General features: G+C 46.6%; 2 protein-coding genes across 7 annotated transcripts; both read left to right on the top strand.

The window, feature by feature from the left end:
• The first annotated feature begins 18281 nt into the window (after positions 1–18281).
• Positions 18282–84017, top strand: SYT17 (synaptotagmin 17). Of its 6 annotated transcripts, none has more exons than XM_016196268.2 (8): positions 18282–18347; positions 22500–22517; positions 23176–23324; positions 29293–29441; positions 30847–31466; positions 53893–54013; positions 55603–55758; positions 82652–84017. In XM_016196268.2, the coding sequence occupies exons 4-8, from the start codon at positions 29294–29296 to the stop codon at positions 82846–82848; spliced, it is 1242 nt and encodes a 413-aa protein (XP_016051754.1). In that variant the 5' UTR covers positions 18282–18347; positions 22500–22517; positions 23176–23324; position 29293; the 3' UTR covers positions 82849–84017. The 6 variants fall into 6 exon arrangements, with proteins under 6 accessions (XP_016051754.1, XP_016051749.1, XP_016051753.1 ...); XM_016196263.2 differs by lacking the exon at positions 18282–18347 and adding an exon at positions 18511–18853; XM_016196267.2 differs by lacking the exons at positions 18282–18347; positions 82652–84017 and adding exons at positions 18511–18853; positions 68481–69295.
• A 6392-nt stretch (positions 84018–90409) lies between these two features.
• Positions 90410–105636, top strand: CLEC19A (C-type lectin domain containing 19A). The gene is given in 5 exon segments (XM_087815206.1): positions 90410–90497; positions 98693–98857; positions 101527–101621; positions 104192–104321; positions 105554–105636. Coding segments are annotated over 5 exon segments (561 nt in total).
• The last annotated feature ends 38543 nt before the right edge of the window (positions 105637–144179 follow it).

Genomic DNA, 144179 nt, shown 5'->3' on the forward strand with positions numbered 1-144179 from the left:
TAAAACCCTGGTTCATTTCACAAGACTGAGAAATTCACTGGTACAGGAGGATTACCAAAATCCATACTTTATTCAGACTTCTACTACTTTTCCACTGATGTCCTTTTTCTGTCCCAGGATCCAATCCAGCATACAGATTGCATTTAATAACTGATTTTTTTAGGTACCATATTTTTGGAAGTGAGGTTGGGTGTGTTTATTTGCCTTTTCTTATAAAAGGACAACTTTTTGAGATTTTTAAAATGACTATTTTAAGTTTTCATAGGCTAGCAAAATATTAGTAGGAAAGCCATAGCCAAAGAACTCAGCCTTGGGGCACTGATTACTTCCTAACAAGTTTTGGTTTTGTTACAATCTAGATGTGCTGATGGGAGTGAACTGCATGTGTGAATATCTTTTTGCATCTGAGCTGCAATTAGTAGCAGTATTTATTGAGCAATTACTATATGCCAGATATTGAGATGTTATTATTATCAGATCACGAGCCCCGAGAGGGCAGAGACCATGCTTTACTCATTTTGGTAACCCCAGCACAGTGTCTGGCATACGCTCTGTGCTTTTATTTACCAAATAAATGACGTATATGATTGCTCTCCCCAAGTCCATTACAACCAGTTTAACTGGTTTAAACGGTTAGATTTTTCATAAGTTAGATGAGGCTAAGTTCTACTGTGGTAGTAAATTCATGAATCCGCATGACTTAAGAAAACAAATGTTTATTTCTCATTCCTGCTACCTGTCTAATTTAGGGTAGGGGGGGGCAGGGGTGGAGCTCTGCTCCACTCAGAGACTCAGGCTGACAAATATTCCTACACCCCAACCTCTGCATTCTTGGTCCCCAAAACAGAGTAAGAGAGAACTGATGGTTGAACCCTAGGGTTTTTTTAATTCTCACCTGAGGACATACTTAGAGAGAGGAAGGGAGAAAGAGAGAGAGAGAGAGAAACATAGATGTGAGAGAGAAACCTTGATCTGCTGCCCTCCGTATGTTCCCTGACTGAGGATGGAACCCGAAACCCAGGCATGTGCCTGCCCAGGCCGCACCCTACTTCTTGAAGACATTGGTCACTTCTGCCACAGTTTTTTGGTTAGAATTAGTTACATGGCCTCAACTAGGTGCAAGGGGGCTGTGAAATGTAATCTTCTTTGACCCCCAAAAAAGGGGGCTTGGAGAATACATGGCACCGTGCGCCACGCGTTTAATTACTTCCCTTGAAGGGGAGCACTCCTGTGGTGTGGGGCTAACCTTCTCCAAGCCTGAGGGAAATCGTCCACTCCTATGCACGTGCCTCAACCTCCCGCAGAGGTTGGCACCAAAACGGTGCACTTTGGGGACTTGGGGACTGAATAAAGCAAACGAATGGTCACCTCACTTTTAGCCTGGCCTTGGGAAGCACACACTCTGAGTCATATTTAATTCCCTCACTCCCAGGCTGAGCCTTTTCAAAGATCCTAATTAAATTCTTAGAAGAAATAATACCCATCAGACAAACCAATGACAGGAGGTTGCCAGTGGAGCTAACCTCCAGGCCGGGAAAATGTAATAAGAGGGTCTGTTCCTCGGGGGACCAGACAGTCCGAGGTGAAAAGGTCATGCCTATTCACAGCAGGCACGAAGCCCGTAAAGAGTGTCCTTCAAGGACCAGCGCCCCGTTCGCTGTTAGTCTGACAAAGAAGAGAGAACACGTATACGGAACTGTAAGGACACTCTGTTTCTGATTAATTAGGCTTCCGAGATAAATTAAGTTCAGATCAGTTAAGCTCCAAATTGTTGACAAGGGTGTTTTACAACCAAAAAGGCTGCATGGTGGGGAATGTGGGGAAATCCAGAACCATCTCTGTGCTGCACTTTGGCAAAGCGACAGCAAGTCACCTTGGTGTTCTTGCCTGTTTATTATCCTCTTGTGTGGATATACGTGGTTTGTCACAGCACCGTAGGGTCTCGCGGGGACCTCAGAATCATTTGAGAACAACCAGCTCAATTTGCAGATGAGGACATTGGAGAGCAGACGGATTAAACTCGGCAAGGTTTAGTGTCTGTCGCTGAGCAGGCCGCGCACTGCAGAACTTCGAAGGTGCTGTTAGCATAAGCTCCATGGAGTGCGCCTCCTGGGATAGTCCTGTTTGCTTCCACTGTGAACACAAAATGATCTCTTGTTGATTTGAATGAAAAATGTGTATAAATTTCAAGTGTCGTTCAGCTGCGATGATTTAAAGAAGGTTAGCATAGCTCTGTAAAGTGTGATTCTGGGATGCTTGGAGTCCCATATTTTTATTTCCTTTTTAAAAGTCAGGATTTCATTGCAGCTAAGAGCTCAGACTCTGGAATCAGGCAGAAATGTGATCTGACTCTTAATTAGCTGTGACCTTAGGCAAATCATTTTAGCTCTCTAACATCAGGCTCTTCATTGGTAATGTGAACATAATATTATCACCAGGGGAGACGACGTTACCTACAAATGACCATCCCCCCCACCCAACTTCTTTGCCTACTCTGGATTTGTTCTAGGTAAGCGTGGGCTTGCCTTAGACTATGGATCATGGTTGGTCACAAGTCAATCTTGCAATCCCATTCCCTACTTTCCCAGACTCCTTTGCAGCTAGAGGTAGCCATATGATCTGTCCTGGCCAATGGGAATATTGCTTTCATTTCCAAAAGATTCAATTACACTTGAGTCCATTTCATTCTTTAAAGGGTTAGAGCTGAAGGTGGTGTCCAGCTGGGAAGAGACTCCATCTGTGCCAGTGGTCCTACTGTATGACCTGGGGCTAGCCACTTGCCTGTGGGGATCTTGGTTTTCTCACAGAAAGTGAGATGATCTCCGAGAGGTTATTTATTTATTCATTTATATAGGCAGAAGGTACCCTTCAGACCTCACCACCCACTGCCCATCACCCTTTTTGCTTCTCTCCAAGGGGAAGGTGCTAGTTGGCTCCCTCAGACTCTGGGACACTCGTGGGGCCATGTGTCCTAGTGAGAGGGGTCACTAAGTGGCATGACTGCAGCTCTGCTCTGCCTCCTCCATCACTTTACGAGGCTGTGCAGGGCCCTGACCTAACACCTGCCTGAGATCCTGCACATTCTAGTGCGTGCTGGCCACTAGGTTAGGTTATATATTAAAGTTGGTAAGACTAAGATTTATATTCATGGGTGGGGGTGAGGGATTAGGAAGACTGTTTTAGCCTAGAGCTTAAAGTAAGTGCTCTAATCTAACTTTTTAAGGGTGTTTTGCACTGGTGATTATTAGCTCCAGGCTCAACTTTTAATAAAGAAGTGTCTAATCCAGCCCAGCCGGGCGTGGCTCAGCGGTTGAGCATCGACCTAGGATCCAGGAGATCGAGGTTCGGTTCCCGGTCAGGGCACATGCCCAGGTTGCGGGCTCAGTCCCCAGTCGGGGGCGTGCAGGAGGGAGCCGATCGATGACTCTCATCCTTGGTGTTTCTATCTCTCTCTCCCTCTTGCTTCCTCTCTCTGAAATCAACAAAGACATATATTTTTTTAAAAAGTGTCCAATCCAGTGACTATTCTTTTCATGTGGCTCCCTAAGGAACTTTGGGAGTGGGGTGAGTGGGAGGGAAGGTAGAAGGAGATTGACGGGGGGGGGGGATTCAGGCACCCCCGGATCTCCATCTCAGTAGCATCAGAAAGATGCGCAAAATCCCAACCCATGCTAATTCCTATTAAACTTTCAACAAATGTTTCAGGATCACCCATTTTGTGCTGTGTCAGGTAGCTCTGATGTTCTAAGATGTTAAAATTCTACCACATTGGTTGGGATTGACGCTGAACCCCACATTCCCATCTTCCCAGTGGTTTGTGGTTTCCAGTGGTGGCTCCAAGGGACAGCACGGGGGGGAGGGGGCTTTAGCTGTCCCCACTGCCCAATTTCTGTCACCCCACCGCACTCATCAATACGGGCCAGTGGCCTTCTCCTAAACTGATGTGATGTTAAACACTCTCATCCCCAGTAGCCTTTCCTGCTAGAGTCCCAACCCCAAGCTCCTCCTTGTATAAAAATTCTGGGGCTACCTCTGCTGAGCAGTCCCCACAGGCTTACACTTCCCAAACAGCAGAATGGGTTCCACTGGGAAATAGTTCCTGAAAAGCAAACATCAGAATGTCACAGCTGAGTCCTGGCCCTGGCTTCCAACAGCTTTTGGGGGGGTGGCTCTGCCACTGGTGCAGTTTGTCTTAGGCACCAGGAACCCCAGGGCATTGTCACGCCTTGAAAATTAAAGTAACAGGTATTGTTGAGGACATGGGCAGATGTTTGTAAGTTGGCCATACACAGTGTAGTCTTGTTCTTTTCTCTAGGCAGGAATTAAAACAAATTTTTAAAGAATTAATAAAGGAAGTAGGCTAGTTTACAGAAACTCCAATGGGTGGGGTACGAAAAACTCAGTTCAAGTAACCATTCCTGACAGTGTGCTGTGCCAGGCTCTGTTAGTGGGTGTTCAGGAAACAGAGGTGAAAATGTGCAGTCACTGCCCTTGAGGGACAGGTAGCCTAGGGGTGAAATAGGCACATAAACAAGTCACACATAGACAGGCCAGCCTTGGCCAGTATCTCTCATAATTTAGTATTCATATGGACCACTTGGGAGCTCCTTAAAATGCAGATTCTGAGCAGATTTGGGGTAGAGCCTGGGACTCTGCATTTCTCACAAGCTCCCAGGTGATGCTGACGCTGCCGGTCCAAGAACCACACCTTGATTAGTAAGTGGTCAGGCATTGAAAGCATGGGCTCTAGAGTCTCACAACCCTGGGTTCAAATCCCAGCTCCTCCGCTTCCTAGCTGAGTGAGCTTGGGGAAGCCCCTTTATCTCTCTGAGCCTTGGTTTCCTTGTCTATCGGATGAGGAAGTAATTCTTACCTCATGTCAACATCAAATGGTATAATTCAGGTTAAGCACTCAGCCCAGCGCCTGGCACATAGTAACTTCTCAATAAGTGGTAGCTGGTATTGGGATAGCCTATTAAGAACTATCTCAGAATTCTGAAGTTAGTGCTATGAGCATTCAAGGAGGGCTTCACAGAAGTGGTGATATTTGAGCTGAGCTAGACGGAATGGTAAGAAGTGTAGGGCAGGGGAACAGAATCAGCAGATGCCTTATACCTGGCAGTGTTCTGGATATAATCATTCTTGGGTCAAGACTCAGTGTGACATGGAATTGCTCCTTCTGTCTTGCTCACTCCTGGTGTCATCATTGCTCTGGGAGGAACATGTGTAGGGATCTGCATGGAGCTGTTCTGTCCAATATGGTCACTATCAGCTGCATTTGGCTAGTCAACATATGCAATGTGCCTAGAGCCACATGTTGAAATGACAGTATTTTGGATATACTGGGTTAAAGAAAATATAAAATAAAATATGTAATAAGATATATTATTAAAATTCATTAAACTATTTCTTTTTACCTTTTAAAATGTGGCTAGAAGAAAATTTAAAATTAAATATATGGCTCACATTATATTCCTATTGGCCAGCACTGGTTTGGAGCCTCCATGTATCCCTGACTGGTTCCCTTGCAGGAGGCTAGGGCAGGATCCGTGGGAAGGTCTGACTGGGGGCCTATGTCAGGGTATGCTCCCATTGGCTGGAGCCGCCAGGAAAGCAGGCAGAGAATAGAACTGAGGCCTGGGTGTGAGGCAGTAAGGGGATCGGTCACTGTCCTACCACAAGTTCATACTTGTGTTGTGTATCAGTTAGCTAGCTACCACTGCATAACAAACTAACCTAGCACTTAGGTAATAAAACAACCACATTTAATTATTGCTTACATGTCCATGGGTCCTAGACTTGGCTGGGCTGATTTTGACTGAGTCTCTTCATGGGCTTTGCACTTAACTGGTCTGTGATGGGGCTTAGCAATCAGTACTTTTTAAAAGCTCCCCTGGTGATCCTAATGCAGCCAGGATGGAGAACCATTGATTCAGACCCGAAAGCAGTGGTTCTCAAACTTGAATGTGCATCAGAGTCTCCTGGAGGGTTTCTTAAAACATAGATTTTGGGCCCCACCCCCGAAGTTTCTGATTCAGAAGGTTTGGGTTAGGTCCTTAGATTTTTCATGTTTTATAAGTTCCTAGGTGATGTGGATGCTGCTGGTCTGAGGACCACTCGTTGGGAACTACTGAGCAGGAAAAAAACACTTATGAGGTAATGATGAAAGAGGATTCCTACCAGACATGGTGGGGAAGTAGAATGTCCACCTGGGAGAGAGAAAGGAAGTGAAACAAGAGATAAGATTTAAAAGTCCTCATTCCTAACTTCCTGGAGGAAGTCGTGCTATGAGCATTCTGAGAAAGTGGCTGAATCCATAGTGTGAGAACAGGTCTGAAATCAAGCCGACCAGCCTCACTCGATAATTACATGGTTACTGTCTCAGAGGCAGCATTTTCTTTGGGGAGGGAGAGGATCTAAGGGGCAGGGACAGTTTCTGGATCATGCCAGATCCAGGGAAAGACCTAGAGTTATGGACTGAACTTACATCCATATAAGGGATGCAAGCTTGGCTGTCAGATGCCATCCATTCTGAGACTGCAGTGGGGCACCTGATCAGGGATGTCTGTGGCTCTGGTGGTCAGGGAGGCAAAACGTAGTTCCCCAGACAGTGAAGTCTGTCCAGCCACAAAGAGGAGCCACAGTTAATCCCAGGTGTCACAGTCAGGCGACACTTTCCCTTCCCAACGCCAGACCTCATTGTTTTAATTCAGCTCTACCCTTACTTTCTCTCCCCTTCTCCAGCTTTCCATGCATCGTATGTATCCCCTCTACAAGACAGGATGAAGTGGGGTCAGGGAAGGCCTTGAATGCCAGGCCAAGGGGTTGGTATGTATCCTACAGGAATGGGAGCCATGCAATGCCTGGTACTCCCCAGACCCCACACCCTGGACAGTGCCTGGCTCATGGAAATTTGTGCTCAATACAGTTGGTGGAATAAATAGTCCAAGCAGTGTTTTAGGAGGAGCCAGGGAAGTTTCCTTATTTCAGCACAGCCTCTTCTCCAGGCTTCGAAAGCCATCTCCAGCCCATCCTTCCTCTGCAGGGTGGTTCGCACTTACTCATTTCCAGTGACCACTCATTTGGCTTAGTCAGGAAGAATAGTGTCTCGAGCTCCATAGATCTTTTAATTTATTTATTTTTATTTTTTTTAATCTTATTGGTGAAAGTATTACAGATGTCCCCTTTTACCCCCATTGATCCCCTCCACCCCGCATCCATCCTACCCCAGGCCTTCCCCATACCAATGTCTGTGTCCATGGGTTGTGCTTATAAACATACAAGTTTCATGATTAGTCTCTCCCCACCCACACCCCTCTCCCTGCTTTCCCTCTGAGGTCCCTCAGTCTGTTCCATGTTTCTGTGTCTCTGGATCCACTTTGTTCATCAGTTTATTTTATTACATTCCACATATGAGTGAGCTCATGTGGTACTTGTCTTTCTCTGACTGGCTTATTTCACTTAGCATAATCCTCTCCAGTTCCCTCTGTAGATCTTAATTCTGAACCCACTAATGTCTAAAACAATGGGTAGTCAAGTTGGGTTTGACTTTGGTCCTCACTGAAGGCACTTTGGTTGGCATCTCTTTGATTTTTTTCCATAATAATCTTCAAGTTGATCAATTTTAATAGAATGTGAGCACTGCCAAAGGCATCAAAGATAAAAATGCCTTCGTTTACCCTGCATCCAGTATCCAAGACTCTGTGGGGTTAGAAATGAGATGCTCAAACCTTGTTGAAAAGAGCAGGAACTCTGCTCACTGTTACACCTCGGTTCAGATCCCAGCTCTGCTGCTTATGAGCTGTCTGACCTTGGACAATATCTCTTAACCTCAGTTTTTTCTTGAAAGGTGGGTACTGTCTCTGTGCCTGGCTTACAGAGTTGCTGTGAGGATGGAATGAAAACATGTATTAAAGTGTTTAGGGCAGTGTTGGGCACATAATAAGTGCTCAGTAAATGGAAATGATTATTATTAAACACCATCAAGTGGTGGCAGCCATGGTGATTGATCTCCATTCAGAAAGCCACTCATCACCTTCAACCCACGACCCACGGAAACTACTCGACCAAAGATGGAGGTAAACATTACAAGATGTACTTTAAGGATAAAACTCTTAGATTGTGAATCTCTTTCTCCTCACAGAGTCTCTAGTCTCAGAGATATTTGGGTTTCGGCTTGCAGGGGAAGGTGGTTTTGCTGTTATTTTGTGTGTGTATGTGTGTGTTTTTAAGTTTCTAATACTGGATAAGAGTGGGGCTGGGGGTGAAGGAAGAGGGGTACAGGAGTGACTCAAAGAAGGAGAGGGGGTACTGGAGTCCTCCAGGTGGGACAAGGGAGAAGAAACTTGTCATGAAGACAAGGCAGATTTAGTAGCAGTGACACAGAGCCCCTTCTCAGAAAGATTCCACACTTGGTTTGATGTTCTGCTGTCAATGTCATCTTGAAATTATTAATATATGTTTTAAAAATATAGCTTTATTAATTTCAGAGAGAGGAAGGGAGAGGGAGAGAGAGCGATAGAAACATCAATGATGAGAGTCGTCGATCGGCTGCCTCCTGCACGCCCCCTGCTGGCAATTGAGTCCTCCGTCCGGCCATTCGCCCTGGCGGGGAATCCAACCTTGATCTCCGGGGTCATAGGTCGATGCCCAACTGCTGAGCCACACCCGGCCAGGCTATTCATATTTTTAATCAAGGGCCCTGAATTTTCATTTTGCGCGGAGCTCCGAAAATGATGCGCACCAGCCTTGCGTAAGTATAAGGGTGAGGAGTGGAAGGGACCCAGGGTACTTGAGCTGCCTGCCCTGTGGACTTCCCAGGGGCCATCAGCTTTGCACCATGTGCTCCCCCGGAACCAACACTCACAAATCCCCTTGAGTGGAAAGAGGACTTGGATGTGTGCGGGGTGGCTTTAAGAATGGAAAATCTGCCCGGCCGGGCGTGGCTCAGCGGTTGAGCGTCGACCTAGGATCCAGGAGATCAGGGTTCGATTCCCTGTCAGGGCACATGCCCGGGTTGCGGGCTGCAGCTGATCAATGACTCTCATCATTGATGTTTCTAGCTCTCTCTCTCCCTCTCCTTTCTTCTCTCTGAAATCAATAAAGATATATTTTAAAAAAAGAAAAAAAAGAATGGAAAATCTTGCTGCCCCTGATCAAGGTGGATCTGAATACAACCAGGCAGGCGTTTCCCTATAAGCAGCTGTGAGACTGGCACCTATGGTGGGTTTATGCCGTCTGAAGCCTGCTCTGGCTGCCCTCCCCGTAGGACATTTTGCCCAATTATGATTCTTCTGCACATGGGAATAATATAATGGCTATCTACTGTTTCTGCCTTCTCAGCATCCTTATTTCATTTGTGGGAACTGTCCTTTTTTCCACGTGTTTCCAATGGGGCTGCTAATCGTGGTGTGCTGTCCTCTGCCCGTGGGCACGTGGCCTAGGCTGGGCAACCGCAGGGCGGCATCCCCTCACATCTGCGACTGAGCCAGGGTGGCCGCTGAGAGGCCCCCAAAGTTGAAACTGTCTCCATCCTCCGATTGCATTGAGATGGAAATTGCAGGTGATGGAAAGACAGGCAAATCAGAGTATTTCACTCCCCCTTAATTCCCCAGTGATCACAATGCAACTGCTGCTGCTGCATGAATGTGGGAATGGAATCATCAGTTGCTCTGATGGGCACAGATCCCTGGAGCTGGAGCAGCTCCCTCAGTGAGGGGCTCGGACAACACAGGGCCTGCACACAGGACCAGAAAACCACTCCGAAAGCCCAGAACATCACCCCCTTGACGGCCTTAGGGAAGACATGAGGCCTATTTGTTTGTTTGTTTGTTTGTGTATTTAGTTAGTTAGTTATAACCTTCATTTATATTATTTGGGACACCAATGGGCACTTTTCTTTCATCTTCCATAGAAACCGATATCTGAAGAGCAAGGAAGCGTAATTCTCAGAGAGTTTAAGAGGAGATCCTTTAGACAGAACCAAAGTAAACTTTTAGCAGGGGCTTTTCATTTTCTTTTCTTTTAAAAAATAGCTCTGTTGACATATAACTTGCATACCTTAAAATTCACTTATTTTAAGTGTGCCATTCAATGATTTCTAGTAATTTGCCATCACCACAATACAGACATAGAGCATTTTCATCTCCCTCCCTCAAGTCTCTTGTGCCTGTCTGCATACATTCCCCATCCCCACCCAAGCCCCTGGCAACCACTTACCTACTTTTTATCTCTATAGATTTGCCTTTTCTGAGTATGTCTTATAAATGGAGTAATATAATACGCAGTCAGTTTTGTCCGGCTTCCTTCATTTAGTAAAACGTTTTTGAGGACCTTTTGCTATGTTGTAGCTGTATGAGTAGTTTATAGTTCGTTTCTTTTTATTGCTATAAATTACCCCATTGTATGTCTATACCACATTTTGTTTATCTACTCATCCATCGTGAACATTTGGGTTGTTTCCACTTTGGGGCAATTATGAATAATGCAGCTCTGAACGTTCGCATGCAAGTCCTCACACAGAGCAATGGCCCTCTGGACGATGCTGGAATCTTCCTCACCCCACAGGGACAGTCGCTTTCTTGGAAGAACCTCTGTGAACCTTGCTTGAGAATAATGGAGAGGGTGATAAAACTCATCTGCTACTCTTGAGAAGCCAAAATTGTTGTGGAGGGTGTCAGAAGGTCTCAGTCCCTAAGTAAGGGATTTTCCCATTTTTCCCTTAGCAAGGCAGGACAGGACCCAAATGGGGCCAATTAGTCCTTCCCTCGATTGATACATACTGATGCCTGGAAAAACCTCTTTTCTTATTGGGGTTGTTATACTGAAAAAATGTTAAATTGACACTCACTAGTGTCACTTGTTCAGGATGTGGAGGGATACTGTTGCCAGAATTTATTCAATAATATTACCAAGTGCCTTCTAGGTACTAGGCACTGTTCTAGGTATTAAAAATAATAGCTGTGCAAGAAATGGGCCAAAAAACCCCCAAACATCCTAGAGCTTATTTTTAGTTGGGGAGACAGACCATGAAAAATATAAGATATGTCACATGGTGATATGTATTATGAAGAAAAATTGAGCAGGGGAGGAAAGTAGGGAGTTCCTGGGAGATTGTAGAGGTTACTATTTTAAAGAGGGGAAAGTTGGGGAAGATCGGATTGAGAAGGTGATGCTTCAGCAAAACCTTAAGGAAGCTGTATTATCTGAATGCTATCTAACAAATTACCACAGACTTAGCTGCTTAAAACAATACACATTTATTATCTCACAGCTTACGTGGGTCAGGAGTCTAGGTGTCGCTTAGCTGGATCCTCTGCCTCTGGGTCTCTCAAGTCTTTAATCAAGGTGTCCGCTTGGGTTGGGGTCTTACCCAAAGGCTCAAAGGGGGAAAGATCTACTTCCAAGCTACACGGTTATGAGAATCTCAGTTTCTGGAGCGCTGTTGGACTGAGGGTCTCAATTCCCAGCTAGGCACCCTCATTTCCTTGTTCCATGGATCTCTCCAATATGACAGCTGTGTCATCAAAGCCAACAAGGGAAAGAGTCTGCCACCAACACAGACAGTATTGCCTTGTGTAACCTAGTCACAAAAGTAACATCCCAACGCCTGTGAAGGTCCTGTCCATACTCAGTGGGAGGAGATCTTTCAAGGGTGTCAACACCAGGAGGCAGGATTATTATGGGCCATCTTAGAAGTCACCTTCCTAGAGGGGAAGAAGTGAGCCATGGGGGATCACAGGGGGAGGAGTGTAAGAGGCAGAAGGAACAAGTGCAGAGGCCCTGGGGGGGGGGGACTCGTCTGGGTGTTCAAGGAGTAGGGAGGAGGCCAGTGTGGCTGGAGTGGACTGAGTAAGGGATAAGGGAGCGGAGATGAAGACAGAGGGGTAGATAATGGGGGCTCGGTTATGTGGGACCTTTTTGACTTTTACTTTAAATGAGATGGGAGCCACTGGAGGATTTGCTTTGAGCAGAGGAATGACATGAGTTGACATTATTCTAGATCCTTGATATTCCAACTCTGATCTGTGGAGCAGTAGCATCGCCATCACTTAAAGCTTGTTAGAAAGGCAGCATCTCGGCCCCCCCCCCCCCCCGACCTTCTGAATCAGAATCTGCATTTACTGAGATTCCCCAGGTAAGTGTAATGCACAGTAAAGTTGGAACCTTATTGGCATCAGAATCACCTGGAAGGTTTGTTGAAACACAGCTTGCTGGTCCCCTACTCCCACCCCAGATTCAGTAGGTGCCTTTCTAGCAAGGTCCCAGATGAACCTGATGCTGTGGGTCCAGGGACCATGCTTTGAGAACCACTGGTCTCCAGTGTGCCCGGTGCCAGGGCTCAGGGCTGAGTAAGACAAAACCCCTGTCCTGAAGTTACATCAGGCCTTTTTCCCAGCCTTTGGGGAAAGACAACATATCAAAGCCAAAGCTCTTTCCTTGTCATAATCCTAGGAAGGTAGATTTGATATGCTGCCCTGGAAACCACATTGGTGCCCTCATGCTCCAGCGGACCGTGGTGCTCTGTTCTATTTCTGCAGTTAAATCCCATCTCTGTTTCTCCTAGCCATGCAGAGAGAGGGAACAGGTGGTCACCAGCTCCCTGCTGATAACTCTTCATATGTTTGCAGCCCATTATTAAATCGCCCTCAGATTTTCCTTTTTGAAGACGAAATAATTAGCTACCCTTTTCTGAATCATGGGGTGGAGAGGGTTTGGCTGACAGTAGCTACCAGCCTCTGACACGATCATATGTGGTGGAAATTCCTGAACCAGTGTGGGAACTGGAGGTAAGATGGGGTGGGGGCTTCAAAGCTTCCACTGTCAGACTCCTTCATCTAAGCAAGATCCTCAGAAGCGATGCCGGCAGACAGCATGCAAAATAAGGAGGTGTCCAGTGGGATGCGGGAATCAGCTGGAGGTCAGCCTTCACCGGTGAGTCAGACATCTTCAGGGTCTGTGGGCACCATCAGGCTTACCCCCACCTCAGTGCAGTCTCCCACCCTGCCCCATTCTAATCAGTAGAACGACACTCATGGGGCAGCCTGGCTGGTGGTGATCAGCCTCTTAGGTAGAAAATGTCTGAACATCACGAAGATGATGTCCTGGCGTGCCAAGGTCAAGGTCAAACTTTGGACTACCTGTATCAGCATCTGCTGGGAGACTTATTAGGAAGCAGATCCCCAGACCCCACTCCTAAACCTACTGCATCAGAATCTCTGGGTGAGGAGTCTGAGAATAGGGAATTTAACAAGACAGCCCCCATCCCCATCTCCCCTACCCCTGCTCATATGCACAATCAAGTTTGAGAACCACTCTCCTAGTGTGTGATATGGCTCTTTCTCCTCTCAATCTTGGCCATCAACATAAAGGGAAAGTTGTTCAGGGTAAATAAAGTGCCTAGTACAGCTACTAGTAATAACATTGACTTGTCTGTGTGATGTGTTTATATTTTGAAAATAAAAAATAGTAATAGCAATAATTTCTTGAGGACCTCCTTGTTGGCAGGCACTGTGCTAAGGGATGAATATAGATTGGAACCCTCACCTCCATGAAACAGTGGCTATTAATATGCCACTCACTGAGGAGGGAGCTGAGTCACACAGAGACAAGTCTGGAGTCATACAGTTGGTTAGTGGCAGGCCACATGCTTAGACCCAGGCCTGGCTGACCCCGGAGGCCAGGATTTTCACCTCCATTACCCCTTCCTCCTCCCTGACACACATTTCCCTTCAGACTATGAAACAGGCTATGAGGCACTGTGGCCACAGATTAAATATTTGCTGGGATGAGAGAGGGAGAAACCACTAATTTTGAACTATGCACTAGTGCTTCACATGCATTTTACTAATTTTCCTTATTTTACACCAACCCTGGGAAAGAATACTGTGCCCATTCTGCAGGTGAGGAAACTGAGGCTCCCAGGGATTAAGTGGATTGCCTGAGGCCACACAGCTATTACGTAGGTGAGGCTAGACTAAAAGCTGGATCTCTTGCTGTCGAATCACAGGGCCCCTGGTGAGGATGGAGATGAAAGGGGTCAGTGTTTAAACCAGCTGTTTCATTAGCCCAGACTTCTTACTTCCCAGGTGTTCAGAAACACTGCCCAGGTTTACCAGCACAGCTAAAACAGGACCTAAATGGCACGTTTGGGAAGCTGTGTACTTAAAACAGACCTAGGAGACAAAAGTCGTCAGCCTGTATGTCAGAAATAGAAAGTCACCTAATCAAATGTGTGCTGCCCATATGGATTCCAGTGACTGCTTTTGCCAGTCTGGAGCTTTTAATTATAATGGGTATCCTGAGGTCTGTGGTTTGTGTTACCATCTTAAGAGTCCTGCAGAGAAAACTGTTATCATGTGCCTGCGTCTGCCATCCAGAGCTGGGGCTTAGAGGGGAGAAGGTGAGAGACAGGTTCCTTACAGCCGCTGTAGGCTGAGATGAGCCCAGGAATGCCTCCTGGATGTGACTGAAGCCACATCTTCTAATCATCAACTCTGTCATTCTGTGCCAGGAGGGGCTGAACCCCAGAACCCTCTAATCTGCCCATATCATTGTGGCTGTGTTGCTTTTGTGTCCCAGAGTCTCTTTCTCAGAGAACCGACCCCTCTCCCTCTCTCCGTGGTCCTTGTAGATCATGGCTCACTGTGCCCTCACATCCCTGGTTACCTGGTCCAGGCAGACTCCAGCAGAGTCCGAGTCCTCAGCGCTTGGGCCAGAGGTAGGCACATGACCCAAGTAGGACCAATTAGAGTTTTTCCTTAAGATTTCATAGAAAGTCTCTCTTCCTTTTAGAGCATCAGCTGTTAAAATATAACACAAGTGGCCATTTTTCTGCCATGTGAAGCAAACTTACTCTAGATGGGAAAAAATCCAACATTCAGAGAGAAGCTATAAAAAGGTGAGATGTGGGGAGAGAAAGCATGGGTCCTCATGACCTCAACAGCATCCCTAAATCCAGCCATGCCTTTAGGACTCCCAGTTAATGAGCCTGGAAGTTCTTTGCTCAAGCTGGATTGAATTGGGTTTCTTTCAGGAAACCTAGATAATATATACCTGAGATTCAAAGTATCCAAACACAAAACCCCAACTCCTCTCCCAGCAAACTGCTTTCCTCTAGCTTCCCCTGCTTTCCACGACCTCATCACTGCTCATTCAGTTAGGGCATCATTCGCTGCCATGACCTTAGTTCAGAGGCGCATCACTTCTTACCTGGATTGTGGCAATGGCCTTGTGCCTCCAGGCTTGTCTACTCCATGCCCACAAACAGACCCTCTGCCCCAGCCAAAATCTTTCTTTCTGAGCCCCATCCTTCCTGCTCTTGTATGGGGTCATCTACCAGGCTGCCTGACATCGGGCCCCTCCTACCTGTTAAACTTCGCCTGGCACCACCCTCTCCTGGCTCCAGCAGGGGAACTACTTGCATTTCCCACACTCACTTCTAAGCAAACACTCAGGCTACTTTCAGGAGTTCTCAATCCTTTCTGTGCCAAGGACCCCTTGCCAATCTGTTGAAGCCTATAGACCCTATCTCAAAATAATGTTTTGTTTTATTTTAATTTTGGAGTAGAATACATAAGATTATAATGAAATTATAATTATATTGATATCTAGTTATCAAAATATTCAAACTAATTTATATGGTAATGTGTGTACTCCTTCATTAATGCATTAAATAGAAAGAGCTTGTGATGGACCTAACAACTATTATAATTTTCAAGCAGTGAAGAGTGTAAAAGAAATTTCAAGTTATTTGCAATAACTGTAATGTGATATGAATATATATGATTTCTGCTGGTGACAAAGTCCCAGGTAAGTACTAATGTTGCTGCCTGCATTCATAATGAAAGGCAATACCGAACTTCAGATAGAGGTTAGTGACAATGGAGATGTAACTTTTTTCTTTTCTAAGTTCATGGACTCTCCAGAATCCTATCCATGGACACCGCCACCCCTCCCCAGTCAAGCACCACTGGACTCTAGAGTGATCTCCCCATCTTTTGTTCTTTGGGACTCAGCTTAATGTCATCCCCTCTAGAAAGCCTTCTCTGACCCTAAATACAGTAGGCTTGGTGCCCTCTTCTGTACCCCCACAGCCCCCTGGGCTCCCTTTATTATACCACAGGCCCCGCACAATTCCGCACATTCATCAGTCTCCTGGGTTGGGGCTTCTCCTCTGAGACCTGTGAAGGTGCCAGCTGCCTCGTCCAAACAGGCACAGCCTTGGTCTAAGTGCAGGTTACACCTCAAAGCCAGACTGCAGACCCTGAAATCTGGTCTTAGAGTCACAACAGACACTCCTGATAAGTGGCTTAGGACTAACTTGTCATTTATTCGTTCATCTGGGGCAGATGGTGCGGCCACAAAGAGCTGGGCCTTTAGACCTAAACAGATCTGCACTTTCATCCTGTTCCAGTCACTTTCTCTGTTTACCTTGGGCTGCTCACTTCCTCTCAGAGCTTTGGCTTCCTCACCTGTAAAACGGATGAGACTATAATAGTGCCCACCTTGTAGGGCTCTGGTGAGGATTTAACAAGAATGCCTGAGTAGTGCTCAGCCCTCAGTCCTAATAATGACTCGAGTCATTACCATCCATTTACTCTTTCAACAAGCATTTATTAAGCACCTATTGCATGCCAGGTGCTTACATTCTCAAAAGCATCTGATACTCCCAGAGGTAGGTTCTATGATCCCCATGTTAAATAGCCTCCTCCACTGGAGGAGGGGTGCTTGGCATTCTCAGACAGTTTTAAGTCTTCAGGGACTAAGGTCCCAAACTAACCCTAAAGATTTCATCTCCCCTCTGCCCCCCAAGATACTGAACTGTGAGGCTGCCAGGTGCAGTGACTAAGGGGAAGGTTCTGGCTCAGGCTGCCTTTGAACCCCAACTGCTCGATGCTGCATAGCCCCTGGGCAAGTGACTTCACCTCTTTATGCCTTTTTTTTTCACCTAAGGAGTGGGATAGTAAGAGTGCTCACCTCAAGGTTATCAGAGAATTAAAAGATAGAATTTGTGCAAAAGGTTTAAAACAGTCTTTCAGACACGCAATCTCAAAAACGTTAGCTATATTCTTCATGGGAACACCTGAAAAATTCCTCCACCTCTGGCAAGTCCCCTCAAGGAGCACCCATCCCACAGGCACCCTTCCTCTGTGAAGCCCACTGCCCACAATCAATCACCCCTTTCCATCAGTTCTGAAGAAACACTGTGGATAAATACCAGAAACTGAATGCCAGTGCCACCAGCAGCCAGGTGCCATGCCTCGGCTTTCCCTCTCTGCACCTCAGTTTCCTCAGTTGTAAGTTGGGGGTAATTGCAGCACCTCCCGCATAAAGTTGAGAGAAGTCAAGTCAACAGCAACAACAAAAACATTGAATGAGTGGCTGCTCTGTCAGGGACTGTGCTAGGTAAGAGTGAGCAAAACGGACGACATGAAACAACGCTGTGACCTGTTGAGCACAGTGCCCGCTGAGCTATAAGCGCTTAACATGTGTTACACGCCATGCGCTCCAAATGAGAGAGTATATCACACTCCAAATGTATATGTATGCTAGGTTTTTATGCAAAATATATAAACATGTGTAGCACATCTTTCAATATTTCCATATACATTTCCTCATTTATTCCCACAAAACAGTCCTGGAGGATAGGCAGGGCAGAGATTTTATGCCAGTTTTTACCCATGAAAATACAGAGGCCCTGGGAGGTTAAAAGGTTGGTATGATAAACTGGAAAAAAGGTTGATATGGGGACTGGCAACTGGAGATGGCTGGGCATTTAAAAAGAGAACCGGCGGAGGGCAATGTTCCGCCTCAAATCCCTCGGTGGAGAGCCAGCCCCAGCTCTGTGGCCTGGGGGTGGGAGGATCGGCCTGGAGGAGGCTTCCAGGCCCAGGGCGCGCGGATCCCGCCGGGAAGCTGCGGGATGGACACACCCCGGGGCGCACGTTAGGTGGCGCGGCGCTTCGACGGGCAGAAGCGCTCAAGACTCCGGGCACGACGCTGGGTGGCGCTGCCGCGCCGCCCCGCGCCGAACCTGTTGCGCCAAGGGCACAACTCGGGCCAGTTTAGGGTAAAGGGGCGCTCCGCTCTCCCCGCGAGCCCCTGCGTCCCGGCCACATCTCCCCTGGGGCGTCCCACGCCCCACCTTAACCCGAGGCTCCCATTCATGTGGCCTCTGCGTCCCTCACTGCAACCGTGCTAGGCGCGTCCGGCGGGGCGGGAATAAAGTTTTTCCAAGCTGGTCTCCGAGAGGGCTGAATTGGGGAGGACCCTCCCGGCGGCAGGCTCCATGGCGGGCTGGACTGTGCCCCCTCGGTTTCGCGGCCATCCCAGGGGCTGTGCTCTCGGTAGGTGCCAGCCGCGGCGCCGACCGATGGGCTGACCCGCGCGCCGCCCTCTCCCACCCGCTTCCCAGCCCCGTCCCCTCCCCCGCCTCTCGCGCGCACGGGCCCCGGCGTCTCCGGCCCCGCCTGCGCCAGGGTCGCTGCAGTCCCCGGCTGCCCCCGGCTCCCTCCTCGGGCGCCCCGGCCTCCATCCAGCCCGGGAAGCGCCTCGGGGGGAGCGCGGGACAGCGGGGGAGGCCGAGGCGGGGATCCTGGGCACCTCGTCCCCCAACCTGGAGGGGGCCAGACTCCGAGAGCCGACACGCAGGGAAAGGCAAGGACGGGGCGGCCGGCGGAGGGGCGGGCGCCGCTCATCAGCCACGCCGGTCACGTCTGGGGCCACCGGCCGCCTTTTCTTCCTTTCCCCCTTTGCTTTCTCCCCCCTCTGCCGCTGGCGGGGGCAAAGTGGCCGTAGCGGCGCCATGCCCGGGCCGGAGTGAGTCTCGCCGGCGAAAATGGCGTACATCCAGGTAGGGCTGAGGCTGGGGGGCCAGGTCCGCGGTTGGGGGAGGGGAGGAGCGTACCCCCTTAGGCCGTGAGTGCGTGCCAGGGAGGGCATGCGGCTGCGCTCCCACAAACTTGCCTAGGGAAAAGAGGGTGCCCGAGCGCAGCAACCTGTGCGCCCCAGGAGGAGAGGCTGGAGACCCCCCCCACACCCCCCCCGAATAAAGGGCCCCCTGCAGACTCTGCACGCGCGGCTTCGCCTTTTGGGGAGGGAATGGGGGTGAGGCAGACTTTTCTCCCCCCTTCCCCCTCCCCCCTCCCCTTCCCTTTGCACCCCACCCCTCGGGAGGGGCCCGGGCGAACGCGGCCCGGGGCGCCCCAGCCACCCGGCCCGCCAGCTGCGGTTGCCTTGGTGACAGCTCGAGCTAATTGGCAGGCGGAGCGAGCCTGAGGCAGCTGTTCCGGCCAAGTGGGACAAGGACGTTGCCTCTCCCGGGCACTGGGTGCTGAGGGGTGGGGGCCACGCCAGAGGTGTGCTGGTGGTGGTGTTGGTGCTGCTGATGGTGCTGGTGGTGGGGGGGGGGGCGTCGATTGTTTAGGCCATTGTCTTGGGGTTGGAAGTTGTGCACCCCCATCATTTTGGGGAAACTCCCCCAAGAATCCTCGGACTGAAATAATTTCCACGCATGATTTTTTTGGGGGGTGGGGTTGGGCTGCTTGCCTAAGAGACCTTTCTCCTTCATACAAGGCTGGAAGCGGTGACAGGTCAGTGCCAAGGTCATGCAGTCAGACCCTTTGAGCTGCTTGCTTCTGGGACTGACTCCTCTGAGCCGCCCAGAGAAGCCTACAGGCTTCCACATCCAGGGTGCATCTGGTCTCACTACTCATCTCCTGGGCCACGGTTTGGGGGGCTGCTGGTCCCCTAGTTTCCTTCTGACTCACACATCCCCTCATCTTGTCCTCAGACTTTTCAGTGGGCCAGGAACTCTGCTCTGTCACCTGGCTATCCTCCTCATCACTCTCCTGGCTTAGATTAGCTCCATTGGCTTCCCTTTCATGGAATCCCTAGGTCATCCTTTCAAGTTCATTGAAGGTCACATTTACCCTCACTGTGTGCTGGGTATTGTTAGGGGGACTATTCAGTAGTCACTCTGCTATCTGTGGGCACTGGGGGCACAGCTGTGAAAACAGCATGGCCCCTGCCTCTCAGAATGCAAATCTGTTGAGACACTAAGAACATTTGAACAGGCTTCTACAGTTCTTAATGACCACCTTCAGCACAGAGAAATTAAGTGACTTGTCCAAAGCCACACAGCTGCTTAAGGGGTCTTGGTGAGATCTAAAAGGGGGATGGTGGGGATCAGTGGAGTATTTGTTAAGCATCCAGTATGAGGATGACCTGGTGATGTTGGCTTAACTTCTAAAACAAGTTGTTAAACTTCTTCTGTAAAGGGCTAGATAGTAAATACTTTTTTCTTTGAGGGCTGCAATGTCTGTGTCTCAACTATTCTACTCTGACTATGGTGCTGAACAGCTATAGACAATAGTAAATGAATGGGCGTGGCTGTGTTCCAATAAAACTTTATTTGTGGGCACTGAATTTGAATTTCATATACTTTGCATGAGTCAAGAAGTATTAATCTTCTTTTGACTTTTTTTAAAACATTCAAAAGTTTACAAACCTTTCTCAGCAGAAGTGCCGAACAAGAACAGGCTGCAGGCTGGATTTCTCAGCCCTGATGTAAAATGTCTCAGTTGGCTTTCATCCGGTTTCTTTCTGGCTTGAGTCAGTTTTCCCACATTGGGTGAAACACATGAACCCAGTGGACGCAGTGTGAGGAAAGGCTCGCAAAGCGTGCCTGGTATCATCTTCCCTTTCCTCTTTCTTGGCTTCTCCTTGCTCCCTGGCATTTTTCTTGCACCTTGGTCTTGAGAAGGCTGGATGGTTGTTCCTTAGCAGGGACCTTGAAGTGGCCTTATCTCTGCTCATCATGGTTTCATAAATGGTTCTCTGATCACCACATACTGAGGAAACGTTTCCCTAAATGAAGATAATGGGCATGGATTGTGAAAAAGCATCACTTTATTCTTGCACTTTATTGGAAGCATTTTAGAGCACTTGCTCTTGTAAGCCCCACGAGGAGGTAGCCTTTTGCTACTTTGCTCACCAGCATAGTCCCTGGTACCTGGTAGGTTCCAGCTAGTCTTGACAAACCACCGTGTTCTCATACGCCACAGAAAAGGGGGGGATATTTTGCATCTGGGAACACAAGCATTTTCACAGTGTCCTAGCTTAGTCTTTACACTAAAGAAAAGAGGTAACTGAGCCTCAGAGTGGCCCCTTGACTTGCCTGGCACATGATTGGTTAGTGGAGAGGCCAGGACTAGACTTCTCTACTCAGCTCTTTGCATGGCCCCAGCAGCAGGTCTTGTTCTGGTTTGATTTTGCTTTTGGAAGAGTTTATGATTCATACCCAAGACTTTGTTTTCCAGGCTGCAGCCATATCCTTATCACTGCAAGGATTCTGAACTTTTCACGAGCTATGAACCACCTGTACTGTTATTTACTTAATATTTTTTCTATAAATGGACTGGCACTCATTTTACTTTAAAAACTCGTATGAAGGGGAAACTTTATGTCAGTACCATAATAGAAAACCAGGGTCACTGGCTATATACAGAAGGCAATTGGAAGAAAGAAACACAATGAAAATAATGCCATATGCTTAGATTCTAGCTGGAAAGAGCTCTCTGCAAGGCTCTGAGCTGAGGGTCTTCTCTCTGTTTAAAAAAGAAAGAGCAGGGGAAATTTGCATGTATCAGAAAGATGTTAACATAGAACGGTACCAAGTTGAGTATTTCTCCTCATTGGAAGAGATTTGAAAAAGAATAATTTTCTTCTCTTGGTTCAAATTTCTGAGTTCGAGTTTTGCCTTAGCTCACCTCTGGGACATGTCCCAGGCTAGGATGTGGGACTCCTTCTAACCTACCTAGTTTACTTAACCCATTTGGAAAGCCATCAAGACTTTTCCCTGGAAGAGGGGAAGGAGCCTGTCTCTTGGGAACCTGTGAGAAGAAGATGGGGGTGGGGGTGGGGGGGCAAAGAAAGGAGGCAGCCCATCCCCCCTCCAAGGACCAGATTATGGCTTCCTTTTAGGCTCCCTCTGTTTGTGGGTGGTCATATGAAGCTCCCCACCATCGCCATTGGAGCAGAATTGGGAGGTAGGGCCTCTAGGAGGGTGGGGGAGCCAAGTCACATCCACTCGGTGCCTGCCTGCATGTTAGCTAATCGTGTCTTTTTGGGTTGGCTTCATGGCTATTTCTGTATAGGAAGGTTTGCTCTTCTGAAGTGTGGCTGCATTGGATAGCATGACTATCTATCCACCCGCTCTGATTCATAACAGCATACGGTGCAAATCAAACCGAAATGCTAAAGTTTCCCATTTATTCGGTGTTGGTTAGCCAGGAGGCTACCAGCCGCCCTGAAGATAGCAACACCTTGTTAGGAAGTCAGCTCCCTTCCCAGGATGGTAAGTGGAAAGATCCAGGGCTTTTTTTTCTTTTTTCTTTTTTGAGTTGCTAGAATATTGCTAAACTGGTCTTGTCTCTCTCTTTTTTGTCACCCCCACCTGCTCCACCCCGTGGCTTCGTCTTGGATCTCTAAAAGGGCAGTTGGAACCTTTAAATGAGGTGGGTTAATTCAATGATTCGTTTGGTCTGGCTTCTGATCAAGAAATGCTTGCTTTTGGTTTTGGAGTCTTATGCGAGGCTGTGGGGACTATTGAATATTAAATAGTAGCCGGATGTTGATAAGGGCACAGTTTCGATGCCTTTCTGTGGCAGGGAGATCCCAGGGAAAAGACAGTAGATGACAAGATAGGTTTCCCTCCCCACCCCCTGCTTATTCCGTTTGATTATCTCTGTTCACTTTCATGTCACTGAGATGGTCTTTTTTTTAAAAAACTATTTTGCTTTGCTTTCAAGAAGACAGACTAATATTCATTGTGTTTCGGGAACATTTTGTATAGCCCTCACCATGTTGGGTATGCCGCCCACATGTCAAGAAAGACATTCCCATAAACTACAAAGGAAACTACCTGCAAATGTTTTGCTCGCTATTAATGGCTCAGGCGAGTTGGTGTTTGCCATCTTCGAGCCTGCAGTTGGTAAATAGAAACGGGAAACATTTTGTTCCAAGTGTCGACAGCGGAGACAGACCTCCTGAATGTCGTTATTTCTCACCAGGGATGGGCTGCTTGTAATTCGGGTGTTTTTCCTCTCCCTCCTCTCCACCCTTCCCGTGTCCCCTCTTTCCCCCTCCCCCATCCTTCTCCCCCAATGGCCTCAGGGTTTTCTTTCTAGAATCTCCGATCTGCTGCTGTGCAGATGGACTTGCCGGCACTGCTGTCAGAAGTGCTATGAGTCCAGCTGTTGCCAGTCGAGTGAGGATGAAGTTGAAATTCTGGGGCCTTTTCCTGCCCAGACTCCTCCCTGGCTGTAAGTAACACTGCTCTGAACTTCCTTGAACGCAATCCCAGGACCTTTTTTCCCCCTCAGTTTCAGAGAGGGGATCTGGGCTGCGGGAAGGAGGATTTGGGGTATGAAAGCCATTGACCTCTTTGCTGCTGATGGGGACATGCTCTGTGCCTCTCATTTTGTCTGGCAAGCTCGGGAGACCAGCTGGTGGTGGGACTTTTGTTCATCTAGTTTCACTTCCTCTGAGATGTGAACTGTGTAATGCCAAACATGTGGGTACTTTTAATCAGGTTGAGTATCAGTCCAAGCGGAAAAAGAGATTTGTGAGCATCTGTAGTCTTCAAGGGATGTCCAGATTCTAAAGGTGTCCATCCAAGTCACTATGACAGATTGGACTAGCACCTGACCCAGTGCTTGGCACATAACAGATGCTGAGTAAATGCTTGTTGCCTGACTGGATGGACTGAACAAACAAGTGCATCTTAGCTGATCGGACCAAGAGCTTCAGAAATAGGGAAGCCGAAAAGCACCTCCAGGCTCCATCCTGTCCTCCAACGCTGTTTATGTTCTCTCTGGCATCTTTCATTTTATTTCCAATTTGTTCTCCTCCCGCGCCTGCATACAACATCTCCATCTGCCAGTCGCTCAGATATTTTGGGAACGCAGTTTTGAAGCTTTTCAGCCACATGTCTGGTCCACCTCTCTGTGGCTGGGAGAGGAACATGGCCAGAGAGCCTGGGTTGAGTCTAGAGGGTCTGGAAGCATCGAGCGCAACTTCTCATGATGCACAGGGGAGGCCCAGAGAGGAGAGAGACAGTGCATGGGCCTGCAGCCGGAGCCTTACTGGGGACCCAGGACTGTCTCAGCCAAATCCTTGGGCTGAGATTCCAGAAGCCTCTGGTGCCCTATCTTTACCTCCATATCCCAGGGTCATGCTTCAGTCCTTTCTCTTGTTTTCTCTTCTTAGAGACAAATATCTAATATATCCATAACAAAATGGTTCTGTGTCAGGCTCTGTGAGTTGATATCATATTTCTTTTGCTTTTTTCTAGTTCTGTGACCTTGAGCAAGTTGCTTGATCTTTCGGTGCCTTGATTTTCCCATCTGTAAAATGGGGATGATAGAAATAATAGTCTTTATCTCATAGGGTGGTTGTGGCGATTGCATGAATTAATATATGGAAAAGAGCTTAAGAATGCTAGACACCGGGTTGGCAATCCTAGATGAGGGTCTTTTTACCCTGTTTTTGTCTTGGTTTCCTGATCCATAAAATGGGGACAGTGATAGGACTTATCTTATAGGGCTGTTATTAAGAGTAATGAGATATGCACGTACCATGCTTATTACAGTAGTAAGTATTCATTTCTGTCATTATTAAGTATTGATAGGGATTCTTTAAATTTATGTAAAGGCAATGTTAAGGCACTCTTCCATTATTCATAGGTTGTAGCCTGAGTCCTGCAGGTGTGTGTAGAGTTAAAATGTTTGGTGAAATCAACTCATTAATCAAGAGCTCAGCCCCATTTTCCAGTGTCCTAAGGGACAGAGTTTGGCTTATCCCATTTGGTGTCTTTTATTTAAGGAATGTCAGCTCTGTGAGGGCAGAGTTTTTATCTGTCTTACTCCAAAAAACAGTTGTTGGCCAACTGAGTAATCAGAAACTGAATCCCGAAAATGCCAGTCATCCAATTGAAAAGTTCATCTCAGTTTCTTTGGTAGTTATTTCTTGAGTACGCCCTGCAGGCACGGTGGGGTACACAGGCTTGAGAGGCCTGTTACTGTGCTCAGGGGATTTAAAATCTAGTATAGGAGCCCTAGCCGGGTGGCTCAGTTGGTTGGAGCATCATCCCGTACACCAAAAAGATTGCGGGTTCGATTTCTGGTCAGGGCACATACCTAGGTTTTGGGTTCGATCCCCGGTTGGGGTGTGTACGGGAGGCAACTGATCAATATCTCTCTCTCTCCCCCTCTCTCCCTCTCCCTCTCTTGCTTCCTCTTGGGCGAAGATTAAAAACAAAACAAAACAAAATCTAGTATAGGAGATAAGGCGAGTACATAAGTCCAGTCACCCCCTAGAGTTGTGCATTCACACCCTGCACACCCATATGACAGCCCTGCATTGAATTTTTATTGGAAAAATCCAGGGATAATGGCTTCAGGCATAGCTGGATCCAGAGGCTTAAATGATGTCATTGGTGTGCATGTGCGTGTTTTCTCTTTTTCTTTGTTTCTTTTGTTTTGGCCTCTCCTTAAGCTTGCTTTCATCTTTGCCTCATTATTAACTGCAGCAAAAACACCAGGAAAGGCTCTCATTGCCCTGGCTTGGTGTAAGTGTGCCAGTCACCTGATCCAGTCACTTTTCCTTGGAGGAAATGGTGCTAGGATTATGCCTAGGTTGCCTGACCATCCTGGAACCAGGGAAAGGGTCATTCCCACCTGAAACACATGTACTAAGCTAGTACAACAGGGGTTGGCACACTTTTCTTGTAAAGGGCCAGATAGTAAATATTTCAGTCTCATGGGCTTAGTCTCTGTTACTAGTCAATTCTATTATTGCAGTGCAGAAGCAACCATGGTCAATACATTAATGAATGGGTGTGGCTGTGTTCCAGTAACACTTCATTTACAAAATCAGGCTGTGGATTTGCCCTATAGTTTGCTGACCTTTGTAATAGACTGTTGTGGGTGCTGGAACTGGATCCAGGGCAGACAAACACGACAAATGGATACCACATCTCTAAAGAGTTTTGGGGATCGTAGAAAATGTGCCGGCATGCTCAGATTGTGTAGGGTCTTGAATGCCAGATTAAGGAATTTGGATTTTCTTTTGAACCAGTGGAGACCCTGATGGACATTGAAAATCACAGTCAGGTTTCTCTTTGCCCCCAGATACCCAGATGGAGTGTTACAGATGCATGGCCACTGAGTTGGATGATAGTTGCACTTTGACCAGGCTGCTGACCCTTTGTGCAAGCAGAGGACTCTTTCTGAGGGCAAGGGGTGGGACCCTGTGGGGAGACAGTTCTTTTGGTTTTGCCACAAGCAGAGAAGTAGGCTGGAAACTTCCCCGCAGAGCCAACATACCACACAACCTCAGGAGGTGCCATTCACTGGGTGGTTATTGTGAAATGGGACCACCTAGAGTTGTGCAGTCACTCTACAGCCTAAACAGCTATACATGACCTTCATCCTCCCCAGGATGAGCCAGGTCTTCCTTGAATCCTGGGTATCACTTAGTGTGTTTTTGTCATGCAAGACAGTGCAAAACGTTAAGAGAAATCTGTAAAGGGAAGCGGGCTAAATCATTCATAAAGCGAGTTTACAGCTTGTGCTTTCCCCAGCTTTATTTACCAAGTGGGCAGTTCATGTTATCAAACAGGCAGGGAGTAGAAATGTCGAGTGCACATGCTTTGCATTGCTGCTCCTGCTGTGACATTTGAGCCTAGAACCACAGGGGTGGCAGATGAGCTGGCCCTTTGTGTGGGGGACATACCATTAATTGTCACATGTACCTCTGTCACATGGATCCCCAGCTTTTCTTGGCTGGGCTGGCCTCAGGAACACAGTATAGTCCAGCTGGCTGCTTTTGGGGCAGTGCGAGAAAGCCCCTCATTGAAGAGGGAATTAGAGTCAGGTTATCTGTCCAACAAGCATGTGTTTAGTACGTACTGTGTACAAAGCTCTACAGGCCTTGCAGAGGATGCCCAGCTCAGAAGTGTGGAGCTGTGATCTGGAGTCTGGTGTTGCTTGACTCAGTTGGTGTTCTGTCATTTAACAGTGGTGCCAATTAATTACCCATTCCTCTCTCCACCCTACCCCAGGGCTTCCTTTTCCCCACCTGTAAAGGGAGCAGGGTTATTAATAACAACTAACTCCCATATTGTTTTAAGGGTGAAGTGAGATGGTTCATACAGAGCATTTAGCCCAGTGCCCAGCACATAGTAGGCACTCAGCACCTGGGACCTTTGATCATAGCAGGTACATATCTCACCACTTAGAAGTGTACCCTGGTTTAGGAGGGGTGACAAGAGATGCACTCAGACCATTGTGACACAAGATAAATGGGATAAGAACCGCAGGAAGGGTGTGTTCATTCATTCACTGAGAAAATAAATGTGGGACACCCCAGATGTGCCTGGCACAAAGACAAGGTCTGCAGATACTTGTCGCTGTCCATATGGAGCTGCCACTTGGTGTCAGATGCAGAAGAAAAGCAAGCAAGCCACAACTAAAGATGAGTTACGTGCAGTATCAAAAAGGGACAGGGTGGGGCCTTTCTGAGGAGATGCTATTGAAGCTGAGACCTGAATGATGATAGGGAACCAAACAGGTGATGGGGACTGGAAGAGCATTCCGGGCAGAGGGAACAGCTTGGCTCTGTGTGTTGGAGGCAGGGCAGGGAGGCCTGGTGGTTGCAGAGGAGTCGGGGTGGCTCAGGCATACACTAGCACTGAGTCTGAGAGGACTCAGTAAAGGCTCCGGGGGTCGATGGCGTTTAAGCTGATCCTTGAAGGGTGGATGGGACTTCACAGGTGGAGGTGACTGCCACAGGGGTGTGACAGCCGGGAAAGTGGCTGTGCAAGTGGAGGTTCCCCAGTGGCACCTTCCTTGGAAGATGCTACAGATTTCATTTAAGGGAAAGCAAGAAGAATGATTGGTACAATGTGATCTCATTTTTGTGACCTCCCCTACTTTCTACCCCCAGCATTTCATCTGCTATGTTCACCTTCTAGAGACTGGGAGCAGGAGGCAGACAAGGACTGTGCGTTTCTCCCCAACCCCTTATAACACCGCCGGTCTTGTCCTCACTGTGACCCTTATATCACTTTGGCAGAACATCAGATCCATCTCATTTCATGCACAGGATGCATTGGAAGACCTCAGAGAATTCGAAACTTGCATTTTTCAGGACTAGTTTCCCTGCAGGCTTAAATGTCAAGCTGGGGGGATGCAGCCTCAGAACGTATCAATCCACAGCGGTGATAGCTTGGGGCATGTTATTAGCGGCATCCATCTCACAGCCACTTTGCCAGCTTTGGTCCCCTCCTTTTCCCTCCCCCCGGCATCCTAACCTAGTAGCCTTATGAATATTGGGGGGAATCTTAAAGCCAGCCCTGTTGCAGTGATAGTAGCTGAAATGTGTTGAGCATGTACCTATGACATACCAAGCACTGTTTTAAGCACTTTATATGTGTGAACTCATTCAGTGTTCACAGCAACCATGCAAGATGGGCACTATTACTATTCCTATTTTACAGATGAGGATATGGAGGCACAGAGAGAGGAAAGGAGTTGCCCAGCATTACCCAGCCAGGGTTCAAACCGAGAGGTTGTGCTCTTTAATTACTACTCTGTATCTCTCCACCCTCCGACCCAGGACTTTTCATTTATTCATTGGGAGCACATTGAATTGTGCCTGCTGCTAATTCACAGCTGCTGCTTTACATCGAACTATTGCTCTTCAGTCATTGATTCTCAGGGCCATTTTGTAGCTGTAGCCCTGCCACTCAAAGAACCCTTAAGTGATGTCGTTATGGAATATTTTTAAAAGATGTTAAATTATAGACACAGTGACTGTTGAAATAACAGGGCATTTCTCACCAAGAGCCACTTGCAAAAGTTGGGATGCACAAAAACAGCCACATGGTTCCTTCCAGACTGAAGATTGACAGGTCTCCTCTTGACTCGTCAAAGTGGCACCCCCTCCCTCCTGTGGCCATATCCTGAATAAGTTTCTGTATCCCTCCCTGCAGCCCAGCTTTGACTGATTGTTCTAAATTGGGAAATATTCATTCATATCATTTCACATTTTGTGCAAAAAGCAAGACATTGAGGACTTAGGGCTCCCATACCATTTCAGATTTGCATTATCCCAAGTTGGGTAAACTGAGCAGGAGAGCTATTTCCTCATGGGTCTGTTCTTCAAGGGATGGAGATGCCAGTCCCTGGGGATTCTTTGACAACCATCGAGACCTCTTCCCTCCCATAGGATGGCCAGCAGGAGCAGTGACAAGGATGGGGACTCTGTCCACACGGCCAGCGACGTCCCGCTGACCCCACGTACCAACTCGCCAGATCGAAGATGCTCGTCCTCGGACACATCTAAGTCTACGTACAGCCTGACCCGGAGGATTTCAAGTAAGCATCTCTACTCAAGCGTCTTGTGCTGCTCCTCCGCCCTTCAGAGTCCATGAACTAAAATCCCACTAGCTGGGCCCCAGGACAGAGGAAAAGAGCTGGCTTTCCCAGACACTCAGCAGCACCCCCAAGGAAAGATGTGAAGACCAAGGTTGTCCCTGGGGAGGGGACAGAGTGGGAAGGCAGTCAGGAGACAGGATGACGGAGAGAGAATGACAATGTGACAGAAGTGCATTGCACCTGATTTCTGCTGAGTTCAGTCAGAAGCGATCATTTTGACTGATTTTTGTTTTGACTGATCACTTTTCATTGAATTGGCTCAGTTGATTGACATTGTCAGTACATATCATTTCAGACCCCAAAAGGCGAGTGTTACCATGTTATCCAGCAGGACTTGCAAATTCTAGTGACTCCAGAGTCCAGGTGGGTTGTGTCAGGGAGTGAGTACAGAGGGTTGGATAGAGATAAATATCACCCGAATGCAGTGACAAATGGGAGCAGACTCTCAGCCTCAAGAGGTGCTGGGGCAGGGTGGGGACTGTGGCCAATTAGGAAGCTAATGCCCCATTGAAAGGGACAGCTGCTACTCAACTGTAGCCATGTGGGATTGTGGGCCCAGTATTGCCTGATTTTTCTCAAGAGAAACTGACTATCTGGATTTTCATATGAAACTTTCTTACTTTTAAACCCAAACAAAATGTATTTATGGGTTGAATTTGGCCCACAGGCCCCCCAGTTTTTCCCCTCTGGTGTATACCATGTGTGTTTGATCAGATGGAATCATTTGGGTGGGGAAGAGGGGGGGGGTAAAGCCCGAAGACTCCCTGAATAGGATCCTTGAAGAAGTACAATAGGTACTTTGAGGTAAGTGCCGTTGTTAGCTCCTTTTCACAGATGGGGAAATCGAGTCCCAGAGAGTCTAAAAAATGTGCCCGGAGTCCCATGGCTCATTACTAGTGAGGCACAAGTAAGTAGCTGAGTTGGAATCTGACCCAAGCACTCCTGGCCCAGAGTCCACTCTGAAAGTGGAGGCAGGCTATTGGTCAAGTCTTACTAGTTGTGTGACCTTTGGCGAGTTACCTCAAGTTTCTTCATCTGTAAAATGGCTGGGGGGGGAGTGCTAGTCATTAGCTGATACTCTGCGAAGGTTAGATGACCTGATATATGCAGTGCATTTAGAACAGTGCCTGGCGCTTAGCTGGGTGATTGTGGTGATGAGCTGATGCTGCCACCCTGCTGCCTCTCAGAATAAATAAGGGGCCTTCAGGTGTGGAGAGCATGTGGCCAAGAGCGTCATGGAGCAGCATGGACAATGTGAGAAGCTGGGAAATGCTGCCCCTCTCACCAGGTGGCCCAGGTCCAGTCCCCTGTGTGGTGTTCATTGTTATTTCTGGCAACTGTTTAGGTCTCGAGTCCAGACGACCCAGCTCCCCGCTCATCGATATTAAACCCATTGAGTTTGGCGTCCTCAGCGCCAAGAAGGAGCCCATCCAGCCCTCGGTGCTCAGACGGACCTATACCCCAGACGACTATTTCAGAAAGTTCGAGCCCCGGCTGTACTCCCTCGACTCCAACAGCGACGATGTGGACTTTCTGACGGATGAGGAGATCTTGTCCAAGTACCAGCTGGGCATGCTGCACTTCAGCACCCAGTACGACCTGCTGCACAACCACCTGATGGTGCGGGTGATCGAGGCCCGGGACCTGCCCCCGCCCATCTCCCACGACGGCTCGCGCCAGGACATGGCGCACTCCAACCCCTACGTCAAGATCTGCCTCCTGCCAGACCAGAAGAACTCTAAGCAGACGGGGGTCAAGCGCAAGACCCAGAAGCCCGTGTTCGAGGAGCGCTACACCTTCGAGATCCCCTTCCTAGAAGCACAGAGGAGGACCCTGCTCCTCACCGTGGTGGATTTCGATAAGTTCTCACGCCACTGTGTCATTGGGAAGGTGTCCGTGCCTCTTTGCGAGGTCGACCTGGTGAAAGGCGGGCACTGGTGGAAGGCGCTGATTCCCAGTACCCAGGTAAGAGTGGGTTTGCGGTGTCTTCTTCCGGGAGCTTTTTATTTCTTTAAACGGGGATTTTTTAATTGATTTTTTTTTTTAAGAGAGAGAGAGGAAGGGGAAGAGAGAAACATCGATGTGAGAGAGAAACATCAATCGGTTGCTTCCCGTGGGCGCCCCAACTGGGGATGGGACCCACAGCCTAGGTATGTGCCCTGACCGGGAATCGAACCTGCAACCTTTTGGTGTACCAGCGCTCCAACCAACTGAACCACCCGACCAGGGCTTAAATGAGGAGTCTTACTTTATTATTTTAAAAAATTGCATTGTGATTGTAAAACTTGTTATTTTGAAATAATTTTCTACTTACAAGTTGCAAACACAGAACAGAGAGTTCCTGTGTAGCCTTCATCCAGCAACCCCCATCATAAATCTTATACAACCAGAGTACATTCATAGCACTGGGAAATTGATGTTGGCAACTAAACTACAGACCTTACTCAGCGTTTACCAGTTTTTACATGCACTGCTGTGTGTGTGTGTGTGTGTGTGTGTGTGTGTGTATATGTACTTCTATGAAATTGTATCACATATACAGATTCATGTAACCACTACCACCTGGGAGCTTTTCAGTCAGATGCTGGGTTATTTAATAGGGAGAATGATTATCCTGGGTATGAAGCTATCAGTCATTTTGACTTTCAGAAATTGATTTGGGAAAAATAAAATGAGGGCTGAAAAACGAGATGATGGATGTTTTCCAGGCAAATTGTGGGATTCCAGCTCAGGGACATGCAATTGTGTGCTTGAGAAGCTACCAGGTTCTGTCCCCAGTGGCTGTTAGAGTCCTTCCCTTGGGCATTCTATGGGCTGGAGGATGGTAGTGCACCCACTGTGGGTGCAGAATGTGGTGGGAGCCCAAAGGAAGGAAAAGCTCTAGCCAGTGGAGGCTTATCCAGCCCACCTGTGCTGCAGACAATAATCCTGTATAATGTAGGTAGGCGGGATATTTTGCATCAAACACACCAAGGTGCTTCTCAAAGCTGAGCTCCACTGGCCAGTGATTTAATGATCCAGCACCACATTTGGGGTACAGATTTTAAACATGAGGACTGGAGGGGCTGCCCCCCTGTCAGAGTGTAGGTGTCTGCACACATCTTCAAAGATAGGAGATTTGTCCATCTCTTAGTTTGGATTCCCCAAAAACAAGACCCTGAGGCAAGGGAAGTCATTGATTAGGGATGTGGCACTGGAGGAAACACCAGGAAGAAGTGGGAAAGTCACTTAAGGATGCATTTTGGGGATAGTAGCGCTGTGGGTGACTGGAGTTGAAACCCGCTGGGCAAACTGGGAGCCAGCATCAGACACACCTAAGAGTCTTTCCACATGAGGGGTGAAGGAGCTGAGGGTTTTATTTTTTTAAAGAGAAGTATAATTTTTTTTTTTACTTCTCACCTGAGGATATGTTTTATTAACTTTAGAAAGAGAGAGAGAGAAACAGAAACATCGATGTGAGAGAGAAACATTAATCAGTTGCCTCCTGTACATGCTCTGAGCAGGGACGGAACCCGCAACCTTTTGGTATATGGGACAACGTCTAATCAACTGAGCCACCTGGCCAGGGCAGGAGCTGGGATTTTTATGCACCAACTACTATCAGCCATTAGATGAAGACTGTTGGGGGACGGGGAGGTTTATTCCCTGGCATTTCTGTTGGATAAAGAGACCTTTGACATCCACAAATGCAGAAGAGCGCATTTGCTGGCGGCTAGACGCAGGCCCATGTGCACCACAGGGGTCATGGCCAAGAGATGGTAGGCAAGGTGTGGACCGTGTCTGCTATGATCCCAAATCCTTCCTGTCACGTGAACAGAATATAGTGGGTGCTTTCCATGTATCCTCCTCAGTATTTGATATCACTGGGTGTTCAACTGTCAAGAAAGTTACATTTGAAAGAGGGAGACCCACTCAACAAAATAATGTCTTTATGGCCAAGCTCCACTGTTCACTTCAGTGGAAGGTACTGGAGATGTGGAGAACCTGGACACACCTGCATCTTGCCTCATTTAGGTCTTGGCTGAAATACCACCTTTTCAGCAAAGCCCTCTGGGCACATCTGCCCTAGTTTGGCTCTCCTGAGTGCTGAGGCCAAGGCAGGGACCTGGGTGCAGGTTTATTTAGGAGGAGATCCCAGGAAGCAGGAGTGAGGGTGAGAAGGTAAGAGGAAGGAGGGAACGTCATTACTGGTGGTTCTTAAAGTCTCCATTCTGGCAACAGGGTGGGGTGGACTTTCAGTCTCCCCGCGGAGCGTGGACTCTGCCCTTGCACACTGGCCAGGGGGGCTCCCCAAAGCTCACAGAAGGGCTGGGACAGAAAAGAGAAAGGCCAGGTGTGCCGCTATCTGCCTGAGCTGAGGCCACGTCCAGCAGGATTACGGGAGCATCTGTAGCTGACACCAGAGGCCGTGTCCGCTGCATCACCCTGTTTATGTGGCTGCACCCACCTTGGGTACAGCTTTCGCCCTCCCCTGCTTTGTTTTCCCCATGGGCACTTATCATCCCATAGACCATACATTTAGGGTGTGTCTGCCGTGCTTGAGGGTAAACCCCACGAGGGCAGAGCTGTCTGCTTTGTTCCTTTCTCTATCCCCTGCACCTAGAGCTCGCCTGGCATGTGGTTGTGCTCAGTGCTGTTTGTTGGGTGAACGAAGGATGGAAGGAAGCAAGGGTTCCCCAGAATGAATTTTCCTTCCTTCTCCCTCCTTCCCTCTCTCACCCCTTCACGCCCCTCTGTCTCTTCCTTCCTTTCTTTCTCCCGCCTGCCTTTTCTTCCTTCTCGCACAAAGAAAGGCTCATGGGAACTCAGGGGGAAGCAGGGACTCCTGTTTCCCATCTCAAGTTTGCTCAGCAATTGTGCTCCTGGGTGGAAAGGCCAGTTGTCTGTGGCTGGGTTTCCTTGAAGCAGAGCTTGAGATAAGAATTTGGGTGGATTCGCTTCCCAGGGCTGCTGGGACAAAACACCACGGGGTAGGTAGCTTAAAACTCAGAACTTTATGTTCTCACAGCCTGGGAGCTAGAAGTGGAAGATCCAGGTGCCGGCAGGGCCGCGCTCCCGGGGAGACCTGCAGGAACCCTTCCTGCCTCTCTCTGGCTGCTGGTTGGCTTGAAGCTGCATCAGTCCCTTCTCTGCCTCTGTCATCACAGGTGTTCTGTGTGTCTGTGTCTTTTTTCATAAGGACACCAGTCATATTGGATTAGGGGCCCACCCTGCTCCACCATGACCTCATCTTAAAAATCACCTCTGCCATGACCCTGTTGCCAAATAAGGTCACATTCAGAGATACTGGGTGTTAAGGTGTCAATATATCTTTTGTGGGGGGAGTAGTGGGCACAGTTCAACCCAAAACAAGATGCAGGAGTAAACCCTGCAGGGGAGTGAAGTAGTCTAGGTAAAGAGTGGCATGGTGAGGGCATGGTGTCAAGTCAGGGCTAGCTTGATCTGACCTGTGCTGGGGAGGAGACTCGCGGCTGTGTTGCTCTTTCGTCAGACTAGGGAGTCAGTCTGGCTGTGAACCACGCTGGGTGGCCATGGGCTTACCTAAAGCTCCTGTACTATGACAGTGGTTCTAAACCAGGGACAGTTTTGCTTCTCAGGACATCTGTCATTGCTGGCAAGCATTTTGGGTTTGATGGATGGAGTTGCTACTGGCATCTGGTGGGTGGAGACCAGGGACGCTGCCACTCATCCTGCAATGTACAGGACAGCCCCACCGCACAGAATGATCCAACCAAAAATGTTCATAGTGCTGAGACAGGGTGAGGAAGCCTGCTGTGGAAGAATGGGGGAATGGAGGTTGGGGGACGGCAGGCAGTAGGATCTGCTGTGACGGGCAAGCTGAGAGCAGGGCTGGTCCCTGAAGGTGTGGAGGATTTTTCAGGGAGAGGCCGTTGTTAGGGGGAGTCAAGGATGGGAGGCGTGGGGAGCAGAAACCTGGGTAACTGCTTTGCTTTTCATTCCATATGTGGGAAAGGAGATAGTGGTTCTGAACGAAAATCCCCATCAGGCAAAACAGGCCCGTACTAGAGAAAGAAAACAGTCCCTCACGCTGTGGTTCAAGGCCATTGCTGATTGTTGTTGGAGGCCAGCGTCTGCCTTCACCAGCATGCCTGGTTGGTCGGTTGAATGGGAGGGGAAGAAGCAGTTGTGTGATGGGGTGGAAGCCAAAACTCTGCAGTTTCTTCTTTTCAGCCTTACTTCTTGGTGTATGGGGTCAGAGTACCTCTTAGGGCCTAGTTCTAATTCTCTGCCTTAGAGGACCCATGGTTGGGTGGCTGCTAGAGCCTGCATAGAGGTATCCTCTGGCTCACTGTAGAATGTCCCAGATGTCTGTGCCTTTGAACATTGTGTCTTTGATGTTGGCATTCAAGAAATTAGCAGCTAATGGAGCTACTGCATATTTTTTGTCTTGTTAATAAGGTTTGGTTAAAAGATAATGGAAATAAAGACATAAAAATAGGACGCGTGCTGAGTGACTGACAGTGTAAGGTTACAGGGTTGCTGAGGGAAATTTTACTCATCCAAGTGGGCTGGAGTGAATTGATGCTTTGGCCATTGGGAGGTGAAATCCATGTAGGCCAACTCTTTTTAAAAAAAAAATAATAATAATTGTGGTAAAATACACATAAAATTTACCACCTTACCAATTTTTAAGTGTACAGTTCAATGGTATTAAGTACATTCACATTGTTGTACAAACACCCCCACCATCCATCTCCAGAACTCTTTTCATCTTGCAAAATTGAAACCCATTCCCCCAGCCCCGGCAAACATGATTCTACCTTGTGTCTCTATGAATTTGACTCCTTAAGATACCTCATATAAATAGAATCATACAATACTTGTCTTTTTGTTACTAGCTTGTTTCACTTAGTATAATGTCCTCAAGGTTCATCCATATTGTAGCATGTGGCAGAATTGCCTTCCTTTTGAAGCTGAATGATATTCTGTTGTTTGTATAGACCACGTTTTGTTTCTCCATTCATTTACCCATTGACGGACACTTGGGTTGTTTCCACCTTTTGGTTATTATGAATAATGCTGCTGTGAACATGGGTGTATAGATATTTCTTCAGTCAACTCTTTTTGGAGCCAGAAAAATATCAAGGATGAAGGCAGCTCATTTTCGTTTTCTGTTGAGATCGTGGCTTTGGGAAGGAAGGGCAAGGGAGGTAGAGATATTAGATGCCCCGTGGACATGTGGGAACCTCACAGAGTGTTAGGAAGGACCAGAGTTCTTGTTCCAGCCCTTTCACCAATTCAGTTGTGACTGGGATCATGCAACCTTGTGGGCCCTGAAAGTCCCTCAAGTTAGGGACAATAATAAATACATTGTACACAATAAATGTATAATAAAAATATTGTACATGTAAACTATTGACTTATTGAGTCAATAAATATTTGTTAGGTGCTTATCCTTAGTAGCCTCAAGGGCCGGGGCTACTAATATAGCTGTACATTAGTGAGTGCCTTCTATGAGCCAAGCAATGTTCTAAACAGTGTACGTGTGCTAACTCATTTATCCTCACGAGGACCCGTTTACAAAGGGGGCAGCTGGACAGAGAGAAGTTAAGTAACTCGTCCATTGCTACTAAGTGGCAGAACTGAGGCTCTTTGGCTTAAAAAATGATGTTCCATAACTGTGACATTAGATTGGTTCTCTACAGCAAGCAAAACAAAGCTCCCTGCCCTCGTGGAGCTTACATTTTAGTGGAGGGAGATATGCAGCAAACAGATGTGTTAACAAATAACGCCGTGTTGGCATTGTCTATGCCAAGAGGAACAATGAAGCAAGGCAAGGAGCTAGAGAGGAATGGCTGGGTGGTGAGAGGGGGGAAGCTATTTAGATGGGTGAGGAGATGACATTTAAGTAGAGAGTTGGATGGAATGAGGGAGTAAGCCTGGAGGGTGCCTAGGAGAAGTGAGTAAAGAGGTGCAAAGGCCCTGAGGCAGGAGCTGACATGGCGTGTGGACAGTTGGAGTGGAGTGAGTAAGGGAGGAAAGCAGTAGGAGATAACGTTTAATTGGTATAAAAGATCTTGTAGGCTGAGGTAAAGAGTTGGATTTTATTCCTAAGTGAAGCCTGGAAAGTTTTGAGAAAGAGGGGTACCCCCGGGAGAAGTCATTAGGAGACATACTCAGAGACAAGGTACTTATATCCAAAATATATAAAGAACTCCAACTCAAAAATAAAAGACACACCCTGATTTAAAAATGAGCAACAGTTTTGAACTAACACTTCATAAACGAAGACACATACAAATTGTCTATAAGCACATGGAGAAGTTCTCAAGATCATCAGCCATCAGAGAAATACAGATTAAAGCCACAGCGAGACACCACTTCATACCCAAACCCCAGAATGTCTAAAATTACAAAGACTGACAACACCAAGTGTTGGTGAGAATGTGGAACAACTGGAACTCACCGTGCTGTGGTATAATGTAGTATAACCACTTAGGAAGAAGTTCTTGTGGTTTCTTGTAAAGCTAAACATTGATCCACTCTGTGATCTAACAACACCACTGCTAGGTATTTATCTAAGAGAAATGAAAACGTCATGTCCTCACTAAAACTTGCACACGAATGTTCACAGCAACTTCACACATAATGGCCCCAAACTAGAGATTGCCAGATGCCCATCAACAGATAAAGATAACAAACTGTTTATTCACATAATGGAACATTATTCAGCAATAAGAAGGAACAAAGTACTGTTACACACAACAGCGTGGATGAATGCCACAACATTATGCTAAGTAGAAACCAGCCCCAAGAGAGCACGTATATATTATTGCATTTATATGAAGTTTGAGAATTGACAAAACTAATCTACAGTGAAAAAATCAAAACAGTGGTTGTGATGGGGAATTGAAGTGGTTGTGAAGGGAATTGACTGGAAAGGGGCAAGAGGGACATTTCTGGACTAACAATGCTACTCTGAATGTTGACAGAGCTTTGGGATACACAGGTGTGTGCATTGGTCAAACTTGTCTAGTATACTTAAGGTTCGTGCATTTCATTGTATATAAATTTTATCTGAGAAAAAAAAGAGCCATACATGAATATTGAACTCTGATTAATTATATGCCCACTGAAGTGTTTAGGGGGAAGCACACTATGTTTGCAGGTTACTTTAAAATGCATTCAAAAAAGATCATTAGATAAGTGATAAAGCAAATATAGTATATTTAAAAAATATTTTAGGATTATTAATATCACTTGTTCATTGCAGAATCTTGGTGATGTGTATAAAGGGGTACACTGTACAGTTCTCTCAGCTCTCCTGTATTTGACAATGTTCATAATAAAATGTTGGGGAGCTAAAGAGAAAGAAGCAGAGGCACCAATTAGGAGCATTTGCTGTGGTCTTCTAGGAGGAGGTGGTGATGGCCTGGACCCAGGTGTCAGGTGCAGGTGCACAGGTGGCCAGCTTGGGACACAGTTTGAAGGCCGAGCCTTTGATGCCCAGGACCAGCCCTTAGACAGTGAACCCAAACTTCAGGGCCACTGTAAACACGAGCTGCAGACAGACTGGGGACTTCTGTCATGCTGCCGTTCTTTCACTTTCACAAGTATCAGGATCACCCAGGAGCTGTGACCACGGGCTTCCCAGACCCCAGCCTCACAGGTTGTGATTTCCTAAGTCTTGAGTGAATCTGCACTTTAGCGAATCGGCTGGGAGACTTTAATGCGGGTGAACTGTGGACCTCATTCTGAGAAACACGTTTGGCTGTTCGAGCAGCACAGGTGGGTGTGAAACGTGACTCTTCCGCTCACTGGTGGGCTGTTGTGATGGCTGTCTGAGTGCCGAGCACAGGCTTCCATTAGGATTATGCTTGATGGAGCCATTTGGGGAAGCAGACTCAGGTTAAGTGCTCTTAGAAGTTCTTTGGGGATAATTCTGAGTCATGTGGGGTGTAGTATCTTTTCTTACCAAGCCACATTTATCACTGAGGAGGGATATTTGATCTGAGCCCAGAAGAAGAAAATGTGTTTAGTCAGAAGTGATATTTGCACACCTGGATGCTGCATATTTATGTTTCGGAAAATTGCTTTAACCTGAGATTTGCTCAGTCCAGAGGAACGCCTTTTAGATCTTGGATCTTAGAATTCGGGGCCCCGGGGCTTAGGAAGGGAAGCCTTCCCGCGCTGCCTTTGCCAAGTTCAGAGATGGTAGCAATAAATGTGTCCTGGTACTTACCGCACCATGTACCGCCTGCGGGCCCGAGTGCAGTACTCACACTGCCCTACCGCATGGATAGTAATGGCACCTGCATCCTATAAATCGGGACCCCAAGGCTCAGGGGGGTTAAGGAATTTACCCGGGCTTACACAGCTGGAATGGGGACTTGAATCTGACTCCAAGCCCATAGCCATAACCGCTATGAAATAATCTGCGAAGGAAAAAGTCCTGCCAGTGGGTGGGGGCTGCCCTGGTGCTAAGAGTGTGTCCCATGGCCTCTTACTAGCAGGGTCTCTTCACCAGGGGAGCAGCCAGCCTTTGAGGATGGGCCGTGGTCAGATGGGCCCAACTCAGCCAACTTCTCTGGGGCTCACTGACCCATGGGAAAGTCCTCTATCTTCCTAGGTTGGGCTCCCCTAGAAACAGACCCTGAGGCCAAGATTTGATTGCAGGTGTTTTATTTGCGGGGTGGTAATGCCAAGAAAAACCAGAAGGGAAGGGGGGAATGAGACCTATAATAAAAGGCATGTTGTCCTGGCTGGTGTGGCTCAGTGGTTAGAGTGTCGGCCCATGCACTGAAGGGTCATAGGTTCTGTTCCCGATCAAGGGCACATACCTGGGCTGCAGATTCAATCCCCGCCTTGGTCGGGGTGAACCAGTTAAAGTGTCCCTCACATCGATGTTTCTCTCTCTCCTCTTCCCTCCCTCCCTTCCACTCTCTATAAAAATCAATCTTCAGGAAAGGATTAACAACAAAATAATAATAATAATAAAGTAAAAGGTGTGTTATCAGGCAAGTTCCCACTGTGGGCAGCTGGATGGTGATCCACCTGGGGACTCAGTGTAGCTGACCTGAGGGCTGAGGGTGCTGGGGTATTTAGTCATCAGCTCTCGGCAGGCACAGGTTGAAAGATGCTTCCAGGAGCCTTCATTCCCTGGCTCCTCCAGCCTGTCTCATGGACATGAGAAGAAAGGACTCTGGTGGCCACAGAGACTCCTCCGGACGAGAGTTGCAGGGCTGGCCTTAGGGAGCTCGGCGGTCTCCAGCAGTGATGTGGTCAGGCTGGGGATGAGGTGGCACCTTCAGCATCACCACACTTACTCTTGCAGCCACCAGGGCTCCATGTGCAGGGTCTTCCATGCTCCCCTTTCTCTCTGCTGGCCACCTCTCTCCGTTTTCCTTTCCTCTGGCCGGGAAGGTGCTAAGCAGATGAGCAAAGACCCTGGCTAAGCAGATGCCCATAGAGAACAAAGCGCCAGCCTCCGCTTCCTCTAGAAGCATCTGATCTGTGTCAGAGACTCGGCAGGTCCCTCAGCCTCTGCTGGATGGGCAGGAACAGTCCCAATTCTCCCCGCTCAGCCTGTGCCTCCTGCTTATAGAGGCGGGGGGTGAGGACGGTGTGGATACTGCAGTACTCAGTCTGTGCCCCTTAATAAATTCCAGAGGGCTGCCCAGCTGGTGCTGGCTCCTTGGTCTCTCTCCCTCAACCCCAGCTTTGTTCTGGGATCAGCTGGAAAAATCCCCCTCTGCATCCTGTCAACACACAGCCAAAGGCTTGGCCAGACCGTAACATCAGCTTTTGTCATTTATTTATTCCCAGTATTTTTGGAAAGGAACTTGGTAGATGTTTATTGAATTGAATCACTATCATTATGTAAAAAGTATTAGCTTTTGAGTTACACTGACCTGGTTAAGATCCCAGCTTCACCGTTTACCAGTTAGGTGAACTTGGGTCCAACTCCTCACCTGTAAATTAAGTACAATAACGCTCACCACACGGGGTGGGGGCATAGGCGGAGATAACAGTAACCATAGCTGACTCTTATGACACTCACTGTGTGCCGGGCATCGTTGGCCCATTTGATACATGGGGAAACTGAGGCATGCATTAACTAACAGGTGCAAGACCACAGAACTGAGATTTGAATCCAAGCTGTCCAACTCCAGACATCGCCTCTTGATAAACCAAGGTCAGGCAGGCAAAGCGCCTGGTGTGTAATAACACACTGAGTACGTGGTGACCAGGAGCTGAGGTTGGGAGAGGGCATTGAGGAGGGAGGACACCAGAGAGAGGGAGGCGAAGTGGGAGCAATTGAGATGGAGGAATTGGTCTTAGAATCCTATTTGATTTTCAATATAGGCTACTTTGGTCTTAACCATGCTCCAGGCAGATGAAGGTGGAAGGGATTTAGGATATTTTTTAAAAGGAAAAATTGTAGACGATTCTAGGCGCGCAGCATCAGGTGCTGATTGGGTCCAGCACCTGGAAACTGCCCGGAGTGACTCATGCCCATGGCCTCTCCTGGCTGCATTTTGTAATTTGAGGTCATTCACCACCTGATACCATAGCAGGCAAGGCCCTCAACAAGGCAAACATCAGTGTGTGTTGTTGTTTTTAATGAGAATCTCTTTTTAACTTGCCCTGAGCTGCTGTCAGCCTTGACCCTCTTGGCAGAATCCTGGTCTCTGTTAAAAGGGTTTCCTGCCCTGGTTTTGGTGAATAGCTGTGTTTGGGCAACACTGTGCAGTCAGGGCTGGGCTCAAGCCAGAACCTTGCAAGGCAGCATTAGCTAGAATTTTTATTTCATGTGGCCCTTCTTGTTTTTCTTCTCCTGAAAATAGAAACAGAGTTTACATTTCAGTCCTCAACATGAGCTTTCAATTTCTAGTTATAATGTGAACTAGAAGGGGAACCAGAGATGATTTGGACCAACTCCATTTTATAGATGAGAAAACTGCAGCCCAGAGAAGTTGAGTGACTTGTCCAAGGTTACACAGGTTTCAGAGACAGAAATGAGGCTAGAGTTAGGTCACCTGCCTTCCAGGTAGGAGGTCTTGCCACTGTACCACATAGCTTTACCCCCTTCCCCCCCCCCCCCACGGGAAGGAATCTACCGTGGCTAAGAGCACAGGCCCTGGAGTCATACAGACCTTGGTTCAAGTCCCAGCTTCAGCATCCTCCAGAGGTGGGGGCCCAGTAGACGTAACTTACCATCTCTAAGCCTCAGTTTCTTCCTCTATAAAATGGGGATTATGTGCTAGAGCTAGCTTGTACTGGCTCATAGATCCCATTGTTAAATTTTCAGGTGTTTTTCAAGCTGCTGAGTTCACGCTGCTAGCTTGAAATCAGCCATTGTGTATGGAATTGGCAAATGCTACAAATCACAGCCTTCTTCCCCCCTGGAGAGTTAAACATTTACCAGCACACCCCTGATCGTGGTAGTACTTACTTCCGAGCGTTTTCCTGGGCAGTCAGAGGGCCAGTTCACATGAGGCTCAAAGCACAAAACCTGGCACGTGTGTACAGAGCATGGCCCTGCAGCCCCATAATCCTCAAGCAACAGCCAGTGCAGCCACTTCCACTGGTGTGACCTTGGGCAGTTATTCACTGTGAGTATCAGAGGGCTCCAGTCTTGGGGGTCATCTTAAAAATTTGGCCTCCCACACCCCCCCCCTCCATGGGAGAGGACTCTGATTGGCTGGTTTGGTCACATGGCCATTTCTGAGCCAATCACCTGGCCAGGGAGAGGAGGGTAGACTCCTGCCAGGCCCCTCAAATGCCCACAGTTGCCCCGCCCAAACCACTCTAAATTGGTTCTGATACCAGAAAGGGGCAGGGGTTTTGAAGAGACAGAAAGTGTGGTTTTTCATAACAGAGGGAGGGCTTCTTAGGGCAGCAGATATAAGAAAGGTAAGTAGCCACAAGGGATGCTCACCACACGCCACTCCCTGGACTAGGTACGAGGGTGAGCTTTGAAGTCTGACAGGCCCCAGTTTGAATCCTGATTTGACCACTTATGCCTTCACCATTGAATAAATATTTTCTGAGCACTTAGGCAGGGCGGTAGTATTGTCTCAGGGGACACTCGTTGTGTGACCTTAGGAACGTCAGTTGACTTCCCCAAGCCTCAGTTTTCACTGGGGGACAGTGACGACAAAAGCCAACTAGCATGGTTGTCAAGAGTACACAAACTGAAGTCAGCCCCCTAAGTTCCTACCCCCTAAACTGTTTTTACTCATAACACTTCTGACACCTAATGTATGGGGTTATTCTCCACACCAACAAATTCTCCATTTCTCCAGACACTAACTGGGTGTCCTGCCATTCAGTTCAGTTCTGACACTGACTGCCTGGAGTCGGCTCAGACCAACAGAGAAAGGGCTCAGTCCCAGAGCACTGCCCCCAGTTCAGATGCCAATCGCCAAGTCCCAGGTTGTCACTAACGCTTACGATCAAATCAGGGGTCTTGTGACCTCTTCCTCAGGTTCTGTAACTTGCTAGAATGGCTCCCAGAACTCAGCAAGGCACTTTACTTATACTGTCCATTTATTATAAGTGATACAACTCAGGAACAGCCAAGTGGAAGAGGTACATAGGGCAAGGTTTTGGGGGGATGGATGCAGAGCTCCCCTTCTCTCTCTAGACACTTTCCAGGCCCAGCACCTTTGTGTACATTAACTCAGAAGCTCTCTAAACCCTGTTTTAAAGGATTTTTAAATAGTTTATTGATATTTATTTATTTATTTATTTTAATCCTCACCCAAGGATATTTTTTCCATTGATTTTTAGGGAGAGTGAAAGGGAGGGAAGGAGGGGGGAGAGAGAGAGAGAGTGAAAAATTGATGTGAGAGAGACACATCAGTTGGTTCCCTCCTGCACATGTCCGACTGGGCCAAGCATTGAACCTGCAACCCACGTACATGCCCTTGACCAGAATCGAACCCATGACCTTTTTGGTGCACAGACTGACGCTTTATAACCACTGAGCCACACCAGCCAGGACAGTTTATTGATTTTTAGTGAGAGAGGAGAGAGAGAAACACTGATGTGGGAGGGAAGTATCAATCAACTGCCGCCTGCTGCATACCCCCCACACCTGGGATCGAGCCCCCAACCTGGGCATGTGCGCTTGACTGAGAATGTAACCAGCTTCATCCCGGTGCACCGGACAATGCCCAACCAACTGAGCCACACCAACCAGGGCTTATGGAAGTTTCATTATATAGGCATGAGTAATTAAATCATTGTCCATTGGTGATGAACTCAGCCTCCAGCTCCTTTCTCCCCCCCAGGAGATGGGAGTTGGGGCTGAGAGTTCCAACCCTCTAATCATGCTTTAGTCTTTCTGGTAACCAGTCACCATCCTAAAGCTAACTAGAAACCTCCAGCCATCAATAATCTCATTAGCATGCAGAAGACACTCTTATCACTCCAGAGATTCCAGACGTTTTAGAAGCTGTGTGCTAAGAACTGAAGACAAAGACCAAATTTATATTTCTTATTGTATCATCCCCTGGCTCTGCTACTTGCTTGCTCTGTGATGTCAGGCATGTATCTTAAACTTCCAGTGTTCAGTTTACTCATATGTACAATGAGGATAATAATAGTCTCTCTCCCAGAGGGTTGTGGTGAAGGTTAAATGGAAAAATAAAGGAAGGCACTCAAAACTCTGTGCCTGGCAGGTGGTGTGCTCTTAGTAATGTTGTTTATCAACATCATCATCATTGTTATCACCATCATCATCAACATCATCACTGTCATCATATCATCAGCATCATCATTATCATCATTATCAAAATCATTATCAACACCATTATAATCATCATCATCAACAAAATCACTAACACCATGATCAATACCATCATCAACATCATGATCACCATCAGCGGTAGCAGCAGTACCATCGCAATCATCAGTATCATCATCATCATCACAATCACCATCAACACCATTATAATCATTATCATCATCTGCAGCAACAGCATCAACACCTTCAAACACCATCATCAAGATCATCATCATCAATACCATCATTAACATCTTTGATATCAAGAGGTTCTTTTGAGAATTGAATGGGATAGTGCATGACGTATGCTCATCCCCATCCGTGGTACAGAAGTAAGTCAATATTTTCTGCTATTGTTATTCATTTATTTAGTGAATATGTTAGGAGGTTTCTCACACGTCAGCTCTAGTGTGGGCTCACAGTTTAGAAAGAAGGTAACAGTTAGAACCCAAAGTCCTAAGTCATGCCCTATGCAGACACCTCCCTGGGATGAGGTTCCTGGGGATCTTATTTACTGGTCTACACCCAGTGCTTTGCCAGCATCCGGCTCAGAATAGAGCTTTTGTCTGTGGAATGAATGACCTGTTGGTAGCATTCACTTTAAGAGGTAAGTCTGAGGCCTGTGGGAGCACAGGAGAAGAGCGCCTGTTCCTACTTGTGGGTGTGGCGCAGAAGTGGGAGGGAAGCTGAATGGTCTGGTATGTTCCATTTGCCTGCCACATAATTTGACCATACAAGGAATGGCATGACATGAGATTGAAGAGAAATGGAGCTGGGGGTTGAAGACCGTCATAGATAGCATTTATTGGGGGGAGGGGCAGGAACCATTAAAAGATAAAAAGGAGAGAAATCTGGTCAGGTTTGCATTTTAGGTTGCTCCTTCTGGGGCAGTGCACGAGTTGGGCTTAGAAAAGATGAGTTCAAGATGAGTTAGATCTCACCCTCAGCACTAGTGACGTCTTAGGCTAGGTCGCTCTCTTTTGGGAGGGGCTATGCTGAGTACTGTAGGATGTTCAAAGCACCTCTGGTCTCTATCCACTAGATGCCAGTAGCACCCCCTCCCCCAGTGATGACAACCAAAAATGCTTGCAGACTTGGCCAAATATCCCCTGGGGGCACAATCACCTGGTTGAGAACCACTGGTTCAGAGGTGTGTGAGAACAGAGGCAGGTGACCTTTGACTGGTGGGCAAAACGTCCAGGTGGGACTGATGTCAGGGGGTGGGCTTGGAGTTGAGGATGTTTAGAAGTTGGAATGACAGGAGGGAAGAGGATGAGGGAGGCCTCCAGGATCTTGCTCAGTTTGCCTCAGTGATGAGTTTGCTGTTTGGGGTTGCTGGACAGTGAAGTGAGAGGAGCAGGTGAGATTGGGGTAGGGAATCTGATAAGTAGTTTAGTTTGGGATATGAGGTGTTAAGCATGACCATAGTGCATCCATGTGGATATTTCTAGTGGACTAAATTAAAGATCCCTAAGTGATCTTACCTGATCCCATAGCTTGAAACACCCATGTTATCAGTATTTGAGGGGTACTTGTTTAAAACACTATTTCCCAGGCCCTCTATGTGGTCTGTGACTCAGTCTTTTTGATTAATCCCCGCTGTATTTCCTGGGGCTGCCAGAACAAATCATCACAGACCTCGTGGCTTAAAACAACTGGAATTTATTTTCTCACAATTCCGGAGGTTGGAAGTCCAAAATCAAGGTGTCGGCAGGGCTGGTTCCTCTGGAGACTCTGAGGGAGATTCTTCTGTTCCATGCCTTTCTCCTGACTTCTGGCGGTGTGGCCATTCTTGGCCTTCCTTGACTTGTAGATGTATCACCTCAATCTCGGCCTGTGTTGGCACATGGTGTTCCCTCTCCCTCTCTGTGTCTCTCTCTTTGTCTCTCGTCTTATTAGGACACCAGTCATATTGGACTTAGGGCCCGCCATACTCCAATATGACCTCATCCTAACTTGATTGCATCTGCAAAATCCTTATTTCCAAATAAGGTCACATTCATAGATACCAGGGATTAGTACTTCAACATGTCTTTTTTGGGAGGCAAAATTCAACCCGCACCAACCATGCCACTTTCAGTTACTAGGACATGAAGGAGAGATGGGTGAGAACACAGAAGATGCAGTTCTTCCCCGCAGAAATTATAGTACATGAAAAGTAAAATAGCCTAAAAAAGTTTATGAGAGCTGCAAAGAAGTGAATAATTACAACATGAATGAAAGAATGAAAGATAGATAGAACCATCAGAAGTGAAAAGAGGTGTAGCCAGAGGGGTCTTTTAAAAATGCACCTCTAATTAGGTGACTCTCTGCCTAAAGCCTGCTGTGGCTCCCCATTCCTCAGGATAATTCCAAACTCCTTACCTGGCAGGAAGGTGTGAGCAGACCTGTCTTGTCCTCAGCCTCAGCTCTGCACCCCCGTCCCCCCAGTCCACCTGCCTTCACCCCTTCACTTGTCCATATCAACTTTTCAATTGATCAGTGTGTGTGCTCTTTGGCCCTCTGTCTCTTGCTCCTGCTTCTACAGGGGAGTCTTAGGTCAGTTCCCACAGCACCCACCACAGTGCTAATTAAATCACCTCATAACTAGTTATGCATAATAATTAATTAAATCATGTTTACTCTCAGGAGCTGCATTACAGGGACCTTGCCTGTCTTGTCCACTGCTTTGCCCTGTGTCAATGGGTCATTATTGTGCACCTATTGTATGCTAGCCCTGTGCCTGACAAGTGGGAGGTACTCTAGAAATATCTGTTGACTGGGTAGTTGGGCAGGATCTGAGTTGGGTAGGGGTTGGTGAGACACAGAAAAACAGATGGGGACTTTCTATGCAGAAATGGAAGGAGCAGATGGGAGAAGGGTCTGGGGACTGGACCCTGCTGGGTCAAAAGCCCTCCCTTAGCTGTCACAGCTTCTCCCAGCTGCTGCTTTTTAAAAAATTTTTATTGATTGATTTTAGAGAGAGAGGAAGGAGGGAGAGAGAGAAACATCGATTTGTGGTTCCACTTATCCATGCAGTCATTGGTGGATTCCCATATGTGCTCTAACCAACTGAATTACCAGGCCAGGGCTCCCAGCTGCTGCTCTGTAAGTGCCCTGGTGTTTCCTGTCTGCTACTGCTACTACTCGAGGGGGTGTCTCACTCTCATATAATCTGTCCACTGTCAGTCCTGTGTTATGAACACTGCTGGAGGCAAGCTTCATGCCTGTCGTTTGGGCTAAAGCATTGCATGTTCTGGAGCAGTCTCTGCCAAACAGCTGTGTCTGCCACATTGGGAGCCCCATTTAGGATGGAATCAATATCCCTTTCGAGAAGCTTGAGTGGGTCTGAAGTACGTTGATCTAATTTGGATGGCCATTGAGCCTAGACATAAACTCTCAGACTTCAAAAGATCAAGCATCTCTCGCATCTTCCCTGGAAGGTGTAGCTTCTTCTGAAGGATGTAGACAAATGTTTCTCTTGGCCAACATTCATCAGGGGTGTGTTCTATCCCTGCGGAGATGGACGGAAACAGTGTAAGATCACTACCCTCATTGAGCTCACAGCCTCGTGGGGCTTGGAGACGGAGAAAAGAAGGTCTTACCTCAAAAGTGAAAACAGAGCCTTATCTCACACCTTACACCAAAACTAAGTCCAGGCAGTCCAGACGTACATTTGAAAGGCCAAACATCAAGCTTTCGAATGGTCAAAAGGAGACTATCTTAAGACTTTAGTGTAGCAAAGCATTTCTAGAAAAGCCATAAAGTGTGACCCATATTCTGCAGTAAAATTATGCATTCTGCTCACCAAAATATATGGGGGGGAAATTAAACGGGAACCCACAAACTGGGAGAATGTGCTTGTACACACACATACTAGTTTGCTAGGGCTGTTGTAGCAGAGTACCACAGACTGAGTGGCTTACACAGACGTGTACTGTCTCGCAGCTCCAGAGGCCAGCAGTCTGCGACCCAGGTGTCAGCAGGGCCATGTTCCCTCTGAAGGTTCTTGGAAGGATCGGTTCCAGACTCTGTCTTTGCTTCTGGCAGTTCCTTGGCTTGTGGCAGCATAACTCTTCTTCACGTGGTCTTCTCCCAGTGTGTTTCTGTGTCCCAGTTTCCCGCTCTTATAAGGACACCAGTCATATTGGATTAGAGGCCCACCCTGCTCCAGCATGACCTCATCTTAACGAATTACCTCTGTGAAGACCTTATTTTCAGATAAGATCACAGCCTGAGATATTGGGGGTTGGGACTTAAACACATGGGTTTTGGCCGGACACAATTCAACCCATAACATATAACTGGCGAATAATTTAATAGTATCCATAATATTTAAAAACGCTTTTATAAGTCAATAAGAGAAAAATACCCAACAGAAAAAATGGACACTATGAAACAAACAGCGTTTTCAAAGAAGAGAAAGCATGAATAGCTGATAAGCATGAAAAGATGCTCAACCTTTTAAGCAGGGAAATACAAGCTAAATCCACAATGAGATATCCAGTGGATGGGAATAATTAGAAAGCCTGACAGCAACAGACAGCAACCCAGTGCAAAATGTATCCTGTAGCCACACCAAACCCATGTCAAAGAGCATTGAATTCACACCGGAAATCAGAAAGTCAGCGTTTCCACACAGAACAAGAAATGCAATTAAATCGATATGTGACTAGGTATTCAAAGAAATGCAAACAAAAAATATTTTAACAACCGCCCTGCTCAAGGCCATTTGTCAGAATTTTACTACCCAGTGCTGGATCTGTCCTCTCCCTCTGCCAGTGTCCGTGAAGTTCATGTAGCCCTTCTGGCCAGTGCTCTATGAGTTCATACTGAGTGGCAGAAAAAGATCCGGATATTTTTTATGTGCCTTGATAAATTCTTTGACCCGATGATCTTACCCTGGGTTTTATTAGAATGATGTAATCTAAAAATGTCAAAGTGCCCAATTTTAGGTCATTAGAAATAACCTAAGTACCTAACAATAGGAAAAAGGTTAAATTAAATTATAGTGTTTCAGCCTAATGGAATATTCTACGTACATATTAAAATTATACTTTTTATGTCTAGGTAGTAACAGGTAGTAACATGGAAAATGTGTGTCTAAGTTTAAAGGGAGTGGGGAGATTTCAGAATTCTCCTGTTAATGCAGCTATGCAAATATAGTTTTGATGTATGACAAGAAATGAAAAAGAAGCTGAAGGGGGTTGGGCTGGAGAAAAAGCATTTGATGAAATGTGAAAAGTGCTGGGATGGTGACTGGATTTTACTTTTTTAAAATGCATTCCACCCTAGCTGGTGTGGTTCAGTGGTTAGAGCGTTGGCCCAAGCACTGAAGGGTCACGGGTTCGATTCCAGGTCTAGGGCATGTATCTGGGTTGCAGGTTCGATCCCCGGCCCAGGTCAGGGCCTGTGCGGGAGGCAGCCAATCGATGTGTCTCTCTCACATTGATTTTTCTCTTTCTCCCTCCTCCCTCCCAGCCTTCCACTCTCTTTAAAAATCAATGGAAAAAATATCCTCCAGTGAGGATTAACCAAAACAAAACTGCATTCCTATTTTCATGTTGTTCGTGCAGTAAAGGAAGAGATAAACTATTTCTCCCACCCCATGAGAACTAAGGCAGGGGAGCTCAGAGCAGCTGTGCTTGGACCTCAGTAAAAGTTGTGTGCACATACCTGAAGCCCTCTGCTTGGTGAGAGAGCAAGGGGCCCTTTAGAAGCACTTCAAAGGAAGTACTACAAGAGGAGAGCCGGGCTGTTGTTTTCCCCAGAAAGTGCCTTTTGTCCCAAATGGTTTTCTTTTATTTCCTTTTTATTGATTAGAACTTAGCTGTGTTCAAAGGCTGCAGGGAGAGAGAATTTTTGTCTGGGAAGAAAGGGAGCTTTTGCACAAGCCGGCTGCTGGGAGCTTGCAGGGGGCCTTCTGGATTCATTTGAGTAATTTACAGTCTATTTCGGTTCTCCCAAGCTGCCCCGCGTGGTTCAACCAAATTAAGCTCATCAGGATCTTTAAAAAGGAAACAACGCCTGTTTATTTGTGGCATTGCCTTGAGAAGGAAGTAGAAGTAGAAGTGGCACCCAGTTCCTTCTCCCTCCTCAGCTTCCATTTGCTCCAGGTTGGATAGGGCAGGTGACAGACCATGCCGATGACTCCGCTGTGACTTGATGTGGCAGCAGAGCTGCCATGTTGGGGCTGCACAGCTCGTTGTCACGGTCATCTGTTGAAGTTGTTCGGTGCTACTATTATAGTGGTGGAGAGATGGACACTATCCTTGCCTTTATAGAGAATGAAAAATATATCCAATAAGGACAGAGTGCAACGGAAGAAATAAAACAAAGTGATGTGATGGAAAGTGACAGAGGCAGGGAACTATTTTCCATGGGGTGCTGGTGGAAACCTGAGCTGAGGAGGTGACATTTCAGTTGAGATTCCCAAGCTGGGGGCACAGCAGGTGCAAGCCCTGGGGCCATAATGTCTTGTGTTTTCAAGGACTAGAAAGAAGACAGATGTGGCTGCTGGATGAGGTCTGAGATGTTGGCAGGACCAAATTATTTAGATCCTGGTAGACCCGTGGTTCTCAACTGGGTGATTTTCCCCTCAAGGGAAGTTTGATAATGTCTAGAGACATTTTGGATTGTCACATTCGGGGCGTTTGTAGTAGGCTTTTGGCTAGGTCTGGTGGGTAGAGACCAGGGATGCTGATAACCATCCTACAATGCCCAGGATGACCCCCCTAAGACAGAAGGACCCAGCCCAAAATGGCACTAGTGCCAAGGTTGGCAAATCCTACGACAGACTAGATTCAGGATTTTGGATTTCATTCTGCGAGTGATGGAGGGTGTTAAGCAGGGAAGTGAGAGAATGGCCTACTTCAGTTTCCCTTATAAACCTAGAGTATTGGACCAAATTATTCCAGGTCTGACAGAACAACCTTATCTGACTAAATCAGAGTAGAAAGGAGACTTCAAAGAGTTGGAGATCCTCCCAGAATAAGCGGTCCATTCTCCCTGAGGCCTCTGAGCCTACTTCCTGGGAAGAGTTGTGTGTCTGGTGCTTGGATTCCTGCTCGCAGCAAAGGAAGCCCTAAGGAGGAGGCGGAAGGATGGAGATTGTAGCTTGATCTTTCTCTGGTCTGGAGAAAACTTCAGTCTTTGGTTGCTATTAGTACTTGTTAAGGCTAAAATCATGTATAAGAGAGGAGTCTGAATCACCCTAAGGCTCATCGGTTTAGTTAAGATTTTTCAACGTCAGCAGTATTGATGTTTTGGTCCAGATCACTCTGTGTTGGGGGAGGGGTCTCTACTTCTTAGGGTGTTTAGTAGCATTCCTGGCCTCCACTCACAAATGTCAGTAGTAGCCCTCTCCCCAGTTGTGACAACCAGAAATGTCTTCAGACATGGCCAAATGTCCCTGGAGGTTGGGGGGGAGAGTTGGTAAAATTGCCAAGGTTGATATAAATTTAATATGCCAATTCTTCGTGGGTGTTCACAAAGATCACCATAAATTCCAAATCCTTTAGAGGAGGGGTCAGGTTGGGGAGCTACTGGAGTAGATGGTCCTGCTTTCTGTTCCTATTTCCTAAGTTTCTTGCCAGCTGGCTGCTGGTCAGCTTTTAAATGTAGCATCTTCTAGGGAAGAGAGAGAAAGAAATCACTGGCTTCAGGAACCCTCTGGGAACAGTTTTGCCCTCGGGCTGTTTGGAGCTGCAGTTTTTGATGCCATGTGGATGCTGTTGCTCACATGTGTTGCATATTCTGGGGCAGAGGAAATGAGGACCCTCCACTTTTTCCAGGGTTGGGTTAAGATACGACCTTGATACCCCAAACCCTGAAGATTATGGAGCTTCGCATCCTATGTTGATCAAGATAACAATTGTCAACTGAAAATCATAGCAGTGGTCTAAGTTTCCCACAATGGTTACGTCAGTATTGTTTCTGAAATAGCACATATCCCGTTCTTACTAAAAGAATAAGATTTCTCTCTTTTTTATTTGAAGTGAGGGTGGAGGGGTATACCCTGCTGCTAGGGGGCCCAGAGCACACCCCTGTTCTGTCCAAGGGGGAAGCCAGCAATGTCTTTCCCACTTAACAGCAAACACATAAAACCAAGAATGCAAAGGAGTGAGGGTAATGTTATTTGTAAGGCGAATCCTCACTAATTTATTTTAGAAATCCAAATTATTAACCATAGTGGTCAGAGTATCTGGAATTAGTTTCCTGCATCCAAATGTCAGCACTACCACTTTCCAGCTATCTGGCCTCAAACAAATATTTAATCCCTCTGAGCTTCTGTTTCCTCATCTATTATATGGGAGTAATACTCATACTTCAGACTTATTATGAAGATTGAACCAGTTACTACATATAAAGTGTTTAGCACAATACTTGAGTGACCTGTAGCATTTATTTATTATCATTATTGACACGTTTGTTATCACGTTGTTGCTGCTGTTAAGTGTTCTAAGAGCAGAAGAAACTTTCTGAGATAGAAAAAAATAATTGGGGTCAGAGACCAAAAGAAGTCAAAGAAAGAGGTACCCACTGTCAACCGATCCACCCACAGAAGCCCAGCTATGAGCTTCTGGGATCAATTTCCTGCGTGGTAGGTGCAAAATAAAAGAAGAAAGGCAACTTCCCGACTGTTTCCTTTCTCTGCAGAATGAAGTGGAGCTGGGGGAGCTACTTCTGTCACTGAATTATCTGCCGAGTGCTGGGAGACTAAATGTTGATGTCATTCGAGCCAAGCAACTTCTTCAGACAGATGTGAGCCAAGGTTCAGGTATAGTGTGATTCCCTCCTTCCCCCATTTCTTCAACAGGGCATTCGTGTTTGTTTGCCACAAAGGACCTGATTTTCTTTTTCTGCATCCTGGATACTATTAATAAGACTCTGTGAGGACAGACAGTATCCGGAACGAGGGAGTTAGTTCAATAGGAAAAATAATCAGATGCCTCTTAAAATTAGGCAGGTAAATGATGCCATCTCACAATCGCATTTGAATTGGGAATTTGACTGAGACCAGATGTGATAATTACTGAAATTTAGATTCTGTTTGTACACATGCAGCCCTGAGGAAGTGACTTGCCTTTCCAGTTGCTATGCCTGCAATAGAGACACCATCCTCCAGGTGGCGTTAGTGTGCACTGACCGTGCATCCTAACCAGCGAAGAATAGTGTATACACCTAAGGTTTTTCTCCCCAGCTCATTTCAAATGTACCACAAATCTTTATAAATCCAAGCTCTGAAAAGACTGTCATATTTAAAGTGTCTATTCAGACCAATTCAAACATGACTTTTAATGAAATGGAACAGATTACATTCCATCTGTATGTAGCTTCTCCAATGACAGCAAGGATATTATGAAAGTAGCCCTGGTCGCTGGGATCTCTTCAGCTCAGTGGTGGAAGTACTGTCTTCTCTAAGTGCAATAGCTAAAATAAATTACTTTTGCTATAAAGTGACAGCTGAATTTAGAAGACAGTTTGCATTCTCAAAAATCACATTACAAAAACAGGTTTCGAAGGGGCCAATGGAAGGAATGATATTAAGGCTGGAGACTCAGTATGATAAAATGATTAAGGGTTTCAGAGTCAAACTGCCTGGAACCAAATCCCATTTCTACTGCTTGCAAATAATGTGGCCTTGGAGAAGTTACCTGACCTCTAAAAGCCTCAGTTTCTCCTTCTGAAAAACTGACATAATAACAGTATTCATCTCGTTGGGTTGTTTAAACAATATTCAGTTAGATAATGTACACAAATCTCTTTGTAAATTGTAAAGTGATCTAAGAACGATAGTTATAATTCTGCCATCTCTATTCTGTGTATGGGCTATGGGCTCACTGACATGATAATGGGTTTCCAGGACAGAAAGCCAAGATAGGCTCTGGGTCTGGCTTTCTCCACTAGCCAGATCTTAAGCAAGTCATTTCTCATCTTGAATCCTCACTTTCTTCATCTGTAAAATGCCTGAGGCCTGGGAGGAGCTCAATAAATATTGGGTGGTGGGAGGAAGAGAAGAAGGGAAAAGGAGCAATGAAAAATAGGTAGATAGATGAGAAAATGGATGAATGAAAGGAGGGGTGGGTGGGAAGATGGATGGATTGATGGAAAAATAGATGAAAGGATGGGGAGGTGGTTGGGCTGTCAGATAGATGGGAGGATGGAAGGAAGGAAGGAAGGAAGGAAGGAAGGAAGGAAGGAAGGAAGGAAGGAAGGAAGGAAGGAAGGAAGGAAGGAAGGAAGGAAGGAAGGAAGGGTAAAAGAATGAATGGATGGGAAGTTGGATGGATGGATGGATGGATGGATGGATGGATGGATTGGGTTTCATGATCTCTAACATTCTTTGATGTTATATCCAATTCTCAGACCCCTTTGTGAAAATCCAGCTGGTACATGGACTCAAGCTTGTGAAAACAAAGAAGACATCCTTCTTAAGAGGCACAATTGATCCTTTCTATAATGAATCCTTCAGCTTCAAAGTTCCCCAAGAAGAACTGGAAAACGCCAGCCTAGTGTTTACTGGTAGGTAGACCCTGATGACCCCCCCAGGTGAAGTGTGTTCAACTTACTATCCTAGAGGTAGAAGGCACCTAGAAAGGGTAATGTTTAAAAACTTCATGTCTTGTGTTCAGCTTAGGTTTGGATCTACTTACCATTTAGAACCTGAGCAAAACTCTTAAAGCCACATAGCATAATTGTTACAAATGTAAATTTTCCAGCCATATTTCCTGGCATTTCCTATAATTACCGAAACCTTGGGCAAGTTACTTAGCCCCTCTGAGCCTCAGTTTCTTCATCTATAAGATGTGGGTAATAATAGTATTTGCTTCCTAGGTTTGTTGTAAAGATTAAGTGACTTACAATTTTGGAATAATAATAAGTGCTCACTATGTAAGCTTTGATGATACTACTCAAAATAATAGGGGCCTCAGAATCCTCAGAGAGGAAGATTTTGAAAGGCTTCCTAGAGGACTTAGTGTTTAAGTAGAGACTTCATGTGCCACTCTGGTTGAATTTAATCTGTCGTTTCCAGGGTATATTAGTTATCCACTGCTACATAACAAATGACCCTAAAATTTAGTGGCTTAAAACAATGAACACATATTATCTCATAGTTCCTATGAGTCAGTAATCCAAGGATACCTTTGCTTGGTGCTTTGTGCCAAAGTTCTTAACAGGTTGCAGTCAAGGTATTGGCTGGGGCTGCAATGTCATCTGAAAGCTCAACTGAGGGAGGACCTGTTTTCACGCTCACTCGTATAATTGTTGGCAGAATTCAGTTTCTTGCAGTCTATTAGACTGGAGGCATGAGTTCCTTCCCGGGTGTTAGCCAGTTGACCTTCCTCAATCCCTTACCACATGGTCTTCACCGTGGAACAACTCACAACGTGGCAGATGACTTCCATTAGAGTGGGCAAGTGAGGGAGCAAGAGCGGATGAGCAAAATGGAAACCAGAGACTTTGTAACCTAATCTCAGCAATGACATCCTATCCCTTTAATTCATTAGAAGCAACTCACTTGATCCAGCTCACATTTAAGCAGAAAGGATTACACAGGGGCATGAATACTGGGAGATGGGGCTCATTAGGAGTCATTTTAGAAGCTGCCCACCACAACATGGTCAGAGTTCATAGAAGTAATGGTTATTATCTCCTGTGTCCCATTCATGGTGGGGGCTTCTCCGATATTACTGCTAATATACATTAGAACCTACCTTGTCAAGTCAAGTTAGTATCATCCTCATCAGTTTACAGTGCTAGGTACCGAGGCTTAAAACCTAAGCTGGTTTTACGACTCAAGCTGGTAGAGAAAGGATTCAAGCTCTGGTCTTGTTAGCTCCAAAGATCAAGGGATCTGCATTTCCTCAAGCATGAGGTAGGCTGGCATTAGGGATCTGACGTCATACTTTGAGGAGTCCTGGTCCAGGGTAATTGGAAGCTCTCATCTGTTTAGGTCTAGTCTAGCTAGAATTCTTGGCTGCGGGTCTCCCTAGAAATCAGGCCATGGCTGAAACCCCCTTGTGTGCATTGCTTCCTCTACATGAGCTTATTGCTTCTCATCACCAAGACTGCAAATGTTCCCTGTTCCGAGACCCCTCCAGGCAGGTTGGTTCTGAGCTTTCTCAGGGCCTGTCACATGGAGAGTCTGCAGCCATTAGGGGACACCTGCCCTAAGAAAATGTGACAATTCTATCTGATGCAGCCTGTGTGGCTGCTGTCCAAGGAACCTGCTCTCCCTGAGATGTTAGGTCAAGACAGAAGACAGTGACTTCATTGAATCTGTAAATGGTGGAGGGCAAGTAATGGGAACTACAGTTGAATCTTATTTAGTCAATAAATACTTATTAACTTCAATAAATATTTATTACTTATACTTTATTCAGTAAGTATTTATTGAAAAAAATTGTGTATAAGTGAACCTATGCTCTTCAAACCTGTGTTGTTCAGAGGTCAACTGTATTTTCAATCCACATTTAAGAATCACAGATTCGAGGAGCTTACTAGTTACATGTAGATTTTCATGTGCATGGGAGTCAGCACCCCTAACCCCCGCTTTGTTCAAGGGTCAATTCTTTATTGAACCAAGACAGGTCCAGGCATGGAATATATCAATGCCTAAGGCCCCACTGAGAATAAAGGACTTAATGTTGCACCTTTAGATTAGGAAGGCCGCTGGGGTCTGGGTGGGGGACGTTGAGAGCCCGTATGGAAAGTCTGACACTTATATTTCATGAAAAATGTAGCACATGGTTGTTATACTGATTGACCCAACCTACAGATGTGTAAGGACAAGGAATCAGAAGAGCAGAGAGGTGAAATGCATGGGCTGTGGGGGGGCAGGGCCTGGTTCCTGGCTCTGTCACCTTGGACAACATCTGTGTGCTTATGTTTTCTCATTTGTAAAATGGGGATCACCATACTAGGGCGCATGAAAGGATTGTCACGTGGATTAAATGAGGGGGATCCATAATCAGTGCTGGGCACTGGGCCTAGCACCTAGCTAGCACTGGGTTAGTGTTAACTCTTATTAAAAGGAAATCTTACTGTCTTCATCATCCCCCTTCCAGTCCCTTCTCCCTGAAGTCAGCACCTTTAATGGTCTGCTGCGTATCATTCCAGACACTTCTTGTTCACACAAACATCCACATATAGAGGATTCGGTTCTTTTACAAAGGTATTCATTAATTCACGAAGTGTGTATTAAGTACCTTCTTTGAGCTGGACACTGTCTCCGGGTACTGGAATGTAGCAGTGAACAAAACAGACCATCCCTGCTCTTGTGGGGGTTCCAGACCATTCTGTGGACATCACTCTGAAACTTGCTTTTGTGTCATTAACAATGAGTGTGTTCAGTCCCTCCAGGTGAATGTAAATACAAAGGCATCTAACTATTTTTAATTACTGTGTTACATACCATCGCTTGGAATACTATGACAGCAGAGGTTATTCATTCCGGGGGAGGGGAGTGAGGGGTGTGTGACAGCTTCAGAGAATGTGATATAAACTCTGGATGACCTTCCTTAGAAAATCCACAGGGGGACAGAAAAGTTTACGTATAGTTCAGAGGTTTATGGAAACCCTTGAATCCTATATGTGAACCCCTATGTGAGACACCTATATTTTTAAAGCACCCCAGATATTTCTAATGCTGTCAAGGTTCAACACAGCTGTGAGTGAAAATCCTAGCTGGGGTGGCATTTTTCATAAAGGGCACTGGTTGGAATAATAAAAGAATGCAGACTGAGCTGATGTATATCTAGACAAAGCTACTGTTCTTCTGAATCCAAATCCGTAAAGTTCTAGCTTGCTTTACTTACCAACTAGAGGAAAGAGCTGTTACGTCCAAGCTGAGGATCTGAAACCCAGCCCATTAACTTGTTTCCAAACACTTCATAACAAAAGCAAGGTTGATGTGCAATCTAAGTGTTTGCCAAGAATCCTGGTAAAAGCCTGTAATTAGCTGGTGGGCGGGGCTTTCTGTGCAGTTCCTTTCCTGTGTGGGAAAGGGTTCTCTATAATCTTCAGTCAGGTGCTTTCTGCAGCTGAGGTTTAAAGAAAAGAGGGTGGGAATTGCTTTTCAATTCCTGAGACAGCAAGACGTCATCTAGGAATATGAAGTGGGGTTGGCCACTGAGGTTATTGAGCTGTGATTGGAAGTAGGGGTAAAAAGTGAAAAGAAATTTTAAAAAAAGAAATGCAGCTTACTGATGGTTGTTAAAACATTTTTTAAAAATAGATTTTTATTGATTTCAGAGAGGAAGGGAGAGGGAGAGAGAGAGATAGAAACATCAATGATGAGAGAGTCATTGATCAGCTGCCTCCTTCACGTCCCCTGTTGGGGATCGAGCCCGCAATCCGGGCATGTGCCCTGACGAGGAATTGAACCCCGATCTCCTGGATCATAAGTCGATACTCAACCACTGAGCCATGCCAGCCGGGCTGTTAAAACATTTTAAAATGGAATCGCCATATATGATTTTATAATTCTAGTTCCCGGTGTACACCCAAAAGAATTGAAAACGGGACTCAGATATATGCACACGAATAGTCACAGCAGTATTTTTCACAATAGCTAAAAGATGGGAGCAACCAGGTGTCCATCAGCGGGTGAATAAATCGCTAAACGAAATGTGGCCTATGCATATGGCAGAACATCATTCAGCCTTCAAAGGAATGAGATTCTGACACCTGACCCAACACAGATGAGCCCTGAGGACGTTATGCTAAGTGAAGTAAGCCAGATAGGAAAGCAGAAGCACCGTATGATTCCGTTTGTATAAGGTGCCTGCAGGAGTCAGATTCATAGGGACAGAAAGCATGGAGGTTACCAGGGCGGAGGGCAGGCGGGAGAATGCAGAGTTATTGTTCAGTGGGTACAGAGTTTTAGTCTGGGGAGATGAAACGATTCTGGAGGCGGATGGCGGTGATGGTTGCACAACCCACGTGAATTGCCTTAGTAGTGAATTGTTTACCTACAAAAAAGGCTACAGCGGTCACTGTTATGTTACATGCACCTTACCACAATTTGAAAAGGAAGGGAGAGAGGGAGGAAAAGAAATGTAGCTCGAGGTCCACAGGACCCAGAGTTTCTCTGAGCAGTTCAGGGTAGTGCCTGATGCTGAGGCTGGACCCTTGCAAACTGTCTCCCTGGGACAAGTCACCATTCTTTCACTGCTGCTCTGAGAGGGTGACCACAGAGGTTAGGGGCCAGACCCCCAAGCCAGATGCCCGGGGTTCCCTGTGTGAACTTGGCACTTTCCTTGGCCCCTCTGTACCTGAGCTTCTTCATCTGTAAAGTGGGGATAATGGTCCTTGCTTCAGTAGATTGTTGTCAAGTCCAAAATGGCTTAATATATGTAAAGGTTGGAATGGTGCTGGCTCAGAAAGTGCTCCGTAAGTATTAGCTGTTATTATTACTTGAAGGACGCCAAATGCGTGCAGCCAGATGCCACCTTAAGGCTTTTCTGAAAGAAGAGGGGGCGTAGATACATAACTAAATATGTTCTACCCACTTTGGCAACTTAGTCTGAGGTTCTGTGGAAAACCCCAAGAGAAGGAAAAACTTATTTCGCAGACTTACCTGGGTGGGGCATTTTCTTCCTGTGCCCCTCCCTCCCAGCATCAGAGGAAGACCCTCTGTCTGCTTGGAGGTGAAATTCTGGGGAAATCTTGAGGTTAGAGGAACTAAATGTCATGCTCCTCCGGCCCTCGGTTTCCCTTAAGTACCCTGGGCTTCCTGGCCTTCTGAAAAGCATTCAGAGCTCTTACTTACCTGGTGATCTTGGTCAAGAGGCACTTGGCTTCGGAAAGGTTCCTGGTGCCTGGAGGAAGCAGGAGTGGGGTGTGCTGCCTACAGGCAGCCTCTGATGGGGGGGATGGGAGGGGTGAGGTCTGGTTCCTTGCAGCAAGAGCTGGCCAGGTCATATCAGTCTCCGCAGATGGAATTTTTTTTGAGCACCTACTATGTGCCTGGCACACTCCACTAGATGCTACATATTCAATAGGGAACCAGACATTCATGACACATGTTGTCATCGAACTTAATTCTAGGAGGGGACAGACAAAAGTTAACAAATACCACACCAATAGTGACTTAATTGTGAATTGGTCTCAGGGTAATGAGGGAGAGAGGCAGGACATGTTGTGGGGTGCCTGACTTAGTCTGGGGAGTGAGGTCACATGTGAGCTGGGAGCCGAAGGTTATAGGGGATGAGAGATCAGTCAGGCTCCAGCCCAGAAGGGAAACTGAGGTCTAGAAGAGAAATCGAGGCCGACTCCACGCTTCAGCCTGGGAGCTAACGGGCTGCTAGGAGTTAAGCATGGAGGACTCACACCCTGCTGCCCACCGGTCCCATTAAAGTTCTCAAGGCAGCTCTTGCAGGAATTGGCCTGGGCGCAGGTAGGAAGGGGCCCATCAGTGGTAACCAGTGCTGGGCAGCTGCCCAGCAGCCAAGAAGGGAAACCAGGTAATGACTGACACTCCTTACTTTTGCCAACTCTTAGTGTCGCTGGCTAGGACAGAGACGTGGCACCCTAAACGTTAACATGCACAGGCACCACGCAGGGGGTGTTAAAATGCAGATTCTGATTCAGTCCAGGGTGGGGCCTGGGATTCTGCATTTTTGGCAGCACCCAAGTGATGTTGATTCTGCAGGTTGCAGACCACGTGTGGGGAAGCAAATACATACAAACCCCGGAGAGTGCAGCAGGGTGAGTAACAGTCATTCCACCTGTCAGCCTCAGACTGTCCGAAAGTGATCCCTCCTCTGCACATCATTAGCCATCCTAACCCTGTCTGTACATTTGTATTATGTAGAGACTTTTAAAAATCCTGATGCCCAGGTCCCAGCCCAGAGCAACTGAATCAGCCGAGGCATCGGCATCGAGGGGAGGGGCTGTACTTTTCAAAGTTTCCGTGTGGTTCTCTTGCACAGCCAGGGTTGGCAAGGACTTGCCTATACTGTTCTGCCTCCACCCCACTCGCCGTCTGCTTGGAGGCCTCTCAGCCTCTCCATGTGAGTGAGTTCCAAGGCACCTGGTCTGTTTTCCATAATTGCTTAGCTTTCTGCAGCTGTAGCACCAAATTGGTTAATTGAATCTGCTGGTGAGATGAGCTGGGTGGGGAGGCATGGTGCAGAATGAGATGGGAGGACTGGGACATGTGCTGCCACCCTCTTGCCTGGGACGACCCCAGGATTGAATGGGCATCAGAGGACATGCTGAAAAAAGTGTCGGGGTTTGGGAAGTGGGACAGTGGAGACACTGAGGTTTTCCAGCACAGGAAGCCAGTGTGAGAGGGGCACTCTGCGAGAGGCAGAAACTCCCTTGAGATCCGAAGATGCTGTGGATTTGTTCTGGGGAACATCTGGCCTCAGCCCACCCATGTCATGCCTCCTCTCTGCAGCTTCCCAGCAGCCTCCAGCTTCTCCCCTCCCAGCCTGACTTACTGGGCACCAGGCCCAGCCCTGCCTCGTAGAGAGTCAGTTGAACAGCCATTCAAAGCATGGATTGCATTGAGATACAGTCTGGTTCTAATGTCACCTTTACCACTGAGCAAGTGCATGTGACCTTGGGCGAACTTCAGTTGCATTCTCTGTTATAACCTTCCAATCTTGATACTACATATAAAAAGCTTGCACATAGTTAATTCTCAGTAAATACCAGATGATGATGATGGTGGTGGTGGTGGTGGTGGACCCTGCCTTAGAGGAGCAGACCCTAGAATTACACATACTTGGATTTGCATCTTGACTCCACTATTAACCAGCTGTGTGACTTCAAGCAAATGGCTCCACCTCTCTGAGTCCCAACTTTCTCTTCTGTAAAATGTAGCAGATCACTCCTATTATGGGAATTAAAGGCAAATCAGTATGTGGGCCCGCCCATCAGAAGTAGTCACTTGGAAAATCATATCTGCTGTTTTAATAATTGCAATGTGTCTGAGAGTTGAAATGCTGGCACTTTTGAGATGAATAGCTCAGCTCAGCTGCCTGTTGTTGTCTCCCCAGCATCTTCCTCACCTAATCACCATCACCCTAAAGATGCCAGCTGGTACAGTGTCCGGGAGCCAGGAATTGACACTAAAGCTGTGCTAGCCAGCCATAGAACCAGACTGGTTTGTGCTCCCTGCGGTGCCCTGGGGCTGGCAGTGTGCAAAAGGAGTTGGCAGTAGGCACTTGGCTCCAGGCCCTGCCCAGCCACAGGAAGTGAGAAGCAGAATGGGGACACTGAAGCCTCTGCTTTCTAACCAAAGGGACATGAAAATGGGCCGCTAAAAGCCATAGTATGGAGAAGGTTGCAGAAAGAAGCAGCTCAAGAAGAGATCCCATAAACTTATGTATAAACTCCTGGGTTCATTCCTGAGACACACATGAGTGGCTGTGACCCTCAACAGTACATCAGAGACTTTGAGAACTGAACTACAGGGTAGACCATCACCCAGGTCCTGAGCTGGCCCCTGGGGGACCGATATAAATAGCCTGCAGAGGTTTTGAAAACCAAACTAACATTGGAATAACAGCACACAGAAGGCTGATTAGAACTTGTGGTCTGAACCTAACCTGGTCAATTGCCAGCTACAACTAAAAAACTCAACATACTAAATAGGATTTAAACAAGACCTAGAGTTTTGTAACGTAATATTCAAAATGTCCAGAATACAATCCAAAATTACTTGATTTATGAAGAACCAGCAAAAGCTGGCAAGTTCTTAGAGGAAATATAATCAGTAGACACCAACCACAAGATGACCCAGGTGTTGAAATTATCAGACAAAGACTTTCAAGCAGTTATAATAACCATGCTCCAAGAAGTAAGGGTGAACCCTCTTGAAAAGAATGCTAAGTTGGAGAATATCAGCAGATCAGTAGAGAAATAGAAGATATAAAAGAGAACCCAATGAAAATTCTAGAACGGAAAAGTACAATAACTGAAATGAAATATTCATTGGATGGGCTCAATAGCAGAATGGAGATGACAGAGGAAAGAGTTTGTGAACTTGAAGACAGATCAGCCTGGCCAGCCTTGCTCAGTGCTTGAGCATCAACCAGGAACCTGGAGGTCACGGTTTGATTCCTGGTCGGCCCACATGCCCAGGTTGCAGGCTTGATCCCCACGAGGGGGCGTGCAAGAAGCAGATCATCTACGATTCTCTCTCATCATTGATGTTTCTATCTCTCTCTCCCTCTCGCTTCCTCTCTCTGAAGTCAACAAAAACTTTTTTTTTTTTTAAAGAGAAATTATGCAGTCTAAGCAACAGAGACTAAAAAGATTAGGGGAAAGAGGAAAAGAAGGGAAAGAAAGAACTATGGAGTAATATAAAAAAGTCCAATATACACGCCATGTGGATCCCAGGAGAGAACAGAAGCAGTTAGAAGTATTGGGATGGGGATGGGTGACTCACCCCACAGAGGACCCCTGAGTTCCTTAGCAGTTGCTGGGCCCTCAACTCAGGAGAGCCACTACTATTCTTCCCTTCCTAGAAAGCATTAGCAAGTCATGAGACAGTATAGCACTGTGGTCAGGGTCTGCCAGACCTGGCTTCAGACTCTGGGCAACTGTGAGCAAATTGCCTTACCTCTCTATGCTTCAGTTTCCATATCTGAACAACGGGGACAGTAGTACTTATATTTATCATGAGCCTCTTGTGTGTACATTATCTCAATCTTTCAACAAACATTTAAGTTATGATGTATTTCATGCCTCCTTTTCAGTTGGGGAGACCGAAGCTCAGAGAAAGTAAGTACACTGAATTGAGCCGACTGCCTGAGCACAGTCCCCACAAGACTGGCCTCACTTCAGACATCAGCTGGAGATTCAGGGGTTCCCAGAACCACTCTCACTTCACACCAGTTGGCTACAAATTTGGGGTCCTTGTGACCACCCTGGAGTTCAATAATTCACTAGAACGACTCACACAACTGAGGGCAGCACTACTTATGATGATGGTTTTATGATAGCAAAAGGGTACAAATTAAAATCAGCCCAGTAAAGAGACACACAGGGCAAGGAGTCCAGGTGTGGAGCTCCCAGTCATCTCAAGGAGTCATGGGCAGCATTACTTCCCCTGGTCACTAAATGTGACATAATGCACAGAATGTTGCCAACCAGGGAAGAGTACCGAGCCTTTGGTGTCCAGAGTTTTTACTGGGGCTCAGTCACCTACTGTCCAGCAGCTGATCTTCAGTCTCCAGGGCCTCATACCTTTACTCATCAGTTTCTCCTGAGGTTGGAACTGACAGTATATGGCCTTAAAGCTGCCATCATAAACTGCATTGTTAGACTGGCCAGTGGCCAAAGCCCCCAGGCAAACAATGGCACTTCTGTAGGACATTCCAGAGGCCCGGGGGTCACCTCCCAGGAGCCAGGAGCAAAGACCAGACCTCTCTCTGGGTAAGGTGAGTTCTTCATGGCACAGGAAGTAACTCAACACTCATGCCAAGTCATCCAGTGGGTGAGCTGAGCTTCAACTCAGGCTGCTTGGTTTCAAAGCATCCTCACTCTTAACCGCTACACCTGGAGTGCACCTAGGGATCTTGTTAAAATGCAGATTCTGAATCAGTCAGCCTGGAGTGGGGCCTGAGCATCTGTATTTGTAACAGCTCTGAGTGACACTGATGCTGGTCTGAGGACCACAATTTGAATAGCAAGAAGCCCTTCCTCTGTTCTCCCACTTAACCCCAGTGTGTCCAGCTTGTAAGATAAGAAGTGTGTGTGTTTTTTCTAAGTACATTCAGAGACCTTTGGAGGGTTTTGACCAGGGAAGTGACATGACCTGAATAGTGTTTTAAAATATCATTCCAGCTGTCAAGTGGGGAATGGGTTATAGAAGAGCAAGGGGAGCTGGTGATGCCATAGTGATGGTGGCTTGGACCAGGGAGGTGGCAGAAGGGTTTCAGAGAAGCAGCTCAGTGGGCTGTAATACTGGAGGCAGAGTCAACAGAACATGCTGATGGATCAGTTGCGAAGGACCATTCCTCATCTTGAGAAGTGACTTAACTCCTCTGAGCCAGGATTTCCTTGTCTGGGGATCTCAGCTGCCACCTCTCAGAGTGTTGTGGGAACAAAGGAATGATGCATGCAACGTGCTAGCACAGTGCGGGCATACAGGGAGGGCTTGTGGATTGCAGCATTGAACCTGAATGTGGGCGGAGACAGAACTCCAGCCAAGTGGTCAGGGGGTGGAAACAGAGTCCTGTCACCCTGGGGCTCTCCTGGCAGAGCGCAGAGCCCACCTCAGCTTCTCCTCCAAAAAGCTCCTTGAGGCTGCCCAGTCCACCCAGGCAGTAAAACTTGGCTGGATCTTAAACATTCATTTTGGGTTCCAATGACAGCCTTTGAAAACTGGCCAGCTGCCAGGACTCCTAGGATTTTTGTCCCATTTTCATGGCTGTTTAATGATTTAGGTGCCTTTGGATGGAGCCTTATTCCAGGCAAATCTTCATGGGGGACAACATCAGGGGGCTGGGCGTTTATCCAACCACACGTGTCCCTGCAGAGCGTGAGGTAGGTAGCGTGGGAAAGGAGCCAGCGGAGGGCGGGTGCAGCCTGGTGCCTCAGCGCTGGCTAGAAGCAGTCGGGCTCAGCAGCCAAGGCCAGCACCTGGGTGGGTGTGAAATGAAGGCTTGTGCATGGAATAACATCAGAGACCAACAGGCCCAGCCAGTGTGGCTCAGTAGGTTGAGCATCGACCTATGAACCAGGAGGTCACAGTTCTGTTCCTGGTCAGGGCACATGCCCTGGTTTTGGGTTCAGCCCCCAGCAGGGGGCATGCAGGAGGCAGCCAGTCAATGACTCTCATCATTGATGTTTCTCTCTCTCTCCCTCTACCTTCCTCTCAGTGAAATCAAAAATATATATATAGATATAAAAATTTTAAAAACAGAAAAGGAATCAAGAGTATCCTTTCTGTTCGTCACCTTCTGACTTCACCAACTCAGGCTGCCTGTGTGCTGGAGAAGGCTTAACCTTTAAAATGCCAGGCCTGCAGGTCACAAGTGGTAGTGTCACCGGTCTCCATACATTTCAAGGAAACCTTTTGCTGTAGTGAAAATAGCTGTGCTTAGGAATCAGAAAACTAGATTTCCAGAGCTTGGTAGCTGTATTACCTTGAGCAGGACCCATTTTCCATCTTTCAAATGCATGTAATAAATGAGCTACCTCAGGGTCATTCATTCAGTTTTAAAAAATAATAATAAAGCAAACACATATACAGAGCTTTCTGTGTGGCAGGCACTGCACCAAGTATTAACTCATTTAATCCTCATAGCAACACGATGGATGTAGGAGTCCTCAGTTTACGAATGAGGAAACTGAGGCAGCAATAGAGTAAGTATCTTGCCTGAGATCCTGGAGCCAGGATTCGAATTCAGGTTGTCTTAATCCAGAATCTGGGCTCCCAGCCTGGGTTATACAGCCCCAAATATTTATGAAGCCCCCTACTATGTTGAGGTGCTGGGCTAGTTCCTGGAGAAATAGCAGAAAGACAGAAATAACTCATCCATTGTTATGCTGGCATTCTAGTTGGGGTGAGGCAAACAAGAAATAAATGCCTAAATAATAATAGAGTGAGGCAACAGAGAGGACCTGGAGCATCACTTTAAACTGGGCAATAGAAGCCCAGGAAAGGCCAGCTGTGCAAAGATAGAGGCTAGGAGCATTTTAGGCAGAGGAATGGCAAGTGCAGGGCCCCTGGGGCAAGAATTCGCTTGTTTTGTTCAAAGAAGAGAAAGAAGGCCAGTGAGGTCAGAGCAACATGGGGGATCCCATACCACCAAATTCCAGGTTTGGGGAATTCAGCCCAACAAGAGCTGTCCCTGCAAAAAATTCACCAAATACCTTTTGGCTGGCAAGCCTCAAGTACCTGCTGACATAGAAAAGTAGTTTTACCAGTGGTTATCAGCCAGAGCTGATTTTGTCCCCCAGCAGACACTTGGCAATGTCTGGAGGCAGCTTTGGTTGTCACAACTCAGAGGATGCCATTGGCATCAGGTGGGTAGAGGCCAGGGATGGTGCCAAACATCCTCCAATGCACAGGACAGCCCCACAACAGAGAATGTCAGTGTTGCTGAGATTGAGACACCCTGGGCATGAGCCTCCTGGGGTTTGCAGGGGTGGTGTGGTGACCTTTGCCAGCAGTTCCGAAAGGCAGGTTGGCTTGGGCTCGGAGCCAGTGGCTTTTGTTATGTGCCTGTTTGAGGCTTGTTTATTCTCCTTATGGCATTTTAACCTCTTGTCATTCCCAGGGGTTTCTCTTTAGCTGCCTGAGTGTGCAGAACTCAGAGGCGGAGCCTGTAGCATGAATTCCTGCTCATCTGCACAGATTTTTCAGATGATTTCCCCGTTTCTGCCCATAAAAATTTGGGCAGACAGAAACACTTTGCTCTGCAAACAAGCCCTGTGTCCCAGGTGGTGTGGCCTGGGTAGTTGGACTGTAACCCAGCTCAGGGGAAGAAGGGGTGGGAGCTCTCTTGGGAAGAGGGGTGCAGGATTTTTAAGTCAGGTCTCTACCCCTCCCCCACCTTGTGGTTTATGGGTGCATATGGTGATGTGAAGGGGTTACATGGGAAAAAGAGGACCGATGGCTTTTAATATTGTTATTATAGCCCTGGCTGGGTAGCTCAGTTGATGAGAGTATCATCCTGCTACACCAAGGTTGCAGGTTCATTCCCCACTCAGGGCACATACAAGAATCAATTAACGAATGCATAGATAAGTGGATGTTTCTTGCTCTCTCTCTCTCCCTCTAAAATCAAAAAATTTTAAAAATATATTATTATAAAATATGTATGTTGATATATATATGTCATACGACCATGCAGGAGAGAGTAGAATTAAAAAGTAAAAATCCCTAATTCCCCCTACTTAAAGGTAGCTACTCGCAACAATTTATTGTAGCCTTCTTTTCAGGAATATATGAACTCATATGTATATATGTGTGTGCTGTATATAGGTATATATGTGGTACGTGTACATCTGTATGTGTGTATGTATATATCTCTAGCCTGTTGTTAGCATCCAAAATATATATATTCTTCTGCAATTTGTTTTTTTCACTTAATATATCTTGCACATTTTTCTGTATCAGCATTGTGTGTGTGTGTGTGTGTGTTCTACAACATTCGCTGAGCACCTCCTATGAGCCAGGCACTGTGGCTACAGCAGTGAACAGATTAGACAGAATCCCAGTTTCATTAGGCTAATACTTGGATGTGGGAAGACAGACGACAATAAACAAAGCAAATAACTGAATTATGCTGCGTAGAGATGACTTTAAATGCTAAGGCGAAAACAGAAGCAGGGAACGGGGGTAGTGAGGGATGGAGTGAGGGTTGCAATTTTTGAAGAGGTGACTGGAGAAGGCTTCACAGAGAATGTGACATTTGAGCCAAGACGTGAGGGCGATCAGGGATGTGCCATGTGGGTGTTTGTGGAAAGTGCATCTGAGCCAAAGGGAATGGCCAGTGCAAAGGCCCTTCCATGGGGGAACAGCAGGGAGAGCAGTGTGGCTGACATGGAGTGCAGATTCCCCTGATTATTTTTAATGGTGTGTGATATTCCATTAAGCCCATGAGTTGAAGAACAGTTTATTTAATCAGCCCCCTGTCAGTAACATTGGGGTTAATCCCTGTTATTTGCCCTTAGAAACACTATTGGAGTGAGCATCCATGTACACATCTCTCTGCTTATGTGTCCAGGTATACCGTGTATTCAAACCCTGGCAGTGGGACTGCTCGGTGAAAAGCATATATGTTTGTCAGCTTTGATAGCTATTGTCAAAATTTGCAATTCCAAAAAGTGGCACAATTTACACTTTTGTGTCTTCTTGAAGCATGCAATTGAAACAGATGACTTGGGCATATGTTTTGGCCACTCTGTGGCCCGGGGAGGCCCCACTCCTGCTGTCCTAAAAGGATTCTTGTAAGGATGAAATAAGCAAGCTTTGAAAACTATTAAGTGCTAAACAATTATGAGGCGATTTTTTAATCATCCTTTTTTACCTTGAAAAATTTTTTGATTTTTAATTATGTATTATGTAATAATTCAAACATATGGAAATGTACAGAAAAACAATCACAGGCAGCCATGGACTACCCCCTGCTCCCCATGGTCTGCTTCAGATTTGACTTTAGTTTGTATTTTTTAGTTGGCATAGGCAAAGCAGCTCCACATTGGTTGCTGGCTTCCAAAGCCTGGGGTGTGAAATTTTTTTAAAATAAAATGAGTGAAAAAGTAATAAAATGAGTGGGAATGCAAGATGCTGTAACCACTTTGGAAAATAGTATGCCATTGCATTATAAAGTTAAATATACATTTATCTTACAAACCAGCAATTCTAATCTAAAGTAAATACCCAAGGGAAATGAAAACATATGTTTACAAAAAGTCATGTACACAGATGTTTCTAGAAGCATTATTTGTAATAACCAAAAAGTGGAAACTGTATGAATGCTTATCAACTTGTGAATGGATGAACACATTGTGACATATCCATACCTTAGAATACTACCCAGCAATAAAAAAGGAAATATTAATACACATATGCATGGATGAATCTAAAAAAACATTATGCAAATGCCTGTATACTGTATCATTCCATTTTTATGAACTTATAGTAAAGACAAAAGAGTATAGTGACAGAAAACAGCAGATCTGTGATTGCTTGGGTGGAGGGCCTGCTTGGATGGGGAGGGAATGGAGGGGAAAGGGGTAAGAGGGGACTTTTTTAGAGAGAGAACTCTGTCTGGATTGCGGTGGTGGTTCCACATTTGTATATAATGATTAGAATTCATTCAGTTGTATACTTAAAGTGGATGGGCTTTATTCTTTGTAAACAATACTTTAGAAAACAAAGTTGAGAGGAAATTTTTAAGTATGTTTTTATTGATTTTAGAGAGAGAGGAAGGGAGAAGGAGATAGAGAGAAACATCGATATGAAAGAGCAACATTGATTGGTTGCCTCCCATACAAGCCCTGACTGGGAATTGAACCTACAACCTTTCAGTGCACAAGACAACGCTCCAACCAACTGAGCCACAACAGTCAGGGCCCAACTGATATTTTGATTTGCATCTAACACAGTGTATCTAACCTGACTAATTGTACTTGAGAATCACCTGGGGAGCATTTGAAAAACATCCAGTCCCTCACCCCCAAACCAATCAACAGAATCTCCTGGAGTTTTTTTTAAAGTGTTCCAAGTGTCAGTCAAAAAATCTAGGAGGGTAATAATTGAACAAAAAGCATTTATTTGGGATCAAAAGCATTGCAATTCTTGGGGCACAGATTCAGACAGAAGCCCAAATACTTTCGCCTCCTGTGGGAGAGGGTTTTTATAAGAAAATGGGTTAAGTTGTTTTAAAGAAGAGTTTATTGGTGTAAGATGAGGTAAGGTTAGATTTGTTCTTCACAGATTAGCTTGAGATTCAGTCACCAGGCAAAAGGCTAGATTTATAATTCATTGATTGGTTGGCAGTTTGGTCATCAAAAAGTCCAATTTCATCAGTGCTTATGAACAGACTATTCTCATTCTTACTGACTTCTCGGGATGTGGCAGTTTAGTCCAGTTCAGAAGATAAAGAAAATAAGGGGAGAGATCCAAGATGGCAGTGGACTGAGTGGAAGCTACACTGATACTCTCCCAAGACCAAACTGGAATTACAACTAAAATGTAGAAAAACTACCCTGAATAACCAACTGCAACTAAAGACGAGCTGGAGAGCACCCTCATAACCAAGGAGGAAAAGTGGAGATGGCATAGAAGCTAGTAGGAAGTGTGGAGGCGCAAGAGGGCTGGCTGGGCTCCCATAGGCAGCAGCTGAAGGGCTGGAGGGATATCTCAGCTGTGGGGGGTTCCCACTGAGAACTCTGGGGTCTAAACGCCAAGCTGGGCTTCCCAGCCAAGAGCACCAGAACTGAGAAAGGTGCCCACATAACATCTGGCTGTGAAAAGCGCAGGGTTTCTGTCTGCCAGGGAGCGATGGTGGGAAATGTAGGCACCTTCTTAAAGAGCCAATGCACAAAGTTTTGTGTGCAGCCACTCACCTTGGGCTCCAGCGGAGGCAAGGCAGAGGGGACTAGAGCAGTGTGAGGAGAATCCAAAGGGGCTGGATGGGGGAATAGATCTCAGAGGGCATACATCTGGACCCCAGTGCTGAATCATTCCCTCATACTGCAGAGGACATCTTTCTCAGGCAGACATTTACATTCCAAGCAGCTTTTGCCTGGGGGGAAGCAATTGCCCCACCCTGCTGCAAAACCTCTGGCCCCACCCTGTGGAGTTTCTGCAGCCTGAGGCTCCTTAAGAGACTGATAACAATCAGCCTCCCCACCCTGTGGAGTTTCTACAACCTGAGGCTCATTAAGAGATGGAATAACAGCCCCTGGATGCGTTGAGTCTTGGCCTGATTTGCTTCTGGACCTAGGGCTTACAAAAGCAGACCTTGGTGCACATCTTGGTCCTGTCCAAACACACCCAGCCCCAGCAGAGGAAACCAGGAGCTGTGGCATGTGGAAAACTTCAAACAGGGTACTCAAGGCCAGTCACAAACAGCATCTGACATTGGCCTGCACCAGAGACTGTCCAAAAGACTGGGAGTCCTAGCACATAGAAACAAATCCAAACAGGCAGCCAAAATGGGGAGACAAAAACAAGTCCCAAATGAAAGAACAAAAGAATTCTCCAGAAAAAGAACTAAATGAAACGGAGATGAGCAATCTATCAGATACAGAGTTCAGAATACTGATTGTAAGGATGCTCAACAGCAGGAAAAAAGATGCAGAAATCATGAAGGAAATGAAGAATGACATAGCAGAAATGAAGAATACATTGGCAGATTAGAGGAAGCTGAGGATCAGATCAGCAAATTAGAAGACAGGGTAGAAAAAGCACTCAATCAGAGATCCAAAAAGAAAAAACAATGAAAAAACAGGAGGACAGTTTAAGGGAGCTGTGGGACAACATGAAATGTAACAATATTCACATCATAAGAGTGCCAGAAGAGGTCAAAAGTAAGCAAGGGTTAGAGAACCTGTTTGAAGAAATAACGGCAGAAAACTTTCCTAACCTGGTCAAGGAGAAAAAATCACACAAGTTCAGGAGGCACAGAGAGTCCCAAGCAAGAAGAAACCAAAGAGGCCCATGCCTAGACACATCATAATTAAAATGCCAAAAATTCAAGACAAAGAGAGACTCTTAAAGGCAGCAAGAGAAAAGCAATCTGTTACCTACAAAGGAGCTCCCATAAGGCTGTCAGCTGATTTCTCATCAGAAACTCTACAGGCCAGAAGGAAATGGCATGACGTATTCAAGGTAATGCAAAACAAGGATCTGAAACCAAGACTGCTCTATGCAGCAAGGTTGTCATTCAAAATAGGTGGTGAAATAAAGAGCTTTCCAGACCGAAGGGGGAAAAAAAGGCTAAAGGACTTTATCACCACCAAACCAGCATTGCAAGAAATGTTAAAGGGACTGTTGTAATTAGAAGTAGAAATAGAGAGAATGAGAAACATAAGCATAAAGAAATAAAATGGCAATAGATAAGTACCTATCAATAATAACCTTAACTGTAAATGGATTAAGGGCCCCAATCAAAAACCATAAGGTAGCTGAATGAATAAGAGAACAAGACCCAAATATATGCTGTCTACAAGAGACCCACCCCAGAACAAAGACTCACACAGGCTGGGGGGAAAAAACCAAAAAACATCCGGAGGACTTTAAAGGAGAGATTGACAGCAAAACAGTCATAGTAGCGGGCTTTAACACCCTTGGCCTGATCTACCCCACTGACTTTCCTGGGTAGATCTTCCAGACAAAAAATCAACAAGGAAACAGTGACTCTAAATGACACACTAGATCAGGTGGATTTAGTTGACATTTACAGAACATTCTACTCCAAAGCTGCAGAACAGGCTTTCTCCTCAAGTGCAAATGGGACATTCTCAAAGATAGACCACATGTTAGGGCACAAAACAAGGCTCTACAAATTCACGAAGATTGAAATCATATCAAGCATCTTCGCAGACATTTACACCATGGAATACTATGCAGCTGTAAAAATGAAGGATCCCTGACCCTTTGAGACAGCATGGTGGGACCTGGAGAGTATTAGGCTAAGCGAAACAAGCCAGTCAGAGAAAGACAAGTGTCACATGATCTTATTCATATGTGGAGTCTAATGAACAAAATAAACCGATGAACAAAACAGATCCAGAGACAGAAGCATGGAACAGACTGAGGGATCTCAGAGGGAAGGCAGGGGTGGGTGGGGAAAGATTGATGTAAGAATTTATATGCATAACCCATGGACAGACAATAGTGGGGTGAAGACATGGGGGTGGGGAGGGGTACAGGGTGGAGGGGATAAATAGGGGGGGAAATGGATATTTGTAATACTTTCAACAATAAAGATAAATGTTTAAAAAAGAAAAGAAAAGATGTAAAAGGCAGTTTCTCTGAAATGGCTACTTCAGCTCTATTTTAATATGGCTCCACTCACGTCACCCTTCACACAAGTGATTTTCACGTTCATGATATTTTTACTTTATATTCTCAATTATTTCTCAATTATTTTAGAAGATGGGGAGGAAGATTTGATTGATTCATCCCTGTAAAGTTTCAACAGGTATCTTGTAACTCGTTCTGGAGAGAACATTTCCCCCAAAGCAATGCCAGCATCTCTAAGACAAATGTACAAAGACGATCCTCATTCAGATGTATAAATTTTGGTTGTTCTTGTAAAAACAAGCACATTACTTTATAGTCACACTTTAAATGCTTCCTCCAAGACGGTGTGATTCACACACAGATCAACATGATTCACACCATATGTCAGCTGCCTAAATGCAGGTTCCACATGGCTCAGTTTCCACACACAGAAATGGTCCAGCTGTGGTCCAAAGGAATTTGTAAAGGATTTTCAATCTTGACTTCTGTGTCCTAAGGAAGGAGAGATTTAATTCATAAGCCACAGCAACATTTCTCAGGAGCTCCTTCCTCCACTTCCCAATTTTCTCTCACCCTGAATTTGTTCTGGAATTTCATCTGTCAGGCTCCCAAACCCTCTCCATCTCAGATGATGTGATTTCCCTCCTTCCCTCTCCCCAAGTCTCCCAGCTGTTTTTCCCTGTAGATCTGCACAGTCTCTCAGATCTCAGTGACTTTCCTTTGCTGGCGGTGGAAGGATTAGGTTTTGATGGAAGGAAACCCTATCACACACGCCTTTCCCTTAAGGCAAGGTTCTCAATCTTGTTGACATTTTGGACCAGATAATTTTCTGTTGTGGGGCCAGTCTGGTGCATTGTAGGATATTGAGTAGCATTCCTGTTCTCTGTCTGCTAGATGCCAATAGCATCCCCCCCCACCCCCCAATGTCTCCTGACATTGCCAAATTTGGGAACAAAACTGGCCCTAGCTGAGAACTAGTACATAAAAGGGGCCTCTAGCCTGGGCCTTGTGCTTTAAGTTGGGTGAGGGGTCTGAAGACAAGGAGTCCAAGGAGTTGTGCAAATGTGCCCACCTGGAGCCCATATCTTTTTAGATCACCTCCAAGTACTAGGATCCCAGAATTTCCCACCCAAATGACCCATGCTGGTTTCCAGGCCTATTCAAGGCTTCCTCCAGGTCCATGCTCAGGACAGCAGGCCACGATGCCAGCATGTGTCCTTTAGGTCCAAGGAGATAATAGTACTTACCTTGTAAGCAGTCATTGTGTAGATTAAACACATGATAAGTGCTGTCTAAATGTTAGGTGCTATTATTATTTAGTTCAATCAAAAGTCCCTAAACATAAGACAACTTCCTTGTCTGCTGCATGCTTGAAAAAGCAGCCATCCATTCAGACATTGGAGGTAAACCCTACCATGCTGGACCCCAGAGAGACGGTGTGAAGGTCTCCAACATGGCACCTTTGTGAAGGGTTTTCAAGGGCCATTGACTGTTGGCACCTCTTGCCTTACTTGCCGGCTTGAGGATTTAACTCCCTTCCAAGGCACACAGGTACAATGTCTTTCTGCTCCTAAATCTTGTCCTTGTAGCATGTCAGTGTCAGTGGAAGAGGGGAATGGGTAAGACTTCTTTCTGAGGTGGGAGAAGGAAAAATCATGCCAAGTTTTGAGTTTCAATTCCTGCTGTGCCCTGTGTTGGCTGTGTGACCTTGAGCCCTCAACCTTTCAACCCTCTAATTCCCCATCAGCCAAACAGGGATGTAAGTAGCACCCTCCCTAATAGGATTGTGGTTTGGATTAAGTAAAAAAAAAAAAAAATGTATATAAAGTACTTTGCTCAGTGCCTGCTTTACAGAATTCAGGATTCATTATTGCTGATTTTTAATTATAATACTGCTATCTAACTTGTCATTTTGACTTGGAAGGAAAAATACGGAGAAAAAGTTCTGCCCAAACAGCTGCTATGAATCAGAAAGTGATCCAAGAAAAGTTAAAAAAAAAATCACCCTTAAGTCACGAATGAAACTTCTTAGAACCAAAGAAACATCATAGCTAAAGGGGCCTTAAAACCTACAGACACTCACCCATCGTATAAATGGGGAAACTGAGGCCCAGGGAAGGGATATGAGCTACCTTGTTTTGAAGAAAAACCTGAAACAGCTGCTAAGTTTCAGAGAGAAGAAAAAAGAGGGTGTGCTATAGTTTGGGGAAGTTTTGTAGAAGTTGAAGAATGGGTACCACCTTCATTGGGGGGTGTCAGAGCCAGCCCGTGGGGAAGGGAAAGGGCAAGAAACAGGGATGTGTAGGCTGCTTTGGGGCTCCTCCGAGGGTCAGGATAACCGATGAACACCCTGATGAGCATGGGGATCCCTCCGTGGGGAGGAATTAGGGAGGACTGTGAAACAGCCCAGGATGGGTTTTGCCGACTTAGAGCATCCAGCACCAAGAGGTGGATTACGGAGGACAGCCATGATCTGGGGGCACCCCTGCACTGTGGTGCCAGACTCGGAGCTGTCTATGGGGACAAAACCTTGTGAACCAAACATGCAAAACGGGGAAGCTGCCAAGTTGGCTCCCGTTGGTAAAGATCGAGATTCTTTTATTCCCTTTTAATTTGCAATGTTTATCACACCCACACTCTAAGTCATCCAGCTTCCCTTCCAGAATCATCTTGGCAAACTAAATTAGCAAGCCAAAGAGTTTAGCTCTAAGAGGGAAGAACAAATTCCTTTTTGCAACAAATATCAACATGTGAAAGACTCAACTTGCCCCTGACTCACTCAGGGCAACCAGATCTTGTCTGGAGCGGTGTGTGCTCCACCTGCACCTCGCAGGCCCTCGGTCTCCCCGCCTGCAAGATGGGCCAGTGATAGCTCCCTTAGAGCAGTTTTTCTCAGTGGGTGTCGGGGGGCGTGGATTATGCGCCCCAGGACATTGGGCAATGTCTGGAGATACTTTTGGTTGTCACAGCTGGGGAGAGGGCTGCTAATGGGACCTAGTGGGTAGAAGCCAGATGTGCTACTAAACATCCTACAATGCTCAAAACAGCTCCTCACAACCCAGAAGGGTTTGGCCCAAAATGTCAGTAGTGCTGACAGTGAGAAACCCTACGCTAGAGGGATGACATGAAAATAAAGTTAATCCAAGTGGCCTGCTTAGCCCTGGGCCATGCACTTAGTAGGTGCTTAACAAAGCAGTGTCACGCTCCATGCTTCTTTAAAGCCTGGCCACACCGTGACTATCTCTGGGCTCTGTGAAGGAGTAAAGGGTGTCTGCCCTTCATCAAACGGCCCGGTCCTACTGGGCTTATTTAAGTCCTTGTATCTGTCTGGTAGTCACAATCCGCTAAATTAATTTAAATTACTGCAGGCGGGGAAAGCAGATGACCAAGTTTAGTCGAAGTATGTCTAAATCCATGCGTAGGATCTAGGTTCTTAGAGAAAATGTGAGGAGCCTGCTACCTGGGTTTTGTGCATGGACTTTGTGACATCCGTCCTGACTGTCCAGATGCCTCTTGCCACTGTCCGGACTGTGCACGTTGTGGGAAAGTTGCTTCCAGATGACTAGGGTACATCGGAGCATATACACTGTCAGGAACATACTAGTGACTGTAGCAAAATGAGGCCCCTGTCGCAGCCGGTGGGAATGTGTGGGTGCCTTGCAACAAAATTTCTAGATGTGATTGTTTCTGAAGAGGATTGTAGGGACTAGTTAGGAGGAATTAGCGTCCCTTACAGGTTATTAGCTGCAAGTACTGCTAGTTTTATCACCAGCTAGCTCTGTGACTTGGTTTCCTTTCCTATAAAGTGGAGGGCGCAGGGTTTCTGGCCCACTGCCTCCGAGCCCCTTTCTGTGTTCTGCAAGTACTCAGCCTTCGTTCCCTGTCCTCTCCAGCGACACTCCCTGGAATTCACAGCGATGGCAAATCTTGCTGTTCTCCCAGGCAGCTTTTATAATAGAAATCATTAGTTTTATTCAGCTTCAGCTTATTATAATTTGCATTTCAAATGCTTGGTTTTTTGAAAGACTTTAAAACTTTCCAACTGATTTGCCATAACTTGACCAAGTGATTTGCGACTGCCGAGCCTGCTAGTTAACTCCATGGCTGCAGCAGCAGCTGCCTCAAAGGCTGAATCACTCAGAAGCTCCCACCCCTCAAGGGCCAAGTGACTCATCAAGTGACTGCAAATCGGGAGGAGTGTGGGATATGACTTCCTTTTAGCCTTCTTCCCCTTCTGGTGTCTTAGATGTGGATTCTCTAACAGGGACTTATTTTTTTCCTTTGTTTTCCTTCCATGATAATATGTACTTGTAAGAAGTTAAAATGTACACACTAACATAAGACGAAAACGAAAGGTCCTCTGGTTTCCCTCCCTAGAGCCAGCCACTCTTAATAGTGAACATTCCTCCAGATATTGTTTTCTATTCTATATACTAATGTATTTTTAACAAAAAGAGATTGTGTTGACATGTATTGTCTTGCAACTTGCTGTGGTCTCCTAGCAATAGGTCTTGGAGATTTTTCTGTTTGTATTTATAGGTCTTTCTCATTTTTAACAGCAACATCGGTTTCCATGGTATTGTTATATCAGAAATTATCTAATTAGCCTCCTTTGGTCTGGGTGCGCACCAAACCTGATCCTAAGACAATGAATTGGGTGCAGACAGGCTCCTAGGAAGGGGATCCCAGGAAGCACTGGTTCTCGAGCTGGGAAGGGAGGCAGGAAAGGGAGGCAGGCCAGTCAGGTTCAGTGATAGAAGATAGAAGGACTCACAGAACGCAGAAGAGTTGTTATACTCACGATTATAATTTATTACAGCAAAAGGATACAGACTAATATCAGCAAAGGGAAAAGGCGCGCAGGGCAGAGTCCAGGAGAGCCCAGGCACGAGCTTCTGGTCGCCCTCTCCCAGTGGAGTCCTGTGGAAGCACTTAATTCTCCCAGCGACAGAGTGTGGCAGCTCACTCGGAGTACTGCCAGCCGGGGAAGCTCACTCAGGCCTTGGTGTCCAGGATATTGATTGGGGGTCAGTCACGTAAGCATGGCTGCCCATCCAAGTGGCTCAGCCTAGTCTCCCGCCCCTTCCGAGGTCAAGTTGATATTGAGTGACCCAAGGCCCCCCTCCATGAATCACACTGCTGGCATAGACTGGTGTGGCCTAGGCAGAGAGCCGTGGATGCTCGTGGTAGGACACTATCCACAGAAGCTTCGGGAAGCCTGCAGGGTGGGCTGAGGGGTGGGCAGGGCACCCACAGCCTGGGCCACACTTCCTCATGGACATTTTTATTATTCCCGTTTTTCATTCTTATAAACAATATTCTAGAGCAGGGATCAGCAAACTTTTTTGTAAAAGGCCAGATAGTAAGTGCTTTGAGCTGTGGGCCACATGGTCTTTGCTGAAGCTACTCAGCTGGGCTGCTGTTGAGCAAAGGAGTGAACATGATGGACATGTTGTGGACATGATGTGAACAAGTGGGTTTGACTGAGTCCCAATAAAACTCACAAAAAACAGGGGGCAGCCAGATCTGGCTTGGAGACTCTGGTTTGCTGATTCCTGAGGCAGAAAATATCCTTGTATGTATATCTTTGTCTATTTGCGCAGATAATTCTATGGGGTAAATGCCTAGAAGTAGAATTGCAGGATCACAAGTTATGATGTTTTTATTTTGAGTAGATACTGTGAACTTACCTCAAAAGTTGAGCCAACTTTCCCTTTCACCAACAATGCATGATAGTGTCTGAGATTTTCTTTCTTAAAATCCCTTTCTCAGGGAAGCAAAACCTATATTTATTTACTAAGATGTTTCTGCATTTTCATTTGAGCTTTGGCGAAGCAGAGGAAGAAAGAATATTTTACCCCCGGGGAAGGAAACCAAATGGGGCCTAAAATAGTCTCATAATATATCTTGCTAAAATAATAATAATAATACTAGCCTGGCCAGCATGGCTCAGTGGTTGAGCATCCACCCATGAACCAGGAGGTCACTGTTCGATTCCCCGTCAGGGCACATGCCCAGGTTACAGACTCGATCAGCACTAGGGGGCGTGCAGGAGGCAGCCGATGAATGATTATCTCTCATCATTGATGTTTCTCTCTCTTTCCCCCTCTCCCTTCCTCTCTTTGAAATCAGTAAAAACATAGTATGATGATAATAATAATAATGATGATGACTTGCTTTAGATTCGATGCCCATAGAGAAGGGGACTCTGGTAATGTGTTCTCATTTGGTGAATCAAACCTTACACTGTTCATCAAATGTGATTCAAAACAGTCGAGTGTTACCTGTTCAAAAACAATTTTTTTCAAATGCATCAGAAAGCTCCTTAGCAGTTTTCTTTATTAAGCAAAGATTCCATTCCTAATTTTCATGAAAATGAGGTCCACCTGTGCATACTGAGTACTTTACCAAATGTACAAAAAATATACATGGTCCAATTTTTGTCTGTGGAGCTGACAGGTATGGGACACTTGATTGAGATGTGTAGCGTTTCACTTAGCCTAGTTCACTCAGCTTCGTTCACGCTGGATCTTTTTGGTTATTAGACAATGGATGAGGTTTTTATTCTTTTTTTTTTACATTTTTCTCCCCCCCCCCCATTTTTATCATTTGGAATTTCTGATGTGGACCCCACAGGGGAGCACAGAGGCTCGTTAGCATTGAAGCTCTGTTTGGGGCTGCATATTATAGCTGGTTTATTTGTTAATGGCTTCCCTCCTGGGATGCAGCCCGCCTTGGCCGGGCTCACGCTGGGTGAATCTGTGATGTTTCCCATTCTGCAGCCCTTCATTTATAACCCAGATGCAGCCTGCCTTCCCGGGAGTGAGATGGCAAGCCTGGACTACCCACACGCAGATAAAGAATTAGGCGGAACTTGGCTGGGAAGATAAATCAGGCTAACTATCTCATTAGGCTTGAAAGACACAAATTAAGCTTGCATTGGAATTAACAAGAAAAGCTTTCCAAAGAGACATACAGTACAGCAAGGGAGAGAAGAAACTGCCTTCGCCGTTTCTATCAGGGAACTTGCCTCTGTTCCCTGGAACAGGCCAAACGTGAAGCCTCTTTTTAAAAAGGTCCCCAGAGCCGGAGACTTAACTTGTATACAGATGATGTGTTGTAGGATTGTGCACCTGAAACCTGTATAATTTTTGTTCACTGGTGTTACCCCAATAAATTCAATGAAAAGGAAAAATAATAAATAAATAGGTCAACAGACAAATGTAGATGCGAAATAGCAGTCTTATTAAATGAGTGCTAACCGTGTGCCGGGGAGGCACTGAGTGCCGAGAGTTTTACACAGATTATCTCATCAAAACCTCACAACGACTTGTGAAGTAAAGTACTATTAAGACTGTGATTGAGCCAACGGGGAAACTGAGTTTCCCCATGGTTCTCATCTGGAATGACTTGCCCCCTCCCCCGGTCCCCCCTAGGGGACATTTGGCCGTGTCTGGAGACATTTTGGGTTGTGACAGCTGGGGAAGGGGTGCTACTGGTGTCTAGCTGGTAGAGACCTGAGGTCCTACTAAACCCCCTGCAGTGTACAGGACAGGCCCCCACAACAAAGAATTACCCAAATGTCAACAGTGTTGTGACTGAGAAACCCAAGTGTGACCACTCAGCTGGGTTCACTGATGGCAGCCTGTGCCACCAGGACTATCCAGTCGTCGAGCTCTGTAGGCGGTGTGGCAACCGGCTGTAAGTTTCAAGTTGCATATTGCAGTGGGGGCAGCTCTTCAGCCGCTAGGACACCCAGGGCAAAGGCTGGGAGGCGGGACGTGCCTGGCCTGGGGACACCGCGGGAAACGGCCTGCGGGAGGAGAGCTCAGGGCACCGGGCATTCTCCCCGTCCCCCAAGCCGGGGCCTGTGCGCAGACTAACGGCCTCTGTCTCCTTTCTGCCCGCCCTCGTTCCACCCCCCTCCTCCCTCCGGCCTCGTCCCCCGCCCGGTCCCTGGCTCCCCAGTGTTCGGCCACAACATGAAGAGCAGCAACGACTTCATCGGGAGGATCGTCATCGGCCAGTACTCGTCGGGCCCCTCGGAGTCCAACCACTGGCGGCGGATGCTCAACACCCACCGCACGGCCGTGGAGCAGTGGCACAGCCTCCGGTCCCGGGCCGAGTGTGACCGCGTGTCTCCTGCCTCCCTGGAGGTGACCTGAGGGCTGCAGGGGAGGCGGGTGTCATTTATAAAAAAAAGAAAAAATTAAAGACAAAAAATGTGTCATCGTGTCATCTACCTATTACATCCACATCCACCACACACACACACACACACACACACACACACACACACACACCCCAGATTCTCTCAGACCTGAGAAGAAGCTGACTCTTGATCACGAAACGGCCACCCTCGATGAGTGAGGCCTGAGAACTCTCTGGAAGCCCCATCCGTAGGCCGCGAGCTGAGTGCACACTGCTGTGAGACTTACTGGCAGTGTTTGCTCTTGTGACGCCCCCCCCCCCAAATGCACTTCCAACCTTCAAGCCAGAGAAAGGGCCTCCCAAATGGTGCCAGCCTCCACCAAGAGATTTTCCAAGAGTGTGGGGGAGGCGCGGCCCCCGTGCCCAAAATGCGCACCCACAGGGTGACTTTGGAACAGGCTGCTGTTCCCTGGGGTCCTTCGAACCTGACACCTTCCTCCAGAGTGTGAGTACTTCGTCTCCTGTTTCGTGGACGTGATAAATAGATTAGACTATTTGGAGAGCCAGTCGGCAACCAAACACACCGCAGTGTAAGAAACCTCTCCTGGCGTAACTGAACTTTTCCTTGTGTTAGCTTACCCCTGGGCACTCCCTGTGGGTGTGTACGTGGGTGTTCTCGTGCGTGTGCCCTCCCAGGTGAACGTGTGTGTGCCTGCGTGTCCCCTCGGTGAGCAAGGCAGCCGCCAGGACCTCAGTCCGGGCCTTCCCTTCTCTCTGCCTCTCCCATCGGTGAACTCGCACCCAGTGTCCTCCTGTCTGTCAAGACCCCATCTTCAGTAACCGTAGTGTGTATCTATGTCAAGAAAATAGAACACGATAGAGCAAAACAGCATTTTTATTGACCAAATCCTGGTGATTGTGACTCACAGCAGACCTGCAAAGGACAGTGACATGGACTAAAACGGCCACCACATCCTCATTCAGGGAGAGCTCCTTCCCTGACACATCTGAGGACCTTTCTGTATTTGTGTGTGAGCCGAAGTCATTTCTCTTGTGCTAAGGAGTTAGTGTAGTTAGAATAGATCTCTCTGTTGGATGCTTCTGTATCTTTTCCCACAGCATATTGTCTGGTATACTGGGGAACTATTTGTTGAAATTAAAGATTATTTATTTGTGCCATGCATTCGAGTTACCTTTTTCTTCGGGGACACGGCACATAGAGGGTGGGAGGGTGTTTCAGTTACTACTGCTGTGTGACAAACCATCCTGATGACTCAAAGCACCTGTATTTATTACACTCATGGGTTTTGGGAGTCAAGAATCAAGACCAGACACATCAGGTATGGCTCATCTCTGCTCCATGGTACCTAGGCCCTCAGCTGGAAGACTTAAGGGCCACAGTGGGTAGAACCAGCCAGCCAGTCATGCTAAACATTGTTGGTGACATTAAATTGTAGTCTCAGAAGGAAGAACAGTTGAAGCATTAAAGTATATCAATCTGATGACTAATAAGAGAACCCATAAAAGAGGAGACAAGATTTAAACACAAACTAGTTTAAGTGACAAAAGAAGTCCGCCTTCAGGCATAGCTGGATCCAGGTGCTCAAATGAGGTAATCAGGGCTTTGTTTATCACTCTGTCCCCTGGATAGGCCCTCCCCATTCAACGAACATCATAATTACCAGTAGCTTAAGAGTCCCAACTCATACTCCTCATCAAGATCCAGCTTAAATGACCACATTCTGATTTTCCAAGACAGAAATATCAGCTCCTTTCTGTCCTCCCCACAGCAAGAACCTTGTGTTTCTATTTAGCTTTTGTAATAACAACTATCATTTATTGTGGCCTTACTGTGTGTGCTAAGCCCACTATGTGCATAATCAAATTTAATCTTCACAACAGCCTTTTGATGCAGGAGCTATTGTTCTCCCTATTTTCCAGATGAGGAAATTGAGGCTCTTTTCTATAAAACTGTCCCCTTGTTCAGGGTAAGACCCATGGCGATTTAGCTTTTTATTGGCTCAGGGCTTGACCCAGGTAAATACCCCTGGGTTGAGAAATTACCTGAGATAGCTTCACCCCTCCTGGCCACATTGGGCATTGCAGGGTCCCTCGTGGGTCCTCTGGTGTCTCCCCTCTGGAGTGAAGGTGGCATGGAGCTCAAGGGGAAATGCAGGTCAGGGTTAGGTCACGTTTCTCAGGAGAGAGGAGAAGACATCGTCCTTTTCTGTAAAATGGCTTTCTCACCAAGGGTGAAAGTATGAGAGAGCAAACAGGAGGAGGGCAGACAGGTGCAGACAGGCATTCAGGACTAGAGGTAAGCTAATGCGGTGATTGGGCCCATGGGCTTTGCAGCCAAAGAATCATGGTTCAAGCCCTGGGCCCAGCACGCCCGTGATGTGTGCCCGTGCACAAGCCACACAGCTTCTCAGCCTTGTCTCCGCGTTATCTTGGGGTACCTCAAAAGCAAACCTGGAGGCAAAGACTTGGGTGCAGAGAGTTTATTTGGGAGGTGACCTCAGGAAGCATAAACAGAAGACTGCTGAGGGAAAGGTGAACAGCAGGTGAGGGCTGCGTGAACTACCGCTGTGGGCGGCTGGGGCTCAGTCACGCAGGGTCCCAGGCGGAACACACTTGAGAATGATCATTATAGGGAACGATCGTTTAACTACAGACCCCATTCCTCGGGGCTTAGGGTTGCCCCTGGGGGCATTAAATGTTTGGCGCTTTAGAACTGTCCTGTGTGGGCTGAGTACCCTCCCACAGCACCGAGAAAACCCCAGGGGCAGAGAACAGAGGTGCACATGCTAAATCAGGTCAGGGCCTGTGTGCACGGCCAGGTGCCTGCAGCCACAGGGGAGCTCAGGTGGACTTTGGGCTCTGCGGTGGGGATGCCAGCATCTGCTGCCCTCGGTAATAACGGGGGGCCTGCTAACACTGGTGAAGTGCCAGGCATTTCATTTAGTCTTCATGCAGCGACGCATTGGGAGATGGTATTTCCCTGCTAACGAAGGAGGAAGCCAAGGTTTAATGAGAGCAAGTGGCCAGTCAGTGATGGAGCGAGGCTGCCAGCCCAGGCCCCTCTGACTCTAGCGCCTGCTGCAGGCTGGGTCCTGTCCCCTCAAAAAAGATATATTGCCGTCCTTGCCCCCAGGACTTAAATCTATGACCTTATTTGGAGACAGGGTCTTTACAGAGGCAACCAAGTTAAAATAAGGTCATGACAGTGGGCCACCATCCAGTATGACTGGTGTCTTTATAAAAAGGGGAAATTAGGACACAGAGACAGACAGACACACACAGAGGGAAGATGCAGTGAAGACACAGAGGGAGAAAGTGGGCATCTACCAGCCAAGCAGAGAGCCTGGCACAGCTCCCTCCCTCACGGCCCTCCGCTCACACTTTGATTTCGGACTTCTGATCTCTAGAACTGTGAGAGAATGAATTTCTGTTTTTTGTTGTTGTTTTAAAGATTTAAAAAAATATGTTTTTATTGATTTTGGAGAGAGAAGGGAGAGGGCAAGAGAAATAGAAACATCGATGAGAGAGAAACATCCATCGGCTGCCTCCTGCGCGTCCCCTACTGGGCATCGCATCCGAAACCCAGGCTAGGAATCGAACCAGCCACCTCTGGGTGCAGAGGATGTCGCCCAGCCAACTGAGCCACACCGGCCAGGCTTTCTGTTTTTCAAGCCGTCTAGTCTGTGGTCCTTGGTTAGGGCAGCCCTGGGTAACTAATCCAGAGCTGGTGTGGCTCACCGTGCTGCTGGGCTGTCCCATCTGAAAATAGGGTGACAATTCTCACCCCCCATGCTTGCCATGAGGATTAGCTAGGACAGTGCCTGCAAGGCCTCAGCCCACAGTGCTCGATCGCTACTCCCTGCTCAGCACACGCTTGCTGGCTGACCAACGGGAAGAGGGGGATAGATGTCAGAGCTGGCCACATCGCCAAAGATAGTTTGTGAGGAGACAGGGAAATGTTTTGAAAGGTGAAGGAATGACTTGGTTTCTATAGAAACCTGGGCCCAAAGTGCCTCATTGTGGGCTACCCACTCATTTTAATTAGGATCCTTCTCAGCAGATGCGAAAAGAGATGCACAGGCCACCTACACGCCGTCTTTGGGGTGCCAGGACCCCAGTTCAGAGGAGGAGGTGGGGTAGGAGTGGTGGGGTGACATTTTAAAGCCTTGTCTATTTTCCCAGGACAAATCCTCGGGCCTTCACATCGCTTGGTCCTTCAGAACCTCTCAGGATTGCAGTATTTCCTAGCTTTTAAAAAATGTTATTTACCGATACAACAGCTGTATTTTGCCCTTACTAAAGTCAAAACCTTGTTTGCATCATCCTGCAACTTGCTAAAATCACTTTCTTTATTTATATTGCTGGGACTTCACAGAGACTATGACCCCCGCCAGCCCTGCTCAGACGCGATGGGTCCCGGGGTGCCAGGAACAGCTCTTTGGGGCACGGATGTTTCACTCCCAGAAAACTGGGAACCACCGCAGGGGACAGAGAAAGGATTCTATTCCTTTCTGGGCGGCCTGTCTTCCACTGCCAGTGGGATACTTGCCTTTTTTCATGTTCAAAAATACCATTTAAAGTAACTCAGGAATGATCACCATTGTGTGAAAACTAAAAACATATGACTAGAAAAAAAAACCAGGAGGCATTGTCCTGAAGGTTGGCAGACTTACCCCTCAGGAAGTTGTTATGCTATTCAATTTTATACCTTCCTTCCCATGCAGCAGTTTCGAGGGTTCCATAGTGATCTAACCGTAGCTAACTGTGTCAGGCATTGTTCTAAGTACTTGTGTGAGGGAAGTGTTGATTTGTTCCCATTTGGCAGGTGAGGAAACTGAGGCTTAGAGAGATTAACTAATCAGTGTGGTGACACAGCAGCAGGTCTGGAATTTGAACACAGATCTGCCAGAATTAAAAGTCATGAATGAACTAGCCTCTAATGAACTAGTCCCTTTTATAATGGTGGAGAGGGGGCAGAGGACCTTGTTTTATCAGTAAATAACATTTTTTAAAAGCTAGGAAATTAAAGGAGATAATAGATAAATTATAGATGGATAGATGGGTAGGTAGATAGAGAGATTAGATGATAGATAGATAGAAATAGATTTTCACTGAACTTCCAGGCCACCAGGAGCACAGTGCATGTATGAGTGTGTGTGTGTGTGTGTGTGTGTGTGTGTGTGTGTAGGAGGGAGGACAGGTAATGCCATCACATGATAAATACAACTTTAAGAAGCCAGAAAATATATCCTGAAGAAGTTGTCTACTTTCTGGCCAGTAAATTTGAGGTCTAAAGCAGAGTTTGGCAAACTATGGCTCATGGGACAAATCCTGCCCACTGCTTGTTTTTATAAATAAAGTTTTATTGGAACTCAGCTGGCCCCATTCCTATAGCCTCTGACCAAGTTGAGTAGTTGTGACTGAGACCGAATGGGCTGCAAAGCCTAGCATATTAACTGTCTGGCTCTTTACAGGAGAAGTTTAAGTTACAGTTAACATAGGATGGGAAAGTTCTAGAAATCAATTGTGACTACAGTTAATAACACTGTACTGAGCCCAGCCTGGGGTGGTTCAGCGGTTGAGCGTCGACCTAGGATCCAGGCGATCGGGGTTCGATTCCCGGTCAGGGCACATGCCCGGGTTGCAGGCTCGATCAATGACTCTCTCATCATTGATGTTTCTATCTCTCTCTCTCTCTCTCCCTCTCCTTTCCTCTCTCTGAAATCAATAAAGATATATTAAAAAAAAGAAAGAAAAAAAAGAAAATGGTTTAAAAAAACAAAAACAAAAAACACTGTACTGAAGACTGGAAATCTGCTAAGAGTACATTTCAGGTGCTCTCATCACAAAGGAAAGGTAACCACATGAGGAGATACGTTAGTTGGTTTGACTATAGTATCATTTCACTATGTGTATGTATATCAAATCCTGTTGTACACCTTAAATATATACAATTTTATTTAAAATTATATATATTTTTAAAAAGCTTGCCTACCCTTGTCTAGAGCAATGCTTCATAAACATTAATGTACATATGACCCCCACCCCCCCACTCCCGGGAACTAGTCACAAAGCAGATTCTGATTGGGCAGGTCTGCTTTGAGGCCTGAAGGTCTGCATTTTTAACATGCTCTCAGGCGATGCCGCTGGTCCACAGACACTTGGGATTGAGCATGTAACAAATACTTTGCTTTTCTATCCAGAGAGAGAGGCATGAACCCATTTACCCAAACCTCCAGCTATTATCAGCACAGATCATTTCGGAGGTTTATTTTCCAAATCAAAGGATCCTTCACTTTTCAAAAGGACTTCCGGTGACCTGTGTCTAACTACCCCCCTCCCCACCTAGCAGGTTTCCACTCAGAGAGTGATTTCCATGACAGCAGGGCCCCCGAAGCAGAGTGCACCAGGTGATGGGGAGTGCCAGCTTTTAAAAATGTCAATTTGGGGGAAGGGTGTTTTATAACAGACATGCTATATTAGTACAGTAAGCAGTGCATGCCATCACCTATGGAATAAATGCTTATGATTTATAGATAAATGTGCATGCTCCGCGTGTGTACCCTGGTGACGTGAGGCAACCGATGACAAGTGGTGTGGTGCCCGCTGAATCGGGGCCTGGGCGGCGCTGGGAGCCTGCGGCAGGCTCGGCAGGCTTTCGGGCCCAGTGCCAGCAGGGCAGCGCCCCGTGTGGGCACAAGTTATTTCTTGCAGGCGCACCAGCAAGTGTTCAGGGAAAACAGGAGCGAATGCCAGCTTCAGAGTGTCGGGGCACCTGGCTGAGATTTTGGGAAAGGAAGGGGCAGTGCAAGGTGGGGAGTGTGCAGGATGCCAGAAAAAGGCTTGTGCGACAATCACAGCGACAATCACAGCAAAGTTTGCTGTCATTTATCGAACACTTACTACTTGCCAGCATCTATATTAAGTATCATAAGGAAATTATTTCACTTGATCTTTGTGAAGTCGGCACTGTTACTATCCTCTACTTTATTCAGGAGGAAACTGAAGCTCAGAGAGGCAAAGTGACTTGCCTGAGGATACGCAAAGTGGGAGGAAGACTGGGTTTTAGCGATATGAATTCTCCATAAGGCAATGAGATCCCAATGAAACACCAGCAGATTTAAAGATGTAAGTCTGAGCAAACTGCACACTAGAACTATTTATTAATGATAACATTTGCTTCTCTTTGTTGAGCACTTACTCTGTGTCAAGGCTGGGATGTGAGCTCTGTTATAACCCATCTCACAGAGCAGGAAACTGAGCCTCAGAAGTGAGTGCACACCCAGGGCCACAGGGTGGCTCAGAAGCAGGGCTGCTGTTGCTCTTAGCTCCCCTATGGGGCTGGCCCAGGGCAACTTTCCAGCTGTGGCTGTGAGCTCTGTCCGGTGGTGCAGAGAAGAGGGAGGAGAGCAGGAGATTGGGGTCTATCTACCCCGTTCCTCCTGAGCTCCTGGCGGTCCCTGCCTGGGCCTGGGAAGCAATCCTGACCCAAGCTCCTGGGAAAGGGCCTCATTCCTCCACTCAGGCCAGGAGGTGGACTTCTTGGGGCCCAGGATGCAGAGGTGAGAGCTGTGGGCCTCGGCCGCCCTGACCCTCCTCTCCGCACAGGCCTTTCCACAAGCTGACATCAGTATCAGCCCAGGTGAGCACAGGGGCCAGAGCCAGGAGCAGGTGGAGAGGACACCCCATAGTCATGGTTCTATCAGTGAGGTCTGGGTTGCAGGTCTGCCTGACCTGAGGAATGTTGGGGGGCCGAGCTGAGCCTCCTGACAGCCCTCCAACTCCCTCCCTCTACCTCATGGGCATTGTCCTAGGGCCAGACCTGAAGAGTACTGATTTTAAATCCCAATTTTGCATCTTAAAAGCTATGTGGCCTGGTGCAAGTTTCTTAACCTCTCCGAGCCTCAGCTTCCTTTGGAAAACAGTGCACAGTGGCACCCTCCAGGGCTACTGTAGGGAGGTAGGAATGTGGGTAAGTGTTTAGTGCCTGGTGCCTGGAGCCATAGGAAGATCTAAAAATAGTAGGTGTTAGGAATTTGGCATCTGGGCTCCCCACCCCCACCTTGGCTGTGACTGCTCCCTCCTTCCCCCTCCCCCCCTCCCAGAGCTTTCAGACCTGCTGCTGCACCACCAGAGGTTGGGCATGGAGCAGGACACAGTTGTCCCTCTCATGCCTCCCTGGAACCAGGCCCAGCAACACCCAGCTCTGCAGGTTTTATGGAGCATCCCTAAGAATTGGGACCCATCAGCCTCAGGCATATGGCTTCCCAGTGTCCCATTTAGGGGACACAGGGCTTCAGATGGGCTCAATTTCTTCCTCTTTGGATTGGGGAAGCAGGGATGCTGACTGGGGGGGGGAGCAGGGGGGAGCATCTGGGTAGGAAGAGTCCTGAATCCTGCAACCTCCTCATGGGTGAAGATCTTGCCTGTCACTTCTACTAGGAGGGTTCTTTCCAAACATTGTTTAAAAAATATAATAATAACAACAACAATCATGATTTATATAGCCCATACTATGTGCCAGGCACTGTTTTAAGCACTTTTCACATATGGATTTATTTAAGCCTCACAATAACTCTGTGGCAGAGATACTATTTTTATCCCCATTAAAGTAAAACTAATACTGAAATACCCATTAGATTCCCATAAGGCCCCATTGTTGGGCTGTTATGGGGTTGGAGTAATTTAAACAGTGAGATGATAAGGCTGCCAGATAAAATACTGGTGCCAAGGTAAATTTGAATTTCAGATAAACACTAAATCATTTTTAGTATAAGTATGTCTCAAATACTGCATGGCATGTATTTATACTAAAATCTATTTGTTGTTTATCTGAAATTCAAATTTAACGGGGCATACATTTTTTCCCTAACCTGGCAACCCTTGTGGTGGGGATAAGGGTAGTTTTGGTTCATTTGGGCAAGCATCAGGGGCTCCGGTTCTTTCATAAAGAACCGTGTCTATATTAGTCAGTTTGGGTTAGTCATCTAACCCTAATCACCTTGCAAAGACCCCGCTCCAAATGCCATCCCATTGTGGGGTGTGGTTAAGGCTTCCACATATGAATTAGGAGGGATACAAACATTCAGTCCGTAACAGTGTCTTTGCATCCTTGTGCCTCGGTTTCCTCACCTGTGCAATGGGTGAGCAGGAGAGAAGTTGGACAAAATATCCTTGAAGGCTGCCTTGTGTATTCCAAGATCTTGCAGGTCTGCCCTGCATGCGTGGGAAGGGCCTGAGGCTGAGTTTGAGAGTCGGGGCAGCTAGGCATCTTCTCTCTCTCACTGCCTTGTACCCATAAGACCCCTCTCTGAGCTTCAGGTTCCCTCCCTCAGAAAGTGGGGATAACAGTGTTACCTACCATTTCAGAGAAATTTTGCAGGTGAAGTGCTTAACACATGGTAAGCTCTTGAAAAATGAGAGTGAGTACTGTTACCACTTCTGCCACTGTGGTTGTTGATGTGATAGAACTGGCCAGACAGCAGTTTTCTGTTGTACCATAAAAGGAACTTCCAGACTCTGTCCCTGGGCCTCACCCTTCAGACAGGGCTGAGGCCGCTTCTAACCCAGCACCCTTAGCGCTCTCAGGGCCAGCTCACGGAGTGCTCTGCCTAATTCCAGAATATCTCCTAGCACATGAGCGCCCATGGCCACGTGTGCTGGCCACAGTTCCAGACTGTGAACAATTTTAGCTAACCTAGTCACCTCCCCAAAGCCCCATCTCCAAATGCCATCGCATTGAGGGTTAGGACTCCAACATAGGAATTTGGAGGGATACACAATCGGTCAGTTCATAACACTGTTAAATTTTGTATTTGATGTATTTATTTTACAAATGAGTAAACCAAGACCATAAAAAGATGTTTTCTGGAGGCACTCTACTGCTTAGGCATTTTCGAGTCCATCAGACCTGAGTCTCATCCAGCACTGCCACTTGCTAGATGTGGGAGCAAGTGACTTAAGCTTTTAGAGCCTCAATTTCCTCATCTGGAGAATGGGGGTCCTGATACCCTCTCCTAGGTTGGTCTCAAGGAGCCTCATACTAATCACCCAATGAATGGCCACTGTTATTAACAATGTAAGAAATGACCAGGTGCTGTTTCCTTTGTATCGTGTGGCCACAAAAGCAGCCCAGAGAAGGGAAAGCCGAGCTCAGGCGTGAGCAGCATGGGACCATCAGTTCTGCTCACCAGAGCCAGGGCTCACCAGGGAGGTAGACGGGCTGGCACCGGGACATGTGGGCCACAGAGGCAGCAGGAAGTGAATGTGGTGAAGGTGGCTGAGCTCTCCTTGTGGCCACCTTCCTGGACACTGAGGGACACTTCCGACTGACCCTCTGGGACACCTGGGGTCCAGTAATGTGGGTGGGGGGGATCCACACAAATGCGACCCCCAGAGCCTCCCCCTCCTCCCCTCCTGGCTGGCTCCCAAGGCGGATCGGGCAGGAGGCTGCAGGGTAGTGAGTTTGTGGGTGGCTGGATTGGGGCCAGAGGAGTGAGCAGCCAGATTGAGTGGGAAGGTGACAATTTATTCTTTTAAAGAGAGAGAAAAAGAGGGAAAGAAAATGAGCCTTGAGCTCTGCTGATGTGTTCTTTCCTTAATAAGCTCAGTGGTCCCAAAGGTGTTGACTCCCATCCCAGCCCGGAGACCTTGGGGGCCTTTGTTGCTGCTAATTGAAGTAAAAGACCTTGTTGTTTGCAGCCTGGTTTCCAGAGCAACAAGCTCCTTTGTGCATTCCTTTCCCCCATGCTCCCTCTGTCACCTCCTGGGCCTCTTCTCTTGACCCACCAATCCCCCCTCTACCAGACCTAGGAATCTTATTTGCAATTCTCCAAATGCTCACTCTCTCTTATACCTCTGGGCCTTTGCGTGCACTGTTCTGCTACCTGGAGCATTCTCTGATTCTTATTCAACCTTCAGGTCCAAGTTAGATATCACCCCCTCCAGGAAGCTTCCCTGATTTCCAAATGGGGGTTATATGTCACTCCTGTGACAACACCCTGTATGTCCTCCGTTTGGGAAGGGGACTCTGGTGCCCTGTTATAATCATCCATGGGCTCCTTGAAGATAGGGGCAGGGCAGCCAGGAAGCAAAAAGGGGCAAATGAATAACCAGCTTCCAAAATAATTTGGGGCCTGCTCCCTCAAGTTTTGTCTGTGTAACACACATCCACAAATTACATATGAGTGACATCTTTATGTCTGTGCTTATTTTTCTTAATGCCAGTGTCCATAGAGATGAGGTCAGAAGCCATCTCTGTGCAGTTTGCCACACAGCGTCTCCAGCACGCAGCCAACTGCCTGAGACCAAGTAAGTGCTCACCTAGGACTTGCTGAATGAATAAGGGAATGACTGAAGGTTCAGCCAGGCAGGACTGAGACAAAAGGAAGCAGGAACAAATGCAACAGGAATCTCTAAATTAGATCTGGAGCAGGACAGCCTGGCTTCATAACTTAGCTCTGCCACTTAGGAGCTGTGTGATCTTGGGCAAGTTACCCAACCTCTCTGTGCTTTTGTTTTCTCTGTAAACTGGGGGTCACCTACATTGTAGGATGTGTGACCACTAAGACATTGATAACTACAAAACACTTGACACAATGCCTAGCTCATATGAAAACTCAGTAAGGTTGGCCTGGCTACTACCTGTCAAACTATAAAACTATAGAAATCCTTTCACAAGAAAGAGATTAACAAAGGCTACTTCGGGGTTTAGGTTGATGAAAGATGTTCCTGGGATCTTTCTATTCCCAGTTCCTAAAATTCCAGAGGAAAAGTGGGTGGGGTGGGGTGGGTGGGGAATACCAGGCAGAGAGGAATTCATTACCATCCCAGTGCAAGCAGGAGCTTCCTTTTTGCCTCCCAGGTCCTCCCAATTAAAGGCCTTTGCCTGCCCAGATGGAAAGGGGGGTGAGTAACTGAGCAGTGACCTGTGACAGCCCCATTTTCTGGTATGTTTCACGCCAGGCATCCATAACCATCATTTGCTTAATGGAGAAAATCAAAGGGATCGGGAGTGAGGAGGAGGGGATGTAAGTAGCTCTGTGGGGCCACACCTCAGGGAGATTGTTTTCCATGTGGGGGACTTGCTTTTAAAATAGCCAGCAGGCCCTGGCCTTTGTGGCTCTGTTGGTTGGAGCGTGCACCAAAAGGTCAAAAGGTCACAGGTTTGATTCCCGGTCAGGGCACATGCCCAGATCTTGGGTTTGTACCAGAGGCAACAGATCTCTCTCTCTCTCTCCTTCCCTTCCTCTCTCTAAAATCAATAAAAACATTTAAAAAATAAATAAGTAAATAAAATAGGCACCAGGCTTTAGGAAACTGGAGAAGCCTCTGAGCTTCTTCAAGGATCCTCCCCTCCCAGTCCCTCTAATACTTTTTTAATATTTTTAAATTGATTTTAGAGAGAGAGGAAGGGAGAGGGAGACAGAGAGAAATATTGATGTGAGAAACATAGATCGGTTGCCTCTGGCGCACACCCCAACCAGGAATCGAACCCACAACCTGGGCATGGGATGGTGCTCAACCAACAGCCACACAGGCCAGGGCCCCCCTAATAATTTACTTAATCATTCAGCCTTCCTGGCCAAGCCTGACTCAGTGCGTGAGCGAATGAATGAATGAAGGATTCTACAGGCTCCATCCATTGGTCTGCCACTGTCGACTGCGCTCCCACACGTTCCTGTGCACTCGAACCATTGGGAGACTTGTTAAAATGCAGATTCTGATTCAGTGGGTCAGGGCCGGGGTGCTGAGATTCGGCATTGCTAACATGCTCCCTGTGACGCTGACGCTGCTCTTCCCGGCTATTGTGCTATAATCTGGAAAACCGGGCTCATCAACCTGCCTTTAGTGCTCAGTGAGAAAAGCCCAGGAGCACCATCCCAGAGTCAGGACACGTGCATGGTGCACACCCCCTTCTCACCACTGTCCCTAAAAGGAACAGCTGCCCAAAAGAAACAGTGTGTGATTCCCTAGCATGTATTTAATCATTGAAAACTAGTTACTGCGCACCTAGTATGTGCCAGGCGCTGGGAGAGGGATGGTTACAACAGATGTTGACCTGAGTGGGGAAGGGGGACCAGCCCTGAACAAGAATTCATGGCGACATGTGAGAGGAGCCGGGAGTTGAGACTGGGGCTCTCTCATAGAGCAGAACCCATGACGGTCCACCTTATGGGAAAGGGGCTCCAAGATGAAAAAAAACTGCTCCCACTGTCAGAGATGACAAAGAAGACTGCTCCATCCCAAACTCGGGAGAAAGAAGCAAGACCTCCCTTCTTCAGCATTCTTTGGTGAGATCTGCACCATTGAATTTAAATACCACGTTCTAGCAGTGTCCCCTGTGCTTTGAAGCCATGGATTTGTAATAATATGTTTTAACTCTGAAATTAGAGAAATAACTCAACTCTACTTATAATCAGTTGTGTGGCCTGTGGCTTAATTTTTGTTAAAATATAGATAAGCTGAGAAACATGGATATCTGCTATGATGTTTTGTGTTGCTGCACAGTGGAGTTACTTTATATTTCTGGAGTTCTGCCTTCCCTCCAGGGCAGGGTTTCTATTGACATTTGGGGTTGAAAAGCTCTTTGTGGTGGTGGTGGGTGGAGGCTGTCTCGTTCATTATAGGATGGTTAGCAACATCCCTGGCCTCTACCAATTGGATACCTTTAGCACTACCCCCATTTTTAACCAATGTCCCTAGGGGTCAAAATTGCCCCTAAAGCACTGCTCCAGGGTCACCAACTGAGGGAGGCCTGGGATGTGGGGCTTTCAGTTTTAAAACTGGGACTGTCCCAGGCTAACTGGGATGGTTTGGCCACCCAACTTCCATCTCTAATAGGAATAGTTAGGATGGGTGGGAGTGGGGAAGGTGGTTTAGCACCAGAAATACCATCCTCTATGCCAATTAGTCCAAACAACTCCTGGACAAACCAGCGAGTGTCCTTGGTTACAGTGAAGGGTGGAAAGCCGATGGAAACGCTTTGCTGTTTCTCAGCTACTGCCTGAAGTAGCTCAGCGTCCCAAGGGACCCCTCGGCCCTTTTGGCCAGCACCATGCGAAAGCATCGTGGCAATGATCTCCTAGACCATGCTCTCAGCTGAGAAAGGAGGAAACCAAGTTCCGAGGGGCAGGGACGGGCCAAGGATACTGAGCCCACTGAACTCCTCAAGCACAGCCCTCTCCCTTTGCCATGTAGAGAATTAAGGGAGCAAATTGTGAACCAGTTTGGAAAGTGGTGCACGTTGAAAGGCAGCCGTCCAGAACCAACCAGAGGGGTGGGACAGACCAGGGCTGACCCTGGTCAGGTGGAAAAGCCCAATGGCTCTGACAGGAAGCGCGGCTTGGAGCCTGTGCTGAGCATAGGTCTATTGATTAATGCAACCGTCTCTTTCATCAGAAAAATGCACAGAGGTGCACACTCGTGTGCACACACACACAAACACACACACCCTTTTAATTTTGCACTTAATTTCAGGGGATTCACTGGACTCCTGAAGCACATCAGCCCCAGTTATGAAACCCTGAGCTAGTCATTCAGAATCATACTATTAGAGAGCAATCCATATACGCCAAGTGCAACCTTATGAAGAAGGTGCTAAAAGACAATTAACCACCCTCAGCCCCCCTGTTTTCCCCACGAGGAAGCATCACGTGGACTTTAAGATCAAAGACTTTGGCAAAGATTCCACATCCCTGAGCACTGCAGAAGGTACCCAAAGATCAGCCAGTTTGACAGCTAAGAAGGGAACGAGTGGGCCAGTGTCACACAGCTTGTTAGGTGCAGAGCTGGTGGTTGGGACTCAGGCATCAAATGTCACCACTTGCCACTGCCTGGCCCCATAGGTTAGCCACTCAACTTAGTTCAAGGATGGTCCTCAGCAGGCCTCCCTCTCCCCAGCCAGTTATCTGGACTCGTGGTTTCAAAAAGAACTCATCTCCTAAGGGGCCTCCAGAGCGGCTGAAGCTTGGGAGAATTTTACTGTCTCAAATGTGGATTTTTTCCTTTATGCCTTTTCAGAATTAAGGACAAACCCCAGTAGTTCGATGAGCTAATGATATAAATAGTCTTGGCTGTAGTTTGTCAATAAACATGTGGGAAAAAATGTCCACCCTTGCAAGAGAGCCCAGACTTGCAAATGGAAACAAGCTACCATTTTTGCTTATAAAATTTGCAAAGATTGCCATAAAGCGGTAACACTGTGAGATGGGTACTCTCAGACATTACCGTGGGAGTATAAATTGCTTTCAGGAGGCAATTTAGCAAATTGGATCAAACCTTCAAAATCTCTCCTCAGAAAATCATGAGAAATGCTGAAAAGGCTTTATATGCAAGGCTGTTCATCTCTGCATAATGTGTAATTGTTGTTTAAAAAGGGAAACAATCTAATTATCCACAAATAGGGGAATGATTAAATAAACTCTAGAGGGGCCACTCAGTGGAGTATTGAAGAGCTTTTTAAAACAATGTTTACTAAAATTTACCATGACGTTGGGGAATGCTCCGTGCTCTGATTTTTAGAAATCAGAATACTAACTGATGTGTATAATACAATATAACCAAAATCGTATTTTAAAAAAAATCACTGCCTTCAAGCATGACATAAAGAAAAATGTACCAAGTAGTGACATTTTCCCAGTGTTCTATAGTGAGCATATATTGCTTTGATTAATTTGTAAATGTTAGGTATGCATGTGGTTTTTGGACCTCAGGGGTAGAATTGCATTAATCATAATGGAACATATTTTACTTTCATTCTTGAAAATATGTCAAAAGCCGTAGAAACAATGTTCTCACTGCCGCCTTCCTCCCAGGCTGTTTCCTCTCTGCCCCCAGCCATCCCAGAGCTGCCCCAGGCTTCCCTGTGCCCACTGCTCTGGATGGAGTTCAGAGGCCACTGCTATCGATTTTCCCCTCTCAGTAAGACCTGGGCCGAGGCTGACTTCCACTGTTCTGAGCTCTCCATCGGCAAGAAGTCCCCCAAACTGGCCTCCATCCACAGGCGAGTGGACTCCTCGGTCCTCCATAGCCCAACCCAGCACCCCCCTTGGAGAGGGGAGTGGAGAATGGCGTTTTCCACTAGTGTTCTCTTTAGTAATTGAGACTAACTTTTATCCAGCCCAATTTCTCATTGAAACTATCTTTCGCAGTAGAAGGAAAAGCATTTAGTAAGAGGAACAAAGAGTGTGCTGGAAGGTCCATCTTTGTGTCAATCTTGTGCTGTGTCCTTCTCTTTATCACAGGGGGTTTGGCCCTGTATACAACTCACATGATATCCATACAAAGAATATAATATAAGGAGTAATAGCTGATTTTTATTTGCTACGTGTTTATATACATCATCATATGAAGCCTCCCCCAAAGCAAATGAGGTCAGCATCTCCATTTTACAGATATGGAATCTGAGTCTCCAAAGAGGTAAGTAACTTGCTCAAAGTTACACAGCTATAAAGTGGTGAAGCTCGGCTTTGAACCCGAGCAGTCGAATTCCACAGCTCGCCCACCAAGGCATCCTTCAGCGTCCTGTCTCCTAAGCCCCAGGCACGCGGACCATCTCAGAGCTCTCCACTGGTCCAGCCCTTTTATGCCTCCATCCTTTTGCACATTCTGTTCCCTCTGCCGGGAATTCCCATCCATATCTCCTCCTCCAGGTAGATGCCCCCTCAACCTTCTAGACACAGCTCTGGAAGTCTCCATGGCAGCCCAATTACTCTCATTACCCGCCTCTCCTAGGGTTTCTCCATCACAGTTTAATGACCTGTTTTCACATCTGACGTCCCTGCTGATTTGTGGGTTCCGTGAAGCCAGGTGTGATGTGTTCCACTGCCACCCAAAATACAAAGTCACCATCTTGCCTCTGTTTTTTAAGAATCTCAGAGACTTGAAGTTAGAAAGATAGTTGGTTCTTCATGCTTTAGAGTCACTGAGTCTTGTTAAAAACAAGAAGGGGTCCTCTCTCTCTTAGTTTCCAAAGGAGTCTTGAGTCTTCCCATCTATTCATCCAACAGTCCTGTTGAGCACCCACTGTATCCTCAGTGGTGCTGAAGAATGTAGTGAGAATACAGGCTCTGACCAGGAAAACGGGACCACTGCAAATACTTAAAACAGAGAGAATGGCATCCATGCATAAGTGGTGGATTCTGAGAACCTAAAGAGACAGCAGTGAGGCAGCAGGAAAGCCAGTTCCACCTCGAGCTGGAGGGCAGGCCAGGCCTGTGCCAGGCCGCTGGGCCCAGGCAGCACCTGCCAGCGAGGGGAGGAAATGCCCTGACTTCTATTTTCCCCCCTCTCCCATCAGTGCCCCCTCACTTGGAGGGCTGTTGACATGACAGGGGAAGGAGCCTTTAAGGGGCAAATCCTCTGTGATACAAAGCACAGCACAGGACTGGCACCTACGAAGGCAGGTGAAATAAGTTCTCAAAAATTCCCAGCCTATAGAGGAAAACGAGATGCCTGCAATAAAGAGTCAATGCAGAAGTGATTCCAACTGAGGCTTTGCCTCGGGAAGGACAGTTCAGCAGCCTCCTGGTGCCTGGAACCTAAACCTCCGTTCACTGGGCATCAGAAGGGTTCTCGGCAAATCCAGGGGTTTCCCAGCAACCTCTGACCCAACTCTTGTTCTGCCTCAACTTACCTTCTTCCTCTCTTCTCAACTCCTGGCGCCCCTCTCTTCCTCTCTTATACTAACATTCTCCCCCTTTCCTCTCTTTTGCAGGTAGTTTTCCACTTTGGCATAGAACACTCCCAAAAACACGAGCAAGAGTTGAATCCGAACAATGGTTTATTATCAATGAGGTTTCATTCCCGTAAAACTGGACACTGTTATAAAATTCCCAATTATAGCTTGCCTTTGAGACACTTCAAGTCTGTATTTCTGGCATTTTCTTCCTGCTTTTTAATTTTGCCCTTTCCTTCATAATTTAACACACAATCAGCTATGTCCGCGGAGAGTCCAATTGAAGTTCAAGGCTCTCTCACGCTCAGCTTACCTAATGATTTCCAGCTCCTGTCCAAGTGACAGCTGAATCGAACAAGTTCATCTGCTCTCTGCTCCTTCTTACTTGCAGGCACAACTTGGGCCTTTCCATTTTCTAGTGATTTTGACCACATATGGGGGAAAAGCAATAATATGCTGAAATTGTCTCCCAAGCAGGAGCCATTGAACAAAGACGGCGATGGTGCTAAGCCGGCCTGGCGGTCACTGCCCAGGCGCCTGATGGCCCAAATGCACATTCAGCAGTGGATGCAGGGGACCGTGGACTGTGCAGGAGAGGGCACCTGGGGATGCCAGTGCTCACCCAGCCGGGCAAGACCAAGGCCAAAGACCTGTTGGACAGAAGAGCACTTTGTCCCCAGAAGTCGTACCACTCCTGTATCGCCAAAATCTCCCGCCTGGTTTGCTAGTGTTTTGAGGTGGGTTTAAAGTTTAGGATGAATCACATTACTGAGTCCTGCTCTGAGCTAGTATGGATCAAATCCAGAGGTGCCCGTGGGATGACGGCCACATCCAGGTGACCTAATTAAAACAGAAAACGGGGAAAAAAGCAGGGTTGCCTCCCATCCTCTATTTACTCTGGTCCAGGAAGATGAATAAGGATTGCTCTCAGATTTCAACTCTTCCTGCGAACAGAGGCCACAAGTGACATGCTGCTATGTTTCTTACCTTGGCTGCTGGGAGGAGAATGTTTTTGTGTGCGACCTTGTGGACAGCTGTGTTCCTGGGATCCCAGCTGACATCTGGACAGGGCTTCATGACCATAGCCAGGTGAGGGAGCGATGGCCATCGGGCCCTCTTGGAAGCTCCAGCAGAAATTCCATTTTCATTCAACCAGCCTTCCACATGGAACTTATGTACCAGGTCGCTGCTGTGTGCCCAGCAGACAGAGAAATCAGACACCAAGATGCCTCAATGAGGATGCGATAAATATTGTGACAGAGGATATGGTGGGAACATATAGTATGGTCAGGGAAGGCCCCTGTTTGGCTTGCATTCTCCGAAAAGCAGACACAAAAATGTAATTAGATGTGCAAGAGATTTTCTTTTTAAAGTATATTTTTATTGATTTCAGAGAGAGGAAGGGAGCGGGAGAGAGAAACATCAATGATGAGATAGAATCATTGATCTGCTGCCTCCTGCAAGCCCCCTACTGGGGATAGAGCCTCCAACCCGGGCATGTGCCCTGACCAGCAATCAAACTGTGATCTCCTGGATCATAGGTCAAAGCTTAACCACTGAGCCACACCGGCCGGGCCATGCAAGAGATTTTTGAGGGAAAACATCTGTGAAGGAAAAAGGGGGAGGGGGCAGAAGAAAGGGGGAATGTCTTCAGACTGTGATGTGGGTCTGAGACTTGTGAAAGGAGAGGGGAAGGACTGGGTAAGAAGAGCCTCAAATCATGCACAGTTGTGAGTAGGTCCTGGCTAGGCCCGTGGGGAGTCCCCAGGCAAAGGATGCCAGTGACAGGAAGAGGCCAGTGCTAGTACCTCTGACATGCTGTTTAACTGACAAGTGACTGGCACAGCCTGGAGGAAGCATGGTTTGGCTGTGAACCCAGTGGTGGGTCCAGAGGGGCTGGGGAGCCAAGCATGTCAGTCAACTAGGCTCCCTGCAGCTGGTGCTCCTGAAGGAGCTCTGAGCAGTGCACAGCCATGGTGCCACGGCCTCTCTGAGTAAGAGATATTTAAGCTAATGTCTAAAGGACAAATAAGAGTCGACCAGAGGAATAGCTTTCCAGGTGGAGGGAATGGCATGGGCAAAGGTCCTGAGGTGAGAGAGATCATGGTACTTTCAAGGACAGTAAAGACCAGAGTGTCTGGGATGCACAGTGGGTGGGGTGGGTGGGAAACGGTGGGGGATTAGGTTGCAGAGGATGGCTGGGGCCAGATCTCATACCTGGCAAGATCATAGCAGACTCCACCCAGAGATTTTGTCCCCAAACTTTCCCTGAGCAAGCTGCATACTGTCTCCATCTGCATGCATGCTTCTAGCCCTGCCTCAGAGCACTATAGGGGACAGGGTTCCAGTTCCAGCTCTTAGTCTGCCACTTACTAGTGGAAGGTGACTTTGGGCAATTTTTTTTACCTCTCTCAGCTTCGGTGTCCTCAGCTATAAAATGGGGGTGACAGTAATAGTGCCTTATTGTAAAAAGTAAATGAGCTAATGTATGTAAAGGGCTTATCCTGGCACCATAGAACTCGTTAAGGATGGTACAAATTGCTTGCAAAGTTGCAGAAGTAACAGTAGTGGCCAGACTCAGTAGAGATAGGTTCTTTTAATCAATAGAATTCCTGTGACAAGAACCCATATAAAAGTTGTGACAAAAATCTCAAAATTTCCATTTATAATAGTAACTTTGGGTGAGAATTAACAAAACAAAACAAAAATACAGCAAAAGGGCTTGTGTGGTTTTTTTTTATTTTCAGGGCTAGGCACCATGTGCCAGGCACTAGCTAAATCCTTTGCATGCTTCAGTCATTCAATCCTCACAATAACCCTCTGAGTGAGATAACTACTCCATTTCATAGGTGTGCAAGCTGAGGCTCAGAGAGGTTAGGTAACTTGTCTAGATTGCAGAGCCAGGAAGCGGGCAGAGCTGGAATCTGAAGCTCTAGCCTCTCTTCAGCAGCAAGCTATTCCCGTTACATGACGTGGCCTCCATAATCATCGGTACTGTGGGGAGACTTTTCTAAACACTTGAATAAAGGGAGAAATGACTTTTATTCCAGGACATTGCAAAGATGTAGTTCTTTCCACAATTTGCACATTTATTGCAACACCAATCAAATTCCCAACAGGACTTTTCTTGCAACTGGAGGGAGCAGTTCCTCATCAGGCAAGAAAAATACACACTATTTGGACAAAAAGCAAAGGGAAAAAGAGTGACTCTCACTCACTGGTAATTTTTTTTTAAGTGTAGTAGTTAAAAGATTTTTTTAAGTGTACTATTTAAAAGATTTCTTTTAAGTGTAGTAGTTAGGGAACTGGAGTCTTGGGAGCTTGAATCCCAGCAATAATGCTTTATTAACCGTGTGAATTTGGGCAGACCAATCTGAGCCTCAGTTTTCCCATCTGTAAAATGGAGGTGAGGGTGCCTGCTTTGCAGAAAGGTGAGGGTAAAATGTATAAAACACCTGGCATGGTACATAATCTGCCCTCAACAAATAGCAGCTGGTAATGGTGGCGATAATAGCAGTGCATCGGGTTGAAAGAGGACTTCGGCACTGATAGAGACGCTGTTTAGAATGCTGTTCCTGAACTGGAGCTGGCTCAGAGGCCCAATCTTTCTCTCCTTGGTTTGCTCCTTGCCTCTGGATGGACAGCCCCCCATGCCCCAGGAAGGGCAGTTTGAATGGACCGATGGCTCATCCTGTGACTACAGCTGCTGGGATGGGAGGCAGCCAGATGACAGCGTCCATGCGGACCCAGGAGAGGAGTCCTGCCTGCAGATACGGCACCGGCCCAGCCGCGGGGGCACCTGAGACCAGGGCTCCTGCAGAGGTGCTGGGGAGGCTCCGCGGATGGCAGGGAGGCTGGTGACTTAGGCCTCTGGGGGCATAGGAGCATGGCCATCCTCCATAGTGGACACGTTTTAAATAATATTTAATGGTGCATCGCTGACACGCAGACTATGATTCGGATGAAAGACTTTAGAGGCAGAACCATGAGAAAATGGCAGTGTTTCTGTGCCAGCTCACCAGTGTGCGCCCCGCCCCAGCCTGGCGCCCCTGGCCCTTAGAACACAGGCGCCTGGGACACACCGAGGGCCCGTGGTGGGGACAGTGCCCGGCTGGCTCCAAACCCTAGCCCCGTTGCTCTCTAGCTCTGTGGCCTTGCAGGGAATTGCTCACTCTCTCCGAGAGTCCGTTTCCTCTTTGGTAAAATGGGTTGAATAATTGTCCCCAACCTCAGGGCTGTTCTGAGGATTAAAAGAGGTACAGCTGATGTCAGACAGTGGCGAGAGCATGGCCTGGAGTTGAATGCCCTGGTCTGAACCCCAGCATTTCCCCTGCACTAATGTAGCCCAAGGTACATGCCGTGACCACTTGGCACCTCAGATTCTTCATCTGCAAAATGGGGTTAATGATACGTAGCTCACAGGGTTGATGTGAAGGAGAAAGAAGAAAATGTACGTAAGGAGGCTGCAATGGTAAGCACACGGCACGAGCAATCACCACCACCATCATTAACAACACTGTCACTCCTCACACCAGTCTTGAGAAGTAAAAACGATTATTACTTCCATTTTGTGGAGGAGGAAGCCAAGGCTCAGAGAAGTTAAGCGATTTGTTCGAGGTCACACAGCAAGCGAGTAGGAGAGCTGGGTTTCAGACCTAGATCTACAGAACTCCAGATGCAAGCTCTCAACTGCTAGTCCCTCCTTGGCCCTTCCTCCTTTCCTGATTAGGGAAGGGACGTATGGAACAGAGACTTGCTGTCCTGGGAGCCATCCTGGAGCCTGGTAGACAGAGCTGGGCCAGGTCTCTAGGTGAGATTAGTCCTGCCCCTCCATGGCGGCGAGCCAAGGCCTGCCCTATGAGAGAGTGAGGCTGGACAGCAGTCTCGTCGAGCATCAGTAATAAAGGGATGCCAGGGTAGGTATGAGGATTACAGGAGAGGACTTTTATCCAGTGGGGTTGTGGGGGTACTTTTATTGTGGTGGATGGACCTTCACCCAGGCTCTCTGCTTCTCCTCGCAGCAGCTCTGCGGTCATGGAATGATAACACCTGCAGCCGGAGGTTCCCCTTTGTCTGCAAGATTGCATTTCTGACTGTTCAATGACTCAGTCTTGCCCTCTCGGAGTGAACCCAACTCTAGCATCATCTTGCAGCCGTGTCTAGTGTAGAGTTGACACTCAATAAATGTAAAACACAGATCTGCTAGATCTCCCAGGCAGAGATTTTAAACAAGCAAATCTTGACACAGAGTGGTTACTTGGTCACAAGTGACAGAAAGCCCAAATAGAACTGGCTTAATAAATAAAAAAGGTGGTGGATTTATTGGTCCAAGGAACAAAAGGCCAGGGATTGATCTAGATTCAGAATTGAATCTCGTTGGCCTGGCTTGGGGCACGCGCTCATTCCTGAAGCACTCAGGGGCATGTGCGGCTTGGGCAGGCTTAGATGCGCATCGCCGGGGCAGAGAAGGGAGGGAGTCAGTACCATCAACCACATGGGCCCAAAGAGGAGGGTGGGCCCCCCAGGAAAGTGCAAGTATCACCAAACTCATACATCGCTGGTGGGAATGGAAAATGGTGAAGCCATTCTGGAAAATGGTTTGAAGCTTCCTCAAAAAGTTAAATATACAATTATCAGATGACCCAGCAAGTCCAATTCTGGGCCTATACCAGAGAGCTGAAAACAGGTAGTATTCAAACATAACTGGTTATAGCAGCATTATTCATAATGGCCCCAAAAGTGGAAACATCTTTGGGGGTACCACCCAGGTTGCCCATTCCATTGTCAAGGTCCCAACCAGGGCCCTGGCCGTAGCATGACAAACTGCCTTGGTTGGGAGCTTACTGCCTTTGACGTTTGGTCACGCTGAGTCCTGGGCTTGGTCTGCCCTCCTGCCACAGGTGATGAGAACTCCTCTGTCTGCAACCAAAGAGGCTCTTGGCTTTCACTCCTGGAGCAAGTGCCTGTTACTTGTCCTCGGCTGTTTCTTATGTTTCTGCAGAGCATAAAGCCTGTGGCAATAGCCCTCCTGTCTAGTTAGGCTTATAGATACCAGTTTCTCTATTCATCACCTACCTCATGCATCATTCCTGCTAGTGCATTCCCTCCCCCAGGGCACCTTCCCAGTTCCCTCCATGAAAGTCTGGACAGTTGGATGGACACCGCCTTGAGCCAGAGGCTGTCTGTGTTCCACACACCATCACTGGTTGCCAGCCTGGAGGGAAGTGACCCAGCTCCTAGGCCCTACCTCATTGCCTGCTTCCTCAGCGGTTCCAGATCAGGTTCTCTGGAAGGGGTTGCTGAGACAGAGTTCGGAGTAGATGTTTATTAGGGATCAACACTTGCAAAGAGAAGGCAGAGGAAGAAGTGGCACTGAGTCGTGGCCTGACAAATTATCCTCCAACCTGCTAGGGAGATCTGGGGCAAATATTAGCCATTAGAGTAGAGTGGATCACATAGGGCTGAAACAGCCAGGCCTTTAGACCCAGACTTCACTCAGTCACTGATGTGGGTTTCCCCAGAAAGGATGTGACTTCAATTAAGGCAGCTCTCTGTAGCTGAGGCTGACCCTGAAGATGACCCCACTGCCCCCTTCCTTAAAGGGGCATCTGAGTGGTACATTTCCATATTACCACAGCTGAAATAAAAAAGACATGGGTTCAAATCCCACCATTGCCATTTACTTTGTGTCCTCATAGAAGTGGCTTATCCTCTCTGAGTTTCAGTTTTCTCCTTCATAAAATGGAGACAGTCCCTTCCAGCTCTTACTGTGATTTATTGGGCAACTTTGGGAAATAAAAAATCTGCATAGGTGACTTTTCCAGAAAACTAGAACTTATTCCTTGAGCATCACAACTATCTCTATTTTTTTCCACTTTGGATGGAAATCTTTCTAAACCATCTTACACATTTCCCTGCTTTCTTAAACAGAAGATACCAAGAGGATTCATCTTCTCTCGATGACTCAGGGTCATGTGGGCTGCATCTACTTTAGACATTTTTGTCTCCTGTCATTGTATCTGGGTGTTATTGTGCCAGTCGGACAGCCCACAGAATCCCTGATCTTTTCTAGGCTGTTGCTACAGAGGTGCCGTGGGAGGGAACAGTAAGAGAGAGAGATCTGTGGTAAATGACGATGGATGCATGGATTCATAGATGCATGGGTAGATGAATGGATGGAGATGATAGATATTTATAGAGATGTAGATGATGGATGGATGGATGGATGGATGGATGGATGGATGGATGGATGGACGGACAGACAAGAAGGCAATGAGGAATCAACTCTAAATTTCAAACTGAGAAGAGAACTGAAAACACAGAAGGCTGACCACAGCCTCACGGCAGTCTTCTCAGAGAAGGGCAGGGCCTCATCTCACCCCCATGAAGGGTCCCTGAAGGACGCACATTTCTCTTGTGCTCAGTTTATAAGTTGCGTGTTGTCTGTAGAGCCATAAAATAGACTCAGGAGCTGTGTCAATTGTCAAAAGAAACAGATGGGGCATAATTAAGTGGTTTCCCCAATTTGAATAATAATAACAATTTTTAAAAGAAACAGAGATGTCAAACCTCTGTTATTTTGAAGCAAATTTCAGAGCCAACAACCCAACATCCGTCTTCTTAAAGAGGGTCCGACTAGCTGGGGTGCTCTCTTGAGGGAGCTCTATCTTCCCTCCCCTGATCCTCACACATACGTTAACATGTTAGCATATCAACAGAAGATTCCAGGGCTTTCTCTTCCAACCCAGGTTGAGCCGCACAGCTCTTCTTCTGAACATCTATTGAGCGTCAGGGACTTGAGCCATGGAAGCTCATTTCTTTTAACATCCCCGCAATAGGAGCTCTGCCAGCCATGGGTTATGAATGTGAACATCCTCCGCCATCTATGGGGGGGGTGTGAGGTGGGGGGTAAACGAGGTTGAGCACCAGGCCCTAAGGGAACTGCCGGTTAGGTAAACTCTCAGGGGAGCTCTGCGCAGCCTATAGGGACAGACTCAGAACATGTCCAGGGCGTATTGTTGAGGGATAAAAGCAGCTGCAGAAAAATGCATAAGATATTTCATCACTTACATATCCAAAATCTCCCTCACAGAATTATACTTCTTACTTCTGTAGACACATATATTTGTAAATATAGAATAAAAAGTCTGAAAGGGTTCACACAAAAGTGTAAAATTAAGGCCCCCAGAGATGAGAGTAATGGTCCCAAGGGGGAACTTTAGTTTACTCTGTAATTTTAAATGTTTTACAATGACCATATATTCATATATAACTGTGTAGTTAAAAATATATAGCTACTTTAAAAATATTATACATTTCATTCCATTCTCTCTCATAACCTCCAGGGATGGGTTTGATTTGGTCAAGGACCCAGGCCAGGACCAGCTACAGTGACTGGGACAAACACTGATACGTTTAATATATTTATTACCAAAATGCTTTCAAGAATGTAGTACCAATTTCCACCCTTATCTGTGCAAAGATGACAACAATAATAATAGTTTTTGCTGGTACTGGTTTTAATTAATATCACTTTGACTATCATTAAAGAGGAGCATTTTTTCAGAGTGTTCTTGGCCGCCTTGAATCGAAGGGAGGGGTGCCAGTTTTTCCAGTCCCCCCTTGGCTGGGCAATGCCCACCTCCCACAGCCCAGTGACTATTTAATTAACACCTGCCCCTGACAGAACCAAACAACGGCCAGGCACCCAGGGAACCTCCCCTCGGCAGGAACCTATACTTTTCCCCAGGCCCTCTGGAGTCATTGCTATTTGCCGTGCAATAGAAAGACTCCAACAGTAACGTTGGCCTGTCAAAGCCAAGCCTTCTGGGGAGCACTGGTCCGTGTTAATGATGCCATATACCCGCAGGGGCGAGGCCCCAGCTGCGTGGCAAGCGCAGGTGCGGGGGAGAGGTGGGGAGAAGCCCTGCAGGAGCCCTCGGAGGCTCCACGTGCCCTGCTCTCCTCCACGTGGGCCCTGGCAGCCTGACATTCGCTGGTACCTCCTTGCCAAGCCCCGTAGTGCATTAGCCACCACCAGTGTCATTAACTCATTGCCTTTCATTCGTGCAGGCCAGCCCAGTGCCAGCCCCGGCCTCTGGCTTTACAGAGAAGAGTGTTGTTGCTAAAAGGGCCTCATAGAGGTAATAGAGTGGAAGGGGTAAAGTTGTAGGCATCAGAATTTCGGTTAGGGACAGACCTGTCTTTATTAGGACATATCTTGGTAAAACACTTGGTGACTAGGGGAGCCAAAATAACAAAAGAGATGGCCACATACTCCAGATTCAAAATGAATAGGAAATATATGGTGATCGTGGGTCAAAGACTTATTTAATTCAGCAGGATGGGAAAAATTGGTTCAAAAGATAGGAGAAACTACTATACACCCACTTACGTTGGGTGGCAGGGGGAAATGCTAGAGTAAAGTCCCAAGTTAAATACAAATTAGTTAATGACCAACAGGGCAATGAAACCTATAGGCCAAGAATTGGCAAATTGTAACCTGTTCATCAAATCGGACCTACCACCTCTTTTTGTGTACCCATAGGCTAAGAATGATTTTACATTTAAAAAGCTGGAAAAAGAAAGGACAATATTTCATAACATGTGAAAATGACATGAAATTCAAATTTCAGTGTCCACAAATGAAATTTTATTGGAGCACAGCCATGCACATTCACAGCAGTCTTGTGGCTGCTCCCACATACCATGGCCGAGCCGAGTAGTTGCAACAGAGACTGTATGGCCCACAAAGCCTAAAATTTTTATCATCTGGCCTTGGCTGAAACAGTTTGCTGAGCCCTGCTGTAAGTAATAACATGCTAATAACCTTTGAGATGATCTTCTTTACTGGACAAAAATCATTTACAACTTAATTTTCTACAAGTTCACATCTAACTTTATAGAATCTGGGCCTAATCAATAATAAAGTCAAACTTACATCCCCTAGAAAATCAGATAACCTTTAGGCAGACAGGGTTCCAATTTGATTTCCAGAGTTGTACAGCCATCTTTTTACTTTATTTTAGACTTTCAGATAATTGTTCTTAACACTTGGAACCAAAAGATTATTAAATAATACAGACTCAGGGATCTATTACGATGTACAATTCATGGTCCAGAAGGTCAAGGCCTCCTTGGGGATAGGTGAAAACATCAGAACAAGTCTATGATTTGGGCCAGTGCTTCTCAAATTCTAAGGTGGGAGTGACTCAGCTGGCAATCCTGTCACAATGCACATCCTGTTTCCATAGGTCTGGAGCAGGCCTGAGAATCTGCATTTCTAACAAGCTCCCAGGAGATGTGTAAGCTGCTGGCCCAGAGCCCATTCTTTGAGCGGCAAGCAGTCCTTGACTTGTAAACTGTTTCCTGAGTTCTTCCTCCATATCAGGTACCATGCTCAGCACTCGGAATGTGCCAGGGAAGCCACTACTCGAACTCAGAGCTCCCTGATTTCAAACTCTGCGCTCAGAGCGAAGGAAGTAGAGGCAACCGTGCTCGGGGCGCAGGGACAGAAATGATGGGGCGGCCACACCCTTGTGCCAACCAACACGATGGGATGTCTTCCTTTTCCTCCTGCATTCAGAGAACTTCTGGTATCTGGAGAATCCCCTCTAGAGACGCTGAGTATCTGCTTTGTGTGGGTAGCAGACCCCCAAAGACGGGAACACGCTTTGTAACTGCAATGTCATTGCAGCACTGTGGCATTTTCTCTGTTGGTGTATGCTCACGAGTCATTGTCATCTGAGGACCTCCATTCATTAATTCCCAGACTTTGACTCAGCTCCGTTATCTTTGTTACAGGGTCTCAAGGGGTCTCTTTTTGCACAAAAACAATCTCCCGAATGCAGAACATGTGCACCGTTCTGAAATTTTAATCTGTCATCCTGGGGAGGCTGGAGTGAAGAAGCGGGTGCTTGTCCCCTGCTGGTGGGCTGGCTGTCCTTGCCGAGCACATCCCAGTCCCTTTCTCCCATCCAGCAGTGACGGGAGGCTGCGGTTGATCACCCAGATGCCATTGTGATTTCCACTGAGTCATGTCATGCGCAGTTCCTGGCAGTCCAGGGGACAAGTGGCATATGTTTGGGACTCAGCTGAGCCCTTTCAGAGGTGCAGTAGAAGAAACACCAGCCTGGGTATTATTACATCTGGCGCCTAAGTCCTGAACCTGGCTTTAACTAGCTGTGTGATTCTGTTTGCAACTGACAGCACTTAAACTAGCTTCAGCAAAGGCGCGAGGAACTTACTGGCCCATGAAGGTGACAAAGTTCAAAGCCAAGGTCTGGCTGGATCCAGGGACTGCGTTCACCATGCTTCTAGCTCCTGTAGACTTCTTGCGTGACCATCTCGCCTGCCTGTTTTGGACACATCTTGATTTATCTGTTCCTTCCTGCAGAAACCACAGTGAAGGCCCTTGCCCACATATCCCCCCTTCCTCTGTCTCCTGACTGGCTCGGGTGCTTCCCCGAGTGTCCCCCCACCATGTGACATGTACTTCCAGCTCTTGGGGTCTGTGAGTATGATATACTTTCTGTTCAATGGCAGTCATCTCTATCCATTGGCCTTGCAAGACCTAAATACTAATAAAGCCCATTTAAAAGGGGACTGAGACTGTGCCATCAGGAAGCCATCTCTCTAAGCCCTGCTTTCCTCGGTGCTGGCTTCATTCCCAGACAAGCCTTCCCTCTGAGGTGGCAGAGGTCTGCTTGCAGCCCCACTGCTCGAGGAGATTCGTAACCTCCATGGAAGGAGGGCCTCTTTTCCCAATGGCAGTAGTGCATTTGATTTCTATCGGCCTGGCTTGAGTGACATGCCCATCCTCAAATAAATCACTGTGATTAGAAAGATGGGGTGCTCTGATTGGATGATGTAGGAGACTTCCAGCCCCTGGAGGCCGGGAGGGGCATCTGTTCCACCCAAGCCATGTGGACTGAGAGTTTGGGTTCCCTAGAAGGAGGGGGCAGGGAGGAGAAATCTGATATTTCTATCTCTGGGACACTCCTATCTTCTGCCAAAAACCACCTCTTTCAACACTGCACCAAGAGCAAATTTTAAAAGAGTATAATACGTTCTTCATTAAGTTAAACCAGCAATTTTCAACCTTTTCCATCTCATGGCACACATAAACTAATTACTAAAATTCTGTGGCACACCAAAAAATATATATTTTTGCCAATCTGACAAAAAAAATAGGTATAATTTTGATTCATTCACACTGGACGGTTATTGTGTTGGCTGTTGTCATTTTTTTATTTGACAATCTAGGAGAAAAGAGGTCAGTGGTCCTGACTAAATAGTCAGGTGTTACATGTTTTAAAAATTCTTGCTGCACAGCAGTTGAAAATCACTGCAGTAAGTCAAGAGAGATCTTTTCAGATGAATAGATAGTTATCTCTGGGAAGTGGCTGAGAGGAGCCTGGCTCTCGTCACGTTCTGCAGAAAGCCTTTAAAACCGCAGAGTCCCTTCCACGTTATTACAGAGAGAGCGTGGTGCGTGCCAAGCAAGCCAGGCTGGCGGGGGGAGGGCAGAACCCCTTCCTCTAGTGACACCTCCAGTCATTATCTCATTAATCCTTCCTGCAAGGTGTTACTACAGCCCCTGTTCCTGCGAGAGCTACGTTAATGGCTGAGCGCAAGGAAAACTCAGTGTGTGTAGAAGCCTCCTCGGGGCCTGACCCTGGGAAACTAAATTCCTGCTTCTCGTTGCTGCAGTTCCTGAATCGCCCTGGATCTAGTCTAAGGAGATGTCACCGTGTTTGGTCTTCTAGATGGGTGGCCAGAGGCTGCTCCCAACCCCACCCGGCAGCCTCCTCCCTCTGAGTGTGAGGACAGCCCCCAGCCCAGTCCACACCTTCACTTTATTCACTGATCTCAGCGGCCACAGCTACGTCCAGTTGAAATGACCAAAAAGGTTCTTAAGACTCAGGGCCTCGCCACACTGCAGACTTAGAGGAGTAACTTTATTGAATCCCAAGCTCCTTATTTCTAACGTGAGAGTAATGACGCTTACCTCGCTGGGAGGGCTGAGTGGATTAAACTGAAATTATGTGGATGGAAATCTTGGAAAACGGAGATGGATTAGTTAGGGTTTGGGGCTTTAAGCAACAGAAACAAACAATATCTACCTTAAACAAGAAGCAAAAATTTATGCAAAGTATATAGAATATCTCACAGGAAGGAAAATGGAAGAGCGAGGGCTTCAAAAGGACAGGGGCAGGCTCAGTGTGGTAGGCACAGTTCTCTAAGAATGACCCCCGATGATCCTTGTCCTTGTATAATCTCTTACCCTTGAATGTTGGTGGAATCTGTGATTATGATAAGATATCACACCCATGATATGTAGCAAAATGGATTTTGCAGATGTAATTAAAGTTACTAATCAGTTGACATAAAAAGGGAGATCATCCAGGTGGGCCTAATCTAATCACACAAGTCCTTTAAAAGCAGAACGTTTTCTCTGGCTGGTAGAAGTGGAAATCAAAAAGACTCCAAGTGTGGGAATTATTTGATAGCTCTGAAGAAGGAGGAGATACTAGGAGGAGAGAGTAGCCCCCAGCTGATACCCAACAGGAGATTGGGATGTCAGTTCTACAACCATAAGGAACCAAACTACGACAATTTGAGCAAACTTGGAAATAGATTCTTCCCCAGGGCCTCCAGAAAAAAAAAACGGAGCCCGCCTGGCATCTTGATTTCAACTTGGGAGACCCCAAGCCACGAACCCAGCTAAGCCTGCCCACACTTACCTGACCTGCAGAAATTGTGAGATAATAAATGGATGCTTTGTTTTGTTTTTGTTTATAGATAATGACTTTTATGCTATCTTTGATATGATTTTAAATTGCATATTATTATTACGTTTATTACAGTGTTTATAAGCACAATTTGAAAACCCAGAGTAACTCTTTTCTATGCTGCATGACAAATTATCACAAATATAGTGGCTTAAACCAACACAAATTTAGTATTATCTCAGTTTCTGTGGGTCAGAAGTCCGGGCATGGCTCTTGGTGTCACCTTTGAATCAAGGTGTCAGCTGGGGCTGAGGTCTCACCTGAGGCTGGGGGTATCTTCTACAATTTATTGGTTGTTGACAGAGCTTACTTAATTTTAGCTGTAGGCCTGAGGCCCTCAGCTCCGGGAGGCCGCACACTGTTCCCTGCCACATGGCCCTGTCCACACATGGCTGTTTGCTTCTTTAAGGCCAGCTGGAGAACCTCACTGAGTCTTATAATTTCTTGATTTCCTCCATGTCTGTCCCTTAAACCCAGATTCTAAGGGTTCATGTGATTAAATCAGGCTCACTCAGTATAATCTCCCTTCTGATTAACTGAAAGTTGACCAAATCCTTTCACCTTTACCATATAATGTAACCTAATCAGTGGAGTGATGTCCCATCATATTCACAGGTCCCACCCACACTTGAGGGAAGGGACTTTTACTGCGAGTGTCCACCAGGGGGCACCAGTTTTGGGGCCCATCTTAGAATTCTGCCTGCCACAATTTATTGAGCATTTACTATGTGCCACACTCTGTACTAACTGCTTTTATGTACTCATTTAATCCTCACATCAACTCAACGAAGGAGAGGCTATTGCTCTCCCCAACGCACAGATTAGCACGTTAAGGCTAGTGAGTGGCAGAGCCAGGGTTAGGACTCCACTGTCTGCCTCTCCCTTTTTCCCTTCCCTCCCCTCTCCTCTCTCTCCTTCCTTTGTGTGTGTATCTCTTCCTCTTTCTGTCTTACACACACACACACACACACACACACACACACACCACCCCCCTCAATCCTTTCCTTCTCAAACCTTTTGGTGAGTGTTCACTTTCAGGTTGTAGTTTTAAGGGTCTGAGGAGATGGGGATGGGATGCTTGGGGAACTGGGGCTTGTAAATACCGATGTTATTAATTGCTCATGACTACTGAGCACTTACTCTGTGCTGTGCTGGGCTAAGCACTTTACATCCCTCATCTCACTCATCCTCACAGCAACCCAGTTGCTATTTTTATACCCATTTGACTGACAAGGGGTTGGGGGCTCAGAAAAGTTAAGCTACTTGCCCAAGGTCACACAGCAAGTGACCAGTATGGAATGCCCACTCACATTAGTTCAACCAACTGCTAGCTTTCCCCTGAACCCCAATGCCTCCCCTCAGAGCCCCTGGCTTCTCTGCCATTCCGGTGAGCAGCTGAGGCAGCTCTGTTGTCTAAAAACTCAGCTCACCTAGAATGGGAGCAGGAAACAAACAGAAGGCCCTGGCCCTCCCTGCCTCCCAGCCCCACAGCTCTCTTGCTCAGCTTTGCATTCACGACAACATCAATCTTGTTCAAACCCCAGAGCCCATGAGTCCTGCTGGGCTGGCAGCCTCTGAGTCACCGCACACGGGCAGACGGTGCTAAACTAATTTCCTTGCGTCTTTGGGAAGGATTTGGTTACTGTCTCCCTGGCTATGAGCCATGCAGATGGTGGCAGGAGGCCGGCAGGACCCAGGGGCTCCCAGCCTGGTCTGGGAGAGCCCAGACTGAGATGTGATAAGATCCTGATTAGCAAAGTGGCTGGAGCTTGGAGAGGGTCCAGGCTGCAGCCCGAACTGGATTAGGGGTGGAACAGTAGGTGCCAAGCCACAAGGCTGGGGCTAAAACACTCCTGAAAATGTAACCAGATGGAGAAAATGGTCATTATTTTTGACAACGGCTTACAGGGCTCTTACTGTGCATACAGATGATTGGATCCTCATCACAACCCCACAAGGTAAGAACTATTTATTAATACTATTTACAGATGAGGAAACTGAGGCACAGAGCTCTAGGAACTTGCTCAAAGTCACAAACCTAGTAGGCAATGGAGCCAGATGTTTAACTCTACCTGACACAACAGGACACTGTGTCACTTGCCTGTCCAAGTGCCCACACATCTTGGTCCAACCCTGATGATAACACCCACAGAACGAAACACAGTAAGTCTGTTGTCATCTTTCTCTGTCTGGCCTTGGCTCTGAGTTGGTCCCCTAACGGGTAGTCATGTGTATTTCAAACCAAGCCGAGCCGTCTTCCTAATGCCCATCCTCCTGCTTCCCTTACAGGGCTGCCGATGCTACTTTCCACTTGCTAATTCCATCAGAGGCGGCCCACGGCAAGGGGAAGAGCCCGGGCGGGGGGGCCAGGTTCAGACCCTGATTCTGCCCCTGCCTGTGGCCGTGGGCACTCACCTCTCTGAACTTCAGTTTCCGTGCCTGAAAAAAAGGCAGTGACGCTGGCTGTCTTGCTGAGCTGTCAGGATTAGCATATACGTATGTCTGTATATAAGGGCACACAGTCCTGGCCGGCATGGCTCAGTGGGTAGAGCATCCACCTGCTCAACGAAGGGTCTCGAACATGTACCTGGGTTGCAGATTCTATCCCCACCTCCAGTCAGGGCTCATGTGGGAAGCAGCCTATCAATTTGTCTCTCTCACATGAATGTTTCCCTCTCTCTCTCTCTTCCCCCCTCCCTTCCACTCTCTAAAAATAAATGGAAAAAACATCCTCACTCCTCATGTGAGGATTTATAAATAAATAAATAGAAGGGCACACAGTCAGCCCTCAGTGACAGCAGCAGGGGTGACACAGTGGCAGGGGTGACACAGTAATTCGGCACAGCCAGGCAGAGCTCAGCGCTGCTCAGATCCGGGGCCAAACGAAAGGGTGTGACTGCTCACAACCCCCATCCGAGCACCATCCGTGACCTTCGTCAGCAGCCGTGGGAGTGGCCCTTTAGGAGCCTCCTGAATCCATTTTTTAAATGATTTCTCCGTGGTTCACAATGCACCGTAGATTTATAAAGTTAGACATGCCTCCTCCAAAATGTCAGGCTGGAAAGGATATGACAAGCTCCAGCATTTTCAAACCCAGTTACCCAAAGCGACTGAAATGAAGGCTTTGGAGGCCTGCCAGTTCTCTCCAGGTTAAGAGCTGCCATGTGGCTTTTAGGACTGAAAACCCCAAAGCCTCAGGTGTTTGAAAGGTGGCCGCTGCAGGTAAAAGCCAAGTGTCCTCTGTTCACCTTATTGGCATCAGTAGTTTTTGGCAAGGCTTCTGGGCAACTACTCGGAGGGTCACTGGTGGTCCATGTGTCTGGGCATCCATGCGGTAGCAGGTGGGGATCGAACGTGCCCACGGGCACCACCTGACAGTCCCAAAGCCCCTGCTGGAGCACATATGGCTTCGCAGGTGTTTTGAATGTGACGCTGGGTTTCAGCGTAAAAGCTGGAGTCTGAGATCCACGCAGGAAAATCTTAAATTTTCAAAAAGCTTAGAGATAGCGAATAACTGTGTCTGTGATTGCCCGAGACTGTGTTTAGTTTTCAGTTTCAGAGCCAATCGAAGATATTATTCCTTCCACTTGGGGAAGGCCAAACCCCAGCTGGGTCCTGCTGATCCCTCATCTTGCTTCTAGATCACATCCTCTTTGGGTAATTGGCATCAGTGAGCTCAGTAAATTCCAGCCTTCCTCCTGGGAGACGGAGAAGCCTGTCTCAGAAATGTGTGGCAGTCAAAGCACTTTCTTGATTCTGTGGCTGACGCAAGCAGGCTCCGGTTTCTCCAGGAGACATAGGTCCGAGCAGCCCACTTCACACCCTGGTCCCCCGCCCCCCTGAGAACAGGAGCGAGGAAGCTGTCCTCTCAAATGCAACCCAGCAGATCTGCTGCCAGAAGCAACCGGACAGGCTCTTATTTTACCGGTTATCACTGATAACTCCAACCTGAGTATAACCAAGTCTTCTGGGACCAATCTTTCCTTTAATGATAGTGCTTTTAGCTGGAAGCATTAAAGCTTGCAGGAAACCCTCTTCAATTAGCTACCTCCTGCATGGTCTACTGGGGATCAAACCTGCAACCCAGCCATGTGCCCAGGCCAGGAATTGAACTTTTGGTGCACCAGATGACACCCAACCAACTCAGCCACAACGGCCAGGGCTATAAACATATTTTTAACTTTTCAAGGCAGTCCCCCATCCTTTGTATCATTCTCTCTACACAGCCAACCCCAAGAAGCCCCAAGAGATTAAATCGATGTCCCTAAAGTCACCAGAAAGAGAGAAGCCACTTTGTATTGATGGCCTTGTATGCCCCAGAATCTGCACCAGGCACTTTATTCACTACAACCCAGTGAGATAAATTTTACAACTACCCTCATTTTATAAAGGAGGACTGAGGCACAGAGAGATTAAGTAACTTGTTTACAGTCACACAGCCAGTGAGTAGCAGAGCCAGGACAGACCTTAGTTCTACCCAAGTCCTCAATCCCATGCTCTTTAATCTCTAAATTAGATCCTGCCCCCTTCTTAATTGTCTGATACTAACTATCTATGCCCATCTTCACTTATTTAGAGATTAACTTACCCAGTATTTCCCTTGAAGTTTCTACCCATGTCATCGAAAACAAGAATGGTCTCTGAAGGCAGAAACAATGGAATAGGGAGGAGGCCGTTCATTTCTTTAATCGGCCCAGTCCCCTCACACACCCTTTCTACTCTCCAGCCCTCCCCACAACCTGCAGCTCACCCAAGGCCTCCACCGGCCACACACCCTGCACAGTCTTGGTCCCATACTATTTGCCCTAACTTGCCTTTCACTCGCAGCAGACACATTCTGGAGCCTTCCTGACTTCCAACTTTGAGAATAATTTTTCTTTTTTTCCAGCCACATGTCACTCCTTGAACCCAGTTCTTAAGGCTCTTTTTCTGGTCCAGCGCTCTGGGAACCCGGCTGTGAAACCCATCCCACATCTAATAGACCTCCACCCCCTGTGAGGGTGGAGAAATCACTTGTATTCTATCCCACCTTCCACATGCGTGTTTAAACCTGTAGCCTGGAACTCGGCACCTTGGCATAGCTATGAAACGGGGCGGGGGAGTGCGGTTTTAGGTGGGCAAAGGGCTGGATGCGGTAACAATGTCCCTCCCCCTCCCAGTGGGAAATCAACTGCCACCCTCCCCTCCCCTCCCTCCTTAACTGCTCCCATCCCTGACTCTCGTCAGCCAGTCACACATAACCATCCCCACGCAGACCAGAGGCCAGCCTCTGTTGCACCATTTTTTAAAGAACACTTCCTAGCCTCAATTTCATTAAAAAGGGTAATATAAAAAAATCACTCCACCTGCACTGTCTCCTATCTCTCCAGCGCAATTTGAATTGAATTTTGCTAGGAGACAAGGAAAAGCTCTCGATATCCCTCTTCTAGCCTCCGATTTCATTACAAATTGTGAGAATTAGAGCAATGTAATTATATCATTTGGGGAAGGTTTTTAGGAAATTGACGTTAAAAGGGAACTGAAGAGAAAGAAACCCTGTCCATTTTTCATCTGTTCAGTGAAGTTTGGAGAGAATATTCCTCTGTCCCCAGGCTTGCCTGTTATCTCCCATAGATTCTTGTCATCACCATTTAAAGAGTAAACGGCATCAATGTGAAAAGTGGAAATGTCTACCACAGAAATAGTCTCACTATTCCAATCAAAAGAAAGAGAGTTCAGCAAGAAGTTTAAAGCCTTTGAGGCAAATTGATGGCTTTCGGGCTGGATGTGGTCTCTTCGCTCCGTATGGTGGAATTTTTAAAAAACTAGCTGCTGCGGCTGGTTCCCTGATGGTTATTTCCAACTCCCTTCTCTCTTGCCCATTGTATAGATTGTCCACTCTGGAGACTGGAAAAAGCCGGGTACTTGGATTAATGTGTCAGTTCCTGATCTTGACTATTCTACCATCGTTACATATAAAAACGGACTAGTACTTCGGCAATACGTTCTGAAATGTGTATAGGTAAAGGGCATTCTCTTTGCAGGTTATTTTGAAATAATTTAGAAAAATATGAAAAAATAGGGAATTCTAAAGCAAATATGGCAAAAAGTTAATTGGGGAACGTGGGCAAAGGGTCTGTGGAACTGCTTTATATTATTCCTGCAACTTTGTTATAAGTCTGAAATTATTTCAAAATAAAGTTACCAAGAAATAATAAAAGTAAGGGAAGAAATTTTTAAAGAGAAAGAAAATAAAAAAGTCAGATACTCACTATCCTAGCCTATCTTGATGCTGAAAGTGGTCATGTGTCCACAGCTTGGCCCACGAGCTGTAAGACAAGACCTGGCTGGGCCTTTGCTTACTTGTATGAAAGGGACAGTCTCCTGAGGAGCACTCAGGGGTGCCATCCATCATCTTCAAGGCTGGAATGCAGGTGTGAGGCTGGAGCTGTGGTAGCCACATTATGATCATGAGACAACAAGACTGAGGACCCCAAAAAGCCAATATGTGAAAGATGACAGTGCAACGAGACAGAGCCTGGTCCGGGGTGACCTTGTGGAATTGCTGGGTCAGCTCTCTGACTGCGGGCCTCTGGTTTCTTGTGTCCTTGTGCTTTGAGCTGTACGTAGCAACTTGCAGCTGAAAGTATTCCTAATACAGTCGCTGCGCTCAACATTTTTTAAACCTCCCAGCATGTAAACACACAGAATAGGAATTCCAAAATAGTTCCTTTTCCATTTTAAAGTCCAAAGGGGCAGACGTTTCCTTTCTCAGGTTCTTGAAAGCCAGGTGCTGGCACACGTGACCCAGGCGCTGCCAGTTGAAGTCCACACCCTGCATTTTGAACACAGCAGGCGGCTGGAAGGTGTCAGGGGCGGGGGGATGGATGGGCTAGGGGACCACCGCTCCCTGTCCTGCGGCAGCAATGCCAGTGTTAGCTTTTTACCAGCCTGCCGCCTTGGCATGACCCGGCTGTGTCCCTAGCTGCCGGGCCTCCTGTGGCTCTTGCCCATTCCCTGAGTCCAGTTCTCCACTGTCTATGCCCCCGACATACCATCCCCATAAACCATTTTTCTGCTTAAGCCAACCGTAGAGGATCCTGTTAGCAGCTGATACCCCTGACTGGGAAAACGGCACACATCTAGAAATCAGAACATTCACATCAAAGTCTACATTTCTGACTCATCTTGAAAAATGAGACGGTTATACAATAAGTGGAGCTTACTTCCCATATGGGGACAATCGGCTGGCGCTCAATAGCGGCTGCCACGCCCCTTTGAATGGTATATTTCGGTTACCTAACTGGCACTTGGGCTTGTGCCTTCCAGTCCTAGCTATCCCTATTAAATGTTTCCTTTCTCCACCTACATCTTATCAAAAGCACTCAGAACCAGATGCCTGTGGTGGCTGCTCCTGGAAGGCCCTGCCACATTGACCGTCTTAGCCCCAGCATCCCGAGCCCCAGGGAGGGAGTATTTTAAGTCAGACAGAATTATACACACATCGTTTCTCTGAAACCTTCGGCCCCCAAGATCCAGCCTCCTCAAGGTCCCAGCACCATGGCCTCAGCTTTGGCATGATTGTTCTCAGTCCTGCGCGGGCTTTGGGGGGCATATGCACGAAAGACCAGTGGAGAGGTGTGGCTTCGAAGGGCCTCCTGAACCAGACCTTGCCCCGAATACATCTGTGCTATTGAGGTTAAAAACTGAGCTTTGGTGTCTGAACGTTCCCAAGAAACAGTAAATAGGGTAGTTTTACTTTCTTAGTTCCCCTATAAATGAAAATAAATTGATATATGTTGAATGAAAAGATTGGTTTTTTTCCACAACAAATAATGCACTGAAAAATGCAGTCTGTAATTTGTATTTGCTCATTAGAAAGAGGGTCGAAGCAGTAAGATGGCTGGCTGAAACTTGCATAATAATATTCCATAGTCTTGGAATTCTCAAAGCCCACGACATTGGAAGGAGGAAACTCTCGCCCAGAATCCTAGGCGTCTCCCTGTTCAGTGTAATCACTGCCCTCTGCATCATTCAGGAGTCTTCTCTCCATATTTTTATTATATTTTTGCTTTGTTATCTCCCGAGTTAATATTGTACTTAGATATTAGATATCAAATACAGACAGTCAAACCTTAAAACATTTATTTCTTTGGGGAAAAAAGGTTAAAAGTGTATTCAGTGTATCTAACATTGAAATGGAGAAAAGATTTAATGTAAAAAAAATACTTTATATTGACATTGAAATAGAGAAGAGATTTAATGTTTTTTTTTAAAAGCCTTTATATTAACTGAGTAACAACCCCATGGTGAGCAATATTATATTAAACATAAACCCATTATGTTGTAAAAATAAATACTCATCACTATAATATGCTGTTAACCCATTTAACTCTGTGCCAAAATTTTTTGAGATAGGTCAATTTCAGTGGCTGGACATAGTCGGTACCAATAAATATCTACTAGGGGGGTGAATAAATGAATATAAAGAATGACTGTAGCATCTGGAGAGGTTCAGCTTGGAGAAAAGGACACTAAGTCTGTAAATAACCAAAGAGATATTAAGTGAAAAAAGAATATGTGTGCTTTGGATTGAACCAAAGTCAGAGCTAGACCCAGAGTGTGGAATTTATATAAAAGAAAATTTCCATTGAGACTAAGAAAAAATAAATAATTTGAGCTGCTTGTCATGGAAGGGGTTGGCTGCTGAATCACAAAAAAGACCCCCATGACTGAAGGTATTCATGCAAAGACCGACCGGGTACTGGGCCGGGGTACAGGAATTTCTGTGCTCCGTGGAGGGCAAGGGGAGATGTCTGAGTTGACTGGGCAGGAGAATGACCTGGGAATCTTGTGACTGGGCAGAGTGTGGTCAGTAGGTGGGGAGGGGGTGGAGTTCTGCATTTCTAACAGGTTCTCAGCGGATGCTGATGATCCTGGTCTACAGACCACCCTTTGAGGAGCTATGGGTTAGATGATCTCTGGGCCCCCTTAGGACTCTGACTTCATACGAATCTGTGGTGAAGTTTATAAGCTCCAAACCAATAGGGACCATATCTGCCCTGTCTTCTGCTGTGTCTTCAATACCTAGCACAGTGCCTGGCATAGAGTAGGTGCTCAGAAAATGTTATTGAGTAATAGTACTCGGCAATAAAAATTAAAAAAAAATAAACGAGTGACAGAAGCCAGTCTCAAAAGATTATCTAATGTAAGATCACATCTATATGACATTCTTGAGACGATAAAGCTATAGCGACACAGAGCCTACCGGTGTTTGCCAGGAGTCAGGGGTCAGAGAGAGTGTAACTATAAAGGGAAAGCGCAAGGCAGTTTCTTGGGGTGATGCAGCTGTTCTCCATTCTGATTGTGGTGGTGGTTATAGAATCTATACATGTGTTAAAATTCACAGATCTGCACACCAAAAAAAGAGCAAATTTTACTGCATGATCATTTTTAAAGTAAAATAATAATCATTATTGAAGACAGACATTTTCTGAATCACATTAATTGAATAGCTACCCTAGGCCAAGCCAGATCCAGGTACCGAGGATTCGGAGATGAGTCAGGCAGAGCCCCACTCCAACCTGTCTCCTCGTTGTTGTTAAAGCTGCTCCATGCAAACAGTGATCCCAGAGTCATAAGTGACAAATGGAGGCGCAGAAACCCACTAAGTCTTCATCAGTTTGTAATCATCGTTGTTTACGCTGGGAATTGAGATGACTGCTAATTATCTTCTGTGCTTTTGATGGGTTTAGAAAAAAGTCAGGAATGCTGCTCAAATTGCCTTATTTATTAGCCATCCCCGCTTAACAAACCCACCAGTTCGCCTCCAGACTTAACCTTGTCGATCGTCAGATCCATCCAAGGGGAAAGCCAATCTGCATAATCCAGCCTCGCTGCCAACGGACAGACGCGACAGATCCGCCCAGAGCAAAGGGAATCTTGACTCAGATTTTGTAAAAATTGAAACAATACAGAAATCTAATATGGACAGGGAGCCGCTGCTGACAGTGCTATATATTCCTCCAGTGGGTTTTTCCCCACGCACATGCCAACATGTACATGAATTATTTGTTTTACAACAATGTGATTATGCTGAATAAACTGTTCCATAGCTTGCTTTTTAAATTTATATGTATATGTTTTTATTGATTTTTGGAGACGGAGAGAGAGAAACACTGATGTAAGACCAGCTGCCTCCTGCACGCCCCCCACTGCGGATCGAGCTGACATGTGCCCTGACCCCGAATCCAACGGGCGGTCTTTAGGTGAATGTAACGATGAGCCACACCCACTGAGCCACACTGGCCAGGGCCACGGCTTGCTTTTTCCCACTTTACAACAGGGACAGTTTTCCATCTCAGTAAGAGAGATGGACTCTGGTGGGTGGGTGGGTGGCCAGGACCGCGCTAACAGGCTGCTGCTGGAATGCACCCTAATGCACTAACTGCGTCCCCTGGGACAGATACCAGCATCGCTTCCCCTTTTCACTCTTGGAAACCCCATCAGTCTGGATGGGCTCCGTCAGGCTGCTGTAACGAACGTGTCAAGTCTTAGCTGACAGCAGGAAAGGTTTATTTTTTGCTTATTTTAGTTACTCTGTTGATCACCTGGGCTCTGCCCTATGTCATCCTCACTCCAGGAACCAGGCTGACGGAGCAGCCATTATGTGAAATGAGCGGGACAGTGTGACACAGAGAAAAGAGAGGGTGACAAGGCACACGCTGGCTTAAAGCTTCTGCCAGGGAGTGACCCGTGTGACCGCTCACATTTCCTTACTTTTTATTTTGCTGAAGTAAGTCACACGGCCTTGCCTGAGTTCAAATGGCAAAAAAGGTGTGCTCCTCCCACAGGAAGGGGGGCCGACGATTGGCAGAGTCAGTCTTCCAATGAACCCCTTGCCACGTGCATCTTTATATTCTTAGGGGAGTTTTTCGGTAGGATAAACTCCTACTGAGCTCCCCTCCTGTCCCCTTGGCCCACAGAGAACCAAATGCCCGTTGCTAAGCCTCATGCCACCAGTAGTGGCTTAGACCAAACAGGAGTTATTCTGGAGCCACATGGGGAGGGCTGAACACAGGATAAAAACCAGGGCTCAGGCCGCAGGAGGGCAAATGTTGTCTTCTCCGGCGTGGTCTTTTGAATGCAAGCAAGAGCTGAAAGAACGCTCCCTTTCCTGTGTAATTAGGAAAGCAAGTTAATCATCATTATCTCATCCCTATCACTCTCCCAAAGCTAGATTTTCCTCTGTCAACTGGGAAATATAATGTCCTACCCAAACGCAGAGAGATGGAAAAGATGACCATTCGACAGCCTTCTAGTCTGAAGAGACTAAAATTCTAAGACCTTATCTGGCTGCACGACCTTGGATAAGTAACTGCCTCCCCTCTGATTGTAAAATAAATATGGTGCATACTCCAGTCTCCTGAACTCACTGCTTACTGATATTTCTTTTAAATATACAAGTGTGACCTTCTTTTCATTAATAATTCATCATCAATATTATTACATTTATTTAAGATGCAGTATAGCCAACTGATTAAGCGTACAGACTGTATGAATATAAATCCCAAATTTATTAATCCATTATTAATGTCAGTGTGACATTAAACAGGTTAATTAACCTCTATGAGCTTCAGTTTTCTTGGCTGTAAAACAGCATTTACCCCCTAGAAGAATTATATAAGATGAGGCTTGTAATGGGTTTCCAATGCATCTGGCACATAAACACTCAATGAATCTGAACTCTTACATTCATGTTAGAATCCATATTATTCTCACATTATTATCGTCTCTCCTGCCCTCATGTGGAGATACTTTCGGATGACCAGGTGAGGGCCTGAAGGGGCCTGTGGTGGGTGGAATAATGGCCTCTCCAAAGATGCCCGCGCCCTAATTCCCCCGGACTTGGGAACATGTTACCTTACGTGGCAAAAGGAATTTGCAGGTTTAAGTTATGGATCTTGAAATGGGGAGATGACCCTGGATTATCCAGGTGGACCCAATCTAATCACACGAGTCCGAAAAATGGAAAAGGGAGGTAGAAGAAGGGGTCGGAGGGATTCAAGGGGAGAAAGACTCCGCTCACGATTGCTGGCTTCGAAGGTGGAGGCAGGGAACCAAGAAGGGAGGCGGCCTCTAGAAGCCGAGAACAGCCCTGGGCTGGCAGCCAGCAGGAAAACTGGGGCGTCGGCCCAGTAATCGCAAGAACGAAATTCTGCCAACAACGCCAATGAGCAGGAGACTGAATCTCCCCTGGAACTTCCAGAAAGGAATGCAGCCCTGCCGGCACTTTGGTTTTAGCCTAGGGAGACCCATTTTGGACCTCTGACCTGAAGATCTATAAGATAATAAATTTCTGGGGTTTTTTTTTACTGTGGTAAAAAACATATAGCATAAAATGTAACATCTTAACCACCTTTAATTGTATAGCACAGTAGTGTTAACTATATGCACATTGTGGTGCAACGGATCTCTAGAACTTTTTCATTTTGCAAAACTCTCACTTTATACCCATTGGACACCACCTCTCCATTTGTCCCTCTCCCCAGCCCCAGGCAACCATCATTCTACGCTCTAGTTCTAAGAATTTGACTACTTTAGATACCTCATATAAGTGGAAGCATGCAGCGTTTGTCCTTCTACGATTGGTAAATTTCACTTAGCACAATGTCCCAAGGGCCATCCCTGTTGTCGCAGGTGACAGGATTTCCTTCCTTTTTAAGGCTGTGTAATATTCCTTTGCGTGGATGTACCGCACTTGGTTTACTCAGTCATCGGCTGATCGACATGCAGGTTGCTTCCACCTCTTGGCTTTTGTGAATTAGGCCGCAGTGAACATGAGTGTGCAGATATGCCTTCGAGATCTTGTTTTCAATTATTTCGAATATATGCCCAGAAGTGGGATTGCTGGATCATATGATACTTCTGTTTACTTTTTTGAGGAACCTACATATTGTTTTACATGGAAACTGCACCATAAATCTGTGTTGTCTTCAGCCACTAAATTTGTGATCATTTGTTGTGGCTGCGCTAGGAAACTAATATTGGGCCTTTATTGCTTTTGCTTTTTTTTTTTTTTACCCTTTTTGAAGTATAACATACCCACAGAAAAAATGCACCTATGATAAGCATATAGCTTTATAAATTTTCACAATCTGAGCATAGCTATGTAACCAGTCCCCAGATTAAGAAAGAATTTTCAAGCCCACCCCCACCCCACCAGGACCCCCTTCATGCCTGGAAGGGATTTGGGAACCATCTTTTCTGACCCCATTTGCAGAAAGAAGAACCGAGGCCCAGGAAAGTACAGGCAGTGCCACCTTTTTTTCCACCACATTTTAAAAATATACAGGTTTCAAATACCAAGCACCCTGAAAATACTTAATAGAAGAGATCGTTGGAAGCAAGAAAATCACTCCTCTTCTAGGGAAATTCATTGGACATTTTCAGTGTTTGATGAGTTTGAAAAGGATCCCCAAGAGGGTTTTAAGCGTGCTGTAAATAGAAATCATTCCCTAAATCTGTGGGCTTGTTCTGAAGAACCGTTTTTAAAACTGTAAAGGCGCCCGGGAGCAGAATGGGAACAGGTTGTTCTTTCTCAGCTGTGGCCTGGCCTCTTGCGCCACCTGCTGGTCGTTTGTGGGACCCTCATCGCCGCATCTGTAGTAGGCGTTCGCTCATTTCTTCCACAAACACATACCGAACGCATCCTATGTGCTGGACACACAGTCTCATGCCTATGAGGTTCAGGACCTTGTGCAGGAGGCAGCCATTCATCCACACATAGTCAGTGTATAATTGTAAGTAATAAATTCAACAGTGGCAAAGGCCCGAAAGTATCGAAACAGTGGCCATGGAACACAGGGCCAAGGGACAAAGTGAGCTCTAGGATTAGGTATTTTGGCAATGCACATTACTATAAAAATAAATCTGTTTTTAACTTCTCCACTTTAGAACAATTGTTTGTTAAGCACTTATTGTATGCTAAGCAATATGCTATATGCATTATCTCTTAACAACCTTGCAAGATCATTTTTTTGTCTTCATTTTTCCAAATGAAGAAACCAAGATTTATCAGAAATTAAGCAATTAGACCAAGGTCAAACTGCCAGGAACTTTGGAGTGAAGCTTAGATTTGTTTGACTTCAGGGTTCAAGCTCTTCATGGCTAAACTGATTCTCATGGACGTGATTATGCACTAAACACACCCCCAGTGCATTACGATTTCTTCGAAACATTTTTAGTGGTTACATTATTTCATCATATGGCTGAAGCATAGTTTAAATAATTCCCAATTGTCGAATAGTTAGGATATTTTCAATATATGCCATTATAAATAGCATTTTGTTTTAAATATAAAATCAGCAAACTCTGGTTTTGTTGGCCAAATCGGGCCCTCTGCTGGTGTTTGTAAATAAAGTTTTATTGGAACACAGCCACATACATTTGTTTACATATTGTCTATGGCTGCAGTCACTGCCCAACTTGAGACATTGCAACAGAGACCATATGTCCCACAAAGCCTCAACTATTTATGATCTGGCTCTTTATAGAAAGGTCTACTGACCCCTCTTCTAAATACTTGTCTGCATAGCTGATTATATCCTTAGGATAAGCATGGAAAGAGAGTCAAGACAATTTTATTGTCTAGAAAGCTAATTCTGAACAACATTGCCACCAGCAGTTTGTTTGAAGGGTCCATTTCCCTTACCTTCCAGCTTTGCCAGCACTGGCCACTAAGCAAATAGATGTCCAGGTAAAGCACTGCTCAAGGCACTGGGGACACAGCAGTGACCAGGACACACAAGCCCGTGCTCTCATGGAGCACAAGGTCAACTAAAGGGGCGAGGAGATACAATAACCTACTTGACGAGTGAATATATCATTTGTCAGTTGGTGACAGGTGCTGTGAAGTCAACTAAAGTGGTAAAGAGGATGGTGACTATGAGCAGCAAAGAGCAGGGTGCTAATTTACACAGGGTGGTCACCACCTGTCACTGATAAGGTGACATTTGGGCAGAGACCTGAAAAAAGAGTATCCCAGATGGAGGAAAAATAGAATATAATGAACATGGTATTTTCAGAATTCAGGGGGTGAAATAGTCATTTTTAACTCCAAGGTAGGCTTGTGCTGTGGTGTCGATATCCCCAGAGAGCCAGTAAGTCAGAAATCGTTTCTATTGGGCTCTGAAGTCCCTGGTACTTGTGTGATGGCAGCAGCAGCTGATTTGCTCCGAGATTGGGTTTTGCTAAAGCTAACACTAAAATTAGTTTTTATTTCCTTAGTAAACAGCAGCTGGCAGTACATTTGGGGGTGGAGAGCAGCCCGAATGGGCTGGGTACAAGAGAAGATTCATCAGGGATTTAGGATTTAGTGTTTTCTGGGGAGGCAGAGGCATGTATCAGTAAGTACGTGGTGAAGACCACTGGGTGAGGTGTCTTCTAAACTATAAGTTAGAAACCTCACTGTCATCTGAGATGCTTTTTTCCCTCATTCCCCGCATTCATTCAATCACCAAATCCTATTATATCTCCCTCAGAAAGAGCACTTGGTTCTGGCATCTCATCCCGCTCCCTGTCATCACCGCCCCACAGAGACGGCTAGTTGTCCTTAATATCCAACATCTCACCTTCTTCATTCCCGAATTTTAGTTGGGCACATGGCCACTCAAATTAAAGACTACATTTCCCAGGCTCCTTTGCTGCTAGTGTGGTCATGGGACGAAGCTCTGACTCATGAAATGCGAGCAGAAGTGATGTGTGCAGTTTCCAGCTTGTGCCCTTACAGGTTAGGAGCATGACCCCCAATGTCCGCCTCCCCTCTGCCCTCTGGCTGGAATGTGGACAAGCTGGCAGGCGCTGCAGCAGCTCTCTTGGATCATAAGGCGGAGGCCCTGTGCTGAGAATGCAAAACAGGAAAATGGAAGGAGCCTGTGTCCCCAGACTTTTCATCTCACAATTCGAGCCCTAGGCCTCCAAAATAGGCTTATGTGGGAGAGCAACGAACACCTATTCTAAGGTCTCTGTCATAGCAGCTCCTACCTGTCTCTTAACTCTTTCTCTCTCCACTTACATTATTACAACCGTCCCCAAATGGACCTGCTACCTGTAGCCTTTCACTCTCTCTCCATCTTCTGGAGATATTGACACCAGGATGAGCATCTTAAAACTGATCATGTCACACCCCTGTATTAATACATTCATTGGGTTCCAGTTAAAACTCTTATACTTGGCGTACATGGGTCTCACAACCCTCGCCCCAAACTGCTTTAGCCCCGCCCCTAGGTTCCTGCCACATCGGCCCCTAGATGCGCTATGCTTCAACCAGACTCACTTCTCCAGGATGTGACTGCGGTGGCCGGCCTCCGAGACAGCCACCAGAGACCTTCATCGCCTGGTGCTCATACCCCTCACAGTCCTTTCCCACGCTGAGCAGGGCTCTGGGACCTATAGGATACTGGGGGAATGACTGCGTGTGACTTGCAGGTCTAGGTCATCAAAGACCTTGCGGCTTTCTCCTTGCTCTGTCTTGACTCCCTCACTGGGGGAAAGTCAGCCCTCAGGTTGGAAGGGCACTGAAACGACCCTGTGGGAGAAGCGGAGGCCTCCAGTGCACAGCTCCGTGAGTGAGCTTCCAGGAACACCTGAGTCCCCTCGGCCATGTGCCAGCCTCCGACAAGCCTCCTGAAGCACTAGGCTTTGGCTAGCATCCTTGCTCATGTCATACTTTTTAGCTTGCATCCTGGTTCCTGGTGTGTACAGGGGGGAAAATGTGCAATCGTGGTGAGTTCAGGGTTCCAGTTGGTACAATTGTCACCTGCACAGGCTTTTTTTTAATGAAAATACCTGAGGCCCGAGTTGACCCGGTGATTCTGCCACTTCTGTAATCCTGACTGTGAAATACAACCTAGGCAGTCAAGAATTATTCCCAGGTAACTTGAGGTTGTTATTACAAAGAGAACAAACTATTCCATGGTCCCAAAGTTTGGCTTCTTCTGATGAGACCTAACACTCCCGAGTGGCAATCTGTGCTCAGGGCTCACCCATAAAAATGGAGATCTTGCCCTGGCCGAGTGGCTCAGCTGGCTGGAGTGTCATCCCGTTCACCAAAAGGTTGTGGGTTCGATTCCCGATCAGAGCACATACCCAGGTTGTGGTTCCATCCCCCGTAGGGGCACATGCAGGAGGCAACCGATCGATGTTTCTCTCTCATGTTGATGTTTTTTTCTCTCTCTCTCTAAAAATCGATGGACATATCCTCAGGTGAGGATTTTTTTTTAAATGGACTCTTATCTGGAATTTCCATAACTGCTCCAGAGTCAGCAGCCAAGTCATGTGTGAAGCCCTGGGCTTTGCTGCTCTGTGAAATGACTGCCCCTGGCATTGGTAGGTTTAAAGACGACTGAGGCTCCTCTAAACAAAAAACAGTACATTGTATTTGCACCCAGCATAACCTCTCAGCCTGATCACTCCACTCCCTGGAGGTCCAGGACCCGCTGGTGGCTGAGGTCCGTGCTCCAGTAGGGGACTGGCTGGCAGAGGGAGGCAGTGCACCTACTGGTGAAGGGCATGGCACCTGGAGTTTAAATCCTATCGGGGTTTAACAAACTAAGGTCATAGGCCACATCTGGCCTCTTACCTGGTTTTGTAGATAAAGTTTTATTGGGACACAGCCATGCACATTCACTTACATATTATCTATGTCTGTTTTAATGAAGCTTAAATATTTACCGTCTGGCCCTTTATGGAAAAGGTGTGCTGAAATCTGAGCGTTTACTAATTGGCCTGCTTGACTCTCAGCTGACACTTTGGGAAAATCTAGCTTTTTGTCACAGGATTTGGATGAACAATCCACAACTGATCAAACACACAGTCCTTTTACTGTCCTGTAAGATTGTGAAATGCTATGACTTTATAGCCTACTAACAAAGTGAACTCCAAACATGATTTTTGAGTTCTGTCTTGTAGGAAATTAACCACTCTTAGGTCTAATTTAGCAACCTAATGTGTTATGTTCTTTTTCTGACTGATACATAACCCTTGTCCCTCCAAAACTCTTCAAACCGGTTTTTTTGTTTGTTTGTTTGTTTTTTGCTTCTGGCTGTTTCTCTCATTAGTAAGAAGCATCCAAACCTGTAAGAATTTTTATGAGTTTATTTGAGCCAAACTGACGACAATTGCCAGGAAGCAAAATCTCAGCAGATTGCGAAATGCTCTGGAAATGGCAGTTTTGCACCTTATTTATATATTAGAATCAAAGGAATGGACGTAAGGGGGTTACATGAAATTCATTGGTGGTAGATTAGGGAGGCGGGAGAAAGCAAAGCGGGGACATCTCCGGGACTGGGTAAAGAGTAAAATGGAGGGACACACACTCCTTTTACATCTGTGGGTACAGGGTAGTTAACAACCAACATTTACAGCACATAGGGATGGTACATGGGCAACGAGATAACAATGACAGTTCCAGGTGTTGTGTCTGTGCTCTGGTTGGAGGTTGTGCCCTGAGGGGTCTGGAGAGGAGATTACTCTGACATTTCAAAGGTATGTTATCTTAGATGCAAAAAGACCAAAGATAGGCTCAGCTAAGGTAAAGAATGACCTTTGTCAAGGAAGATACCAGCCTAGGACGTGACAAGCCGCCCTGATTCGCTTTTAGTTGGGAATATTTATGTTCAGACAATCCTATGTGGTTGCTTTCAGTCTCTGAGTTTGTAAGGCAGCCACGCAGGCCTCCCCTGAGCTTGTCGGGTTTAGTATGTGGCCCGTGTTCACCCACATAACCTAAATAAACACCGGCACCTGCTAATGAGCGATTATACATTTACAATTGCCGACTGCAGGGCCCTCAGGCTTTAGTGAATCTAAAAATGGCCCAAGGAACTTGATTTAAAAATGCAGATTCCAAAGTTCTGTCTCCAGAGAGTATGCTTCAGTAGATCTGGGTAAGTCCTGGGAATCTCCGTTTTTAAATAAAGACGTCCCTATCGGCAAGGGGATTCTGAAATCGGTGGTCTGCAGAGTCGTGCAAGATGAGACCCAAGCTCTCTGTAATGATTGACTAGGCCCCTGGTTATAGGGCCTCACCCCCATGTCTAGCTCCCCCCCTTCACTCTTGCCACACTCAATTATCGCTCCACCTGGGCCTGTGCAAAGGCTGTGACCCCTCCCATCTTAGAGAGGGCTTGTGGCCTCCTCCGAGATGCCTTCCTGACCTCTCCCAGGTTTGAGCACAGCTTTCTTTTGGGTCCACACAGTGCATTCTGGTCCTGCCTCTTACGCAGGCCGTGTTATACTTCAGGTGTTGAAGGGTCCATCTGCCCAAATACAGGGGGAGGGGGTGGGGGCTGGGCCTCAGGGTGGGGGCCAGAGCCTATGGATCTCTGTATCCTCAGTTCCCAGCCCAACAACCAGGAGGCTCTCAGTGAATGCTGTGGCTAGGAGGGGGGGGGGGGGGAGAGCACTGCACCCGGCCCACTGCCAGGAATCTGAGCGAGGAACCCGGGTAATTGCTACTCTGTTGTGATCCTGGAGAAAAAGGGGTGTGAGTGGGGGAGGGACGGGAGGGGAGGAAGAAGAAGAAGAGGAGGGAGGATTTGCATAGGAAAACGGGATTTTCTGAAATGCACAAGTGATCGATCCCATCTGGGGCGGAAGAAGGCTGGTCCAGGAACCTGCCTTTCCGCGTGATGACCTTCAAAACTCCTTGACAGGAGAACCATGACCACAGTCATCATGCACTTTATAATTACAACTTTTAAAGCCTGTTGACCTAGATAGCGTTTCCCGCACCCCCACGTGGCACATGCTGAGACGTACTTTCCAGTTTTAGCGTGAGTTAATTTGTGGGTGCACCCCAGGGTGACTGACATCGGCCTGTGATGGGGAACGGAGGGCAACTGCACCTCCCACCCGTGGCCGCGAGAGGGCGCGCAGAGCACCAAGCCGGCCGAGGACCGCGGGGCTCCCCCGGGGACCATCCCCGACAAAGAGCCGTCTCATCCTCAAACGGCTCAGGGGTCCCCACAGGGCGTTCACACTCCTTCTCCTCATAAGTAAACGAACATAATTGCAATTTAATTTCTTCCAAATTGCATCAACAATTAAAGAGAGATTACTCCCCTCGCCCTATTTTTTTATTTTTTGCAATAGGCTCCTTAGTAATTTCAGCAATGTAATGCAGTCTTGTGTGGGGAAACAATTGGATTGCAATGCCTTGCTCCCTGGAGCTCGCCCACAGGTAGGATCTGCCTTCTCCGCCTACTTTTGATTTACTGTGGCTCTCCCAACATCTTAATGCATCATTTTGCCTTTGCTGTCTCATGATAGATAGCCTCCTTCCTCGGAACTGGGTATATAAATACGTCTGTCTGTTCCCATCATGATTCACTTTTTCAAGTTCAAAAGGTAGAAAATAGAAAGCTTTTCTCCTGAAGCCCCACCCCCCCTCCTCCCTTGAAGTGGCTTCTACTGTTATTGCCTCTCTGATCATTTAGTCTTTCAGCCAGAATAGGCAAATCGGTGGACAGAGAAAGTACATGAGTGGTTGCCAGGGGCTGGAGGGAGGGGGGAATGGGAAGGGACCACTGAATGGGTCCTGGGTCTTCTTTAGGGTGATGAAAATGTTTTGGAACTAGATGGAGGTGATGCTGCACAATGTTGTGAGTGTACTGAATGCCACTGAATTAACGTACAATTTATAGTGGCTAACTTTATGTTATGTGAATTTCACAGCAATTAAAAAGAAAATAAAAAAGCCCTGCCCTTATAGAATTTACATTCTAATGGGAGTAGATTGAAAGTAACCCATAGTTAAATAGGTAATACTGTATGTCCCACGAGCTTCAAGTCATATGGAGGAGACAGACAAGTCAGCAAATCACTTAGTTCTAGGTGGGCAATGCCCTGGCAGACGCGTGCTGAGGGGAGAAAGAAATTCCAGATGACTGTACTGTACTGCAAGTTTCCAGCAGCCTCAGCTGCCACCTGGGCTGAGCTCCAGCCCTGGCTAACTGGCCGTGTGACCTTGGGCAAGTCATGTCTCTTTATTCATTTATTTGCATAAGATACGTGGAATCTACAGAGATGGTGGGTGTTGCCAAGTCATTCTGTTCTTTCTGGATGCACCCATCCTCCCTGTCCATTTCCAAAGTCTTAAATCCTGTTTTAAGCAGTCTCAGTTTGACATTTGTGTTGAGTGATGCAACGCGGGGGTTCCAAGAAGCAGCAGGGCCTTTTTATCTGTAGGATGCAGAGAGGGAAAACAGAGAGGGAGCTCACTGGGATTTCCCTGAGAATTTCCACCTTCCTGTTGCTGCTTCCCTAGGGGACTTGGGGGTGTTGGTTTGAGTAACATGACCATGAATCTTGAGGCACAGTAGATGCTCAGAAGCCAGCGAAGACCCTTGGGCAGGACCCACTGGAGAGCAATCTCCCAGCCCCTAGTGAATCTGAAGGTGGGCAAGCCTGACCCTACCTGTGATGTTCTCCCCTGGCTTATTCCAGGGAATTCGAACCCACAGTAAACAGTGGCTGCTTCTGTGGAAACTTTGTGGCTATTGGAGGCACAGGAGTAGTTCATATTTATGTATATCTATATTACATATAGATTGAATTAGGGCTACCCTAATGACCTCATTTTACCTTGGTTACCTCTATTAACACTCTCTCCAAATACTGGTACTAGGAGTTGGGATTTTTGATATGAGTTTCGAGCAGCCACAAAGCAGCCCATAACACTCCCCAAGATCCATAAGCATCTGGTATCACCGAGTCCTCAAAAACCAACTCAGAAAGATTTCTGACTCTGCCTGTCCAGCCTCCCCGGGTCCAACCACTTCAGTCAGGTGATCTGACCACTGAATACAGCTACCCCCAGGGAGGGACCATCTCCTCTTCGCTGCTTCCTGAGTAAAGATCAGGATGAAAGGGGGAAGGGGTGATTTCTTCTGAAAATTCAGAATTCCATCTTGACCATTTCTGCACTAATAGTAACCCAGGCTGTCCCCTCCTGGAATGCATTCGTCTGAGCCTCCAGAGAAGCAGAAACAACAGGAAGCAGTAATCGTACACTTGGCTGAGAAGGCCAAGATCGGCTGGTGGCGAGCTGGGGACTCAGGAGAGCCGATGGTGTGAATTCCAGTCCCTGTCTGAGTTCAGAGGCAGGAGGGGACCCCTGTCCCAGCTTGAGGGCAGCCAGACAGAGAGAGACGACTCCTCCTTACCCAGGCTTCTATTCTACGTGTCCCCAGTGAGCCGGCTGAGGCCTGCCCACGTGCGGGAGGGCCGCCTGCTTCGCTCAGTCTATGGATTCACTTGTTAACCTCAATCAAAAACACCCTCGCAGACACACCCAGAATAGCGCTGGACCAAATGTCAGGGTGCCCCATGGCCCAGTCAGGTTGGCACATGAATTAACCATCACAGGGTAGAAACCTGGGCCTAGGAGATTCAAACTTGATTCTGTTTCAGCCACCTGAACTCTTTTGTTGGCTTAACATGGTCCTAGATCACTAAGTCCCCCTAAAGTGGGCCATAATGGTTCTCTGTACGTTTTAATGCCCTTGTCCTTGACAAGAGGGCAGGGTGTGTGCTGGGGACAATTGGAAAAGGTGAGGTGATAGCTACTGGAATTGACTCACTGATTTTGTGGCAGTGGAGGCAGCAGCAATCCAGGCACCTAGGGAAGGAACACCCTGGACTCCAGGGGGAATGGAGAAGGAAAGGACATTGACAACCCTTGACTTTCAAAGTCACCTCTAGAGCTTTCCTTACAAAGGAAAATTCCCTGGTTCCCAAGATGCGGCAAATGCCTCAAACCTGTCTACTGGGTCTATTCCCCCCTGCTCCCCACTAGACGGCTCTGATCATGATTTGATCATGGTCTCCTTAACTTTAACCAAGAAGTGTACTGAGAACAGCAGGGGCTGGCCAAAGCTCTTTTACCTCCCACACAAAGCACCTGCCAACCTCTTGTCCATCTCCATTCCCACAGACATTGCTCAGTCATGCTGTGGGGTGGACAAATGCCCCAGCTGGTGGCGTAGACAAACAGGACAGGTTGGATTGAATGCCCTCAGGCAGTTTCTCAGTGATTCAAACTGTACTGACCAGCTGGCGAGGGGGACATATTTGAGATATTGCCACCATATATCCCCTGGCTGATGTAGGTTCCACTTGGGAGGCCCCAACAATTGTAAGCAATGCCTCCTTTCTCGGAGCACCATGTGCACCCCTGGGACTGTACTTCCTGTGTGCAAGTCAGGCATGAGCTTATCTCCCTCCTAAAAACACCATGACTTACACCATAGGAGTGGTCATAAGAGATCTTCAAGTGTTTAAGAAAAAGTCACAAATAAAAAACAACAGCAAAAGGTCACAGATAGATCCTATAGCCTTCAGATGACTGCAGAGATCTCTCCAAAATGAGACTGCCCTAATAGTGCCAGGATGATACCCACCTTTATTTTTTGCACCCTGTGGGCAGTTATCCCTACAATGGAAACCATCCAATTGCAATCGGTGGTATGCAACTTGTCCCTGACGTTACCTAAAGTGACCAATTATACCACATCACCCCTGGAAGACACTCAGGTCAGCCTCAGTTCACTGGCCAGGTTGTTGCAGATAATCTCACTGCCCTGGGCTTCTTTTCTGCAATTGCTCGTTCATCCTGCTGTACCTGGACCAATGCCTTGGGCCAAGAGGAAGGGTCAGTACAAAAATTTAAGCAGAAAGCCACCTGACTTTCAAAGGCTGACCCAGATGTTTTATGGGATGTGTTCAGCTGGCTGAGTCCATGACCAGGGGCAGAGGACTTGCCAAGGCCAGTACTGTAGCTTGGAGTCCTGTTGACAGTAGCCTTAATTACCCGCTGTATGAGACAATAATGGATTTGAATGGATTTGGTTCTAGTCTCTGTTGGTCAGATTAATTAAGTGGCCAATGGCGTGGCATAATCATGGGGGAATTTGCCCAAAGACAAGAGAGTGTAGAGAGAAGGCATGAAGGGAAATTTTTGGAAGACAATTTTCCATGGGTCTCTTGTGTTTCTGCATGTTTTATGAACAGATCTTTTCCAGATTGTCTTTTTAAGACTGTATAGCAAACAGCCTTGGAAGATAGATAGTATCTCCCTCTGGAGCAAAGAGCAGATTTATTTACTGTCCAGTGCAGAGAGTAATGTCTCCTTCTGGGCAAAAGCCAGGTAGGCTGATTGCCCGTTGTGCAAGATTTAGGGTAGCTACGCTCAGGCTTCCTTTTCTGTGAGGCATCCCATTGTGTATGCAGGTATCCCCTGTTGCTTTTGCGTTGCCCTTTGGGAATGGGGGTTGGGGAACTGGCACAAATGCTGCTACACCGGCCACTGCTATTGTTTCTGACCTAGGGGTCTTGTTCCATCTGCTGGCATCCACAAGGATGTAGCGAGCCAACTTGTTAACCTCCAAGTAGAGTAAGATCTCAGGCCCTTTGAAGTTCTTGACACATCCATCTAGCATATTTTTATTGAGAACCTACTATTTTCTAAGTACTTTATAAATGTTGGGTCTACAGATATAAGCAGAACAAAGTCTCTGTCTTCATGAAGCTCATAATCCAAGAAAATGTGGGAGAGGAAATCAGGGCCTCCTTCATGCAGAGCAGTTTGGCAGATTATACTTAAAACCTTAGAAATGTGTCTATCTCTTGAGCAATTATAAGAATTCATCCCAAAGATAACATTAGACAAATACATAAATATATGTGCCTAGGAATATTTATCATAGCACTGTTTGTGGAAGTGTTTTCTAAACTTCTCTCGTTCAAGCACTAAGTTCATGGTCTGTGTTATAGCCACCTGCCACCATACTATTTTCTTACTCTTTTAACTAACTCTTTTAACTTAGATAAATACATTTTATTCTTAAGTTAATCATTATATGATTATCAAAAAGGCTAGTTACAGTGTTTTCAATAACTATATAAGTAGCTATATAATTTATTTGTATATATGTATACACATAAATATATAACTATTTAAAAATTTATCAGCATATTATCCAAAATCACATTGCATGACGCCAGTTACGAATATCACATTATGGAAAATTAAAGCTTTTTAACACTAAAAAGTTGGAAACAACAGTAACAATTAAACAAATTGTAATATGTTTGTATAAATTAAAGGAATGTTAGCAGGCATTACAAGTGGTGAGATAATGTATATTTATTATCATGAAAAATCCTTATGATAAAATATAAATTAAAAAAAGGGAGATTTAAAGTACTGTTATCCAATTTGAATATACTAATATATATTATACATATTACATTTATATGTTTATATTTTTATAGAAAATATCTAGAAACATTCATTTTCTTTGAGTGATTGGAGCCATGGGTAAATTTCTTTTGGTTTAGCTAAAATAAAGTTTAGTTTTTATTTTATACAACTGTGGGCTCCAGTCAATCCACAGTTGTATGAGCAAGAAACTAAGCTGAGGGTTTCTGGGAAAGCTTTTGCCTTGTGGAACCAGGCCCTGCCCCAACCCTTCGCATTTGTCCCAGCGATGCAGACAGGGCTGCCAGGGGAACAGCATGTGGCAATCATGGCAACTTATACACAGAGGCCGAATCCAACATGCCGCCCATGGGGAAGAGGGAAAAAGGCCTGGCATGGCGTTGCTGTGGAACGGCCTCACCAGCCATGGGCTGCCTACTTCCAGGCTTTCTGTGGGAGAGCAAAAGAAATTCCTATTTGGCTGCGCCACAGAGGTACGTTGGAAGGTTGGTCCCAGTTATTTCCTGCTGGGCAGCAGAATCGTCCATCTACCCTCTTGGCCTCCAGGAGCGTAGAGTGTCCTTCCCCAAAGACCTTGACGTGGGTCTTGGTCATCTGACTTGCACTGGCTATGGAGAACTGGCTGATGAAATGTAAGCAGAGCCTTAAAATAAACATGCTCGTGCCGCTGGGCTCGGCCTCTGTGTCCCTGCCATCTCCATGTGAAGAATGTGCCTCAAGGAACCTGCTGGTCTTGGAAAAGACATGGGAAGGCCTTACCCAAACTCAAGCCCTGGCACTAAGCCCAACCTGGGACAGTCAATTCCGGTCAATCCACAGTTGTATGAGAAAGAAAAAAAAAAGTTTGCTCTCAAATGTTACTGGGATGGGTAAATTGTTCATCACCCAGCAATAGCTGACACACATCCACTCTAGTCAAGAATCCTGTTACTTGTACCCAACAGCGTTCTTAACAAACATAAACAAGTAATACACAAACAGGGCCTGGTACCTAGTAGATGTTCAATAAACACCAACTGTTTTCTTTTTACTCTCCCACACATTATCATTTCAGGAAAAGGAAGGAATTTACTTGAGTGTTAGCTGACCTTTGATTTTGGTCTGTGGCACTTTCAATGGGTTTTCGCCTGGAATTCAGTCGTTCCCATTGTGTCTATTTTTCTACTATAACATTATTCCAGACTCCAAGAAAGAAATGAAAACAAGCCCTCAGCGACACGGGCATGGACTTAAAGTTCAAAGAGCTGAGATTTCTGACATGGGATTAACAACTGTAACCAAGAGTTTTATGGAAAGCATCAAAATGCTGAAGTTTTTGCTCAGCCGTAAGAAACAGTAAGTTAAATCCGTTTGTGAACTTTCCCTTTATTTTATTTGTACCTTTCCCGTGTACTGAGGCTAGAGTACACCGCTGTGTAATGGTCTCTTGCTGCTAGTAAACGCCCAGGCCAAACCACAGAGGTTGTTTTCATAACAGGAGACACTGATCTCATGACACTGTCCCATTACAGTGACTGTGTGTTTTCTACTTAGTGACAGGGGGCTAAAGTGCACTTGGCTTCAGGGTCCTGCTCCTGGGCAGCTGGCCTTGCAGGAGCTCAGGGGTTGGAGCCGTGGTGTTGTGTAAGTGAACTGCTCAATCAGCAGCAGACTGCGGCCTAGACCCGCCGCTTAGCATGGACCAGCGGCCTCAGCATGAGCTGGGGGCCTGTTAGAAACGCAGAAGCGCAGGCCCCCGCTCCAGACCTACCGACTCAGAAGCTGCATTTTAACGAGATCTCCAGGTGAGTCGTTTTGTAGCTTTAAAAATTGATATGTAACTCACATACTTGAAGGTCACTGTTTTAAAATGCACAATTCTGTGGTTTTTAGTATGGTCACAGAGATGTCCCTTCATCAACACTGTCTAATTCCGGAACGTTTTCATGACATCCAAACAAACATCACCCCCATTAGTAGTCATTCTCCATTGCCTCTCCCCCAGCCCCTGGCAACCACCAGTCTACTTTGTGTCTCTATAGATTTGGCTGTTCTGGGCATGTCACATACATGGAATGAAGTATTCTGTGACTCCTTTGTGTCTGGCTTCCGTCACTTAACATGATACTTTCAAAATTCATCTATGTCGTAGTGTAAACAGTACTTCATTTTTTCTTATAGGTGAATGATCTACCATTGTATGGACATAACACATTTAGTTTATTCACCCATCAGTTGAAGGACATTAGTGTTTCCATTTTTTGGCTATTATGAATAATGCTGTTATAAACATTTGTGTACCAGTTTTTATGTGGACATATGTTTTCTGGTCTCTTGGGTATACACCTAGGAGTGGGTCCATGTTTAACCCCTAGAAGAACTGCTAGGCTGTTCTAAGCTGGCTGTACCATTTTACAGTCTCACCAGCAGTATCTGGAGGTTTTGATTTCTCTGCACCCTCACCAACACCTGTTACTGTCTTTTTAAGAACTGTGGAAAAATATTTATAACATAAAATTTATCATTTTAACCGTTTTCAAGTGTCCAGGTCAGCAGTATTCAGCACATTCACATTGCTGTACAACCATCACCACCCTCCATCTCTAGATGTTTTCATCTTGCAAAACCGAAGCCCTATGCCCATTAACAAAATAATTCTTCATTTCACTCCTCTCTCCCCCTGGCAGCCACCAATCTGCTTTCTGTCCCTATGACTTTGACTATGGTAGGCAGTCATATTAGTGAAATTGTACAGTATTTGTTTCTTTGGCGGCGGTGTGTCTGACATTTCATTTAGTATACTGAATTATAAAGGTCCACTGATGCTATAACATGAGTCAGAGTTTACTTCCTTTTTAAGGCTGAGTAATAGTCCATTGTACGTGTCACACCGCGTTACGCTTATCCATTCACCCATGGATAGAAACCTGGGCTGAGTCCATGATTTTGCTATTGTGAATAATACTGCTATGAACATGAGTGGACAGATATCTCTTAGAGGCCTTGCTTTCAATTCTTTCAGAATTTCAGAAGTAAAATGTCTGCATTATACCTTAATTTTGTGTTTAAATTTGGGAAACGACCTTACATGGCTGCTCCATTTCTCCTGCCACCTTCAGCATACAAGTGTAGGCGCTTCTCTTCGGCCCCTCCAACGCTAGCTATTTTCTGGCTTGGGGCTGGTTTTTATTTTGTAATAGGCACTCTAATGAGTGTTAGGTGGTATCTCACTGAGGTTTCAATGTGCATTTCCCTAATGATCAGTGATGTTGAGCATCTTTACATCTGCTTAATACCATTTGTATATCATCTTTGGAGAAATGTCTATCCAAGTGCATTGTCCATTTTTTAATTGGGTTTGTTCTGTTGTTGGGTTTTAGGAGTTCTCTCTATGTTCTACGTATTAATCTCTTATTACATATTTTTTTGTATGTATCTTCTCCCATTCTGTGAGTTGCCTTTTCACTGTGTTGATAGTGTCTTTTGATACACCAATTTTTAAAGTTTCCATGAAGCCCAATTTGTCTATATTCTCTTTGGTTGCCTGTGCCTTTGGTGTCAGGTCCAAGGAATCATTGCCAAGTCCAGTTTTGTGAAGCTTTAGCCCCGTTTTCTTCTAAGAATGTTATCGTTTTAGCTCTTACGTGTTGATCTCTAATCCATTTTGTGTTAATTTTGTATGTGCGGTTAAATCAGGGCCCCGCTTCATTCTTCTGCTGTATTGTTTTAGAGTCAGGGTAACATAATCTGCCTGATCCTTACCCCCCCTCACCATTCAGGGCCCTTGCTCTGAGCTCTTTTTCTCTCTCCTTCCTACCACTTATGAAATTGACTTGTAATTGCCTATTTACTTACCTGTCTTCCCCACTAAACTCCATGCTCAGTGGAGGCAGAAACCATGCTTTTCTTGTTCCCCCACCGTCTGCTGTATCTGCAGCACTTGGCCTGGTCTCTGGCATAACGTAGATAATCATAAACTATGTACCAGTGTGATATAATAAGAAATATACAGGGTGTCCCCAAAAGTGTATGCACACTTTGAATAATTATTAATTCCAATGGGTTAAATCTGAAAAGAAATCAATTGAAATATCAAAAATGTATGTGTATATATTTTTGGGGGGACACCCTGTATTTGATCCTGCCACTGAGCTCCTAAAACTCTTAAAACCACTGAATGATGAGAGTGTCTTTTCTCATTCATAACAAACCCCTCCGATCACATCTGAGTTTATGCTAATGAGGTGATTTAGGATGGGGCCCTTAATCTCAGGATGGGGCTGGTCACCAGAAAGACCCAACTTGTGATTAGAGGGTGAGAGCCTTCAGCCATATCTGCCGACCTCCGGAAAAGGGAGGGAAGAGGGAACTGAAGAATAGCTATATAAAGACTCTTGAGCAGGGAGGCTGGAGGAATTCCAGGTTGGTGAGCACATCCAGACGCTGGGAGTGACACATCTGGAGGGGGCGTGGCCGCTCGGGGCTCCCCTCCGTCCACACCTCGCCTGTGCACCTCTTCCATTTGGCTGTTCCTGAGTTTTATCCTTTCTAATAAATTTATAAATATAAGTGAAGTATATTCCTGAGTTCTGCCAGCCATTCTAGAATATTATT

This window comes from Miniopterus natalensis, chromosome 3, assembly GCF_054644295.1.
Source record: "Miniopterus natalensis isolate mMinNat1 chromosome 3, mMinNat1.hap1, whole genome shotgun sequence".
NCBI lineage: Eukaryota > Metazoa > Chordata > Mammalia > Chiroptera > Miniopteridae > Miniopterus > Miniopterus natalensis.

Excerpts from the sequence above, each read along its gene's own strand:
- SYT17 (XM_087815636.1), top strand. The coding sequence starts at position 22,255 with ATGCTAAAGTTTCCCATTTATTCGGTGTTGGTTAGCCAGGAGGCTACC. Across the intron at positions 31,467-53,892 it reads CGCTGATTCCCAGTACCCAG|AATGAAGTGGAGCTGGGGGA; the intron begins GTAAGAGTGGGT and ends CTTTCTCTGCAG. Across the intron at positions 55,759-82,651 it reads CGCCAGCCTAGTGTTTACTG|TGTTCGGCCACAACATGAAG; the intron begins GTAGGTAGACCC and ends CTGGCTCCCCAG.